General features: G+C 44.3%; 1 protein-coding gene across 2 annotated transcripts; it reads left to right on the top strand.

Annotated features, from left to right (window-relative positions):
- The first annotated feature begins 58,992 nt into the window (after positions 1–58,992).
- On the top strand, positions 58,993–137,918 carry LOC138649778 (PRKC apoptosis WT1 regulator protein-like). 2 transcript variants are annotated; one of them, XM_069740455.1, is made up of 8 exons: positions 58,993–59,105; positions 80,570–80,768; positions 97,753–98,139; positions 106,139–106,207; positions 112,746–112,780; positions 116,881–116,971; positions 119,981–120,085; positions 136,953–137,918. In XM_069740455.1, the coding sequence occupies exons 3-8, from the start codon at positions 97,762–97,764 to the stop codon at positions 137,037–137,039; spliced, it is 765 nt and encodes a 254-aa protein (XP_069596556.1). In that variant the 5' UTR covers positions 58,993–59,105; positions 80,570–80,768; positions 97,753–97,761; the 3' UTR covers positions 137,040–137,918. The 2 variants fall into 2 exon arrangements, with proteins under 2 accessions (XP_069596556.1, XP_069596557.1); XM_069740456.1 differs by lacking the exon at positions 119,981–120,085.
- The last annotated feature ends 6,261 nt before the right edge of the window (positions 137,919–144,179 follow it).

Below are 144,179 nucleotides of genomic sequence, written 5' to 3'. Positions count from 1 at the left end.
CTATATTGCCCAGCCACATAGTATATTGCCCAGTCACGTACTAAGACTCCTAGGTGATACTATCTAATATATAATTGCCTAGAATACTACTTCCTGCAATTTGTGCCAACTTCCGTGGCTTTGTCCGGAGCTAATGTCCGGAGCTAATGTCTGGAGCTAATGTCCGGAGCTAATGTCCGGAGATTAATTGCCTAGAATACTACTTCCTGCAATTTGTGCCAACTTCCGTGGCTTTGTCCGGAGCTAATGTCCGGAGCTAATGTCCGGAGCTAATGTCCGGAGCTAATGTGCGGAGATAATGTCCGGAGATAAGTGACGTCAACAGTGTCCAGTGTCTGATTGGTTGCCGCCTGCTGCGAGCGACCAATCAGAAACGTGCCATACTGTGACACACTCCGCCTGCCATTTTGGTGTGATTTTTGAATTTTTACCTCACAGCAAGTTTCTACTGCGTGGAGGCGGGCCCAGTGACGTTGCTCTTCAAGCTCCTGCTGAATTTCGTCAAAAAAATGATAATACCATTTACCAAAACTATATATATTTAGTTGTGAAGTGGTTCAGTGACATTTTCACACCAATTTTGAACTTTTGTTTGGTGTTTTCTCCATATACTGCCTATTATTTTTGTTCTTTCTTACTATTATTTATTAATTGTATTATTCTTACATTTGAATAAATAAAGTATATATGGATTCTAGACTCCCGATTCTTTAGAATCGGGCTGCCATCTAGTCACATATAAGAAAATAACTTTTGACCCTACTACAAACTACATCAAGAAACTCAATGCATTAGCCTCAAAGGGTAAATCTTTAGGACTTAACTGTTTGTGTGGAAAACAACAAGCTAAAACTAAATACTACCGTAAGGATGTAGACTCAAATAGCTTTATACATATCACCAGCTGCCATCTACTAATATAGCTTACAAACATCCCCAAAGGCCAATATATAAGGATTAGGAGAAACTGTACAAACATAGAACTCAATCTAACCCCAATCTGCCTAATCTCCAGCAACAAATTAACCAACTATCCATAATAATACGCTTTGTACAAAAAAAAAAAAAGAGCATGGACCGCACATCCCAAAATCATACGTTGATCTAAAGCCGCTAGGCAAAAATTTATATACTGAACATGAGGTTTTCAGTTTAACATTCTGATCAGACTGTATGAAGCCCACTGCCACTTCACGGCAAACCTCGTAGTGGGTCCTATCGCCCTAACGGAGCGGAGCCGTGCGGCGACCACCGCCACAGCGGATGTGCGGTTCATGCTCTTTTTTTTTTTTTGTTTATCCATAATAATACAATTCCATTCTGGGTACAAGAAATTCACCAGTATTATCTGCAAGCATTGGCCTATTTTGCAGGGGGACAAAAGCATTGGGGACCTTGTTGTGAGTTCTGTTGTCGGGCTCCCTCCTGTGGTCATGAATGGTACTTCGGCTGGTTCTGTCCATGGACTTTCTCTGGTGGCTGTGGGTGTTTCTGAGTTTCCTTCCTCAGGTGACGAGGTTAATTCGTTAGCTGGCTGCTCTATTTAACTCCACTTAGATCGTTTCTCCAGGCCACCTGTCAATGTTCCAGTATTGGTCTAGTTCCCTCCTGGATCGTTCTTGTGACCAGTCTTCCCAGCAGAAGCTAAGTGACTGCTTGTTTTTCTCTGGTTTGCTATTTTTCTGTCCAGCTTGCTATTTCGATTGTTCTTGCTTGCTGGAAGCTCTGGGACGCAGAGGGAGCGCCTCCGCACCGTGAGTCGGTGCGGAGGGTCTTTTTGCGCCCTCTGCGTGGTCTTTTTGTAGGTTTTTGTGCTGACCGCAAAGTAACCTTTCCTATCCTCGGTCTGTTCAGTAAGTCGGGCCTCACTTTGCTAAATCTATTTCATCTCTGTGTTTGTATTTTCATCTTTACTCACAGTCATTATATGTGGGGGGCTGCCTTTTCCTTTGGGGAATTTCTCTGAGGCAAGGTAGGCTTTATTTTTCTATCTTCAGGGCTAGCTAGTTTCTTAGGCTGTGCCGAGTTGCATAGGGAGCGTTAGGCGCAATCCACGGCTATTTCTAGTGTGGTTGATAGGATTAGGGATTGCGGTCAGCAGAGTTCCCACGTCCCAGAGCTCGTCCTATATTATCAGTAACTATCAGGTCATTCCGTGTGCTCTTATCCACCAGGTCCATTATTGTCCTGACCACCAGGTCATAACAGTACAGGTGGCCCAAAGTACTAATTCATCTCAATAGAGGGATAAGAGAAGTTATGAGACCATTTTTTTTTCTTTGTAGTGTGTTTTGTCTCTCTTTTCCCCTTTACATCTGAGTGGTTCAGAACACAGGTGTAGACATGGACATTCAAGGTCTGTCCTCTTTGATGGATAATCTCACTATAAGTGTACAAAACATTCAAGATTTTGTGGTTCAGAATCCGATGTCAGAGCCTAGGATTCCTATTCCTGATTTGTTTTTTGGTGATAGATCTAAGTTCTTGAATTTCAAAAATAATTGTAAATTGTATCTTGCCTTGAAACCTCGCTCCTCAGGTGACCCTGTTCAACAAGTAAAGATCATTATTTCTTTGTTACGTGGTGACCCTCAAGACTGGGCATTTTCCCTTGCGCCAGGAGATCCGGCATTGCGTGATGTTGATGCATTTTTCCTGGCGCTTGGATTGCTTTATGACGAACCTAATTCAGTGGATCAGGCAGAGAAAATCTTGCTGGCTCTGTGTCAGGGTCAGGATGAAGCAGAGATATATTGTCAGAAGTTTAGAAAGTGGTCTGTGCTCACTCAGTGGAATGAATGTGCCCTGGCAGCAATCTTCAGAAAGGGTCTCTCTGAAGCCCTTAAGGATGTCATGGTGGGATTTCCCATGCCTGCTGGTCTGAATGAGTCTATGTCTTTGGCCATTCAGATCGATCGACGCTTGCGTGAGTGTAAAGCTGTGCACCATTTGGCGGTACTATCTGAGCATGGACCTGAGCCTATGCAATGTGATAGGACTTTGACCAGAGCTGAACGGCAAGAACACAGATGTCGGAATGGGCTATGTTTTTACTGTGGTGATGCCACTCATGCTATCTCCAATTGTCCTAAGCGCACTAAGCGGTTCGCTAGGTCTGACACCATTGGTACTGTACAGTCTAAATTTCTATTGTCCGTTACTCTGATTTGCTCTTTGTCATCCTATTCTGTTATGGCATTTGTGGATTCAGGCGCTGCCCTGAATTTGATGGACTTGGAGAATGCTAGGCGCTGTGGTTTTTTTCTTGGAGCCCTTGCAGTATCCTATTCCATTGAGAGGAATTGATGCTACACCTTTGGCCAAGAATAAGCCTCAGTACTGGACCCAACTGACCATGTGCATGGCTCCTGCACATCAGGAGGATATCCGCTTTCTGGTGTTGCATAATCTGCATGATGTGGTCGTTTTGGGGTTGCCATGGCTACAGGTTCATAATCCAGTATTGGACTGGAAATCTATGTCTGTGTCCAGCTGGGGTTGCCAGGGGGTACATGGTGATGTTCCATTTTTGTCTATTTCGTCTTCCACTCCTTCTGAAGTTCCAGAGTTTTTGTCGGATTATCGGGATGTATTTGATGAGCCCAAAGCCAGTGTCCTACCTCCTCATAGGGATTGCGATTGTGCAATTAATTTGATTCCTGGTAGTAAGTTTCCTAAGGGCCGATTGTTCAATTTATCTGTGCCAGAACACGCCGCTATGCGGAGTTATATAAAGGAATCCTTGGAGAAGGGTCATATTCGCCCGTCGTCGTCACCATTGGGAGCAGGGTTATTTTTTGTGGCCAAGAAGGATGGTTCTTTGAGACCTTGTATTGATTACCGCCTTCTCAATAAAATTACAGTCAAATTTCAGTATCCTTTGCCGTTGCTGTCTGATTTGTTTGCTCGTATTAAAGGGGCTAGTTGGTTCACCAAGATAGATCTTCGAGGGGCATATAATCTTGTGCGTATTAAACAAGGCGATGAATGGAAAACAGCATTTAATACGCCCGAGGGCCATTTTGAGTTCCTGGTTATGCCATTCGGGCTTTCCAATGCTCCATCAGTATTTCAGTCCTTTATGCATGACATCTTCCGAGAGTACCTGTATACATTCCTGATTGTATATTTGGATGACATTTTGGTCTTTTCGGATGATTGGGAGTCTCATGTGAAGCAGGTCAGAATGGTGTTCCAGGTCCTTCGTGCGAATTCCTTGTTTGTGAAGGGGTCAAAGTGTCTCTTTGGGGTTCAGAAGGTTTCATTTTTGGGGTTCATTTTTTCCCCTTCTACTATAGAGATGGACCCTGTTAAAGTCCAAGCCATTTACGATTGGACTCAGCCGACATCTGTGAAGAGCCTGCAAAAGTTCCTGGGCTTAGCTAATTTTTATCGGCGCTTCATTGCTAATTTTTCTAGTGTTGCTAAACCGTTGACTGATTTGACCAAGAAGGGTGCTTATGTGGTCAATTGGTCTTCTGCAGCTGTAGAGGCTTTTCAGGAGTTGAAGCGTCGTTTTTCTTCTGCCCCTGTGCTGTGCCAGCCAGATGTTTCGCTCCCGTTTCAGGCTGAGGTTGATGCTTCTGAGATTGGAGCTGGGGCTGTTTTGTCGCAAAGAAGTTCTGATGGCTCGGTGATGAAGCCATGTGCTTTCTTTTCTAGAAAGTTTTCGCCTGCTGAGCGCAATTATGATGTTGGTAATCGAGAGTTGTTGGCCATGAAGTGGGCATTCGAGGAGTGGCGTCATTGGCTTGAAGGAGCCAAGCATCGCGTGGTGGTGTTGACAGATCACAAGAATTTGACTTATCTTGAGTCTGCCAAATGGTTGAATCCGAGACAGGCTCGATGGTCGTTATTTTTCTCCCATTTTGATTTTGTGGTTTCGTACCTTCCTTGCTCTAAGAATGTGAAGGCTGATGCCCTGTCAAGGAGTTTTGTGCCTGACTCTCCGGGTGTTCCTGAGCCGGCGGGTATTCTCAAAGAGGGGGTAATTTTGTCTGCCATCTCCCCTGATTTGCGGCGGGTGCTGCAAAAATTTCAGGCTGATAGACCTGACCGTTGCCCAGCGGAGAAACTGTTTGTCCCTGATAGATGGACTAGTAGAGTTATCTCTGAGATTCATTGTTCAGTGTTGGCTGGGCATCCTGGAATCTTTGGTACCAGAGATTTGGTGGCTAGATCCTTTTGGTGGCCGTCATTGTCACGGGATGTGCGTTCTTTTGTGCAGTCCTGTGGGACTTGTGCTCGGGCTAAGCCCTGCTGTTCTCGTGCCAGTGGGTTGCTTTTGCCCTTGCCGGTCCCGAAGAGGCCCTGGACGCATATTTCTATGGATTTTATTTCGGATCTCCCCGTCTCTCAAAAGATGTCGGTCATTTGGGTGGTTTGTGATCGCTTTTCTAAGATGGTCCATTTGGTACCCTTGTCTAAATTGCCTTCCTCCTCTGATTTGGTGCCACTATTTTTCCAGCATGTGGTTCGTTTACATGGTATCCCGGAAAACATCGTTTCTGACAGAGGTTCCCAGTTCGTTTCGAGGTTTTGGCGAGCCTTTTTGTGCTAGGATGGGCATTGATTTGTCTTTTTCCTCGGCTTTCCATCCTCAGACAAACCGAACGAACTAATCAGACTTTGGAAACATATCTGAGATGCTTTGTTTCTGCTGATCAGGATGATTGGGTGTCCTTTTTGCCGTTGGCTGAGTTCGCCCTTAATAATCGGGCCAGCTCGGCTACTTTGGTTTCGCCGTTTTTCTGCAATTCTGGTTTCCATCCGCGTTTCTCTTCAGGGCAGGTTGAGTCTTCGGACTGTCCTGGTGTAGATACTGTGGTGGATAGGTTGCAGCAGATTTGGACTCATGTGGTGGACAATTTGACATTGTCCCAGGAGAAGGCTCAACGTTTCGCTAACCGCCGGCGTTGTGTGGGTCCCCGACTTCGTGTTGGGGATTTGGTTTGGTTGTCGTCTTGTTATGTTCCTATGAAGGTTTCCTCTCCTAAGTTTAAGCCTCGTTTCATTGGTCCATATAAGATTTCTGAGGTTATCAATCCTGTGTCATTTCGTTTGGCCCTTCCTGCTTCTTTTGCCATCCATAATGTGTTCCATAGGTCATTGTTGCGGAGATACGTGGCGCCTGTGGTTCCATCCGTTGATCCTCCTGCCCCGGTGTTGGTTGAGGTGGAGTTGGAGTGTGTGGTGGAGAAGATTTTGGATTCTCGTATTTCGAGACGGAAACTCCAGTACCTGGTCAAGTGGAAGGGTTATGGTCAGGAAGATAATTCCTGGGTTTTTGCCTCTGATGTTCATGCTGCCGATCTGGTTCGTGCCTTTCATTTGGCTCGTCCTGGTCGGCCTGGGGGCTTTGGTGAGGGTTCGGTGACCCCTCCTCAAGGGGGGGGTACTGTTGTGAGTTTTGTTGTCGGGCTCCCTCCTGTGGTCATGAATGGTACTTCGGCTGGTTCTGTCCATGGACTTTCGTGGCTGTGGGTGTTTCTGAGTTTCCTTCCTCAGGTGACGAGGTTAATTCGTTAGCTGGCTGCTCTATTTAACTCCACTTAGATCTTTGCTCCAGGCCACCTCTCAATGTTCCAGTATTGGTCTAGTTCCCTCCTGGATCGTTCTTGTGACCAGTCTTCCCAGCAGAAGCTAAGTGACTGCTTGTTTTTCTCTGGTTTGCTATTTTTCTGTCCAGCTTGCTATTTCGATTGTTCTTGCTTGCTGGAAGCTCTGGGACGCAGAGGGAGCGCCTCCGCACCGTGAGTCGGTGCGGAGGGTCTTTTTGCGCCCTCTGCATGGTCTTTTTGTAGGTTTTTGTGCTGACCGCAAAGTAACCTTACCTATCCTCGGTCTGTTCAGTAAGTCGGGCCTCACTTTGCTAAATCTATTTCATCTCTGTGTTTGAGTTTTCATCTTTACTCACAGTCATTATATGTGGGGGGCTGCCTTTTCTTTTGGGGAATTTCTCTGAGGCAAGGTAGGCTTTATTTTTCTATCTTCAGGGCTAGCTAGTTTCTTAGGCTGTGCCGAGGTGCATAGGGAGCGTTAGGCGCAATCCACGGCTATTTCTAGTGTGGTTGATAGGATTAGGGATTGCGGTCAGCAGAGTTCCCATGTCCCAGAGCTCGTCCTATATTATCAGTAACTATCAGGTCATTCCGTGTGCTCTTATCCACCAGGTCCATTATTGTCCTGACCACCAGGTCATAACAGGACCTATTACCAACTAATCCTATATATGTGTGTAAACAAAGGTCCAAAATGTAGGCCTACTCCTCTCCTCGACTATAAATGCGGTCTTCTTAAACAAAACATTACCCTAAAAAACTCATATCTAAGAGAGCGGGGTTCGTGCCATGCGAAAAATGTTCCTGCTGTAAACGCACATCTTTCAAAATGATACTCCAGACCACTTTTATGGACTCCAACAAAATTAAAGGAGTTTCACATCAAAAGCGCCATTTCTTGCCAATCCACAGGGGTCATCTATATACTTAAGTGCCCCTGTGACAAGATATATATAGATCGAACTAAGGCTGCCGTCACACTATTAGTATTTGGTCAGTATTTTACATCAGTATTTGTAAGCCAAAACCAGGAGTGGAACAAATAGAGGAAAAGTATAACAGAAACATATGCACCACTTCTGCATTTATCACCCATTCCAGGTTTTAGCTTTCAAATACTAGTTAATAGCGGCGGGTGAATTGTGATTCCACCCGCCGCTATTGCGGGCACATGTCAGGTGTTTATAACAGCTGACATGTCCCGGCTTTGATGCGGGTTCACCACCTGAGCCCGCATCAAAGCAGGGAATCTGACCTCTGCCGTACTAGTACGGCGGAGGTCGGTAAGGGGTTAATACATCCCAGAATTGTATCTGCCTCTGTTTGTAATGACTCTATATAATATATGAGTTTCACTTTTTGCATTGAAGAAATGAAATAAATTAACTTTTTGATGATATTCTAAATTAGTGAAAATCACTTGTATGCATGAGAGAGAATTTCACACTCTTAGAACCTGTGTCTTAACATTAACATTTTTTTATTTTAGAAGCAATGAATCATAACTTGACCAGAATTAGCACAATACAACCAAAAACAAACAGTTTCTCCCAGTTTTGTTCTCTCATTGGGACCTCGGTATGCACCAATTTGCCTGGGTTCGCCCCTGCCTTCCAAAGAGGAGGAAGTAGCAACTAGCACAGACTTAGGCTACGTTCACATTAGCGTTACGCTAATGTGCGTCGCTGTAGCGTCGGCGACGCAGCGGCGACGCGCCCCTATGTTTAACATAGGGGACGTGTGCGTTTTTTTGTTAGCGTTTTTCGACATGTGCGTCGTTTTCGATGCTAGCATCGGACGCACGAAAATGCAACAAGTTGCATTTTTCGTGCGTCCGATTTTTGTCAAAAAACGACGCACGCGTCGCAAAACGCAGCGTTTTTGCGCGCGTTTTTGGTGCGTCGCGCGTTGCATCGCCGTTGCGTCGCCGACGCACCGGCGCGCAACGCTAATGTGAACGTAGCCTTAAATGTGTCTTTATCTCTCAGACGTCTGTCTACATGGACAGCCAGTGACATTAGCTCTAAACCATCATGTCTCTAACCTGACTAGAAAGTCGCTGACAAAACTGGCTGCAGAGAGCCAGGTAATTTCGATATGTCTCCACTGCCCAACGTCTGCATTGAGAGAAGAAATCTTCCACTTTACGATTACCCTGAACCAACCTGCATCCGCGAATCATGGACTCAGCAACCGCGAACCTATTGGTATCGTCAAAAATGAGTTCAACCGCAGAGAAAAAAGAGTCAACAGAAGAAAACACTGGAGAATCCACAGGCAAAGAAAATGCCAAAGCCTGAGGATCCTCACAGAGCAAGGATATAACAATAACCACTCGTTGACTGTATCCTCCAGAGGAAACAGGCTGAAGACAAAAATACAGCTCACATAATGAAAGAAAAACTGAAAACTCACTTTGGTCCCCGTTACAGCAATCTTGCAATTTTACCTTAGGTTCAGGAGGCAACTTTGGAGTGGCAGAATCCGCAGCAATGGTGGAGAGTGTCAATTGCTGTTGTTTGATGGCCCAGACCCCCAAGAATATGGACTGTAGCTAAGGCGTCCTTTACCCCCATATAAACTTCTCAGCACACACAAAAATGGGATGGGCTTATGACAATGTTATGCTCACATTGTAGTAAAAACAGGGGATAAAGGAACTATGAAAAAACTGCTCAAACCTGGATAAACCCTGAGGGTACAACTAGAGAATACAACTGCAGACAAAACACTCACGTGTTTCCTTCAAATGACTTTTTATTTTTGTGTATACCTTGGGTTTTTAAAGCGTATTCTGCTTTGCATACCCAATTGCTGCTTACACTTTCTGACCTTCGCTTATACTCAGCTACAAACTTTCTTCTGACATACTCCAAAGCAAACTCATAATCTTGGCATGCATGTAGTGCACTTACAATTGTGCTATAGCTTTCTCCTCTGGGCTTTTCTATGGGTTTTTGGATTTCTTGGTCTCTGTGTCTCTGGGTCCATAACCTGTTGGCAGGAGATTAATCTCTGTATGGTCCAGCTGTTCAGCAGTTAATATTTATTAATGAACAAAGATAACAGTTTACAAATTTTATTTTTTATAGCTTAGGATCTTAGCATCATGTCTGTCAGTTTGCAAATGATGTCACGTGTCCCCTCTGTCCTCTATAAATGGCATCACCTGTCCCCTCTATTCACTTTAAATTGCATCATCTGTACCCTTAATTTTCCATACATGGCATCACCTGTCCCCTCTATTTTCCATAAATTATGTCACCTGTACCCTTAACTCTCCATAAATGGGGTCAACTGTACCTTCTATCCTCCATACATGATGTCACCTGTCCCCTCTACTTTCCATAAATGACATCACCTGAACCCTTTATCCTACAAACATGGTGTCATTTGTCCCCTTTATCCTCTATAAATGGCATCATCTGTCCCCTCTATTTTTCATAAATGGCATCACCTGTACCATCTATCCTCCCTACATGGTGTCACCTGTTTTATCCTATCTCTATACATTTTGTGAACCCGCCCCCTCTTTTCTTTATACACAGTATAACTTGCCCCCTCTATCTTCCATATGGAGCGCCCCCAGACACAGGGCCACGAGTTCTCGGTACCGGGCCTCTCTGGTTCGGTTCTGAGGCTGTCACGGTGGCTAGACCCGGTCCGTGACCCTGCTAAGGGGCGTCCAGTAAAGGGGTTTGTACAGTCTGTCAGGGGTTCGTGACGCCACCTGTGGTGTTTGGTCAGGGTGACCGACGCTGCTATGGAGTCCGCTGGGGTGATGGAATGGCAGCTTGATGGTATAACTTCCCACAGGTGAAGTGTGTCCCCAGGGCTTCCCAGATATGTAGTTGGTAATGGTGTCAGGTGCAGGCAATAACAAGGACATAAGGTTGCAGTCTCTTTACCTCTTTACTGAAGGTTTCAATATCCTCAATCCAGAGCACGTTCAACCAGGCTATCAGACACCGGCCGGTCCGATGGGCACATCCAGAGTTTCCTTCGCAGATGGAAATCGTTGCCTACCAATAGCGCCTGTGTGTTGTAGTCCTACCCTGCTGAGCATTCAGAATAGTCCTCACAACTGCTGCTCTCGTTCGTTCTCTACAGCTCTCTCTCTCTCTCTTTGGTTCCAGATGTTACTAGTTTCTAACGTCCCCCAGATATGTTATGGCTAGGACACCACCCGTTTGACGGGAAGGCTTGGAGGTCTTCCGTGCCTCTCTCCCAATGTTGCCCCCTATGTCTTTGTAGGTGTAGAAGGTAGACAGCCAACCTATGATTAACTGTCCAGCGGAATTTGAAGTAAGGCCTGAAGTCAGTTACTCCTACAGTGATCCGGCCACCGACTATGCGCCTCAGTAAGATGTTGCCTTCATCTTTCGGCACGACTCTTACTGGCTCTCCTTTGTGCTGATCTCGTTTACACTTGTCCACAATATTCTTCTCCTCTTGTCTCTCTCTTAGGATACCGCTGCAAGGTGTGCAGGCACGGTTCCGTTACGTTCTGTTCTGTCGCTAGGCACCTGCCAGGTTCCCACGCCTGACAGGGACCCCCCTGTGCCTTCTCCCTGCAACACCCCCTGCCACGGGATGTTGCCTGGTTCCAACCCAGTCAGCTTCTGACTAACTTCCTCCCCAGCCCCTAGTTTTACCAGTGTGAGGAGTGGCCCAATAAATAAAGCCTTTTGCTCCCCCTAGTGGCCCGGAGTGTGAAGTGTAATGTGTTCTGGTGATACCTGGTCAGGATAACTCTTTAGTGCCATCAGACGTACCGCTGCTCCCCTTGGTGGCAGAGCGCTATACTGCAACGACCAAGTCTCTGGGGCGCTGCACTCCCTCCCCCCCCCGGTTAAATCCAGTACTCCTGGACTGGGAAGAACAATAATATAATGCAGTGAAAGACATACAAAATTTTGAATGCTAAGAACAAGTAAATAGAAAAGGTGCTTCCCTTTATGGGAAGTAAGGACACTTGAACGTTGCAAACAATAACAAGATTAAATAGTTTTAAATAACATTTAGATTATAAATAACCTTTAGTACCCAGCCGGGTATTCTACTTAAGTGCAAATTTTGAACAAATAACTAACTCTTCCTTTAAGGGCGTATTCGCTGAACCCTAAAATACTATCACAACATTTCAACTTTCTTTCCGTTCCAACCTCACCAATGCAGGACCGCCTAGCTCCTTGGCTGAGCCTACTGCCATTGTGCCGACCTTCTTTCTATGTTTCTCAGGAGGACTCTCTCTCTAACCCCTACGGGTTCACTTCAAACTTTCCTGTCCTCAAACTTTATTAACATTATTAAACTATCTAAATTCTTAACATTCCCTTTAAGAGGGACCCAAGTCTCTGGTGCAGATTCTCTTTCAGCGAGCAAGTTCACAGCAAGCAAGTCCTTCTGCATCATGTCTTCGCAAAGTCTTCTTTGGCTTATAAAACCAGCAGGGAGCACCTTTAAGAAGGTGCAAACTATATACAAAACAGTTCTGAATCATTCACCGTCCTTGATCCGGCAGTCTTTAAACAATGATGAACTTGTACAAAAAATAGAAAAAGGAATGGAAGACAATAGGGATCCCGGGTAAACAAAGGGATCCCTAGGAGTTAACTCTGGACGGGTTTAAAGCAGCAGCAACATCAGGAAACAGTTAACTATTGACATTGTTCAGGTTTTCGAGGTTTATTTCTATAATAGGTTGCAAGGCATCCATCGGTCGAGGATTCTTCCCGGCCGCGGAAGTCCCGGTCCCGTGTTCTCGCCCATTGCAGTGTCTTTGTCGGTCGGGCGTCTCTCGGGTGCGGCCAGGTCACCCGATGCCTGGATCCGAATGTCAGCTTTGGTTGCAAGTTCCGTAGCGGCGATAATGCACACGGTGGTAATAGGGGTGGAATTCGTCAAATCCGGGTTAGTTGTAGTCAGGACAGCAGGTGGCGCCACCACCGGTTCGCATCGGTAAACATTCCTGGCGCATCACCCTTGCGCACTCCGATGACGGGTGTAGGTCACCTGATCCCCTTGATACAGCGGTTGATTATCCAATCTATCACGGCGTGGGGTCTTCACGTTGTAGCTAGTAAAGAAGATTTCCGTCGGTAGCCCCGGTTCCTCTATATAGCCCCATCCCCGTTTCGGATAGAAGGCAACCACAGTTCCCCGCTTTACCGGACTTCCTTTATTGCGTCCTGTCTTTGGTTCTGATACTTTCGGTGGGTCACGTTCTGTCTCTGGTCGGTCTTTCCAGTGTAAAATCAGGCATTGTTTATACTGTTCCCAGGTGAGCGCAGCGATGCTGAGGCCCTCCTGCCTGGTCCCGTCTGGCTCGATCTTTGGGTTATCCCATTGGAAGATCACCCCGTCGTCGCTTACACACAGTGGTATCCCCATAGTCGTCGGTAGCGGAGGCACCAACTTCTCCATAGTACCGGGAACTATAGCCACCAGCTCGGGAGCAGGGAATCGATTACTGTCAGGACGGGGAGCGGTCACGGGAACTGGATCGGTCAGGCGGGCAGGGGCGTTTTCCATACCTCCGTCTGATGTGGTTCCACCGATGCCGATCGATTCCGCTGATAGGGACGCTGGAGTCGGTTGCGGCCCGGACTGCGGTTCTTCCGAGGCGGTTCTCGGTGACAGTTCCGACCTCCATCGCTTCACATTGGCTGGCTCCACACTCGGAATAGACTGACTCGGCTCCTCCGCCCGCGGCTCCAAGAAGCTCGAATCCTTCAGCTGTGGTATATTCGAGTCCGGGTCCACCTCCGGCTGAGGGGGACAGGCCAGGATCACTCCTTCGTCGTTCGGGTACCCGCTGGTCATCATCCCCACTCCGGGGTCTGCGATGGCACCCACATGCTGCTCCCCCATTTCCGGAGGGTCGAGCTCCTTCCCGTCTTGGTTCCCGCCACTGCAAATCAGAGGGCGGTTCTCCTCTGCTTTGGAGCAAATCGTCCTCCCGCAACAGTAGTCGGAAGGGGCGGTCAGCACTTCTGGTGCCACTTTGATAGTCTCCTCCCATGGCACGCCCTCCTTCTTCTCCTGCGCTCCTCGTGGTGCGGCAATGGCGGCGGTTTTGGCGGGAATCTTTTGGTAGATAGCAACACACAGTCTTTGCAATAAATCACAGTCCAACACGTTTCAATCACAGTTCCAAAGCACACATGACCCAATTCTTCAGGCTTAAGTACGATCCTGTTCGTGACGCCAAGTTGGAGTGCCCCCAGACAAAGGGCCACGAGTTCTCGGTACCGGGCCTCTCTGGTTCGGTTCTGAGGCTGTCACGGTGGCTAGACCCGGTCCGTGACCCTGCTAAAGGGGTTTGTACAGTCTGTCAGGGGTTCGTGACGCCACCTATGGTGTTCGGTCAGGGTGACCGACGCTGCTATGGAGCCCGCTGGGGTGATGGAATGGCAGCTGGATGGTATAACTTCCCACAGGTGAAGTGTGTCCCCAGGGCTTCCCAGATATGTAGTTGGTAATGGTGTCAGGTGCAGGCAATAACGAGGACACAAGGTTGCAGTCTCTTTACCTCTTTACTGAAGGTTTCAATATCCTCAATCCAGAGCACGTTCAACCAGGCTATCAGACACCGGCCGGTCCGATGGGCACATCCAGAGTTTCCTTCGCAGATGGAAATCGTTGCCTACCAATAGCACCTGTGTGTTGTAGTCCTACCCTGCTGAGCATTCGGAATAGTCCTCACAACTGCTGCTCTCGTTCGTTCGTTCTCCACAGCTTGCTCTCTCTCTCTCTCTCTTTGGTTCCATATGTTACTAGTTTCTAACGTCCCCCAGATATGTTATGGCTAGGACGCCACCCGTTTGACGGGAAGGCTTGGAGGTCTTCCGGGACCCTAGAGACGCCCCTCTCCCAATGTTGCCCCCTATGTCTTCGTAGGTGTAGAAGGTAGACAGCCAACCTATGATTAACTGTCCAGCGGAATTTGAAGTAAGGCCTGAAGTCAGTTACTCCTACGGTGATCCGGCCACCAACTACGCGCCTCAGTAAGATGTTGCCTTCCTCTCTCGGCACGACTCTTACTGGCTCTCCTTTGTGCTGATCTCGTTTACACTGTTCCACAATATTCTTCCCCTCTTGTCTCTCTCTTAGGATACCGCCGCAAGGTGTGCAGGCGCGGTTCCGTTACGTTCTGTTCTGTCGCTAGGCACCTGCCAGGTTCCCACGCCTGACAGGGACCCCCCTATGCCTTCTCCCTGCAACACCCCCTGCCACGGGATGTTGCCTGGTTCCAACCCAGTCAGCTTCTGACTAACGTCCTCCCCAGCCCCTAGTTTTACCAGTGTGAGGAGTGGCCCAATAAATAAAGCCTTTTGATCCCCCTTGTGGCCGGAGTGTGAAGTGTAATGTGTTCTGGTGATACCTGGTCAGGATAACTCTTTAGTGCCATCAGACATACCGCTGCTCCCCTTAGTGGCAGAGCGCTATACTGCAGCGACCAAGTCTCTGGGGCGCTGCACATACATGGCATTATCTGTCTCTTATATTTTTCATACAGTACAGACCAAAAGTTTGGACACACCTTCTCATTTAAATTTTTTTCTGTATTTTCATGACTAAGAAAATTGTACATTCACACTGAAGGCATCAAAACTATGAATTAACACATGTGGAATTATATACTTAACAAAAAAGTGTGAAACAACTGAAAATTTGTCTTATATTCTAGGTTCCTCAAAGTAGCCACCTTTTGCTTTGATGACTGCTTTGCACACTCTTGGCATTCTCTTGATGAGCTTCAAGAGGTAGTCACCGGGAATGGTCTTCCAACAATCTTGAAGGAGTTCCCATAGATGCTTAGCACTTGTTGGCCCTTTTGCCTTCACTCTGCGGTCCAGCTCCCCCCAAACCATCTCGATTGGATACAGGTCTGGTGACGGTGGAGGCCAGGTCATTTGGCGTAGCATCCCATCACTCTCCTTCTTGGTCAAATAGCCCTAAGGCTTGGTTCACATTGCGTTCAGGGGCAACGTTAAACGGAGTACGTTACACCGCGACATAACGCGGTGTAACGTACTCCGTTAACGCCGCCATTGAATGCAATGCCAGACGCATCGCCTAGCGCACGCCCAGAATGGGCGTGCGCTAGTGATGCGCCGTCATTGAGTTACGGACCCGAGACGATGGCTGCAGTGTTTCCGGTTCCATCACTGCTAGCGCAGATGGAGCTAGCAGAAGCTCCATCTGCGCTAGCGTGATGTAGTGCCGGCACTTGCGTTAGCAGCAGCCCGTTAGCGTATGTGCTGAATGGGCTGCTGCTAACGTAATGTGACCCTAGCCTTAAACGGCCTGGAGGTGTGTTTGGGGTCATTGTCCTGTTGAAAAATAAATGATGGTCCAACTAAACGCAAACTGGATGGAATAGCATGCTGCTGCAAGATGCTGTGGTAGCCATGCTGGTTCAGTATGCATTCAATTTTGAATAAATCCCCAGCAGTGTCACCAGTAAAGCACCCCCACATTATCACACCTCCTCCTCCATGCTTCAAGGTGGTAACCAGGCATGTAGAGTCCATCCGTTCACCTTTTCTGCGTCGAACAAAGACACGGTGGTTGGAACCAAAGATCTCAAATTTGGACTCATCAGACCAAAGCAGAGATTTCCACCGGTCTAAAGTCAATTCCTTGGGTTCTTTAGCCCAAACAAGTCTCTACTGCTTGTTGCCTGTCCTTAGCAGTGGTTTCCTAGCAGTATTTTACCATGAAAGCCTGCTGCACAAAGTCTCCTCTTAACAGTTGTTAAATATACCCCCAGGCTCATAATGCAAAGTGTCCAAGTACCATGTCCTAGACACTGTAAATCCTACTCCAAAAGATACTGCTATAGTTCAAGGAGAACAGAAGGAGCGTTCAAAAAACAAACGTAAAAAAAGTACAAAATTTATTGAAACATATCAACAAACAACATATACAAACACATACATGAAAATAAGGACACTAAAACCACCCCAAACACCCACACTGGTCATCAAGGATAGTATAAGGTATATATGATGCCAGAAAAATATGTCACGTAAGCGGTACAGAGTTTGAGACACTTCCCCTTGATAAAGCTAACAACGCTGGAGCGAAACGCGCGTCGGGGGTGTCGCCCAACTCTTTTTTTGATCCCTGCACCCGGGTAAGAGGTACCTTTTGGTCTCTGGTTTCACTGTGCTTGTAACGCTATATGCTTGTTTTAGATCGGCAGTGTGATTAGTTTCCTGGAGTGTGTCCGGTCTCATGGACTGTTAGCTTTGCAGTACTATCTGTTAACCCTATTTAGGTCTATACTTTGGGACCTGAGGGATTTAGTCTGGGGTTCATGAGGCTGGACATGGATATGGTTATCCATTCTGTACCGCTTACGTGACATATTTTTCTGGCATCATATATACCTTATACTATCCTTGATGACCAGTGTGGGTGTTTGGGGTGGTTTTAGTGTCCTTATTTTCATGTATGTGTTTGTATATGTTGTTTGTTGATATGTTTCAATAAATTTTGTACTTTTTTTACGTTTGTTTTTTGAACGCTCCTTCTGTTCTCCTTGAACTATAGTCTTAACAGTTGTTGTAGAGATGTGTCTGCTGCTAGAACTCTGTGTGGCATTGACCTGGTCTCTAATCTGAGTTGCTGTTAACCTGCAATTTCTGAGGCTGGTGACTCGGATAAACTTATCCTCAGAAGCAGAGGTGACTCTTGGTCTTCCTTTCCTGGGGCGGTCCTCATGTGAGCTAGTTTCTTTGTAGTGCTTGATGGTTTTTGCCACTGTACTTGGGGACACTTTCAAAGTTTTCCCAATTTTTCAGACTGACTGACCTTTATTTCTTAAAGTAATGATGGCCACTCGTTTTTTTTTTACTTATCTGCTTTTTTCTTGCCATAATACAAATTCTAACAGTCTATTCAGTAGCACTATCAGCTGTGTATCCACCAGACTTCTGCACAACACAACTGATGGTCCCAACACCATTTATAAGGCAAGAAATCCCACTTATTAAAACTGACAGGGCACACCTGTGAAGTGAAAACAATTCCCGGTGACTACCTCTTGAAGCTCATCAAGAGAATGCCAAGAGTGTGCAAAGCAGTCATCAAAGCAAAAGGTGGCTACTTTGAAGAACCTAGAAGATAAGACATATTTTCAGTTGTTTCACACTTTTTTGTTAAGTATATAATTCCACATGTGTTAATTCATAGTTTTGATACCTTCATTGTGAATGTACAATTTGCATAGTCATGAAAATACAGAAAAAACTTTAAATGAGAAGATGTGTCCAAACTTTTGGTCTGTACTGTACATGGTATCATTTACCTCCTCTATTTTTCATACATGGCATCATCTGTCCCCTCTGTTATTCATGCATGGCGTCATTTGCCTCCTCTATTTTTCATACATGGCATCACTTGTCCCCTCTATTATTCATACATGGCGTCATTTGTCTCCTCTATTTTTCATACATGGCGTCACTTGTCCCCTCTGTTATTCATACATGGCGTCATTTGCCTCCTGTATTTTTCATACATGGCGTCACTTGTCCCCTCTATTATTCATACATGGTGTCATTTACCTCCTCTATTATTCATACATGGTGTCATTTACCTCCTCTATTTTTCATACATGGTGTCACTTGTCCCCTCTATTATTCATACATGGTGTCATTTACCTCCTCTATTTTTCATACATGGCGTCACCTGTCCCCTCTATTATTCATACATGGTGACATTTGCCTCCTCTATTTTTTATACATGGCGTCACGTGTCTCCTATTTTTCATACTTCGTGTCTCCTGCTCCCTCTAGTTTTCATACATGGCTTTACCTCTCTTCTCTACTAATAATTTGCAGTTCACCACACTATATTTTTCATAGATGGTATCATTTACCTCTTCTATTTTTCATACATGGCGTCATTTACCTCCTCCATTTTTCATACATGGCTTCACCTGTCCCTTCTATTGTTCATACATGGCGTCATTTGCCTCCTCTTTTTTTCATACATGGCGTCACTTGTCCCCTCTATTATTCATACATGGCGTCATTTGCCTCCTCTATTTTTCATACATGGCATCACTTGTCCCCTCTATTATTCATACATGGTGTCATTTACCTCCTCTATTTTCATACATGGCGTCATTTGCACCCTCTATTATTCATACATGGCGTCATTTGTCCGTTCTATTTTTCATACATGGCGTCACCTGTCCCCTCTATTATTCATACATGGCGACATTTGCCTCCTCTATTTTTTATACATGGCATCATTTACCTCCTCTATTTTTCATACATGGCGTCATTTACCTCCTCCATTTTTCATACATGGCGTCACCTGTCCCCTCTATTATTCATACATGGCGTCATTTGCCTCCTCTATTTTTCATACATGGCATCACTTGTCCCCTCTATTATTCATACATCGTGTCATTTACCTCCTCTATTTTCATACATGGCGTCATTTGCACCCTCTATTATTCATACATGGCGTCATTTGTCCGTTCTATTTTTCATACATGGCGTCACCTGTCCCCTCTATTATTCATACATGGCGACATTTGCCTCCTCTATTTTTTATACATGGCATCATTTACCTCCTCTATTTTTCATACATGGCGTCATTTACCTCCTCCATTTTTCATACATGGCGTCACCTGTCCCCTCTATTATTCATACATGGCGTCATTTGCCTCCTCTATTTTTCATACATGGCATCACTTGTCCCCTCTATTATTCATACATCGTGTCATTTACCTCCTCTATTTTCATACATGGCGTCTCCTGTCTCCTGTCCCCTCTAGTTTTCATTCATGGCTTTACCTCTCTTCTTTACTAATAATTTGCAGTTCACCAGACTTATACCTTTTCTCAATTTTCTCTATCCAGACCTTCATCCGTTCCCTGTTTTACTTGTGAATTATTCCCAAATAGCTTGTAAGACGCCACTATCTATTGATATATTATTCTTAAAGCACAGAACACCATCTGCTGCAACTTAGATAAAACCAGATGAAGATATGAAAATCAATTTAAGGATACAAGCTCTGGTAAGCTGCTCTGAATATGGAAAAAACTGAAGGATAACCATTAAACCATTAACGACATTGTCCGTTAATAATACATTTATTCAATTTTTTTAGCTTACTATTTATATATCAAACCAGCGCTGTGCCGGCTTTTTGCCCTTTAATGGTAATAACTTCATCTCAGAGAATGGTCTATGCGTCTCACAGGTCATGCTGGCAAGAAAATAGTCTCAACCTGTCCTGTGACACGGACTGATAACTGTCCATGCAGGCAGCTTGACTACTAGACCGCACATTACACGCATACCGATGTCTAGTCTCCTCGCACGTGCTATCGCTCCACATCAGCATCAGCCACTTCACTAACTTATGTGAAAGAAAAAAAACAACTCAGCTGCTGCATAAACTCTTTTTTTTAAAACAGCTTTCAAAATTAATACAAGAAATTATTTTTTATTAACAACATGCGGCGAATACCAAACCAAAATGTAGAAAGAAAGAAATCAAAAAACTTTTTCAAAATGGTGGCCATTCCGCCGCAGCAGACAGTGATGGCTTTGGTAAGGTGTTATTAATTTTTTTATCCCCTGACATCCAAGAGCTATGACTTTTTTTATTTTTCCTTTGATGCAGCTAGACGAAGAATATCTTATGTTCTGCAGGATGATATATTTTAATGATACCTTTTTGGTGTTCATATAACTTATTGAAACATTATTATTTTTGTTAATAGGGTTGTCCACTACCAGCACAAACCCTTCTCACTTTGAATATTTGCCCAACAATGTTACTCACCTCCCGTGCCGGCGCCGTTCCCCACTCGTATTTCTGGTACTCACGTGAGACTGTTGCATCATGCAAGCCCTGCTCCCAATCAACGCCAGCGTATTATCTTTGTCTTCTGACATATAAGTAATCAAGAGGAAATGAGCAGCGGGCAGCCAGCCACAGCCATGCCTTCCTGTTGATGACTTACATGTCCAAAGGTGGGGACAATGATGCCGATACTGATCAGGCGCAGGGCTCTCGTGACGCAACAACCTCATGTGAGCACTGGAAATACAAATACCGACACCACTGGAACAGCGGCAGCATGGGAGGTGAGAAACATTGTTGGACAAATATCTGGAGGGCAGGGGATTGCATGTTGCCTGGCCACACCGAACACCTGAAGGCACGGTAGCAGACCAAGAGCCCGGGGCTGACAGTGAAAATGACAGTGCCCATGAAATAGGCTTACGCTGTCTGCCGTACAGGTTAGAAATCATCACGCAGGAGAGGGCCGCAGCTTAGCTACAAGCAGCAGGGACCATAAAAGAGAGCTCAGAAGGAAAGTCTCCAACACCACCTGGCAGGGTGGATCCCCTGAAAGCCTCCAGGCAAGCTGGACTCAACTCGTCATCTGTAATTGGTACCCCAGATTGCATCTACTTTCAAGTAAAAGGTAAAGAAAACTGCACCTCTCTGTGTCCTTCACTTATTCTCTGCACACCAACAAATCTCCATGATATGAACAGTCATATATATAGTGTCTGGGGCCCCACTCTATCCGTGGGGAGCTGAACGATCTTTGCTGCGTCACCATCAGCCACAGTGCATGTAGAAAAGCCGCGGAGACACCATCACGTGTTTCTCAACGCAAGCAATAAATAGCCAGGTCTTTCACTGGGAAGGAAGAACCACGGGAAGGGCAGCATCCAAAAAGGAAAACCATCTATGCCAAAACATGGTATCCATCCACAGGCAGCTGTTTTGGGGTATTTGCCCCTCATCAGTGTGGAGTAGGAAACTGGCTATTAGGAGCAGTGGCAGAAGCCTAGTAAAAGGACTATAAACATAAGGATTAATGACCTCGGGGAAATCAAAACATCCAACACCGCGGAGCCACCATCACGTGTTTCTCAACGCAGTGATCCAGAACACTGCCCCCATCCCTGATGGTGTCTCCGCGGCTTTTCTACATGCATTTGCATATTTCCCATAAGGGATGGGGGCAGTGTTCTGGATCACTGCGTTGAGAAACACGTGATGGTGTCTCCGCGGAGTTGAATGTTTTGATCTCCCTGAGGTCATTCATCCTTATGTTTATCATCAGCCCCAGTAGACCTAAACCACAGTGTCGGTTGCCCATTGCCGAACACCACGGGTGATGTCACGACCAAACACCTCATAATTATCCTCAATTTTATGACACGGCCAGGTCCACGGAAACGGATCACGGCCCTGTGACCTCCCCAGGGCCGGACTGGCCACTTGGCAATTCTGGCAAATGCCAGAAGGGCCTGTCTGGTCATGGGCTGCCTTGTCTGCTACGTTGTTAACAGAATCAGCGTTCTCAAGACACCCATACTGTTAAGAGTTGTGATGGATCACAAAAGTTGCTCTGTCACTTATCCCAGCAGGCCATGGGTATCATTAGTATATTGGTCTCGTAGAAAATCTTTCTTTCCTCCATCCAGGGTAATATTAGTAATATAGCCCATCTGGTTTAATGGGGACGTGGACAACATGGGCCTGTGTGATTTCAGATGCCAGGGCTGAATTTCAGCCCCAGTCCGTACCTGGACCTCCCCCATAAAACTGTCTGGTCCGACTCCGGGTAACCCACGGCCCTGGCAGGAACGTCAAGACACATCTTAGAAAATTAAATTAGAGACCTCAAATGAAACCTGCTCTTCCTTTTCATGACCTGTCAGTGGATACTGATAGGCATATTGATGACCTAGCCATCAGGTAATCCTATGGTGGCTCAGTGGTTAGCTCCCTTCCCTTTCAATGCTTGGGTCCTTAGTAGTGATGAGCGAGTATACTTGTTGCTTGGGTTTTACCAAGCACACTCGGATTGTCTCCGAGTATTTGTGAGTGCTTGGAGATTTAGTTTTTGTTGACGCAGCTGCATGATTTACAGCTGCTAGCCAGCCTGAGTACATGTGGGGGTTGCCTGGTTGCTAGGTAATACCCACATGTATTCAAGCTGTCTAGCAGCTGTGGAGACGAAAACTAAATCTCCTAGCACACACAAATACTCAGAGACCACCCGAGCGTGCTCGGGAAAACCCGAGCAATGAGTATACTCGCTCATCACTAGCCTTAGTTCTACTCTGACTGAGCTGGTAGTAATATCAATGACTTTGCCAAAAGGTATCGTCCAAGCAGCACGGTGGCTCAGTGGAAAGCACTGGTGCTTTGCAGCATGGGAGTCCAGGGTTCAAATCCCACCATGGATGACATCTGCAAGTAGTTTGTATGTTCTCCCTGTGCTTGGCTGGGCATTCGCCCATGCTCCAAAGACATACAGGTAGGGGCCAGTGATGGAAGTGCTGTGCTAAATGATGGTGTTACCTGTATCAAGGAGGTAACCAGCTACTGTGTTTCTGAGGGTTGGGTTAACATTTGGATTTAGGGAAATGAGAGAGATAAAAGCCTGAAAAATTTTGCTAAGTCCAAAAACGACTTCTCGCAGCTCAGTTGCAACTGAGCTGAGTCTATAACAACTCAATTTCTTGCTACTTGTATCAGGACATTCATCCAATAAGTACTGAGGCTACTTGCCCAATGAAGCAGACAGGCAAGCAGTCCTCCTGGATGCTGCACAGGTAACACCATCATTAGCCACAGCACTCCCATCACTGGCCCCTACCTGTATGTCTTTGGAGCATGGGTAGCAGCCCACCTAAGCACAGGGAGAACATACAAACTCCTTGCAGACATCTCATCCATGGTGGGATTTGAACCCTGGACTCCCATGCTGTAAAGCACCAGTGCTTTCCACTGAGCCACCGTGCTGCTAAGAAGATAACCTTTGGCAAAATCATTGATATGACTTGCAGCACCAATGGGAAAATCAGGAAACTACTGAGCCACCGTGCTGCCTGAGGATTGCCTGATGGCTAGGTCATCAATATGTCTATCAGTGAATTTTATTGGAGAAACTGAAAGAAAAGCATCCGTCAGGACATCAGGTACACAGGAGGGTGCGGTATAGGAGTGTGGACGACGGCCGTTTAGCACACAGAGGTGCTTCGACTGGACCCGTCGAAGCACCTCTGTGTGCGAAACGGCCGTCGTCCACACTCCTATACCGCACCCTCCTGTGTACCTGATGTCCTGACGGATGCTTTTCTTTCAGTTTCTCCAATAAAATTCACGATTTCCACAGCCAGATTGGGGTGAGTGCCGCATATTTTTTCTATTTTGGCTATTTTGGACTATCTGTTCTACTTTAGTATGCAGAGCACCGTAGCCCGCAAGCACTCGTGAATACCTGATTTTCATTTGTCCGCCATCAGTCCTGCCTGTTGGATTTCGTATTCGCTCTAGTGCCGTCCTTTCTGTTCTTGTTGGTTATGTCTATCAGTGCCCACCGACAGGTCTTGAAAAACTAGAGCAGGCCCATTTGTAATTTCTAAAGTACAACTGAGAGGTAGAACTACTCCGACCTTAGCCAGAATTGAACTAAGGACCCAAGCATTGAAAGGTAATTAAGCTAACCATTGAGCCACCATAGAATTACCTGATGGCTATCAGTATCCACCAACAAGTAATAAAAAGGAAGAGCAGGTTCCCTTGTGGTCACTGATTTCATTTTCTGAGATGTGTCTGAGAGGAGGAATCTCATTGTTCTTGGTCAGAGCTGAACCAATGAAAACAGCAACAAGAAAAAGAAAGCAACAGTGTTACCATGCTGCCCCAAGGGTGCTTAACCACCAGCAACAGCAGGCTGTGCACCGGTCTATGAGATAGGAACAAAAGGCTTTTAGTCTCTGTGTTCTCAGACAAGAGTGGCCGTTCACTGTGGGACATTTCTGGCACGTCCACATACTAGAAAACATCACGTAATAATCTCCATGACAAGGTCTCCAGAGCTCAGTGCACAAGTGTCCTAGATCCATCTCATTCTTGAATGAAGCAGAGATGCGCAGGCTTATCCTCCACTGTATTCATTGTCTACAGGACTGTCTGGAAATAACGAAGCTCTGCGTTCTCAGATGGTACCATAAATAACGAATGGAGCAGACTATGAGCAGCTCCACTTCCAAAGACATAATGATAGGATGCGAGTCCTGACGGGGCAATAATGTCTGCAAAGTGAGACCATTCTTATGAAGCATAATAAATAAGAATATTGATTGTACTGCACTTTACAGACATCACTGCACCCATTAAGGGTCATATCTCCTACAGGTCTGTCTTCAGAACATGGGAGGAAACCCGCACAGTCACGCAAAATCAGGGCTGTGGAGTCGGTAAGCTAAACCTCCGACTCCTCAATTTCCATGACACTGACTTCGACTCCATGACTCCGACTCAGACTCCTCAATTTCTATGACACCGACTCCACGACTCCGACTCCCTCATACATGGCTCATGTTTAAGTTTAAGTGATAAATTTATTGTAGTAAAATGGTAACATCAGGCTTTTAATCATTATTATGATATAATAATCAAGCCATTTAGATAGAACATATAATATATTTATTGGAATTCAACTTTAGAACAAAAAACTTTTGCATATTTACAATTTATTATACACTATGCAGTAAGAGAAAAAAACAAAAACGTACTGAATAACATTTGTGCAGTCTATGAATTTGTTCTGAAAAATAGAATTGCCTCCATCAGATCCTGCTTCATAGATGACCTCAAATCTGACCTAATTATTTTAAGGCTAGAGAACAACCTCTCTACACTAACTTGGGTTGGTAGCAAAACAATAACCACATGGGCAACATCTCTAACAATTTCAGGGTGTACATGAATTGCCTCGTGCACAGTCGGTTTTGATGAACGATTGAACTCTTCTACCTCTTTGAGAGCAAGTGAAAAGGTTGCTGAAATATGGTCAATTTGCTTTCTGTTGGAGTGGAATCTTTTTCCCTGTGGCAACACTTTGTCTGCTCCATGTCATCCAAATACTTTTCAAAATCAAACTCCTCTTCTGATGAGAATGAAGAAACGGCAGAAGCAGCACTGGCAGGACCTGAGCCCTCTTGCTCTTGGCCATCCTGTAGCCCACTCATCCTAACTGCTACCTCAATCAGAGCTTCATGTCCTTTAGTAAGCTGTCGATCATCCAGCAATATACAATGACTCGGGTCCACATAAACAGCTGCCAGAAGAATTTTATTTTCTCATAGCAGTGTCTCTCCGTTTCATTGAAGCCGCAATGTCACCTGCGATTAAACCTCCTATTTGAGACAGAAAAAACAAGAAGTTCTTCCACTCCATTATAAAAATGCCAGGAGTTAAATCCTCAGCTTGTAACTTTTAAGTTACTGTAAACGGGTAATGAAGCAATTCCTTCAATTAAGCCACCTGTGTCAATTGACCTTCATGTAGTTTTACCTGAGGGTTGGCCATATCTTCAAGGAAGGGTTTCAGTTCAAGCAATCGCTCAATCATTAAATAGGTGCCCCACCGAGTGGCTTGATCCACAATTGCCCCTTTTCCAGCACGTCTCTTCAAGATGGAATCAACTTTAGGGGTAATGGCAGAAATAGCCAATTTCCTCACTTTGCTAATCAGAGTTCCAGCATGTCCCTCTTGCAGACCATCTCCTACTTAACACAACGCATGTGATGAATTGGAAAGAGGTGTGAAGCAGCTTCAACAAGATCATCTCCATCAGTCGTGTTCATGCCCAGCGGTGCTAAGAGAAGCAAAGAGAAACTGGTATAAATGTATGTGGGAGAAAGAGGGACTAAACGGGCCCCAAGAGATGACAATCAGGTCCTCTACAGCCGCACTGTGCTCCGTAAGAAGGATGGCTGATAGATGATGTAGATGGGTGATGGAAGAATAATGGATAGATAGGATTGAAGCAGAGATTATATAAGAAAGCTTCAGAACTTTTGATATCACAATAATTTTTAAATGATTAAATGGGTATTCCTTCCCAGTTTACCATTTATGCCATATTTATGTCAAGCAATCCAGTGCTGCAAATGCATTTGTATGATGCCATATACAAAGCGCTGTGCCCTGAGGCCGCCTGCCATGATATGGAGCGATCACACAGGGGGGTAGCTCAGCGAATGGCACGACACACACACAATGGGATAGAAATGGGGGGAGGAAAGCCCTACTGATAGGGAAATGAGGGATGGATGCCTCCTACTTAAACCTGAGACAGACCCTGCACTCCCCTAATGCCCTAAGTGGGTCCTTCTCCCCACCGCCATCAGGAACCTCATCCCTCGCTGTCACCTAGCACTGCCCTGGCTAGTGCACTGGCCGACAAGGGCGCTAGCCTCATCACTGCAGATGGAACGACACAGGGGACAGTGACAAACACAAGAGAGATGAGGACAAAAACACCAAACTTAGCGTAATATCCTTCTCTGCTGCAAAGCACTGCACAGAAGATAAAAAGCTCCCAGACCACAAAACCAGCTGAAGCACGACAGCAGCCAGAGAGCTCCTTCCTCCAGGCTTGGTCAACACAGAATGCTCTATCACAGACAGTCAGCTGATGCATCAGGTGAGTATTTAAAGGATGGTGAGAGTGGTCACCACCAACATCAGCTAACTTAGCCACTCTGCAGATGCAGCAGGGTTTCAGCAAGGGAAACTGTCATTAACCCCCACTGGTCCTGAATGGAAAAAATATCCATTTAAATCAAAGTGGAACCAGAGCTGCCACAAATCCAAAAATGGACCGTGACACCGCCTTTTTCTCGCACTGGGTCAATGACGGTTCATCACTGTGTCCGGACGGTTCCATATCTTTAGGCTATGTGCCCACGATGTCTTGGTCCACTGCGGATTTTTCTGCAGCGGATTCCCGCAGATTTGATAAATCCGCAATGGAAAACCGCTGCGGATTTATCGCGGATTTACCGCAGATTTATCGCGGTTTCCACTGCAGATTTACAACTGCGGTTTTCCATAAGGGCAGTTGTAAACCCGCAGCGGAATCCGCACAAAGAAGTGACATGCTGCGGAATGTAAACCGCTGCGTTTCCGCGCGTTTTTTTCCGCAGCATGTGCACTGCGTTTTTTATTTCCCATACGTTTACATTGTACTGTAAACGAATGGGAAACTGCTGCGGACTCGCAGCTGCGGAAACGCTGCGGATCTGCAGCAAAATCCGCATCGTGTGCACATAGCCTTATTCTCCACTGCAGGTTTTGCATGTGAGCTGCGGTTATATACTGTATATTGTTATAGTAGGTAATTTTCTGGACTGCAGGACAGTATAGATCTCGACCTCGTATAAATATCACACCTCAAAAAAAATTGTCTACATTTAGATTGTTGATAATTGCTATCATTGTGCAAAGAGGAGATGATCAAATCATCTGCATGACCGGCTCCAGGATAAGCATAAACTACAGAGAAGAAAAATCAGAAGATTCACCATGCTTAAACCAGTACGGGGAGGTACAAGCAACGAGATACAATGTACAGTAGCTTCATTCTTCATTCAGGGTTATTGTCACTAATGGATGATGAGAACTAGATGAACTAGCCAGAAAGAGGAGAACCCCAAGTTTCAGTGTCATTATCATATATCCCAAGAATCAGAGTGTAATTATTCTGTTCCATAATTGTCAGCATCATTACTGTTATGAACTGGTGGTTTAGGAGCAACATGAGACAAGCTCTGAAGGAGGTGGTACCTGTACTGACCGCAGTCCCTAAGCTCAACACAACACTAGAAGTAGCCGTCGGATGCTCCTGTCACTCCCTAGGCACCTCGTCACAGCCTGAGAACTAACTACCCCTAAAGATAGAAACAGGAAAACTATCTTGCCTCAGAGAAAATCCCCAAAGGCTAGATAGCCCCCCACAAGTAATGACTGTGAGTGGAGAGGGAAAAGACATACGTAGAATGAAACCAGGATGTAGCACAGGAGGCCAGTCTAGCTAGATAGATAAGACAGGACGGAATACTGTGCGGTCAGTATTAAAAACTACAAAAATCCACACAGAGTTTACAAAAATCTCCACACCTGACTAAAGGTGTGGAGGGTAAATCTGCTTCCCAGAGCTTCCAGCTTAACTGAATTAATCCATACTGGCAAGCTGGACAAAACATAGAATGCACAGAACGAATAAGTCCACAACATGTGGACAGAAAAGAGCAAAGAAAGGACTTATCTTTGCTGAACTGGTCAGGATATCAGGGAAATCCAAGAGAGATGTGAATTCAACCAGGAACCATTGACAAGTGGCACTAGCTGAAGGGAAGAGCCAGGCATAAATAGCCGAGCAGAAAGACAATCAGTGGAAGCAGCTGCAGACTGCTAAATCCAAGGAGCAGCCATTCCACTTAAAACCACCGGAGGGAGCCCAAGAGCAGAACTCACAAAAGTGCCACTTACAACCACCGGAGGGAGCCCAAGAGCGGAATTCACAACACATTACTCCCTATTCAAGGTTTCAGTGTAATTACCCTGTATCCAAAATGTTAGTGTCATTATGCTGTAACCCAAGTGTCAGTGTCAATATGTACTGTTTGGAGGAGGGAGCATACACTGAAATGAACACCCTTGCCTACAGTGAAGCATGGCGCGGAGCTTGGGGATGTCTACAGTGAAGCATAGTGGGAGCTTATTGATTCCTACAGTGATGCATGGTGGTGCCTTGGTGAGGCTTATAGTGTAGCACAGTGGCAGTTGCCATGTAATACAGTGGCTGTTGCCAGCTAGTACAGTGGCTCAGTGGTTAGCACTGGAGTGATTGGTTCAACTCTGACCAAAAATAATGAGATTCCACCACTCAAGTACGCTTCAGAGATTAAAATCAATCAACTGATTTGATGCCTTGGGCATCTAGCTTTCTCATTCATGATCTTGCCATTGCTGCTGGTAGTTTTATGTATTGCTTCAATGTTCTTAAAGTGGTTGTCCAAGTGAACACCATGTAGTGTGGCCCTCAAAACTCTGGACAATAAAAGGCTTGTCTGGCTTTAGCCTACAAGTACAAGTCTACATTCACTCTGTGACTGGAGACTTTCGAATACTCACATCACACGCACTGAGTACTGTGAGGATTCTTCGGTGCCAGTGTTGGGAGCGTGGAAACCACAAGTATACAATTTGCACACATCCAGCCACGTTACGACTAGAAGTGTCCCATCTCGCTCAATACACTTACAGTGAGCGAAGCTGCGCATGTCTAGTCGGCACGTAAATGCAAATTGCATACTTGCAGTCATGAGAGGATTCTGAAGTCTGCAGTCACACAAAGTAACTGAAAACTTGAAGCTTAAGGCTGTACAGCCCCTTTAAGCTCCATACACAGGACAGCAAAAGAATGGCCCCAAATGTGCCAGGTACTCCACAAATCACCCACTCTTGGCTAATGTCTGTGCCATTAAGGTCTAGTTTGATAGACTAGCCTGACTAAGTATGATCCTCCTCTCTGATCCAGAGCAGAGAGCTGCTGCAAAGGGCACCTCCTGTTTCAGAGGACAAATTTAATGAGTATCATGTAATACTACCACATAGACTGACCATTGGATGCAGGGATGAACTGGGACTGGAATTCAGCACTAACATTTGAAAGTGGAGCGCCCTCCAGGGCAGTGGAGATACTCGGTATTGGTGTAATGACCAGAGGTCCGAATAAGATCCAGTGAGTCACAAACCAAGACCAAGGCAGAAATCTCCAAAGATACACTAGCTCAGCAGCAGCTGAAATCACTGTGCCACTCCAAGGTCTCCTGAGAACTGTTTCTATAACAGACTAGTAAGAAATTTACCTAACAGAGCAACTAAAAACAGAAAACAAGTGTAAATTGAATGTAGTGTTATCAAGGGAGCCCCTGGAACGGCACACTGAGTATAACTTACACAACTCTAATATAAGATACACCTCTAAAGTAACAATTAAACACTCAGAGCAGAGATACCCGGGTATCTATAACTATGGTACCGTATCCTGAGATGGATTTCCTCTCAGGCAGGAATCCGCACAGGCTGCAGCCAGTCCATATCTTCAGCGCCAATAAGTTACAGCAAGCTCCTCTTGTCTTGTCGGCCGATGCCGAGCCCAAACGCCGGGAACTTAATTAGTGGTCTCACGATGTTGTTTCTGCTTCTGTAGCTCCTAGGAATGCTTCCACGACAACCCGTCCGTCTCTGTATCAGCAGTCTGCCCAGACTTGTTTCTCCACTCAACGCACAGGGAATCCACAGACTTCCAAATACGTACTGGGTTTTAGTAAAGTCTCAGTCTTTTCTTAGATCAAGGATTAGCTCTTCTCCAGGAAACGTTAGCAACAAAAGTCTCTCAAAAGCTTCTTTTCCTCCAAACACACTCGCAGTAAATCCACACACAGTCTCTTTTTAAGATATCACAGCAGCTTCTGCCTTTTCTTCCCGCCTTTTTCTCACAGCTCTCACTTCCTTGTTTCATTTTACACACAAGACACCAGACCCCACCCCCCAGCACACATTGTCTCCGGGAGTTTTGCAGGGCCTGTCCTCTGCTGCAGCAGGCAAAAACCACAGGGTCCTAGTGCCCTCTCAGTGGGACTACAGTTCACTCTCTTACATGGGGCCGGTTCTTAAAAGGATGTGTCAAGGCAGCAGTGACCTGGTCGGTGGCCCTGGGTGTCCAATGAAAAATGATCATTAAAAGGGTAAATAAAGTTTATAAGAGATGAGTCGTGACACCACCTGTGGTATTCGGTAGGAATTGCCAACGCTGCTTAAAGAGACCGCTGGGGCTGTTGGTGATGCAGCAGAGTTGTTACAGCTCTCCACAGGTAGAGCTTAGCACCAGGGCATTTATATTGTTAAAGATGGTGATGATGGATATAGTGCGGGGTGAATGGTGCAGTAAATAACTCCGATGACACAGCAGGGTGCAGTTTCCACATTTTTACTCATGGTTTGAAGTGCAGGTCGGGCACTAGTTACAGATGACAATGGAGGTCCGGGGAGTCTGGAAGCAACTTAGGATTCACTCAGCCAGATGGGTTTTGAGGCCTCCTTACTGCGCTGTCCTATGAGGTCCTTGCTGCCTAAAGCTATGCTCAGTCCTCTGTTTCTTATTGTTCTGAAGTACTTGCCCGTACGGCAGCCAACTTGAGCCAATTGCAGGTGTCGCTCCTTTATGGCGGATCCGGGCTCTGATATGCTGCTGTGCCTCTGGGGGTTAGATGGGGCCAGGAGACCTGCAGTCTGCTGCCCTCCGGATTTAGCTGCCAGGACTTTAGTACCCGTGCAACCGGTGTCCGGTTTCTGGCGCTCAGTACTGGGGTGAGCTTGGTTGCAGCTCCACTCCCCAAGTTCTCCTCAGTTCTTCCTCTCTTCTCCGTTCCCGAGACTGACGGACTGACCCCTCCCCCAGGCCGGAACTTATAGAGAAGCTCCCCTGAATCCGGATTTAGAGCTCCCCCTTCTGGTTTGGAGTCAGGAAAGGTGTTGGATGTGAGTGTTATCTAGTCAGGGAAACCCTCCTTGCTTCCAGGCATGTCATCACTAGCGATGAGCGAGCACTAAAATGCTCAGGTGCTCGTTGCTCGGGTCAAACAGATACTCGGGTACTCGGCCAGAACAATGATCCCAATGTAAGTCTATGGGAGACCCGAGTATTTTTACCGCGATCCCCCCAGGGGTCATTTTAAGGTCTAAAAACGTCTGAAAATAATGGAAACACTGCTCAAATGACATGGGAACATCATGTGGATCGCCCCTGGAAGCATTCCTGACTCCTAGTTCACAGCTGTAAACATTTTTTTCCGAGATTCATGCAATTTTTCCCGGTGCAACAAAAAACACACTAAAACGAAACCAAAACGGATTTTGCTGGGAAATCTGTCAAGATACATCCTTTGCAGGTTAATGACTTGCCTGTAAGGTGAAATAATTAACCCAAGACCAAAAGTTTCCTCCCCCACTTAGGCTTAGTTCAGACGCAGCGTTTTTGAAGTGTTTTTCAACTTTAACATTGCGTTCAGCCACTACAAATGCATTCACTGGGAAATGTCATTGGAACATTTAACACCCCTAGCTGGCCATGTGGTGTGTGACACATAAGCAGACCCATCTTGTTTCATTTATGAAGGAGGGACTCTTAAAGTAACAGAGACTATTTTTACTGGTGCATCAGGCGGCATTAATCTTCTTAAAGGGACATTATGAAACAGTGGTTCTCCTAAGCTGTTGTAGCCTATGCTGTGAGTGGATGGGCTGCCAAGAATTACGACGCACCAAAATACCCCTGTCATAAGATGTCCAGGGGGGACTCCAGAAAGAGTGTTGCATTGAATTCAAGTCCTGCCCTGCTACCAATTCATATGCCGCCAATAAGCCTTGGAACCCACATACTGGATGGGCCCATGAAAATCCACTTCACAAAATATGCATTTTGCACTCTGTACTCCTTTGTTTTACACATTGGCAGCAAGGCCAGCCCTGCTGCATAGTCAGTCATATGCACCCCATTAGGCCTTGGAACCCACATACAGGATGGGCCCATGAAATTCCACTTCACAATATGCATTTTGTACTCCTGCACTCCTTTGTTTTACACATTGGCAGCAAGGCCAACCCTGCTGCATAGTCATATGCGCCCCATTATGTCTTGGAACCCACATACCGGATGTGCCCATGAAAATCCACTCGTATTTTTTAATGATATGATGGTTCCCTCTTTGCACAATTATTTACATGAGAATTTGGCAATTTTATTTGCCATGTTTTTAACACTAAGGTTCAGATACGGCTTTATATAAGGCAAATACTTGCAATACAAGGCAATTTTATTTCAAACTACAAAATTCAAGGAATAGTATGATTGAATAGTGTGAGTGCGTACACTTTTGTATATGTTAACATACCAAGGTTAATAAGTACATATGAGGATTAAATACATATAGTGATTACGTATATACGAAGATTAACTACATACAGTATACTTAGATCATCACCAAGAGGCTTTTAAACATCATCCATCTGGAATATCAGAGACAGAGAACCCCTGGGAGATTACCTACACTGCATGGGCGTTCCCAATTATGCAGGTATCATCACACTGTACATGTACAGGTACCCCAGATTTGGCATCTGTCTTAGTCAAGTTTCTCTGGTCTTATATAGTGATTTACACTATGTAGTACCTCTAGTTTCACCCAGGCCTTCAAGTGGCCAGCTTTCAAGTTTGTATGAAACAGAAATATCATGGAGTCATCAGACGAGGGGCCATAAACCCCTAGAAAATAAAATCCACAAGGATTTAGATCAAACCAGGCAGAGTTTCAGTAAACCTTAATGTTTTACAATGACAAACAGCAAACATATAGAGGCTTAGAACTGTTTGTGAAGTGAATAAACAAATATTTCTCAAGATTGTTTCACTATGAGCATTGTCTGTCACATCTGTAAATGTTTTACAAGAAATGCTGCTATGTGATTGTCTGAATGCATTCAGTATACAGTATTTTAATCTGGATTCCAAATCGCCATTTGTATATTTGTCATTTGTACATTTTAGGCAGCCAAAGTTATCGCTCTCAAGGAAAGAAACTAATATAGTCGACAAAGAAATATTTGTAATGAACTGCTGAGCCAAACTATCAACATTGATTTATCAAATTTATATGAAGTGTATTGTGTCCAATGTGAGCAACCAGGCAACACAAAAAGGAGCTTTTCAAGTGAGCTCTTTAAGGTACTCAAATGTTATGAAGTGTTTGCCAATAAGGATGTGGTTTCACCAATTGGGGGTACCTTTTTAAAAATATACTATTGCCATCACAGCCCCCTTTCTCAAAATTCTGTGGCCTATAAAAGTACAGAACACGTTCACCCAGGTCATGTCGTCGGAGATAAGGAAGAGACATTGCAGGAAACAGAGTTAAGAAGTAGGCCCAATGTAGGGGTGTGGGTCTCTGAGACTTGTAATGGAGGGCATGAGCTGACAAACAATTCCCCAATGTGGGGTCCTTTTTCTACTAAATAAAATAGTGCCATCACAGCCCGCTTGCCCAAAATTCACCATACAGAGCACGTTCACCCAGGTGATCTAGTGACTGATAAAGGACACATTGCAGGAGACAGAGCTAAGAAGCAGGCCCAATGTAATGTAATGCCCAATTCCCAAATGTGGGGTCCTTTTTTTGCTAAATAAAATAGTGCCTTCACAGCCCCCTTGCCCAAAATTCACCGTACAGAGCACGTTCACCCTGGTGAACTAGTGGCAAGTAAAGGACACATTGCAGGAGACAGAGCTAAGAAGTAGGCCCAATGTAATGCCCAATTCCCCAATGTGGGGTTCTTTTTTTGCTAAATAAAATAGTGCCATCATAGCCCCCTTGCCCAAAATTCACCGTATAGAGCACGTTCACCCTGGTGAACTAGTGGCAGGTAAGGAAGAGACATTGCAGGAGACAGAGTTAACAAGTAGGCCCAATGTAATGTAATGCCCAATTCCCCAATGTGGGGTCCTTTTTTTTCCAAATAAAATAGTGCCATCACAAACCCCTTGCCCAAAGTTCACCGTACAGAGCAGGTTCACCATGGTGATCTGTTGGCAGGTAAAGGACACATTGCAGGAGACAGAGTTAAGAAGTATGCCCAATGTAACGTAATGCCCAATTCCCCAATGTTGGGTCATTTTTTTACTAAATAAAATAGTGCCATCACAGACTCCTTGTCCAAAATTCACCGTTCAGAGCATGTTCACCCTGGTGATCTAGTGGCAGGTAATGGACACAATGCAGGAGACAGAGTTAAGGAGTAGGCCCAATGCAATGTAATGCCCAATTCCCCATTATGGGGTCCTCTTTTTACTAAACAAAATAGTGTCATCACAGCCTCCTTGCCCAAAATTTACCATACAGAGCACGTTCACCCTGGTGATCTAGTGGCAGGTAAAGAAGAGAAGAAGAATTGCAGGAGACAGAGTTAAGAAGTAGGCAAAATATAGGGGTGTGGGTCTCTGACATTTGTAAAGTAGTGCTTGGCCTGCTAAGCATTTGCTCATGGGGGGGGGGTTAAAGTTAATTTTTTAAAAATATTTAATGTGGATCCTAGACACCCTTGACAAAAAATTGACTGTAGCAGCACAGAACGCATGAACCCTGGTGATCTAGTGGTGGAGAAAGATGAGACATTGCTGAAGGCCTCATTAAAACCTAGGCCCAATGTAAAGGATTGTGTCTCCTACACTTGTAACGCCCATACACTAAGTGCCTATGGGCTGACAAACATTTCCCCAATGGGGATACATTGATTACAAACATACTATGGGCATCCGAGACACCCTTGCCAAAAAATTGACTGCCTGTATTGGCCCAGAGGCCGATAAGCCTGGTGATCTACTGGTGGACAATGAGGAGACATAAAGCTAAATCATAATGACAATAAACAAAGAAATAAAAAATGTGAATCCACCGATGAAAGTAAATAACAAAAGGGAAAAAGGGAGGGGCGAACATGGGTTTATAGATCTGAAGCCTGAATGTGTCCAACGATATGTTTGTCCCTATCAACAGCTCAGAGACAGGGCTATAAATAAAAATATAATTTAAAAGTCTTTGAATAATTTTCTATTGTTGAGGTATACAATACCTCATAACAGGACTGTCTAGAGATTGTGAAAATGGAAAATATAAGAATACATGGTGCTATGTCCAATAAATGAGACATTTTACAGATTGCCCTGCACATTTTACATGCTGTATTACAGTCTCTCAGATTGTTTATTGTTGCTATGTGTTTCTGTGTTTGCATAGCTGAAATCCTCCCTTTCCATGAAGTTTGTCCCTTCTGTGTTAGGTGTCGAGTTCCCGCCTCTGCACAGGGGGAATCTCGAACCGTCTCTGCTGCGGTCTCCCATTCTTCCCCAGCCACAGTGGAGTCTGCTCAGCAGGGATGTCATTCCCAGCATCTTGCTCAGTCTCACTCTGTGCATAGGATTATTGCTGCTTTTCCTGCTTCTGCCATTGAAGCCAGTGCTGGGCAGCGGCGAGCAGACACTTTTGGGACTAAGTCCTGCTTTTTCCCTTCTGAGCATGGCCAGGGTGAGATCTCCCATTGGAGATCGAGGGTCACATGCTCAGATGCTGCAGCGGTTCCCATTGGTCCAGGAAGGTCTTGAAGGTGCTAAACTTCTGTGGCAGCTTCCCATTGGCCCTTTATTGGAAGGTCCTGAACGTGCTGCAGCTATATAAGCTTCGCATGACCGCACGGCCATGCGCTAGTGTACATTTGTAAACATGTGTATGTTGTGAGTGAAAGTCGTCCTTTAAAATCCCCTCCCTATTGTATGATTGCTCGCGGAAGGTGGATGATTGCTATCTAGCGCCCGACTTAGCCATCAGCACGTAACACACAATACAGCGTCTAATTACTGTGACCGCCAGTGCGGCGCCGTGCGCTTTCACTGCGCTTTCCTGTCCCAAGTCTGGATGGTTAGTGGCATCCACCAGTGCGGCACCGCACGCACTCTCGTGCATCTTTATTATTATTATTTCTGTCACTCTGACACCCCAGTTGCGGTGTCGAGCGCCTGAGGTCTATATGAACTCAAATCCTGTGTCTTGGGATCGAGTTCCGAGACTCCTTGCTTGCGCTCTTGGTGCGGTACCGCGGCCCTGTGGCGCAACAGGGTTCGCTTCCTTCACACAGGGTGAAGTTAACCCGTGTGTGTATTCACATTGTACCGCCATATAGTCCGTCATTTCTTGGCAGCAGGTTCCATCTCTATCTGTCTTATTATTTGGTGCATTCCGCTAGCCCTAACATTCTGTCTCCCTCGTCTGGGTGTGATGTCACTTCCTTCTTCTTCTCCCTGTGTCTCAGTCTCCATCTTGGCTTCATTAGAGGCACATGTGCTTTCAGCCTCTCTGAAGAAAGTATTTTTTACCTACTGCTGTTTGTATGCGTTCAACAAGAATTCTTAAAGAAATCAAAGTCTCTTCTGGATTCTTCATAACATGTGTGCCTGGAGCTGAGTTAAGCTGTCTGCGACCATCGCCAATTGTAAGTAAGGTGAAGAGATCCAGCATCTCACAGAGCCATATTTGCAGCCACAGGCCCCGGGGACAGAATACATGGGATAAATAGACTTACATCTCTTTTTTATGATATCTCCCCCTGTGGGAGTAACATTTGTTTTGGTTTCCAATTAGTTACGGGCATAATATTTACACCCTTGCAAAGAAAAAAATTGTGCCTTTGGCATCACGGAATTCGTTCACTCTGGTGCTCTACTGGTTATGGATGATGAGGATGAGGATGAGGATAAGGAGGAGGATAACAACAAACAGACCAAACCTGGAAGCGTATAAACATGTGTGCTTGTGAAGAGGTGCATGAGAATACACCTCCCCAAAAGAGACAATGTATTTGAGGTTATGTTTCGCTGTTTTCATTCGGTGGTGTACAGAAGTCTTTCCCAATCCAACCCTTGTCCATTTTTATAAGAGTCAGCCTGTCAGCATTTTCAGTTGACAGGCAAATGCGCTTATATGTTATAATTCCACCAGCGACATTAAAAACCCGCTCTGACAGAAAACTAGCAGCAGGGCAGGCAAGGACCTCCAAGGCGCAGAGAGCTAGTTCAGTTCATGCCACATGTCCAGCTTGGATACCAATAATAAAAAGGCACAGAGGAATCCCAGAGGACGTTTGTACGATTTGCAAGGTACTCCCTCAGCATCTTCCCAAACAGTGCACTTCTTGTGACAGCACCCCTTGCCTCTGTCCAGGGACGATAGGAGGGTCTGAGAAAACTGTCCCAGAACTTTGCCATTGTTCCCCTGCCTGAGCTGGATTGTACTTCTGTCTCTCTCGCTTGGACTCCTTGGTTGTACATCAAACTCTGATGTCTGCTGCCAGCGTTCTTACATGGGAATTTTCTAAGTAATTCCGCTACAAGGGCCCTCTGGTGCTGCAACATTTTAGTACACCTCTCTGCCTCAGGTAGAAGAGATTGAAAGTTCTCCTTGTAGCGTGGGTCTAGAAGTGTCACCAACCAGTATGAGTGTCACCCCAAATTTTTATAATGCGAGGGTCACGTGAAACACAGCGCAACATAAAGTCAGCCATGCGTGCCAGACTGCTAACAGGCAAGACTTCCATGTCCTCACCAACAGGACAACTGACCATGCTGTCTTCCTCATCCTTATCCTCCTCCTCCCTGTACTCAGGCCATCCCCGCTGAACAGATAGTATGACAGTTGTGTTTGTAGTACCATCTATAGCGCATGAAAGTAGGTCCTGTTCTTCCTCCTCCTCATTAACTACCAATCCACGTTGAGAAGACATGAGGCTGGGCTGAGTGTAATCCCCCTGTATGGTTCCTTGCTCCATGTCCTCGTGGTCTGCCTGCAATGCATCCTCCTTAATTGTGAGCAGAGAGGTTTTCAGAATGCTGAGAAGCGGGATAGTGATGCTAATTATGGCGTCATCGCCGCTCACCATCTTGGTGCAGTCCTTAAAGTTTTGGAGGATGTTACATATGTCGGACATCCATGTCCACTCCTGAAGTCTTATGTGTGGAGTCTGAACTGAATATCGACGGCCTTGTTGATGTTGGTAGTCAACAACTGCCCTCTTCTGCTCACAAATCCTTTCCAACATATGTAGTGTACAGTTCCAGCGCGTGAAGACATGACACACCAGCCGGTGAGCTGGAAGCTGCAAAAGCTGCTGAAGCACAGCAAGGGTGGCTAAAGCTGTAGTTGACTTTCTAAATTGGGCAGACAGATGGTGTACTTTCACTAGCAGATCCGGCAGCTCCAGATAGCTTTTCAGAAAACATTGAACCACGAGGATAAGCACATGGGCCACGCAAGATATGTGTGTGAGATCACCTTGCCTCAGAGCCGCCACCAGATTACGGCCATTGTCACACACGACCATGCCTGGCTGTAGGTTCAGTGGTGTCATCCAATCATCTGACTGCTCTTTCAGTGCCGTCCACAACTTTTCTGCATTGTGCAGTTTGTCACCTTTGCAGATTAGCTTCAGCACAGTCTGTTGCTTCTTGGCTGAGGCAGTGCTGCAGTGCTTCCAGCTTCTAACTGATGTGTTGATTTCAGAGATGGAGGATGAAGAGGAGGAAGAGGAGGTGCAGGAGCTGTAGACTGTGGGGGCGTTCCAAAGACTGGGTTATAGACAACTGAAGGCTGTGCTGGGACAAGGATGTGGACAGGCTTGATGATGGTGCTGCTTGACTGTGGACCACAACAGGTGCAGGACTAGAGGCATCTTCACATGCACGGTCTACTGGGGATTGGCTTCTATTCAAAACAGTGGAAGAAGCAGTGGTATCACCTGCAAATAGTGGTCCTGGAGCCTGGGGTACGGCCCACAAAGTCGGTACTTTGCTGCCATGTGCCTGATCATGCTTGTGGTGGTCAGGCTGGTTGTTTTGCTACCCCTGCTGATGCAGACCAATAATAAACAAAAGAAAACATACCAGCACCTATAATACATAAGAAATATGCAGGCATGCCATGTGCTGCAAATGGCCTGTTTGGGGTTATCGGCAGAGTCTTTAAAAAATAGCCAGACTCGGGAAGATCTCACAGTTGGAATAGCAACTTCTCTCATGTTGGTGTTACGGGGAACGGATGCACGCCTTCTGTCTGTGGCCACCACGCTGCTTCTTCCTGCCTGTTGGGGTGATATGCCTCCTTCCCCATGTGTGCTGCTGCCCTTGCTCTGCATATCCTCCTGCCAGGTTGGGTCAGTCACATAGTCATCCACCACCTCGTATTCCACATCCGCACCCTGCTCCTCCTCCTGACTTTCTGGCAATTGTGTCTCATCATTGTCCACTTCTGCTGACACTTTCCCACCATTACCTTCGTGTCACCAGGGCTGGTAAAAGCGATCTCATCTGTCCCCACTTCAAGTTGACTGGCCGAGAGTTTGGAATCTTGAAATGGAAAACTGAACAGCTCTTCAGACTGTCCAAGTGTGGGATCAGTTGTCTCAGGGCACTCGGCATGGTGGGAGGAAGTAGGATCAGGATGAGGAATATCCGGGCCACACTCAAGGCTACTCAGACTTGACCATGTGGAAGACATGGTGGTAGTGGTGGCTAAGTGACTGGAAGGATTATCTGCTATCCAACCAACAACCATTTCACACTGCTCTGGCTTCAGTAGTAATCTGCTGCGGTCCCCTAGAAAGTGTGACAGGAAGGTTGAGCGAGAAGATGTGGGTCCTTGTTGTTGCCCACTTTCACCTTGGCCACGGCCTTGTCCTCTGCATGCATCATCAGCATCACGTCCACTTCCCCATCCCTTGCCCCTTGCCTTGCCCATTTTAAATGGACTACTGCACTATTTCAAATGCTCAACACAAAAGTATTTATTAGTAGCGAAATAATATCTGATCAGTATGCCTGCAAATCTACGATTTTTCAAACCCAAACACCAGGCAGGCCTCAGCCTGACATAACAGGCTGTATTCAATTTTTGGGGGCTTTTTTGTGAAGTAAATTTATGTAAAATAGTGCTGTATATAAGAAGAGTAACAGACAGCAAAAAAAGTGGGCCACCGGTCTACAATGCCCAAACTTGGAGCAGGCAGATATATGAGGGCTGTCACGGAAATACAGTACCACACTGGCAAATACGTGGCCTTTTTATATTTTTTATGCTAAATAGTGCTGTATATAATTAGAGTAACAGACAGCAAAAACAGTGGTACACCAGCCTACAATGCCTAAACTTGGAGCACGCAGATATATGAGGGCTGTCACGGAAATACCACACTGGCAAATATGTGGCCTTTTTATTTTTTTGTGCTGTATATAATTAGAGTAACAGACAGCAAAAAAAGTGGTCCACCGGCCTACAATGCCCAAATTTGGAGCACGCAGATATATGAGGGCTGTCACGGAAATACCAGCACACTGGCTAATATGTGACCTTTTTATATTTTTGTATACTAAATAGTGTTGTATATAATTAGAGTAATAGACAGCAAAAACAGTGGTACACCGACCTACAATGCCCAAATTTGGAGCACGCAGATATATGAGGGCTGTCACGGAAATATCACACTGGCAAATATGTGGCCTTTTTTTATTTTTTATGCTAAATAGTGCTGTATATAATTAGAGTAGCACACTGCAAAAAAAGTGGTACACCGGCCTAAATGCCCAAACTTGGAGCCCACAGATATATGAGGGCTGTCACGGGAAATACCACCACACTGGCAAATATGTGCCCTTTTAATTTTTTTTATGCTAAATAGTGCTGTATATAACTAGAGTAACAGACAGGAAAAAAAGTGGTCCACCGGCCTACAATGCCCAAACTTGGAGCACGCAGATATATGAGGGCTGTCACGGAAATACCACACTGGCAAATATGTGGCCTTTTTATTTTTTTATGCTAAATAGTGCTGTATATAATTAGAGTAGCACACTGCAAAAAAAGTGGTACACCGGCCTACAATGCCCAAACTTGGAGCACACAGATACTGTATATGAGGGTTGTCACGGAAATACCACACTGCCAAATATGTGGCCTTTTTATATTTTTTAATGCTAAATAGTGCTGTATATAATTAGAGTATCAGACAGCAAAAAAAGTGGTACACCGGCCTACAATGCCCAAACTTGGAGCACACAGATATATGAGGCCTTTTTTGTGAATTTAAAGCACAAAAAAATAAATAGTAGAACAAGGGTAGCACATACAACTATGCTATGTATGCCTGAAAAACTATGATTTTTAAACAGGCCTCTGTCTAACAGAACAGACAGTGTATATTTTTTTGCGGGGGATTAAGTTTTGGGGAAAAAAAATAGCAACTAGGTATATAGCAAAGAAGCTGCAGCTGCAGCAGCAGGCAGTTATGGAGCTTTGGGAGGGATGCAGTGGGAGCGATGGACGCACATACAGTGCCTGCTGCCTTGCACTGATGTGGATATGCTGTGCCCTGCCTACCTAGCGCTGCAATATCGGGACCCACGAATTAGCCCTACAAAGGACTGTTGGTTTCTCAGGAGTTATGGATTTAAGAGATGCAGACCTACACTAACTATAAAACCACGATTCTGACCCTATCTCGGCAGCAGCTCTGCCTACGGTCGCTGAATCAGGAACAGAATGTGGTGAGCAGGGCGGCTCCAGGTCTCTTATACTCTGGATGATGCTGTGCGGCCCAGCCAATCGCCAATCACTGCACGACCACAACAAAGATGGCTGCGCTGTTTCATGGCCTGGCAGACATTCCCTGCAGCGTGATTGGGTCTCTAAAGTCCACAAAAAATGCTGGGTGGAGACACCAGTTACCGCCGAATAATCCCGGAAATGCTCGGTGCTCGCCGAGTACTGATACTCGGGCGAGTAACGAGTAGTGGCGAGCACGTACACTCATCACTAGTCATCACCCCCCTGTGAGGGAGGCAATGCCACTGTGGCAACCGGACTCCTGGGGTGGCACAAAAGCACACAGGCCCGTGGTGTCTCCGAGCCCCAGATAAGGATGTCTATTACTAATATAACCTGAGGGAAATCAAGATTCAAGACTAACATTTCTAATAATGCCAATAATATCGCTATATAAGACTGAATAATAATGCTGCACCTAGAGTGACTGCAGACTTTAACTTCAATCCTGGAGAACCTCTTTCACCAAAACCACTGTACTAAGACTCATATTACCACCATACTGTGACCTTATAATGGTAATATCAGTTTCCTGAGGACGCCAATATTGTTAACTGTGTAGCACACAATGCAGTCCACGGTTGGACAGGCCCTTCTGGCATTTGCCAGAAGTGCCAGATGGACAGTCAGGGCCTGATCGGGTGTTAGAAAAGCACTAACCATCAGATGATTGCTGCAGTCCTAGCTTTCCTAGAAGGAATTGTCCAAATGAGACAAGTCCTTGTACCTATCCAGAAAGGATGCTAAAGTTTTAGCTACAGACCTGCAGCTTCTCCGGTAGCGGTTTTCTGTCTTAAGCACTGAATTTATTGCTCCAAGTTCTCATCTCTTTAGTGTTATATGCCATGAAGAGTTATGACTTGAGCTCTACGACCATCAGACATTATGGGTTAATTCAGATTATTTTTCCATGACGACCCTTTTTCGGGAAAAGGAGTTATTAAAGATTATATTAACCAGACCACAAGAATTTATTACAAACAGGATTACAGGGATAAGTAATGTAAATAAGAATTGTACCATAATATAACTGAAGATCCCTGCAAGTAAGAGGGATGGGGGAGACGAGGGGGTGTTAAAGTAAAGGCAGCAAATTAAGGTAGGGGTCTCTGGTTTGGAGTAAGCTAGATGTAGAGATTGGAGAACCCTTTGCATTTCAGACCTATGAGATGGAGAAGTTTTAAAGTATGAAAAGAAAATGTGCAGACTCTGCTGTCAAAGCTAACGCACTGCCACCGATATTTATGTGGCTGCATTTAGTACTGCAGTTTAGTCTTCAAACTCACTTTCATAACCTGTTTGAGTAGCAGCTTATGAAAGTTAAAAGGAGATATTCTTTGTAAGTGTAAAGACCAGAAGATTTCTTCTTCTCTTCCTACTATTGATCCTATTATAGTAGATAGAGAGGGTTTGATTTTTGTAAGTCTGTACACATATTAAAAGGAAAACCATATAATGCTATAAATTGTCCAGTTCATAAACCAGAAAATCTGATAATATGTCATTTCTTTTTCATTCTATGCTTTAGCTGTAGGAAATAATACATGGACAACACATCCAAAAATGTATACATTGATCTACTGCAGCTTAAGAAAATATGTACAAAACGGAACATGAGATTCTTCTGATTAGTATGAAGCCCACTGCCACGTCACGCCAATACTGCTAGTGGGCCCTTAACCTTAGAGGTGCGAAACCATGCACCAATCAACCACGGTTCACCTGCAGGTGGAATGACCAGGTTTCCCAAAGCTTCCATGCAGCAAAGAAGAGCCCCCAGAGTTCCTGGTCACACCACCCCATAAGCACAGCACCCACAGCCACAGTGGCCACCACAATGCATCAACAACAAGTGACAGGAGCTAAAAGTCTCAGCTTCCACATGGTCTCCGACAGAAAGCAGAAAGTAAAATAGGAGGAACCCCTCTTCCAATCTCTTGCTAATTAAAAACACCTTGGGCATATGGGAGGAGTGCTGGTACCAAATAAAACAAGCACAGCGGACTGATCATACAATATACCGATATATAATATAACTGGCCCCGATTCAACATTTGCGTTTTTGAAGTCACAATTTTTTTGTCTTGAGGTATTCACTGACATATATTTCATCAAATTCATCATGATTGTTTGTAGAATAGGAGTGGTGATCTGTACCGCTAAGGAGATATTTCCAGTAAGGATCCAGAGGACGTGATGTAGGAATAACAAAGCGGTAGATTCTCAACGCGTTTCACAGTTGGACTAACTTCTTTATCAGGAAAGCTACAGTAATTCCTCCTGAAGAAGAAGTTAGTCAAACTTCGAAATGAGAATAAACTGCTTTGTTATTCCTATATCGTGTGCTCTGGATCCTTACTAGGAATATTTCCTTGGCAGCACAGACCACCACTCCTATCCTCCAAACACTAACATGGCAGGTTGTCCTGTCCTGAGGGTGCTGCAGCAGCTGGTTCTTGCTTCTGTTCCTCGGTGGTTGTGGGTTTCACAACCTCAAAAGGTGAGCAGTTATTGTAGTGTGCTTGCGCCGGCACTCTATGGCCATTCCCAGCGTATGCTCATTACAGTACTTTGCTCTTTGTCTGCGCAGGAGAAATGTGTCTGTGCAGGAGCGTGATGCCGAGGGCACTGTGTAGATTACGCAGAACGCGTCATCCACACGAAGCAAGAAGAGAGGAGGCAGCGGATCACAACAGGCGACGCCCATCGGACCGGACCGCCCCGTAGGTGGGTATAATAAAAACTAATTTTTTAGCATTGTAGAGCGTATTGCGGACATATGTACAGCATTCTAGGAGACTGTCACACTGGGCTTACAGGTGCTGTCCCTACAATATATGGGAAAAACCTGGTGGCAGGTTCCCCTTAACAAATCGCCTCCCTTGTCTTCTTCTACAGGTATGGCAACTTTTTAATTTTATTACACAATAATGTGAGTTCTCGTTACATAAACAAAATCACATAAGCCCTTAAATAAATTATCTCTCATGATGAGGAAGGAAAGCAACAGTAATCCCAGAGGAAGAGCAAGGAAGTTAAGAATAAATAGAAAAGGGAAAAGGGCAAAATAACAATAATAGAAATTTTAGACAGGTTTTCAAATCCCAGAAGATCTATGTGGAGTCAGAATGCTTGGGAAGTATGTCCAAACCTACAGGCCCTCGTACAGCCTCACAGGTCACATATACAGTTAGGGCCAGAAATATTTGGACAGTGACACAAGTTTTGTTATTTTAGCTGTTTACAAAAACATGTTCAGAAATACAATTATATATATAATATGGGCTGAAAGTGCACACTCCCAGCTGCAATATGATAGTTTCCACATCCAAATCGGAGAAAGGGTTTAGGAATCATAGCTCTGTAATGCATAGCGTCCTCTTTTTCAAGGGACCAAAAGTAATTGGACAATGGACTCTAAGGGCTGCAATTAACTCTGAAGGCATCTCCCTCGTTAACCTGTAATCAATGAAGTAGTTAAAAGGTCAGGGGTGGATTCCAGGTGTGTGGTTTTGCATTTGGAAGCTGTTGCTGTGAGCAGACAACATGCGGTCAAAGGAACTCTCAATTGAGGTGAAGCAGAACATCCTGAGGCTGAAAAAAAAGAAAAAATCCATCAGAGAGATAGCAGACATGCTTGGAGTAGCAAAATCAACAGTTGGGTACATTCTGAGAAAAAAGGAATTGACTGGTGAGCTTGGGAACTCAAAAAGGCCTGGGCGTCCACGGATGACAACAGTGGTGGATGATCGCCGCATACTTAATTTGGTGAAGAAGAACCCGTTCACAACATCAACTGAAGTCCAGAACACTCTCAGTGAAGTAGGTGTATCTGTCTCTAAGTCAACAGTAAAGAGAAGACTCCATGACAGTAAATACAAAGGGTTCACATCTAGATGCAAACCATTCATCAATACCAAAAATAGACAGGCCAGAGTTAAATTTGCAGAAAAACACCTCAAGAAGCCAGCTCAGTTCTGGAAAAGTATTCTATGGACAGATGAGACAAAGATCAACCTGTACCAGAATGATGGGAAGAAAAAAGTTTGGAGAAGAAAGGGAACGGCACATGATCCAAGGCACACCACATACTCTGTAAAACATGGTGGAGGCAACATGATGGCATGGGCATGCATGGCTTTCAATGGCACTGGGTCACTTGTGTTTATTGATGGCATAAGAGCAGACAAGAGTAGCCGGATGAATTCTGAAGTGTACCGGGATATACTTTCAGCCCAGATTCAGCCAAATGCTGCAAAGTTGATTGGACGGCGCTTCATAGTACAGATGGACAATGACCCCAAGCATACAGCCAAAGCTACCCAGGAGTTCATGAGTGCCAAAAAGTGGAACATTCTGCAATGGCCAAGTCAATCTCCAGATCTAAACCCAATTGAGCATGCATTTCACTTGCTCAAATCCAGACTTAAGACGGAAAGACCCACAAACAAGCAAGACCTGAAGGCTGCGGCTGTAAAGGCCTGGCAAAGCATTAAGAAGGAGGAAACCCAGCGTTTGGTGATGTCCATGGGTTCCAGACTTAAGGTAATGATTGCCTCCAAAGGATTTGCAACAAAATATTGAAAATAAAAATATTTTGTTTGGGTTATGTTTATTTGTCCAATTACTTTTGACCTCCTAAAATGTGGAGTGTTTGTAAAGAAATGTGTACAATTCCTACATTTTCTATCAGATATTTTTGTTCAACCCTTCAAATTAAACGTTACAATCTGCACTTGAATTCTGTTGTAGAGGTTTCAATTCAAATCCAATGTGGTGGCATGCAGAGCCCAAATCGCGAAAATTGTGTCACTGTCCAAATATTTCTGGCCCTAACTGTATGGTACGTCTGACCAGGAATACTGTATAGTAAATTTTGAAATCTTTTCTTGATGCACAGTTAGTCTGCTATTCTCTGTCATCAGCCATTTCAGACTGGAGAGGGACTGACTGCTTTGTTTTTAAGTGGCATACTGTACATGAGTCAGTGGCTTACATAGAAATCACATGGCCCCATAGCAAAAATTCTAATTGGAGGCCAACATAAAAAAGTAATAAAATAATAATAATAATAATAATAATAAAAAAAAAAATATATATATATATATATATATATACAGCTCTGACAAAAATTAAGAGACCACTGCAAAATGTTCAGTTTGTCTGATTTTATAGGTATATTTTTGAGTAAAATGTACGGTAAATTGTTTTTTTAATTCTATAAACTACTGACAACATGTCTCCGAATTTCCGAGCAATTTATTTTTTTTTGAAAAGGAGAAATTGTCAAAATTTACAAAAAACAGTGCTTTTAGACCTCAAATAATGCAAAGAAAACAAGTTCATAATCATTTAGAAACAACAATACTAATGTTTTAACTCAGAAAGAGTTCAGAAATCAATATTTTGTGGAATAACCATGATTTTTAATCACAGCTTTCATGCGTCTTGCCATGTGGGGCACCCGCTAGGACCGTGGGGTACTCGGTACCGTACCGGTTCTATTCTTAAAGGGGTGGTCACGGTGGCAGGGACCCGGTCCATGGCCCTAGACGCCCAAGTTAAAGGGAAGATCTTTAAAGGGGATGGTTTGTAAGAAAATAAAGAATGTTTGTGACACCACCTGTGGTACTCAGCCAGGGATGGCCGACGCCGCTCAAAGGAGTACACTGGAGATGATGGTATTGCAGCTTAGATGGTACAGCTCCCCACAGGTAGAGCTTAGTCCCCAAAGCTCCCGTTGTAGTTAGAAGGGATGATAGATGGTGAAGTGTAGGAAATAATTGGAGGACACAAGGTTGCAGTCTCTTTACCTTTTACTGCTGCAGTTCAGGTTACAGGTGGTCTTTGGAATCCGAGCAGCCTTGAAGCGATTCGGAATCCCCCTAGCTAGGTTGGGTTGGAAGCCTTCCTTCCTGCAAGGTGTTCTCAGTCCCTTGCTGCCTGAGGCTTCAAACAAGGTCCTCTCTCTGTCCTTTTAGGTGGACATTATCCACATGGCAGGCAACTCGAGCCTTTTTACAGGGGTCCCTCTCTCATGGTGACTCTGGGCTCTATCTGCTGCTGTGCCTTTGGGTTTAGTGGTTGCCAGGAGACTTGGAATCTCCTTCCCGCCGGTTTCTGCTGTGAGGCATACAGTTACCCCCCACAACCTCAGAATTCTGGCCTCCGGTTTCTTGCACTTGATCCTGGAGGGAGCCCACTCGCAGCTCCCCTCCAGTTTCTCTCTCTTTTCTCCTTTGCTCCTTCTCCCCTCACTGTCTTCTACAGACTGTCTGACTCTCCTGTCAGGAGCTGCAGAACCTTGTGTCTGCACAGCTCCAGCTCTCCTCATAAACTGACTACTAACTCCTCCTCCAGCCAGAATATATAGGGAAGCTACCCTTAAACTGGGTCTAGAGCTCCCCCTTCTGGCCTGGAGTCAGAAGAGCGTTGTGTGTACGAGTTACCTGTTAAAGGGATCCTCGTCGCTTCCAGGCATGGCATCACCCTCCGCGTGAGGAAGGTAATACCACTGTAACAACCAAATTCTTGGGGTGTTACACATGCTTTCCACCAGTCTTTCACGCTGCTTTTGGGTGACCTTATTGCACTCCTGGTACAAAAGTGTAAGCAGTTCTTCTTTGTTTGATTTAAGTAAATAGGGCAGCACACTGCAGCGCCAAAACATGCAAACTTGAAAACACAAAATTTGAACTGCATTACTGCACTGAAAATATGAAAAATGAGAGCTTTTAGCGCATAAAAATGGCCAATTTTATGTGTACCTCGTAGCCACGATAAGGCATCTCTCTTATACGAGGCCCTACGCTTGACCTACCTCTCTGAGAATAAACGTCTCCATCTGAATGGGTACATGTGAAACCTCTCCTTGGACTCAAATTCTCTCTCACTGTGGAGGGGTATTGGACCTATTATAATTAAAACACCTGAAGCTAGGAGGCGGGGAGTGCACGATCAGAAGGCTAGAGAATACATTTCAAAAAACCTGATCTGCACATCCAAACATAGACACAGTGTGAACAGGTGCTGAACCCAGAGTCGCCAACTCGTATATATTTAAGTAAATAGGGCAGCACACTGCAGCGCCAAAACATGCAAACTTGAAAACACAAAATTTGAACTGCATTACTGCACTGAAAATATGAAAAATGAGAGCTTTTAGCGCATAAAAATGGCCAATTTTATGTGTACCTCGTAGCCACGATAAGGCATCTCTCTTATACGAGGCCCTACGCTTGACCTACCTCTCTGAGAATAAACGTCTCCATCTGAATGGGTACATGTGAAACCTCTCCTTGGACTCAAATTCTCTCTCACTGTGGAGGGGTATTGGACCTATTATAATTAAAACACCTGAAGCTAGGAGGCGGGGAGTGCACGATCAGAAGGCTAGAGAATACATTTCAAAAAACCTGATCTGCACATCCAAACATAGACACAGTGTGAACAGGTGCTGAACCCAGAGTCGCCAACTCGTATATATTTAAGTAAATAGGGCAGCACACTGCAGCGCCAAAACATGCAAACTTGAAAACACAAAATTTGAACTGCATTACTGCACTGAAAATATGAAAAATGAGAGCTTTTAGCGCATAAAAATGGCCAATTTTATGTGTACCTCGTAGCCACGATAAGGCATCTCTCTTATACGAGGCCCTACGCTTGACCTACCTCTCTGAGAATAAACGTCTCCATCTGAATGGGTACATGTGAAACCTCTCCTTGGACTCAAATTCTCTCTCACTGTGGAGGGGTATTGGACCTATTATAATTAAAACACCTGAAGCTAGGAGGCGGGGAGTGCACGATCAGAAGGCTAGAGAATACATTTCAAAAAACCTGATCTGCACATCCAAACATAGACACAGTGTGAACAGGTGCTGAACCCAGAGTCGCCAACTCGTATATATTTAAGTAAATAGGGCAGCACACTGCAGCGCCAAAACATGCAAACTTGAAAACACAAAATTTGAACTGCATTACTGCACTGAAAATATGAAAAATGAGAGCTTTTAGCGCATAAAAATGGCCAATTTTATGTGTACCTCGTAGCCACGATAAGGCATCTCTCTTATACGAGGCCCTACGCTTGACCTACCTCTCTGAGAATAAACGTCTCCATCTGAATGGGTACATGTGAAACCTCTCCTTGGACTCAAATTCTCTCTCACTGTGGAGGGGTATTGGACCTATTATAATTAAAACACCTGAAGCTAGGAGGCGGGGAGTGCACGATCAGAAGGCTAGAGAATACATTTCAAAAAACCTGATCTGCACATCCAAACATAGACACAGTGTGAACAGGTGCTGAACCCAGAGTCGCCAACTCGTATATATTTAAGTAAATAGGGCAGCACACTGCAGCGCCAAAACATGCAAACTTGAAAACACAAAATTTGAACTGCATTACTGCACTGAAAATATGAAAAATGAGAGCTTTTAGCGCATAAAAATGGCCAATTTTATGTGTACCTCGTAGCCACGATAAGGCATCTCTCTCTGGGTTCAGCACCTGTTCACACTGTGTCTATGTTTGGATGTGCAGATCAGCTTCTTTGTTTGATGACTTGCGACTATCCATCATCCTCTTCATTACATTCCAGTGGTTTTCAATGGGGTTCGGTTCTGGAGATTGGACTGCCCATGACAGGGTTTTGATGTGATGGTCTCTTAATTTTTGCAAGAGCTGTGTGTATATTTATGTAAAAAAATTGCCGAAACTATTGAAAATATGGATACATTTCAACTTCATCTTCACTACAACTAATGAAGACCATGCTTTCATTAGAAAGATATTATGCAGTATTGGTCCATTGTCCGTGGTGATCCAATTCTAAATAAGTTAATTCTCAAGAAATTGAATATAAGATTTAGGAGAAATGAAACACTGAAATATTATATTGCACTGGGATGAATTGAGTCACAGCAGGATACTAAGGATAAATGTAGCCAAATGTTTTCTTCTAAAAACTGTTCTGTGATTCCTGAATTAAAAGTTTATTTGAAATGTGGCAGCTTGAAGTGCTTATCTATCTGAATATTACCACATAAGAGCAATAGCTTCCTGTTGTGAATTCTGTGGCAGAGCTCCCTCCTGTGGTCACAAGTGGTACTTCGGCTGGTTCTCTCTGTGAGCTTCCGTTGGTGGAGGAAAGTGGTACTGCGGCTTCTGAGTTTCCTTCCTCAGGTGATGTGGTGAAGTCGTTAGGTGCTGCTCTATTTAACTCCACCTAGTGCTTTGATCCTGGCCTCCAGTCAATGTTCTAGTATTGGACCTGTTTCCTCCTGGATCGTTCCTGTGGCCTGCTGCTCTGCATAGCTAAGTTCCTCTTTGCTATTTGTTTGCTGTTTTTTTTCTGTCCAGCTTGTCAATTTGTTTTTTTCTGCTTGCTGGAAGCTCTGGGACGCAGAGGGTGTACCTCCGTGCCATTAGTTCGGTACGGAGGATCTTTTTGCCCCCTTTGCGTGGTCTTTGTAGGGTTTTGTGTTGACCGCAAAGTTACCTTTCCTATCCTCGCTCTGTTCAGAAAGTTGGGCCTCACTTTGCTAAATCTATTTCATCTCTACGTTTGTCTTTTCATCTTAACTCCCAGTTTTTATATGTGGGGGCTGCCTTTTCCTTTGGGGTATTTCTCTGAGGCAAGGTAGGCTTATTTTCTATCTTCAGGCTAGCTAGTTTCTCAGGCCGTGCCGAGTTGCATAGGGAGCGTCAGGCGCAATCCACGGCTGCCTTTAGTGTGGTTGGAGAGGATTAGGAATTGCGGTCAACAGAGTTCCCACGTCTCAGAGCTCGTTCTTGTTTTTTGGGTTATTGCCAGGTCACTGTATGTGCGCTGACCTCTATGTCCATTGTGGTACTGAATTACCTTTCATAACAGCTTCCATTTTCTAGTGACAGGTGAGATTTTTTATGAGTCAATTTTTAAACTGCAATAGTATTTTTATTATTTATTTGTTACACCATAACTTACAATAAGTCGGAAGAACTATCCAGACCATTAGGGAAAGGATGAATAAGTGCACACGCAGTATAACAAATGGGATTTTAATTCACAGTTTCTCCAAACACTTTTGTTCTTCACACAATAAAAATCCCTCTCATTTAAGATTGAAAACCAATCCGGAATCTCATCAATATCGTTTTAGGAGGTTTGTTAATAGAGAATACTTTTGGATTTTAAAGCTAGGAACTTTGTACCCTGAGGGGCCAAATGAAATAGCTATGAGAACATGCCCATAAACCGGTCTTGTGTGGGACTATTGTATTTTTATTTATATACTGTATTTTTTTTTTTATATATTTTTTGTTTATATATATATATATATATATATATAGTAATTTAAAAAAATCACAATTATTTGCTTTTTCATCTAGACATTGTATATATAATTTTAATTTCTTTACTTGTATTATGATTCTAAACTATCCATGTGTTGTTCTTGTGTCTATCTATATTTATATATAATTGTCTAAGGGTTTTTCCGTCTGTCTGTCTGTCTGTCTGTCTGTCTGTCTTTCTGTCTGTCTGTCCTGGAAATCCCGCGTCCCTGATTGGTCGATGCCGCCAGGCCTCGACCAATCTGCGACGGGCACAGTATCGACGTAGAAATCCCGCGTCTCTGATTGGTCGAGGCCGCCAGACCTCAACCAATCAGCGACGGGCACAGCGACGATGATGTCATAAAGGACGTAGACATCCCGCGTCTCTGATTGGTGGCGGCCTCGACCAATCAGCAACGGGCACAGCGACGATGATGTCATAATGGTTGCCATGGCGACGATGATGTCATAAAGGTTGCCTTGACCAATCAGCGACGGACACAGTCTGCCGCGAATTCTGGAATCATCATTGTCCATATACTACGGGGACATGCATATTCTAGAATACCCGATGCGTTAGAATCGGGCCACAATCTAGTGTTTTTATATTCACCAGTGGATAGGACATATCTTTTTCTTTATAAGTTGTTTTATGTACTTCTTTGTATTATTGCCTGAGGAAGAAATCAGATCGATTTTAAAATGCGTTGCTGTTTGTTTAATCAATGTTTGCTGTTTTTCTACACTTTCTCATCCTTGTCTTCATCGTGACAGCGCTCACTACAAATGTATTTTCTTTCCCTAACACAGAAAGAGGGCTCCCACAGCTCCCACACAGAATGAGGGAACCCACAGCACCCCATTCACTTAGGTAGCACTCACTCAGTATATAGGACCCCTCACAGCTCCATACTCAGCATACTGGCCACCACAGCCAATTCCAACTGAGTATAATGGCCCCCACAGTCTCTCACACAGTATAATGGCCACCACAACTCCTCATTCAGTGTGATAACCCCCACAGCCTCTAACACAGTATTGACGCTACCATAGCTCCCCACACAGAATAAGAACCCCTCACATAGAATGGGGACCCCTGCAGTACACTACTAAGTATGAGGCAGCCCACTCAGTATGGAGGCCCTCACAGTCCCAAACTTAATATGGAGCCCTCAGAGTTCCCCATAGCCACCCATTCAATATAATGGCCCCACAAGCATCTCACACAGTATAATTGCCCTTACCAATATGAGGGGCAAAGCCAGGACCGCAGTTATGGCTGAGCTTATCGGGGCTGATGTGCCCTGGCCCGCCATCACATGAAAATAACGTCCCGCTGTCAGTTCACTTGTCTCTCTGTCCTCTGCACCGTCAGGACCTTCTCTCAGTTCCTTAAGATCACCTTCGGCCACTTTTGCACAAACAGAGACACAGTCCAGTTGTAACTCAAAACGTAAAACTTTACTCTCTTGACTTCGCAGCACATCCATATTTGTTACAGCATTAACAACAGATTCCACATTGCACTTTGCCTCATCTTTCCCTGCAGTCATCTCCTTGTCATATGGCACGTGCCCGGGTCGGACCGTATCATACGGTTCCTCAGCATCCCCCCTGTCCAGATTCACTGTGCTAGGGAATACCCTCAGCCGTTCAACCCTGGATCTAAGGGCATCAGCCCATGTGATGATCTGCCACATAGTGAGCGACCTGCCCGTTTGTACTGCCGTGACTTCTTCTACTGCTAACACTTCTGTCACTGTGGCCACTGCTGTCTTTCCTGCAGCACAGGCTTAAGGCCCCTGGATGGCTGGACTTCTCCCTAAAAAAAGTTGCGGGGTGCTGAGTAGCTTGGGCATTAAGCCCATCCGAGCACTTCGGGCTCCCTAACCCCTTCTGCCTCTTTCCAGTAAGTGTTTCTCCCTAACCCCTCCTACAGTTAACTATATCATAGCTTGTGTGCTATCCTATCTACGTATACTAAAATTCCCCATCTAGTGGCTGAACTTAGCACTGCGCTTTCCCTACAAAATAACAAAGTGCACAGTTCAGATAAAATATACAATCCTACAGTAAAACCATATACGTGCAATAAAACATAATGGGGCGAGTGGGAGGGGGAAAATAGTATCGCCCTTGTACACCTTATACCAACTCCCCTCTCAATAATAAGCAAGAAACCACAAAAAACTATGGGACATCATGTTAGTATACCATATAATAATGGACATAACCCATAGTATATTGCAGGACGTGCACGGACACACTGAAGTCCATAGAGAGAACACCACAAAAATAAATCAGTGTACAAATGTCCAGAAACTGACAATAGTAATAACTGCAAAAGTTTATTAATCATATAAAAAATTTCCTGGATGTCACTATTAGGCGTGACCAATTTGGGGTTTTGCAGACTGACATCTACAGGAAAGAAACATCTTGTAACACCTTGTTGTTCGCCTCCTCTGGACATCCTAGGCACATGATCCGTTCCGTCCCGGTGGGCCAGTTCCTCCGGTTGCGGCGGATATGTTCCTCGGATGAGGATTTCAAGGTTAGGGCTGACGAATTGAGACAGCGGTTTATGGCACGTGGATATAGCCGGAGGGTTATTAAAACTGCCTATCACCGTGCTAAACATGCCTCGAGAAATGACCTCCTTTATAAACCAAAGTTTAGTGATAAACCTAAAACGGATGACCAAATAAGATTTGTGACTACGTTTAGCTCGCAGTCCAATAGGATTCGTACCATTCTGGAGCGGGCCTGGCCAATCCTTAGAGTGGACCCTATTTTGAAAAAAATTGTACCACCAAGACCCTCTATGTCATTCAGGCGGGCTAAAAATTTAAGGGACCACCTTGTCTCCAGCCATTATCCGGAACGTCCACTACCCACTTTCCTCGATAGATTTAAGATGAGGGGTGGATGCGTTCCGTATGGTGGGTGCGTCGCCTGCCCCAATATTGATCGGTGTAGTAGATTTTCCAATTTCGATGGCACAAAATCATATGAGATTCGTCAACGTATCACGTGCACTACGAGGTACGTGATCTACTACGCTACGTGCCCGTGTGACCTTATTTATGTTGGATTAACAACGCGCCAACTTAAGGTTCGCACACGGGAGCACGTGTTGGGGATCGAGGCGGCGGCCCGCCAGGCGGACACATCCGCCCTAAAGACGATACCACGGCATTTTAAAAACTCACATAATTGTGATAGTTCCCTACTAAGGGTACGTGGTATCGATGCGTTGAGAATTAATATTAGGGGTGGTGGACTATCTGGACGTCTGGCTAGGCTGGAGACAAGGTGGATTTGGACTCTCAATACGGTCCACCCATTTGGTCTTAATGAGTGCCTGTCTTTTGCCCCATTTCTGGAGTCCCCCGGGTGATGTGTACCGATGGGTGCGGAGTCTTCCGCATTTATTGTTTTTATATGGTTTTAATTCTTTTTTCCTTATTTGTCTAGTGTAAATCTAATATCTGCTGATATGCTCCATATATCATGGGATATGAATGGTCTAAAACTACGCCACGCTATATATATGCCCCTGCGTTGGACTCGGTACCAAGATGGACTCGACATTCAAGCTATACATGTTGAATATTTTATGTTTTTATAGCATTGCTGTTGTATCTTTATTATGATATATTTCTTGTCTATATGCTTCATCTACATTGTTGGAATATTTTGTACATTTGGACATATTCTGTATTTATATGTTATTTTGCGATGCTATTGCTAAATGTATTGTTTGGATATGTTTTTGTGGCCTGTTTATATATACCTTATAAGATGCATTTAGGTTATATGCGTATTACCTTGCTGTCCACTATCTGTTCCGCTGTGGTTGGGCACTGCCCGTGGTTGGTTGCCTCCCGTATGCACCTGGCCCCGCCCACCATTTGATGCGATGGTTACATGGGGCCCCATGTCCTCGCGTCCGCGGTGGTCTTTGGTGCCTGTGTGTGCGTGATGTGCACCCCTCGGTCGCTGCTCAGTTACAGCGTCTGTGCTCCTGATTGGTGAATATACTGGCCGTATGAAGTCTAGGTCTGTTTGTAGGGTTAATAGTCTGTGTATTTTGCAGTATGGGCTGTTGCCCTCTAACAATATGGCTGCCGGTGTATGTTGTGCGCTTGCACGGCTGGTTGCTGCTTGTTTCCGCCCGGTGGCTCCGCCTACTGCATGACGCCTTTGGTCACGTGTTTTTTCAGGTGTCCTGGCGTCGGCGGTGAGTTGCGGCGCTTGCGGGTGGGCGGCGCTTCTTAAGCCGGCCGGCGCACATTTCCGGTTTATGCCTTTATCTGGCGGTGGCTCTCTGTGTGGTCCCATGCCCCCTGAGGAAGGAAGTCTCTATACTTCCGAAACGCGCGTCGGGGAGGGAGGGAATACGTATGTGAACCTGCTATACTACAAGGTATGTTACCGGAGACTTGGCCACTGTGCAATATGGGTACTGTTTACTCTTTGCTATAAATATTTATTGTCTCTTTGTATTGGTTTACATGCTTCTTCTCTGCCAGTGTTCTATTTGTGGGAGTGTCCGTCACTCTTTCCCTATGTGTGCTATCTATGGATCCTTTTTTATATGATTAATAAACTTTTGCAGTTATTACTATTGTCAGTTTCTGGACAACTCCCCTCTCAGTATAATGTCTTTCACCAGTTCCTACTCAGTAATTTGGTCCCCCAGCTCCCCACTCAGTATTATGGTCTCACCAGCCCCAAACTCAGTATTATGTCCTCCACCAGCACCCCACTCAGTATTAAGGCCGCCACCAACCCCCACTCTTTATTATGGCCGCCACCAAATTTCCTATTTAGTATTATTGCCCCCACCAGCCCCACACTTAGTATAATTGGCCCCCAGTAGCCCCCCAATCAGTTTGATTGACTTTAACAGCCCCTCTTTCAGTATTATAGCTCTCAGAATTACTGACGTAAATTAAAAAAAACAACAACAAACCCCAAAACACTACTCCCCTCGCATTGTTACCCCGGCGCTGCTCTGCTCTGTGCAGTGTGAGCACTGAGGCTCCACACTACCGATGTGATGTCGTGACGCCATCGCGCCTCAGACTCACAGGCACAGGTTGAATGGTGGATCACGGAGCCTTTGGTCGATCCACCATTCTATTTGGCTCATGGGTCCTATAGTGACCACGTGTGCAGCCATTATGGACGGTACAACCCTGATGCAACTGATATTAATAGCTCATTTTATAAATTCCACTTTTTTCCATTTTATAAATGTTTATTGCAAAGAAGAATATTAGATATCAGAACATTAGAACTTAAGGAGCACAAGTAATTCATGATGATATAAAATCACAAGTACAACTTTTTAAAGCGTAAAGATGACAGGTAATGAGGTGCCGCAGCAGCTGACATGTACATTATGAATTCTGTAGAAGCTAGAATAACTGCCTAATGCACTTTACAACTGCTGAAGAACTTCTTTTAAAGCATGGGGAACATTACATGCTAGAGAAACAGTGCTGGACCCAGGAGAAGAAACTCTCTGAACTTTCTGACAAAGTTACGGATTTGTTAAAGAGATACATTGATGTGTATTAACAGATGATACATTGCAGTTTCCAGGTTAATGACATAGACCATCAGTGAGTGGTGTGTACCTCCTAGTGTCAGGCGGGGGAGCTCACAGATCATGTTTGGTGGAGCTTCCCGCACACTCCTCACATTCCTCATTACCAATGCACTTGTTGGCTCCAGGTACCACAACAATTTATTTCCTTTATTTTTTCAAATTTTTTTTAAAAGTAAAAAATCTGATCTAAATTTAACCATCAATCCTGAGGAGCTTTCTCCCATTTTTGTTAAATGGAGGAAATGATTCACTGGCTCTTGAAGTAAAGTATGCCAAGTCCAAGGCACGTTCCTATATAAGGAGTCTGGGGTGGCGGAGGGGGGAGAGAGTTTGTGAGGCTCCTCCTGTTAGGATCAGAGGTTTGTGGTCCTTTGGGAAGCAGTGTCTGATCTGCACAGCTCCGGGCAGGGGGTCTCACTCCTCCCCCAGGGAGTTCCCACACTGCAGGCGGAAGCAGAGGCATCCTCTCTCCAGCAAGGAGGTATCAGGCATGGGTTTATCTCCCCAATACTGGACTCATTGAAGCACTCCATCAGCTAGAACTCTTCTGCAATGTCCGCTGGACAATTATTAACAATCATCCACCTTTATGTCTACGTCACCTGCGCACCGCTAACTGCTCGATTACATCACTGCATTGTGTTATAGCATCACTGTACCTGTCTCATTGTATGCATTATGACATCACCTTATATTACTCTACCTTATGACACCATCATCTTATATTACTGTGCCTGTGTCATTTCATTATCTTACTACAATGCTTTTTATGCGTTACTGTACTTGTGTTATTACATAACTATACCTCTTATTGCAATAGCACTCCATTGTTAATTATCAGTTGCTATACTTGTGTTACCGTGTCACGTATCTCCTATAGCCCTGCCATCCTGTGCTGTGGCTCAGTGTACCTCCTATTACGGCTCCTGTGTTAATACATATCTATTCCTGCTGTGTTACTATGTCACTGGACCTATTCTCTTACTATAATACTTCTGTTCTTACTCTCATAGTAAATGGTATTGCTTTGCCTGCTATTATATTTCTGTTACTGTGTCAATATGGTTAATATATTACATGACTGTACCTATGTTACTACTTCACTGTACCTAATATTACATCACTGTACCTGTGTTATTTCATCACTGCAACTAATATTACATGACTGTACCTGTGTCACTGTATCTCTGCACCTAATATTACATGACTGTACCTGTGTCACTGTATCACTATGGCTAATATTACCTGACTGTACCTATGCTACTGTATTTCTGCAAGTAATATTGCATTATTGTACCTGTGTTATTTCATCACTGCACCTAATATTACATCACTGCACCTGTGTTACTGTGTCACTATGGCTAATATTACCTGACTGTACCTATACTACTGTGTTTCTGCACGTAATATTACATTACTGTACCTATACTACTGTATCTCTGCACGTAATATTACATTACTGTACCTGTGTTACTGTATCTCTGCACCTAATGTTACATCACTGCACCTGTGCTATTCATCACTGCACATAATATTACATCACTGTATCTGTATTACTACTTCACTGCATCTAACATTTCATCATTGTACCTGTGTTACGTATCCCGGCAACTAAAGTTCCATCACTGTACCTGTGTTACTTCATCGTTGCACCTAATATGACACTACTGTACCTGTCTTATTTCATCACTGCACATAATATTCCATCACTCTACCTGTGTTACTGTGTCACTATGGCTAATATTACATGACTGTACCTATGCTACTGTATCCCTGCACCTAATATTCCATCACTGTGCCTGTGTTATTTCATCACTGCACCTAATATTCCATCACTGTACCTGTGTTACATCATCACTGCACCTAATATCACACTACTGTACCTGTCTTATTTCATCACTGGACATAATATTACATCACTCTACCTGTGTTACTGTGTCACTATGGCTAATATTACATGACTGTACCTATGCTACTGTATCCCTGCACCTAATATTCCATCACTGTGCCTGTGTTATTTCATCACTGCACCTAATATTCCATCACTGTACCTGTGTTACATCATCACTGCACCTAATATCACACTACTGTACCTGTCTTATTTCATCACTGCACATAATATTACATCACTCTACCTGTGTTACTGTGTCACTATGGCTAATATTACATGACTGTACCTATGCTACTGTATCCCTGCACCTAATATTACATCACTGTACTTGTGTTATTTCATCACTGCACCTAATATGACACTACTGTACCTGTCTTATTTCATTACTGCACCTAATATTCCATCACTGTACCTGTGTTACATATTCCTGCACCTAAAGTTACATCACTGTACCTGTCTTATTTCACCACTGCACCTAATATTACATCACTGTACCTAATATTCCATCACTGTACCTGTGTTACGTATTCTTGCACCTAAAGTTACATCACTGTACCTGTCTTATTTCATCACTGCGCATAATATTACATCACTGTACCTGTGTTATTTCATCATTGCACCTAATATTACATCACTGTACCCATGTTATTTCATCACTGCACCTAATATTACATCACTGTACCCATGTTATTCCATCACTGCACCTAATATTACATCACTGTACCTGTGATGTATTCCTGCACCTAAAGTTACATCACTGTACATGTCTTATTTCATCACTGCGCATAATATTACATCACTGTACATGTCTTATTTCATCACTGCGCATAATATTACATCACTGTACATGTCTTATTTCATCACTGCGCATAATATTACATCACTGTACATGTCTTATTTCATCACTGCGCATAATATTACATCACTGTACATGTCTTATTTCATCACTGCGCATAATATTACATCACTGTACATGTCTTATTTCATCACTGCGCATAATATTACATCACTGTACATGTCTTATTTCATCACTGCGCATAATATTACATCACTGTACCTGTGTTATTTCATCACTGCACCTAATATTACATCACTGTACCTGTGTTATTTCATCACTGCACCTAATATTACATCACTGTACCTGTGTTATTGCATCACTGCACCTAATATTACATCACTGTACCCATGTTATTCCATCACTGCACCTAATATTACATCACTGTACCTGTGATGTATTCCTGCACCTAAAGTTACATCACTGTACATGTCTTATTTCATCACTGCGCATAATATTACATCACTGTACATGTCTTATTTCATCACTGCGCATAATATTACATCACTGTACATGTCTTATTTCATCACTGCGCATAATATTACATCACTGTACATGTCTTATTTCATCACTGCGCATAATATTACATCACTGTACATGTCTTATTTCATCACTGCGCATAATATTACATCACTGTACCTGTGTTATTTCATCACTGCACCTAATATTACATCACTGTACCTGTGTTATTTCATCACTGCACCTAATATTACATCACTGTACCTGTGTTATATCATCACTGCTCCTAATATTCCATTACTGTACCTTATTTCATCACTGCACCTAATATTACATCACTGTACCCAGGTACGGACTGGGGATGAAATTCAGCCCTGGCATTTGAAATCACACAGGCTCATGTTGTCCCCGTCCCCAATAACCAGATTGGATATATTACTAATATTAGCCTGTATGGAGGAAAGGAAGATTTACTACAAGACCAATATTTCTAATGATACCAACGGCATGCTGAGATAAGTGATGGAGTGACCGGCTTTGTTCTCCGTCGCAACTGTTAACAGTATGGGTACCTTGAGAACATTGATTCTGTTAACAACGTAGCACACAAGGCAGCCCCCAACCAGGCCCTTCTGGCATTTGCAAGAATTGCCAAATGGCCAGTCCGGCCCTGACAGTACCCATGTTATTCCATCACTGCACCTAATATTACATCACTGTACCTGTGTTATTTCATCATTGCACCTAATATTACATCACTGTACCCATGTTATTCCATCACTGCACCTAATATTACATCACTGTACCTGTGTTATTTCATCACTGCACCTAATGTTACATCACTGTACCTTATTTCATCACTGCACCGAATATTATATCACTGTACCCATGTTATTCCATCACTGCACCTAATATTACATCACTGTACCTGTGTTATTTCATCACTGCACCTAATGTTACATCACTGTACCTGTGTTATTGCATCACTGCACCTAATGTTACATCACTGTACCTGTGTTACTTCATCACTACGCCTAATGTTACATCACGCTACCTGTGTTATTCCATCACTGCACCTAATATTACATCACTGTACCTGTGTTATTCCATCACTGCACCTAATATTACATCACTGTACCTGTGTTATTGCATCACTGCACCTAATGTTACATCACTGTACCTGTGTTATTCCATCACTGCACCTAATGTTACATCACTGTACCTGTGTTATTTCATCACTGCACCTAATATTACATCACTGTACCTGTGTTATTGCATCACTGCACCTAATGTTACATCACTGTACCTGTGTTATTCCATCACTGCACCAAATGTTACATCACTGTACCTGTGTTATTTCATCACTGCACCTAATATTACATCACTGTACCTGTGTTATTGCATCACTGCACCTAATGTTACATCACTGTACCTGTGTTATTGCATCACTACACCTAATGTTACATCACTGTACCTGTGTTACTTCATCACTGCACCTAATGTTACATCACGCTACCTGTGTTATTGCATCACTACACCTAATGTTACATCACGCTACCTGTGTTATTGCATCACTGCACCTAATGTTACATCACTGTACCTGTGTTATTGCATCACTACACCTAATGTTACATCACTGTACCTGTGTTATTGCATCACTGCACCTAATGTTACATCACTGTACCTGTGTTATTGCATCACTACACCTAATGTTACATCACTGTACCTGTGTTACTTCATCACTGCACCTAATGTTACATCACGCTACCTGTGTTATTGTATCACTGCAACTAATGTTAGAGTACTGCACCGATTCTACCGTATCCCTATGCCTAATTTTTATTTACTGTACCTGTATTACACCGTCTAATATTACATGACTGTACCTGTGCCATGGTATCACTGTGCTTAGTATTACATTACCGTATCTGTGTTACTTTATCACTGCGCATAATATCATATAATTGTACAAGTGTTACAAAATTACTGTGCCTAAAATTACATAATCATACCTGTGTTACTGTATCACTGCACCTAATATTACATCACTGTACCTGCGTTACTGTAAAATTCCCCCCACACAGTATTATTTCCCCATAGCCCCCCACACACTATCATACCACTTCAGTACATCCCCCTCTCGCACTGTGATTCCCCCCCTTAGTACATTCCCGCACCCACAGTATGATACCCCTACAATCTCTCTTATATAGTATGATGCCCTACAGTACATTCCCCAAAAACAGTATAATGCTCCAACAGTATATTCCTCCACACACAGTATAATAACCACACAGACTCTCCCACACAGTATGATGCCCCTAGTCTTCCCACATAAAGTATGATTCCCCACAGCCCTCACCACATAGTATGATGCTCTTTCATACATTATGATGCCCCAGTATAATGCTCTCATAATACACCCCACACACAGTAGGATAACCCCACAGTCCTCCTCAAAGAGTATAATGTTCCCACAGTGCTTCCACACACATTATGATGTCCCCACAGCCCCCACCGCACAGTATAATACTCTCACATATATTGTGATACCCCACAACCCACCACATTTTGATTTCCCCACAGTGCCTCAACACATTGTAATGACCCCACAGTACATCCCCTAAACACACAGTGTGATGCCCTCCAATACATTTCCCGACACACAGTATGATGCCCCCACAGTACATTCTCCCACACACAATATGATGCCCCCAACACACACAGTATGATACCACACACAGCTCCCCCCCACAGTATAATTCTTCTGCTGCACTCAACATGCTGGACGATGCCACACAATAACTTTCCCCACACAGTATGATTCCCCCATAGTACATTCACAACTCTCAGTATTAAATCCCCACAGTATAGTCCGCCACACATTATGATGTCCCCATAGCTCCCACACACAGTATGATGTGTCCATAGTCCCCCTAAACAGTATTATTCCTCTATAGTCCCTTTACATAGTATGATTCCTTCACTGTCCCCAACATAGTATGGTGCCCACATAGTTTCCCCACACAGTTTAATATCCTTATTGTTGCCCACTCAGTATGATACTCCAATAATGATGGTACTACAGTCCCCACACATACTATGATGCCCACACAGTCCTCAAAGCATAGTAAGACGTCCCACAGTCCTCACACACAGAATGATACTCCAAATTCCCACACACTATATGATTCCCCCAGCATCCTCAAACACATTATGATGCCTGTCACGTAGTGACTACGAACGGTGGGTGCCATCCTGATTCTTTGAACTAGGGGGCACCCTAGTCTATCACTGTCTGCTGGATTACCCCTGAAGCAAGAGATGCTGGGGTCACGTACCTTGCTATGATCCTATCTTAAACCTTATCTGTTCCATCACCCACCCAGTGAGGTGTGAGGCTGAAGTCTATAAGATTACACTAACTAGACAGACAAGGGTAGACAGACAGGGATGAAAGAAAACTACAATCATGCAAATAGGCTCACAGAACAGCAGCGTGGAACACAGGGGATAGATAGGTAGGAGAAACCAATTAGGAAAGGATAAGGATCAGCATGCAAAAGGACTCCAAGAAGCAATCGCCTGAACAACATTCCAACTGCATAATCCAAACACTGAATTTCTCATCCAAAACCTAACCACGATGTACAACTTTCACTGGCAATTCTGAAGTTCCAGTGGCAAACATATATACCTGAGGAGAGTGGCCAACACAGAACAGCTGAGGCAATTCAAGATGGAGAGCTCCAGGAGATCAACTGAACTGAATATAACTCTTGCCATGACAGCAAAGAAACCTGCACTGTTTAATAGGATGGGGAAACAGTTCTAATCAGTACAGGATTTCATGTGATCAGACACTGCAATCTTCTGGCCCCTCTTTGTCACTGTATCCCAGTGACAGTAACCACCTCCTGAAAGGGATCTTTGGAACCTCAGAACCAGGTTTATCTGGATCTGAAGCGTGAAAAGACTGGACCAACCTGATCCCATGAACGTCAGATGCTGGAACCCACATTCTCTTTTAATGACCGTAACCCTTCCAATGTGCAAAATTTTAAATACACTGGTGTACAAAGCGAGAATTGATAATCTTTGCTATTTGGAATTCCAGATTCCCATCAACAATGACTAGGGAAGGTGATGGCGATGATTCAGAGGAAGCAATGTATTTTTTGAGAAGTGATTGGTGAAAAACATTACGAATCTTAAAAGTGGGTGGCAAAGCAAGGCAAAATGCTTCTAAAATAATGACAGCAACTATCTAATAGGGGCCGATGAACCTGGGTCCCAATTTCCAAGAAGGAACTGTCTCGTGCAATATGGGAATGGAGCGCCCCCAGACACAGGGCCACAGGTTACTCGGTACCGGTCCTCTCTGTCTCAGTTCTGGGGCTGTCACGGTGGCTGGACCCGGTCCGTGACCCTGCTAAAGGGCGTCCAATAAAGGGAGTGATGGTAGTTTGTCAAGGGTTCGTGACGCCACCTGTGGTATTCGGCCAGTGAGACCGACGCTGCTTGTGGTCCACTGGGGTGATGTGATGGCAGCTAGATGGTATACCTTCCCACAGGTGAAGTATATCCCCAGGGCTTCCCAATAATGTAGATGGCGATGGTGTGAGGTGCAGTCAATAGCGAGGACACAGGGTTGCAGTCTCTTTACCGCTTTACTGAAGGCTTCAGGATCCTCAATCCAAAGCACTGTCAACTGGGCTGTCTGAGACCGGCCGGTCCGAAGGCACATCCAGAGTTCCCTTTGCAGGTGGAAATCGTGGCCTACCACTAGCGCCTGTGTGTTGTAGTGCTTCCCTGCTGAGCATTCGGGATAGTCCTCACAACTTCTATTCTCGTTCGTTCCAGTTCTTTCTAGTTCTTTCTATTCTCCGTCCCCCAGGTTTGTTATGGCTAGGACGCACCCGTTTGATGGGAAGGCTCGGAGCTCTTCCGGGACCCTAGAGACACCCCTCTCCACGCGTTGCCCCCTATGTCTGCTTAGGTGATGTAAGGTAGACAGCCAACCTATAATTAACTGTCCTGCGGTATTTGAATTAAGGCATAAAGTCAGTTACTTCCTCGGTGTTCTGGGTGTTATGACCTGGTGGTTAGGACAATAATGGACCTGGTGGTTAAGAGCACACGGAAAGACCTGATAGTTACAATAATACAGGACCAGCTCTGGGACGTGGGAACTCTGCTGACCGCAATCCCTAATCCTATCACACACACTAGAAATAGCCGTGGATTGCTCCTAACGCTCCCTATGCAACTCGACACAGCCTAAGAACTAGCTAGCCCTAAAGATAGAAAAATAAAGCCTACCTTGCCTCAGAGAAATTCCCCAAAAGAAAAGGCAGCCCCCCACATATAATGACTGTGAGTTAAAATGAAAATCACAATCACAGAGATTAAATAGATTTAGCAAAGAGAGGCCCGACTTACTGAACAGACAGAGGATAGGAAAGATGACTATGCGGTCAGCACAAAAACTACAAAAAAACCACGCAGAGGGCGCAAAAGACCCTCCGCACCGACTCACGGTGCGGAGGCGCTCCCTCTGCGTCCCAGAGCTTCCAGCAAGCAAGACAAAAATCAAAATAGCAAGCTGGACAGAAAAATAGCAAACAAGAGAAAAACAGGCAGGAACTTAGCTTCTGCTGGAGAAGACAGGTCACAAGAACGATCCAGGAGCGAACAGACCAATACTGGAACATTGACAGGTGGCATGGAACAATGATCTAAGTGGAGTTAAATAGAGCAGCCAGCTAACGAATTAACCTCGTCACCTGTGGAAGGAAACTCAGAAGCCGCAGCCCCACTCACAACCACCAGAGGAAGCCCATGGACAGAACCAGCCGAAATACCATTCATGACCACAGGAGGGAGCTTGACAACAGAATTCACAACAGTACCCCCCCCTTGAGGAGGGGTCACCGAGCCCTCACCAGAGCCCCCAGGCCGACCAGGGCGAGCCAAATGAAAGGCACGAACCAGATCGGCAGCATGAACATCAGAGGCAAAAACCCAGGAATTATCTTCTTGACTATAACCCTTCCACTTGACCAGGTACTGGAGTTTCCGTCTCGAAATACGAGAATCCAAAATCTTCTCCACCACATACTCCAACTCCCCCTCAACCAACACCGGGGCAGGAGGATCAACGGATGGAACCACAGGAGCCACGTATCTCCGCAACAACGACCTATGGAATACATTATGGATGGCAAAAGAAGCTGGAAGGGTCAAACGAAATGACACAGGATTGAGAACCTCAGAAATCTTATACGGACCAATGAAACGAGGCTTAAACTTAGGAGAGGAAACCTTCATAGGAACATAACGAGACGACAACCAAACCAAATCCCCAACACGAAGTCGGGGACCCACACAGCGCCGGTGGTTAGCGAAACGTTGAGCCTTCTCCTGGGACAATGTCAAATTGTCCACCACATGAGTCCAAATCTGCTGCAACCTATCCACCACAGTATCTACACCAGGACAGTCCGAAGACTCAACCTGCCCTGAAGAGAAAAGAGGATGGAAACCAGAATTGCAGAAAAACGGCAAAACCAAAGTAGCCGAGCTGGCCCGATTATTAAGGGCGAACTCAGCCAAAGGCAAAAAGGACACCCAATCATCCTGATCAGCAGAAACAAAGCATCTCAGATATGTTTCCAAAGTCTGATTAGTTCGTTCGGTTTGGCCATTTGTCTGAGGATGGAAAGCCGAGGAAAAAGACAAATCAATGCCCATCCTAGCACAAAAGGATCGCCAAAACCTCGAAACAAACTGGGCAGAAGAAAAACGACGCTTCAACTCCTGAAAAGCTTCCACAGCCGCAGAAGACCAATTGACCACATCAGCACCCTTCTTGGTCAAATCAGTCAACGGTTTAGCAACACTAGAAAAATTACTGATGAAGCGACGATAAAAATTAGCAAAGCCCAGGAACTTTTGCAGACTCTTCACAGATGTCGGCTGAGTCCAATCATAAATGGCCTGGACTTTAACAGGGTCCATCTCGATAGTAGAAGGGGAAAAAATGAAACCCAAAAATGAAACCTTCTGAACTCCAAAGAGACACTTTGACCCCTTTACAAACAAAGAATTAGCACGAAGGACCTGGAACACCATTCTGACCTGCTTCACGTGAGACTGCCAATCATCCGAGAAGACCAAAATATCATCCAAATATACAATCAGGAATTTATCCAGGTACTCTCGGAAGATGTCATGCATAAAGGACTGAAATACTGATGGAGCATTGGAAAGCCCGAATGGCATAACCAGGTACTCAAAATGGCCCTCGGGCGTATTAAATGCTGTTTTCCAGCACGAAAGGCACGAACAAGATCGGGAGCATGGACATCAGAGGCAAAGACCCAGGAATTATCTTCCTGAGCATAACCCTTCCACTTAACCAGATACTGGAGTTTCCGTCTTGAAACACGAGAATCCAAAATCTTCTCCACAATATACTCCAACTACCCCTCCACCAAAACCAGGGCAGGAGGATCAACAGATGGAACCATAGGTGCCACGTATCTCCGCAACAATGACCTATGGAATACGTTATGTATGGAAAAAGAATCTGGAAGGGTCAGACGAAAAGACACAGGATTAAGAACCTCAGAAATCCTATACGGACCAATGAAACAAGGTTTAAACTTAGGAGAGGAAACCTTCATAGGAATATGACGAGAAGATAACCAAACCAAATCCCCAACACGAAGTCGGGGACCCACACAGCGTCTGCGATTAGCGAAACGTTGAGCCTTCTCCTGGGACAAGGTCAAATTGTCCACTTCATGAGTCCAAATCTGCTGCAACCTGTCCACCACAGTATCCACACCAGGACAGTCCGAAGACTCAACCTGCCCTGAAGAGAAACGAGGATGGAACCCAGAGTTGCAGAAAAACAGCGAAACCAAGGTAGCCGAGCTGGCCCGATTATTAAGGGCGAATTCAGCCAAAGGCAAAAAGGACACCCAGTCATCCTGACCAAAGGACTGATTGGTTCGTTCGGTCTGGCCATTAGTCTGAGGATGGAAAGCCGAGGAAAAAGACAAGTCAATGCCCATCCTACCACAAAAGGCTCGCCAAAACCTCGAAACAAACTGGGAACCTCTGTCAGAAACGATATTCTCTGGAATGCCATGTAAACGAACCACATGCTGGAAGAACAATGGCACCAAATCAGAGGAGGAAGATAATTTAGACAAGGGTACCAAATGGATCATCTTAGAGAAGCGATCACAGACCACCCAAATGACTGACATCTTTTGAGAGACGGGAAGATCTGAAATAAAATCCATAGAGATATGTGTCCAAGGCCTCTTCGGGACCGGCAAGGGCAAAAGCAACCCACTGGCACGAGAACAGCAGGGCTTAGCCCGAGCACAAATCCCACAGGACTGCACAAAAGTACGCACATCCTGCGACAGAGATGGCCACCAAAAGGATCAAGCCACTAACTCTCTGGTACCAAAGATTCCGGGATGACCAGCCAACACCGAACAATGAACCTCAGAGATAACTTTATTCGTCCACCTATCAGGGACAAACAGTTTCTCCGCTGGGCAACGATCAGGTTTATTAGCCTGAAATTTTTGCAGCACCCGCCGCAAATCAGGGGAGATGGCAGACACAATTACTCCCTCTTTGAGGATACCCACCGGCTCAGATAAACCCGGAGAGTCGGGCACAAAACTCCTAGACAGAGCATCCGCCTTCACATTTTTAGAGCCCGGAAGGTACGAAATCACAAAGTCAAAACGGGCAAAAAACAGCGACCAACGAGCCTGTCTAGGATTCAACTGCTTGGCAGACTCGAGATAAGTCAAGTTCTTATGATCAGTCAAGACCACCACGCGATGCTTAGCTCCTTCAAGCCAATGACGCCACTCCTCGAATGCCCACTTCATGGCCAGCAACTCTCGATTGCCCACATCATAATTTCGCTCAGCAGGCGAAAACTTCCTGGAAAAGAAGGCGCATGGTTTCATCACCGAGCAATCAGAACTTCTCTGCGACAAAACAGCCCCTGCTCCAATCTCAGAAGCATCAACCTCGACCTGGAACGGAAGCGAAACATCTGGTTGACACAACACAGGGGCAGAAGAAAAACGACGCTTCAACTCTTGAAAAGCTTCCACAGCAGCAGAAGACCAATTGACCACATCAGCACCCTTCTTGGTCAAATCGGTCAATGGTTTAGCAATACTAGAAAAATTGCAGATGAAGCGACGATAAAAATTAGCAAAGCCCAGGAACTTTTGCAGACTTTTCAGAGATGTCGGCTGAGTCCAATCATGGATGGCTTGGACCTTAACAGGGTCCATCTCGATAGTAGAAGGGGAAAAGATGAACCCCAAAAATGAAACCTTCTGAACACCAAAGAGACACTTTGATCCCTTCACAAACAAAGAATTAGCACGCAGGACCTGAAACACCGTTCTGACCTGCTTCACATGAGACTCCCAATCATCCGAGAAGATCAAAATGTCATCCAAGTACACAATCAGGAATTTATCCAGGTACTCTCGGAAGATGTCATGCATAAAGGACTGAAACACTGATGGAGCATTGGCAAGTCCGAATGGCATTACTAGATACTCAAAATGGCCCTCGGGCGTATTAAATGCAGTTTTCCATTCATCGCCTAGCTTAATACGCACAAGATTATACGCACCACGAAGATCTATCTTGGTGAACCAACTAGCCCCCTTAATCCGAGCAAACAAATCAGATAACAACGGCAAGGGGTACTGAAATTTAACCGTGATCTTATTTAGAAGGCGGTAATCTATACAAGGTCTCAGCGAACCATCCTTCTTGGCCACAATAAAGAACCCTGCTCCTAATGGCGACGATCACGGGCGAATATGCCCCTTCTCCAAGGACTCCTTCACATAACTCCGCATAGCGGCGTGCTCAGGCACAGATAAATTAAACAGTCGACCTTTTGGGAATTTACTACCAGGAATCAAATCGATAGCACAATCACAATCCCTATGCGGAGGTAGGGTATCGGACTTGGGCTCATCAAATACATCCCGGTAATCAGACAAGAACTCTGGAACCTCAGAAGGGGTGGATGACGAAATAGTCAGAAATGGGACATCACCATGTACCCCCTGACAACCCCAGCTGGACACAGACATGGATTTCCAATCTAATACTGGATTATGGACTTGTAGCCATGGCAACCCCAACACGACCACATCATGCAGATTATGCAACACCAGAAAGCGAATAACCTCCTGATGTGCAGGAGCCATGCACATGGTCAGCTGGGTCCAGTACTGAGGCTTATTCTTGGCCAAAGGCGTAGCATCAATTCCTCTCAATGGAATAGGACACTGCAAGGGCTCCAAGAAAAACCCACAACGCCTAGCATACTCCAAGTCCATCAAATTCAGGGCAGCGCCTGAATCCACAAATGCCATGACAGAATACGATGACAAAGAGCAGATCAAGGTAACGGACAGAAGAAATTTTGACTGTACCGTACCAATGGTGGCAAACCTAGTGAACCGCTTAGTGCGCTTAGGACAATCGGAGATAGCATGAGTGGAATCACCACAGTAAAAACACAGCCCATTCAGACGTCTGTGTTCTTGCCGTTCAACTCTGGTCAAAGTCCTATCGCACTGCATAGGCTCAGGTTTAAGCTCAGGTAATACCGCCAAATGGTGCACAGATTTACGCTCACGCAAGCGTCGACCGATCTGAATGGCCAAAGACATAGACTCATTCAGACCAGCAGGCATAGGAAATCCCACCATGACATCCTTAAGGGCTTCAGAGAGACCTTTTCTGAAAATAGCTGCGAGCGCACCTTCATTCCATTGAGTGAGTACGGACCACTTTCTAAATTTCTGACAATATACCTCTATCTCATCCTGACCCTGACACAGAGCCAGCAAATTTTTCTCTGCCTGATCCACTGAATTAGGCTCATCGTACAGCAATCCGAGCGCCAGGAAAAACGCATCAATATTACTTAATGCAGGATCTCCTGGCGCAAGGGAAAATGCCCAGTCTTGAGGGTCGCCACGCAAAAAAAAAAAAATAATTCTCACTTGTTGAACTGGGTCACCAGAGGAGCGAGGTTTCAAGGCCAGAAACAGTTTGCAATTATTTTTGAAATTCACAAACTTGGCTCTATCACCATAAAACAAATCAGGAATAGGAATTCTTGGTTCTAACATAGGCTTCTGAACCACCAAATCTTGAATCTTTTGTACATTTATAACGAGATTATCCATTGAAGAGCACAGACCCTGAATGTCCATGTCCACACCTGTGTCCTGAACCACCAAAAGGTCTAGGGGAAAAAAAAAGGCAAAACACAGTGCAGAGAAAAAAAAAATGGTCTCAGAACTTCTTTTTTCCCTCTATTGAGAATCATTAGTACTTTGGGCCTTCAGTACTGTTATGATAAGGTAATTCAGTACCACAATGGACATAGAGGTCAGAGCACATACAGTGACCTGACAATAACCCAAAAACATAGAACGAGCTCTGAGACGTGGGAACTCTGCTGACCGCAATTCCTAATCCTCTCCAACCACACTAGAGGCAGCCGTGGATTGCGCCTAACGCTCCCTATGCAACTCGGCACAGCCTGAGAAACTAGCTAGCCTGATGATAGAAAATAAGCCTACCTTGCCTCAGAGAAATACCCCAAAGGAAAAGGCAGCCCCCACATATAATGACTGTGAGTAAAGATGAAAAGACAAACGTAGAGATGAAATAGATTTAGCAAAGTGAGGCCCGACTTTCTGAACAGAGCGAGGATAGGAAAGGTAACTTTGCGGTCAACACAAAACCCTACAAAAACCATGCAAAGGGGGCAAAAAGACCCTCCGTACCGAACTAATGGCACGGAGGTACACCCTCTGCGTCCCAGAGCTTCCAGCAAGCAAGAAAAAACAAATAGACAAGCTGGACAGAAAAAAACAGCAAACAAAATAGCAAAGTGGAACTTAGCTATGCAGAGCAGCAGGCCACAGGAACGATCCAGGAGGAAACAGGTCCAATACTAGAACATTGACTGAAGGCCAGGATCAAAGCACTAGGTGGAGTTAAATAGAGCAGCACCTAACGACTTCACCACATCACCTGAGGAAGGAAACTCAGAAGCCGCAGTACCACTTTCCTCCACCAACGGAAGCTCACAGAGAGAATCAGCCGAAGTACCACTTGTGACCACAGGAGGGAGCTCTGCCACAGAATTCACAACAGCCACCTGTACTGTTATGACCTGGTGGTTAGGACAATAATGGACCTGGTGGTTAAGAGCACACGGAAAGACCTGATAGTTACAATAATACAGGACCAGCTCTGGGACGTGGGAACTCTGCTGACCGCAATCCCTAATCCTATCACACACACTAGAAATAGCCGTGGATTGCTCCTAACGCTCCCTATGCAACTCGACACAGCCTAAGAACTAGCTAGCCCTAAAGATAGAAAAATAAAGCCTACCTTGCCTCAGAGAAATTCCCCAAAGGAAAAGGCAGCCCCCCACATATAATGACTGTGAGTTAAAATGAAAATCACAATCACAGAGATGAAATAGATTTAGCAAAGAGAGGCCCGACTTACTGAACAGACAGAGGATAGGAAAGGTGACTATGCGGTCAGCACAAAAGCTACAAAAAAACCACGCAGAGGGCGCAAAAGACCCTCCGCACCGACTCACGGTGCGGAGGCGCTCCCTCTGCGTCCCAGAGCTTCCAGCAAGCAAGACAAAAATCAAAATAGCAAGCTGGACAGAAAAATAGCAAACAAGAGAAAAACAGGCAGGAACTTAGCTTCTGCTGGAGAAGACAGGTCACAAGAACGATCCAGGAGCGAACAGACCAATACTGGAACATTGACAGGTGGCATGGAGCAATGATCTAAGTGGAGTTAAATAGAGCAGCCAGCTAACGAATTAACCTCGTCACCTGTGGAAGGAAACTCAGAAGCCGCAGCCCCACTCACAACCACCAGAGGAAGCCCATGGACAGAACCAGCCGACGTACCATTCATGACCACAGGAGGGAGCTTGACAACAGAATTCACAACATCCGGGCATCGGCTACGCGCCTCAGTAGGATGTTGCCGTTCTCTGGGCACGACTCCTACTGGCTCTCCTTTGTGCTTGATCTCGTTTCTCACTGTCCACAATATCCTTCGCTTCGTGTCCTTTCTTTTGATGCCGCCGCAGGGTAGCACAGGCGCGGCTCCGTAACATTCTATCCTTGTTGCTAGGTGCCTGCCAGGTTCCCACGCCTGACAGGGACCCCCCTGAATCTTCCCCGCAACACCCCCTGCCACGGGATGTTGCCTGAATAAAACCCAGTCAGCTTCTGACTAACTTCCTATCCAACCCCTAGTTTTACCAGTGTGAGGAGTGGTCTAATAAATAAAACCCTTTGCTCCCTCTAGTGGCCGGAGTGTGAAGTATAATGTGTGCTGGTGATACCTGGTCAGATGAACTCCTTTAGTGCCATCAGACGTACCATTACTCCCCTTAGTGGCAGAGCGATACTACTGCAACGACCAGGTCTCTGGGGCGCTGCAGGAACAACCACCAGGGGGAGCGGAAGGGAGGTGACAGGAGCTCACCTGAAGCAAAGATCTGAAGAGCAGGGCAAAACTATGCTAGGGATCAATAGGGAGGTCGGACAAGCCAAATCAGCAACAGCCGGGAACGCAGTATCAGAGGAGAAGACAGAAGCAAGGTCTGAACTAAGCCAGGGGTCAGAAGCCAGTTGGGAGCGCGGTACCAAGAGGAATAGATGAAAAAACAGCCAGAAACACGCCAAAGATTAAAGCCAGAAGGACAATCCAAAACAGGAACACAAGTCAGAAGGGCAGGTCAAAACTCAAGCAAGGTCATACACAGCGGGGAACAGACACACAGGACGTACCAAGTCAGAGGTCAGGTACGGGCAAATCCGAACACAGGCAGACGGGTGGCAAAGGACACACTCAGGGTACGCTAGGTCAGCTGCTGTAGCCGAAGACATGAACTATCACTGACATTAGCTGCCAGCAACAGAGCAGGGAAGTAGCCACCCATACACCATAGAGAGGTAGGAGAGGTTAACCCACGCATGACCAGGTCAGGAAAGAGATAACCTGAAGTAAAACCTGACCTGGATCATGACAGGAACCTTCAATTTGATATTCTTAAAGAACAACTGTGACACCCCAGGAATTCGGTTATCACAGTGGTGTTGCCTTCCTCACGGGGATGGTGATGCCATGCTTGGAAGCGACGAGGATCCCTTTAACAGGTAACCAGTACATGCAACACTGTTCTGACTCCAGGCCAGAAGGGGGAGCTCAAGACCCGATTTCAGGGGAACTTCCCTAGATATATTCTGGCTGGAGGAGGAGTTAGTCAGTCTGTGAGAGAGAGTCTGACAGAAAGGAGTTGAGAGGAAAGCTGGGGCCATGCAGACACAAGGTTCTGTAGCTCCTGGAAAGGGAAGAGAGAAAAACAGAGGAGATTGTGAGAGACTGAGAGGGGAGAAGAGGCAAAGGAGAGGAAAATACTGGGAGTGGAGCTGCAAGAGGGCTCACTCCAGATAAAGTGCAAGAATCTGGAATCCGGAATTCCGAGGTTGTGCGGGTAACTGTATGACCCACAGCAGAAACCGGCAGGCAGAAGTCTCCTGGCAAGCATTACATCCGAAGGCACAGCAGCATATAGAGCCCGAAGTCACCGCAAGTAGAGACACCTGTAAAAAAGGCTCGAGTTGCCTGCCATACGGATATTGTCCTATTATAAGACAGAGACAAAGTGAGGACCTTGTGTGAAGCCTTAGGCAGCAAGGGACTGCAACACAGCGCCGTAATGAAGGCTTCCAACCCCACCTGGCTAAGTGGAATCCGAATCGCTTCCAAGCTGGCCAGACCTCTCCATCACCTGTGATCCGTACCGTGGACTGTGGCTGCATACTACCAGTAAAGATAAAGAGACTGCAAACTTGTGTCCTCTAATTCTTTCTGGCACTACACCATCTACCATCTTTACCCAGTACACCGGGAGCCCTGGGGATCAAGCTTCACCTGTGGGAAGCCATACCATCCCTGCAGCAGTACCATCATTCCCAGTGGACCCCTTTAAGCAGCGTCGGTCATCCCTGACCGAAAACCACAGATGGCGTCACAAGCATTCTTTATTCCACAACCCCTTTAAAATCCTTCCCTTTAACTTGGATGCCCAGGGCCACGGACTAGGTCGCTGCCACTGTGTCTACCCCTTTAACGACCACCGGACTCGGCTTGAGTACCCCAGGGTCCTAGCGGGCGCTCCACAACCACACCAAATCACCAACACATAGGACCAGACCCACCAAACATCTCCAATCAGCCACAGGACAATGTGTTGATGGGGAAATCAGGGGCCACCTTGATACATCTGGATCGCCCCCAGAGACAGGGCCACGCGTTCTCGGTACCGGGCCTCTCTGGTTCGGTTCTGAGGCTGTCACGGTGGCTAGACCCGGTCTGCGACCCTGCTAAGGGGCGTCCAATAAAGGTGGTACAGTCTGTCAGGGGTTCGTGACGCAACCTGTGGTGTTCGGTCAGGGTGACCGACGCTGCTGTGGGGTCCGCTGGGGTGATGGAATGGCAGCTGGATGGTATACCTTCCCACAGGTGAAGTATGTCCCCAGGGCTTCCCAGTAAGGTGGATGGTGATGGTGTGAGGTGCAGTCAATAACGAGGACACAGGGTTGCAGTCTCTTTACCTCTTTACTGAAGACTTCAGTGTCCTCAATCCAGAGCACGTTTAACAGGGCTATCAGAGACCGGTCGGTCCGATGGGCACTTCCAGAGTTTCCCTCGCAGAAATCGTTGCCCACCACTAGCGCCTGTGTGTTGTAGTCCTACCCTGCTGAGCATTCGGAATAGTCCTCACAACTGCTGTTCTCATTCGTCGTTCTCTACAGCTCTCTCTCTCTTTAGTTCCAGATGTTGCTAGTCTCTCGTCCCCCAGTATGTTTTGGCTAGGACGCACCCGTATGACGGGAAGGCCTGTACGTCTTCCGGGACCCTAGAGACGCCCCTCTCCCACTGTTGCCCCCTATGTCTTCTTAGGAAATTTAAGGTAGACAGCCAACCTATAATTAACTGTCCTGCGGAGTTTGAAGTAAGGCCTAAAGTCAGTTACTCCCGCGGTGTTCCGGCCACCGGCTACGCGCCTCAGTAGGATGTTGCCTCGGTCTCACGGCACGACTCCTACTGGTACTCCTTTTTGCTTGATCTCGTTTACACTGTTCCACAATATCCTTCCCTTCTTGTCTCTTTCTTAGGATACCGACGCAAGGAGGTGCAGGCGCGGCTCCATTACGTTCTGCTCTGTTCGCTAGGCACCTGCCAGGTTCCCACGCCTGACAGGGACCCCCCTGTGTCTTCTCCCTGCAACACCCCCTGCCACGGGATGTTGCCTGAATCCAACCCAGTCAGCTTCTGACTAACTTTCTATCCAACCCCTAGTTTTACCAGTGTGAGGAGGGGCCCAATTAATAAAGCCTTTTGCACCCCCTAGTGGCCGGAGTGTGAAGTGTAATGTGTGCTGGTGATACCTGGTCAGGAGAATTCCTTCAGTGCCATCAGACGTACCATCACTCCCCTTAGTGGCAGAGTTTCATACTGCAACGACCAGGTCTCTGGGGCGCTGCACATCCTTATAATTCATATACATATTTCTTAAGGCCCCTTCACATTTAGCGACGCTGCAGCGATACCGACAACGATCCGGATCGCTGCAGCGTCGCTGTTTGGTCGCTGGAGAGCTGTCACACAGACCGCTCTCCAGCGACCAACGATGCCGGTAACCAGGGTAAACATCGGGTAACTAAGCGCAGGGCCACGCTTAGTAACCCGATGTTTACCCTGGTTACCATCCTAAAAGTAAAAAACAAACAAACAGTACATACTTACCTACAGCTGTCTGTCCTCCAGCGCTGCGCTCTGCTTCTCTGCTCTCCTCCTGTACTGTCTGTGAGCCGGAAAGCAGAGCGGTTACGTCACCGCTCTGCTTTCCGGCTCACAGCCAGTACAGGAGGAGAGCAGAGCGCAGCGCTGGAGGACAGACAGCGGTAGGTAAGTATGTACTGTTTGTTTTTTTTTACTTTTAGCATGGTAACCAGGGTAAACATCGGGTTACTAAGCGCGGCCCTGCGCTTAGTTACCCGATGTTTACCCTGGTTACCAGTGAAGACATCGCTGGATCGGTGTCACACACGCCGATCCAGCGATGTCAGCAGGAGTCCAGCGACGAAATAAAGTTCTGGACTTTATTCAGCGACCAACGATCTCCCAGCAGGGGCCTGATCGTTGGTCGCTGTCACACAGAACGATTTCATTAACGATATCGTTGCTACGTCACAAATAGCAACGATATCGTTAACAATATCGTTATGTGTGAAGGTACCTTTAGTCTAACAGAATATGTCTAGACATGTCCAAGCTTTGCTAAGTCATTCTGCTGACTATTGATTAGAATTGCTGATAAGGGTGAGGTTAATCAGATGAACTTTAAGACAGTACGTGCCTGTCCGCAGGTTACCTGTTAATGTGGAAAATCACCTAATTAATAATGATTTCATATGTAATAAACAGCTGATTCGCGTACAAACATAATGTATACGCCTACTCAAAAGTGTATATAACTGCATATGACCAGTAAACTTTATGGCATCTGAAACAGATTACGTCTGTCTCTGTCCATCATTGCTCTGTAGCACCCTCATATCTGGCAGCCATCCAATATCCCTGAGGGTCTGACTTGCAGACCACCCTAAAGGTACCGTCACACTCAGCGACGCTGCAGCGATATAGACAACGAGCCGATTGCTGCAGCGTCGCTGTTTAGGTCGCTGTAGAGACGTCAAACACAGCAGCTCCTGAACGATGCAGGAGCGATCCAGTGACGTAACGGCGACTCACTTATCGTTGTAGCTGGTTGTTATCTCCATGTTAAAACATTGCTGGCATCGTTGCTTTTGCTGTCAAACACGACAATACACGCCGACCTGATGACCAAATAAAGTTCTGGACTTCTAGCTCCGACCAGCGATATCACAGCGGGATCCAGATTGCTGCTGCGTGTCAAACACAACGAGATCGCTATCCAGGACGCTGCAACGTCACGGATCATTGTCGTTATCGTTGTAAAGTTGCTGAGTGTGACGGTACCTTAACAGTGTCTTTCTCCTTTCAATTAGCAATTAAATGAATGGAGCAATCATATTGAGGAAGTTGTCATCCTCAAAATCAAGCAGTTATTCCGGCAGATACTGGGTATCAACCAAGGCTAAATGGGTGCCGAAACAGTCTTTGAAAGTACTTGCTCCACCTTACTACCTCTCAAGTCTGCCAGTCCACCACTAGATTGTGCATTGTAAGCCAAGGTAATTCCAGGACCAGAGGAGAGGGCAAACCCTCTCGCACATTAGAATTGATTGATTCCAATTGCATGGCCCCTACCTGCAGATATATTTCTCAAATGACCTGAGTAAAAAAAAACTGGCTCAAGGGTGCAGAATCTATAGCTATTATAGGTATAGGTTGTAACAACTCTACTGGCATCACGGCATGGCCTCTCATCTCTCACACTATCTTACCCACTGCTCCAGGTCATGTTGTGGTTTCTGTTTCTTGCCAGCTCCATATTCTGTGCCTCTGCTCTCTGCATGCTTCCTGGCTGTGTGCATAGGGGGGTGGCGCCTGAACTCTCTGGTTCTTATAGGAATCAGGTGCACCTGTCTAATCTGTTCCTGACCAATTACCAAGAGGCCTCCAGTATTTAGTGCAGCTCCACCGCACAAACACTGTCGGAAAAAGCCGAAGACTGCCAAGTGCAGTGAATACTGCCGCCAGTTAATGATCAGCTCCGGAAGCAGACACAGCCGGGAGACAGCATTACGGGAGGACGTGTCGCTGGACAGGTAAGTATAACTATAATGTTTATTATTAACTTTATGCTTTTTTTTACAGCTCCCCCTCCCCATCCCATATATATAAAGTCCGAGTTCGGGGTTCGGACTCAAGTTCGTGTCATCTCCAGCCCCAAACTTGAACTTTACAAAAAACTCAAGCGAACCTGCCAATCCTGAACATCAGGGGGGGTTCGCCCATCACTAATCCTCTCCAGTTCCATCAGTTTGGATGGTGAACGTTGGTGGACAGTCATTTTCAGGTCTCTCCAGACCTCTCATGGCTGTACTAGCTCAAAAGGGTGCTTCTACTCAATACCGAGCGAAGGGTCTGAATACAGGTCCTTCTCAAAAAATTAGCATATAGTGTTAAATTTCATTATTTACCATAATGTAATGATTACAATTAAACTTTCATATATTATAGATTCATTATCCACCAACTGAAATTTGTCAGGTCTTTTATTCTTTTAATACTGATGATTTTGGCATACAACTCCTGATAACCCAAAAAACCTGTCTCAATAAATTAGCATATTTCACCCATCCAATCAAATAAAAGTGTTTTTTAAGAACAAACAAAAAAACCATCAAATAATAATGTTCAGTTATGCACTCAATACTTGGTCGGGAATCCTTTGGCAGAAATGACTGCTTCAATGCGGCGTGGCATGGAGGCAATCAGCCTGTGACACTGCTGAGATGTTATGGAGGCCCAGGATGCTTCAATAGCAGCCTTAAGCTCATCCAGAGTGTTGGGTCTTGCATCTCTCAACTTTCTCTTCACAATATCCCACAGATTCTCTATGGGGTTCAGGTCAGGAGAGTTGGCAGGCCAATTGAGCACAGTAATACCATGGTCAGTAAACCATTTACCAGTGGTTTTGGCACTGTGAGCAGGTTCCAGGTCGTGCTGAAAAATGAAATCTTCATCTCCATAAAGCATTTCAGCCGATGGAAGCATGAAGTGCTCCAAAATCTCCTGATAGCTAGCTGCATTGACCCTGCCCTTGATGAAACACAGTGGACCAACACCAGCAGCTGACATGGCACCCCACACCATCACTGACTGTGGGTACTTGACACTGGACTTCAGGCATTTTGGCATTTCCTTCTCCCCAGTCTTCCTCCAGACTCTGGCACCTTGATTTCCGAATGACATGCAAAATTTGCTTTAATCAGAAAAAAGTACTTGGGACCACTTAGCAACAGTCCAGTGCTGCTTCTCTGTAGCCCAGGTCAGGCGCCTCTGCCGCTGTTTATGGTTCAAAAGTGGCTTTACCTGGGGAATGCGGCACCTGTAGCCCATTTCCTGCACACGCCTGTGCACGGTGGCTCTGGATGTTTCCACACCAGACTCAGTCCACTGCTTCCTCAGGTTCCCCAAGGTCTGGAATCGGTCCTTCTCCACAATATTCCTCAGGGTCCGGTCTCCTCTTCTCGTTGTACAGCGTTTTCTGCCACATTGTTTCCTTCCAACAGACTTACCATTGAGGTGCCTTGATACAGCACTCTGGGAACAGCCTATTTGTTGAGAAATTTCTTTCTGGGTCTTACCCTCTTGCTTGAGGGTGTCAATGATGGCATTCTTGACATCTGTCAGGTCGCTAGTCTTAAGGTACCGTCACACTAGACGATATCGCTAGCGATCCGTGACGTTGCAGCGTCCTCGCTAGCGATATCGTCCAGTGTGACAGGCAGCAATGATCAGGCCCCTGCTGTGCTGTCGCTGGTCGGGGAAGAAAGTCCAGAACTTTATTTTGTCGCTGGACTCCCCGCAGACATCGCTGAATCGGTGTGTGTGACACCGATTCAGCGATGTCTTCACTAGTAACCAGGGTAAACATCGGGTAACTAAGCGCAGGGCTGCGCTTAGTAACCCGATGTTTACCCTGGTTACCATCGTAAAAAAACAAACAGTACATACTTACATTCAGCTGTCTGTCCCTTGCTGTCTGCTTTCTGCACTGACTGCTGGCCGTAAAGTGAAAGTGAAAGCACAGCGGTGAGTCACACAGCGGTGACTCACCGCTGTGGCTGTGCTGTGCTTTCACTTTACGGCCAGCAGTCAGTGCAGGAAGCAGACGGCAAGGGACAGACAGCTGAATGTAAGTATGTACTGTTTGTTTTTTTACGCTGATAACCAGGGTAAACATCGGGTTACTAAGCGCGGCCCTGCGCTTAGTTACCCGATGTTTACCCTGGTTACCGGGGACCTCGGGATCGTTGGTGGCTGGAGAGCGGTCTGTGTGACAGCTCTCCAGCGACCAAACAGCGACGCTGCAGCGATCCGGATCGTTGTCGGTATCGCTGCAGCGTCGCTAAGTGTGACGGTACCTTTACCCATGATGGGGGTTTTGAGTAATGAACCAGGCAGGGAGTTTATAAAAGCCTCAGGTATCTTTTGCATGTGTTTAGAGTTAATTAGTTGATTCAGAAGATTAGGGTAATAGGTCGTTTAGAGAACCTTTTCTTGATATGCTAATTTATTGAGACAGGTTTTTTGGGTTATCAGGAGTTGTATGCCAAAATCATCAGTATTAAAAGAATAAAAGACCTGACAAATTTCAGTTGGTGGATAATGAATCTATAATATATGAAAGTTTAACCCCTTAGTGACAGAGCCAATTTGGTACTTAATGACCAGGCCAATTTTTGCAATTCTGACCACTGTCACTTTATGAGGTTATAACTCTGGAACGCTTCAACGGATCCCGCTGATTCTGAGATTGTTTTTTCATGACATATTGTACTTCATGTTAGTGGTAACATTTCTTCGATATTACTTGCGATTATTTATGAAAAAAACGGAAATATGGCGAAAATTTTTAAAATTTTGCAATTTTCAAACTTTGTATTTTTATGCCCTTAAATCAGAGAGATATGTCATGAAAAATAGTTAATAAATAACATTTCCCACATGTCTACTTTACATCAGCACAATTTTGGAAACAAATTTTTTTTTTGTTAGGGAGTTATAAGGGTTAAAAGTTGACCAGCAATTTCTCATTTTTACAACACCATTCTTTTTTAGGGACCACATCACATTTGAAGTCATTTTGAGGGGTCTATATGATAGAAAATAACCAAGTGTGACACCATTCTAAAAACTACACCCCTCAAGGTTCTCAAAACCACATTCAAGAAGTTTATTAACCCTTTACGTGCTTCACAGGAACTGAAACAATGTGGAAGGAAAAAATGAACATTTAACTTTTTTTTGCAAACATCTTAATTCAGAACCATTTTTTTTATTTTCACAAGTGTAAAAACAGAAATGTAACCATAAATTTTGTTATGCAATTTCTCCTGAATACGCCAATACCCCATATGTGGGGGTAAACCACTGTTAGGGCGCACCACAGAACTTAGAAGTGAAGGAGCGCCGTTTGACTTTTTCAATGCAGAATTGGCTGGAATTGAGATCGGACACCATGTCACATTTAGAGAGCCCCTGATGTACCTAAACAGTGGAAACTCCACAAGTGACTCCATTTTGGAAACTAGACCCCTTAAGGAACTTATCTAGATGTGTGGTGAGCACTTTGAACCCCCAAGTGCTTCACAGAAGTTTATAACGTAGAGCCGTGAAAATAAAAAATCGCTTTTGTTTACACAAAAATGATCTTTTCGCCCACAAATTCTTATTTTCACAAGGGTAACAGGAGAAATTAGACCACAAAAGTTGTTGAGCAATTTCTCCTGAGTACGCTGATACCCAATATGTGGGGGTAAACAACTGTTAGGGCGCACCGCAGAGCTTGGAAGAGAAGGCGTGCCGTTTTACTTTTTCAATGTAGAATTGGCTGGAATTGAGATTGGACGCCATGTCGCGTTTGGAGAGCCCCTGATGTGCCTAAACAGTGGAAACCCCCCACAAGTGACACCATTTTGGAAACTAGACCCCCCATGGAACTTATCTAGATGTGTGGTGAGAACCTTGAATGCCCAAGTGCTTCACAGAAGTTTATAATGCAGAGCCGTGAAAATAAAAAATATTTTTTTTTTCCACAAAAAAGATTTTTTAGCCACCAAATTTTTATTTTCACAAGGGTAACAAGAGAAATTGGACCCCAAAAGTTGTTGTCCAATTTGTCCTGAGTATGCTGGTACCCCATATGTGGGGGTAAACCACTGTTTGGGCGCACGGCAGAGCTCGGAAGGAAGGAGCGCCGTTTTGGAATGCAGACTTTGATAGAATGGTCTGCGGGTATTATGTTGCGTTTGCAGAGCCCCTGATGTACCTAACCAGTAGAAACCCTCCACAAGTGACCCCATTTTGGAAACTAGACCCCCCAAGGAACTTATCTAGATGTGTGGTGAGAACTTTGAATGCCCAAGTGCTTCACAGAAGTTTAGAATGCAGAGTCGTGAAAATAAAAAATATTTTTTTTTCCACAAAAAAGATATTGTAGCCCCCAAGTTTTTATTTTCACAAGGGTAACAGGAGAAATTGGACTGCCATAGTTGTTGTCCAATTTATCCCGAGTACGCTGATGCGCCATATGTGGGGGTAAACCACTGTTTGGGCGCACGGCAGAGCTCGGAAGGGAAGGAGCGCCTTTTTGGAATGCAGACTTTGATAGAATGGTCTGTGGGCATTATGTTGCGATTGCAGAGCCCCTGATGTACCTAAACTGTAGTAACCCCCCACAAGTGACCCCATTTTGGAAACTAGACCCCCCAAGGAACTTATCTAGATGTGTGGTGAGAACTTTGAATGCCCAAGTGCTTCACAGAAGTTTAGAATGCAGAGTCGTGAAAATAAAAAATATTTTTTTTTCCACAAAAAAGATATTGTAGCCCCCAAGTTTTTATTTTCACAAGGGTAACAGGAGAAATTGGACTGCCATAGTTGTTGTCCAATTTATCCCGAGTACGCTGATGCGCCATATGTGGGGGTAAACCACTGTTTGGGCGCACGGCAGAGCTCGGAAGGGAAGGAGCGCCTTTTTGGAATGCAGACTTTGATAGAATGGTCTGTGGGCATTATGTTGCGATTGCAGAGCCCCTGATGTACCTAAACTGTAGTAACCCCCCACAAGTGACCCCATTTTGGAAACTAGACCCCCCAAGGAACTTATCTAGATGTGTGGTGAGAACTTTGAATGCCCAAGTGCTTCACAGAAGTTTAGAATGCAGAGTCGTGAAAATAAAAAATATTATTTTTTTCACAAAAAAGATTTTGTAGCCCCCAAGTTTTTATTTTCACAAGGGTAACAAGAGAAATTGGACCCCAGAAGTTGTTGTCCAATTTATCCCGAGTATGCTGATGCCCCATATGTGGGGGTAACCCACTGTTTGGGCGCACGGCAGAGCTCAGAAGGGAGGGAGCACCATTTGACTTTTTGAGCGCAAAATTGGCTGTCGTGTTTGGAGACCCCCTGATGTACCTAAACAGTGGAAACCCCCCAATTCTAGCTCCAACCCTAACCCCAACACACCCCTAACCCTAATCCCAACCTGATCCATAATCCTAATCACTAACCCTAACCATAATCACAACCCTTACCCCAAAACAACCCTAATGTCAACCCTAACCATAACCCTAATCAAAACCCTAAATCCAACACACCCCTAATCCTAATCTCAACCCTAACCTCAAACCTAACTCTAATCCCAATACACCCCTAATCACAACCCTAACCTTAACCCTAATCCCAAACCTAACCCTAATCCCAAGCGTAACCCTAATGCCAACCCTAACCCTAATACGAACCCTAATCCAAACCCTAACCCTAATCCCAGCTCTAACCCTAACTTTAGCCCCAACCCTAGCCCTAACTTTAGCCCCAACCCTAACCCTAGCTCTAGGGCTACTTTCACGCTTGCGTCGTTTGGCATTCCGTCGCAATCCGTCGTTTTGGACAAGAAACGGATCCTGCAAATGTGCCCGCAGGATGCGTTTTTTGCCCATAGACTTGTATTGCCGACGGATCGTGACGGATGGCCACACGTCGCGTCCGTCGTGCACTGGATCAGTTGTGTTTTGGCGGAGCGTCGGCACAAAAAAACGTTCAATGAAACGTTTTTTTGTACGTCGCATCCGCCATTTCTGACCGCGCATGCGTGGCCGTAACTCCGCCCCCTCCTCCCCAGGACATAGATTGGGCAGCGGATGTGTTGAAAAACTACAGCTGCTGCCCACGTTGTGCACAATTTTCACAACGTGCGTCGGTATGTCGGGCCGACGCATTGCGACGGCCCCGTACCGACGTAAGTGTGAAAGAAGCCTAACCCTAAGTTTAGCCCCAACCCTAACCCTAAATTTAGCCCCAACCCTAACCCTAAATTTAGCCCCAACCCTAGCCCTAACCCTAGCCCTACCCCTAACCTAACCCTACCCCTAACCCTACCCCTAACCCTAACCTAACCCTACCCCTAACCCTACCCCTAACCCTACCCCTAACCTAACCCTAACCTAACCCTAACCCTACCCCTAACCTAACCCTACCCCTAACCCTACCCCTAACCTAACCCTACCCCTAACCCTAACCCTACCCCTAACCCTACCCCTACCCCTAACCCTACCCCTAACCCTAACCCTACCCCTACCCCTAACCCTACCCCTAACCCTACCCCTAACCCTAACCCTAACCCTACCCCTAACCCTAATTTTAGCCCCAACTGCTGTTCTCCTGCCGGCCGGCAGATGGAGACAGATGGCGGGCGCACTGGGCATGCGGCCGCCATGTTCTGCTGCCGGCGGCCAGGAGGAGCAGCAAGAGGATCCAGGGACCTAGGTGAGTATGCTAGGGTCCCCGAATCCCCCTATTTCTCTGTCCTCTGATGTGCGATCACATCAGAGGACAGAGAATTACACTTTACTTTTTTTTTTTTTTTTTGCGGTCGCCGGTAAACAGTTAATTACCGGCGATCGCAAAACAGGGGTCGGTAATACCGACCCCGATCGTGCTCTTTGGGGTCTCGGCTACCCCCGGCAGCCGAGACCCCAAAGATTCTCCCGGTGCCGGCCGGCGGGCGCACTGCGCATGCGCCCGCCATTTTGAAGATGGCGGCGCCCACCGGGAGACACGAGGAGCATCGGGGGAGCTAGGTGAGTATTGGGGGGCCACCTGGGACCCCTTTTCTCTGTCCTCCGATGTCCGATCACATCGGAGGACAGAGAAATTAAAAAGAGATCGCTTTTTTTTTTTTTTTGCGATCGCCGGTAAACGGTTAATTACCGGCGATCGCAAATGCGGGGTGGGTTAAAAACCCCCCGAATCATGTTCTCTGGGGTCTCGGCTACCCTCGGCAGCCGAGACCCCGGAGAAAATCGGCCTCTGGGGGGCGCTATGGACTTTTTCCACAGCGCCGTTAATTAACGGCGCTGTGGTTTAAGTACCCTTAGCGGCCGCCGTTAAAAGGCGTATCGGCGGTCGCTAAGGGGTTAATTGTAATCATTACATTATGGTAAATAATGAAATTTAACACTATATGCTAATTTTTTGAGAAGGACCTGTACTTATGACCATGTGATATTTCAGTTTTTCTTTTTTAATAAATTTGCAAAAATTTCTACATTTCTGTTTTTTTTTCAGTAAGATGGGGTGCAGAGTGTACATTAATGAGAAAAAAAGGATTTTTTTTTTATTTACGAAATGGCTGCAATGAAACAGAGTGAAAAAATGTAAAGGGGTCTGAATATTTTCCATACCCACTGTAGTGACCGAATACTACAAAACTGTTCATTAATAAAAATACAATACTAATATTACCATAAGTGCCATTGTACACAGGAGCTCTGTATATAGTGTCAGTGTACAGGAAATATAGGGATCACCAGTGACATTATACACAGGAGCCCTGTATATAGTATATAGTGTACAGGTAATGCAGTGATAACTAGTGATATTATACACAGGAGCTCTGTTTCAAAACTGAAGACTAAATAAGCAAAAGACCACCAAAAACTTAATAAACAAATAAATGTTAATAGAAAATCACATATAAAATCAGACTAAACACAATATATATAAACATAATAAGAGAACAAATGGAGGAGACAGGAAGGTAGGCAAGGGAGAGACTATGGGTCAGTATAGGACTTGGGGAAGCAGGATAGAAGAATTGCAGTAGGGATGTATACAAAGAGCACCAAGTAGGGGACACTGTAGATGATTGCAGGATATACTGTACCTATGTACCAATATCATAAAATGCCATCAGAGAAAGCAACTGCTTACCCATGGTGGGTCTAGACTGCTACAGCCTTCCCCCTATATAGTGTATAATGTACAGGTGATACAGTGACTCACCAGTGACATTATACAGGAGCTCTGTATATAGTGTATAGTGTACAAGTAATGCAGTGATCACAGGTGACATTATCCCCAGGAGCTTTATATATATAGTATATAGTGTACAGGTAATACGGTGATCACCAGTGGCATTATACACAGGAGCTCAATTCATCATCATTTACCGTACTCTCCCCCATCACACAGTCTTAATTCATCATTTGCTCTCCCACACCCTCAATTCAGTATCGTTTGTTCCCCCCACACTCAATTGATTATCATTTGCTCTCCTCCACCCTCGATTCATTAGAATTTGCTGTATCCTGCCCTCAGTTCATAATTATTTGCCCTCCCCATCCCTCACCTTCAAGTCATGATTTGCTGTCTTCCACCCGTAATTCATCATTATTTGCTCTCCCCACTCTCAAGTCATCATTTGCTGTCCCCCATCCCCACCTCAAATCATCATTTGCTCCCCCCTCCCCTCACCCTCAATTTATTGTCATTTGCTGTCTCCTCACCCTCAATTCATTATCATTTGCTGTACCCAACCCTCAATTCATAATCATTTGCTCTCCTCACCCTTAATTGATCATTAGCTGTCCCTCACCCTCAATTCATCATTATTTGCACTCACCCTCCTCAATATCTCATCATTCACTGTACCCCAAGGAATGCTCCCTGCGCCAAGATGTGCACAGCCGATGGCAGCGCACTGGCGCACACTACGTTATTATACCATGGCACTCGGTTGGCAGAAGTATAAGAGGGGGGACCAGACTTTGTACAGGTCCCCCCTCTTTACTTCTGCTCACTGGGTCCCATACAACATTAAGGGCAGTAATGCCCTAATGGCGGCCCTGTCCACATGTGCACACCGGGACACAAGTCCGGATATGCTGCATTCTATATGACTGGTTCTGCGACCAAATCAACACAACACCGAGTTGTTAGTGTACTGGGAATGAAAACTAGAGGGGTTCAGCTACTGTACATCATGTCACCCTACACCGTAATCCCCGGAATATTGATTGGTGTGACATTCCTTTCGTGAATGTCTCTTCATGGCCTTGCCCATGTGCTTTCCAAACCTATCTCCAGTTATTATTACAATCAAGAATCAAGTGGGTCTCACACTGAAGGGGATAAACATCCATTCCAGCCGCCATCTTTGTCTTGGTATGTCCAATTTCACTTTCAGTACAGAGAATTAATTAATCGTTAATCATGCAACCGGTGGTTTGGCTTTTTCTGTAATTTTTCCCAGGAGTCATTTAAGCAAAACACAGGGCCACATGTTGTTATGCTACTGGAGCAGCTTAAGCAGACTAAACATCTTATCAGGCTCTGCAGTGTCTCCAGAGTTGTCTCTCATTTTGCATGTCTGGTACATTGTAGGTCAGCAATTGCAAAGGGAGCTGCCAACAGCAGATCTTGATGTTGTCTGTTCAGCAGCTCTCTACTCCACAGTCTACTAATTTCCTGGTTGTGACAGTGCAGACTCTCATCCTTGAGTGACAGTTCTAGTGACTATCAGATCTAGTGCTGGGGGATTTTAACTACACAGCACTGATATGAGAAGCTTGATCAGGAGATGAGAAAGAGGGGAATGGAGGTGAAGAGCTAGCTACTGTTTAGAAATCAATTAGCTGCAGAATGGTGGCTGGTATATTAGGAGTCAATTCCTCTCTTGGAATGTAACTACTGTGCACACTTAGCTAGGGTCTGGTGGTCAATCTCCTTGAAAACCAGCTGTACACTATGTAAGATAAAACCTCTTATTGCAGGAGAATGAGAGCAGATACTGTAGAAAAAGCAAGTTAACTGCAAACTTGATTATTTTCATGCTGTGTAATCAATTAAAGCAATTTAATAACTTGGGAATAGCTCTTATATAACCTCACTGACAGCAGCTAGTGCATGTATTTCTGTGCATGGCGCTTAAATGCAATACTGAATAAATTAAGATGGTTTGGAAAATTTGTTTCCATTTTTTTATCATTTGTATATCATTAACATGTCTAACAATCTTGTGATTTCTATAATTTCAAGGCTTTTCCTTTTTGGTTTTGCAATTTCAATGGTGAGGAGTATAGTTATTGTATAGCACTCTTGAATAATATCAACATACTATAGCAAAACACACTACACAAGTACCGATATTACCAAAATTTCCACCTCACAAGACGGACAATACCACAACTTGGTTACCACTACTATTACCATTACATAGGGAATAAATAACATTTCTGAACAACACAAACTTAGCAAAGAGCAATATTACCAATATTATTACTATACACCAGGGGTTGGCAATTAATTTTCCCAAGGGGCCACATGTGAGACCATGACTGTTGTGCAAGGCTGCACCAATAGGCTGAAATTAATTCTACTTAATATAAATATTTACATATTATAATTATGTTATATGAATATAAATTGTTTCACTTAATATTTTAAGTAAGTGAAAATCCCCCGCACACAGCCTCCTATATACAGTAAGCACCCCCACACAGCTCCTATATACAGCATGAGCCCCCACATAGCATCCTATAAACAGCATGAGCCTCCACATAGCCTCCTACATACAGCATGAGCCCCCACATAGCCTCCTACCAACAGCATGAGCCTCCACATAACCTCCTATATACAGTAAGCACCCCCACACAGCCCCTATACACAGCATGAGCCCCCACATAGCATCCTATAAACAGCATGAGCCTCCACATAACCTCCTATATACAGTAAGCACCCCCACACAGCCTCTATACACAGCATGAGCCTCCACATAGCATCCTATAAACAGCATGAGCCTCCACATAGCCTCCTACATACAGCATGAGCCCCACATAGCCTCCTACATACAGCATGAGCCCCCACATAGCCTCCTACCAACAGCATGAGCCTCCACATAACCTCCTATATACAGTAAGCACCCCCACATAGCCTCCTACATACAGCATGAGCTCCCACATAGCATCCTATAAACAGCATGAGCCCCACAGTCTCCTACAAACAGCATGAGTTCCCACATATCCTCCTATATACAGCATGAGCTCCACATAGTCTCCTAAATACAGTATGAGCCCTACGTAGACTTTTATATACAGTGTGAGCCCCTACATAGCTACATCCATATATGTACAAAATTCCCATAAGCATGAAAAAAACCACCACATACTCACTTCTCTCCCGTTCCCCCGGCGCTCTGCCTCTGCCCCATCCCTGTCTACAGTGCACAGCTGACGCAATGAAATGACATCATCACCTCAGCTGTCTCACAGGCTGATTGGTGGAAGAAGGGGCCACCAGTGTATTTATCACTGTCTGTATCCAACCATTATGGACAGGGGGCGGGGGGCACAGTGCAGCCGACCCCTGCTAAACACCTACCACTACATAGTGACTGAATTATACCATTCAACTGTTGCTTCTTAGAAAAATGCTATAAAAAGACCAATACAATAAAGTGACTGTATAGTAGCAGACACTGATTTTAGTAATATATACTGACTCATGGTGGACATTATATTATTGAAATCGTTATCTTTTCTAATTTTTGCATCTTTTCAAACCGCTATGGCGACTTCTTCCAGCCTCAGCTTGTCTGCAGAGTTTACAACACAGATATACTTTACTTCTCAGATTTCCAGGCCCATCCCCACCTATTCTCTGACCACACAAACACCATACTGTATCTTGCTGCTATCCTCAATTTTGTGAATTGCTGCTTTATTTGTCCCATTACTGTACAATGCTGTGTGGTACAGTGACCATAATACTTAAAACATTTTGTCTTTACTATATTTGTACCCTAAAATGTAGGGACTGTGCAGTATAATGCCCCCAGGAAAGTGGTAATGCTTCTACAACCCCTGGCAAAATTATGGAATCACCGGCCTTGGAGGATGTTCATTCAGTTGTTTAATTTTGTAGAAAAAAGCAGATCACAGGCACAAAACTAAAGTCATTTCAAATGACAACTTTCTAGTTTTAAGAAACACTAAAAGAAATCAAGAACAAAAAATGTAGTAGTCAGTAATGGTTACTTTTTTAACTAAGCATAGGGGAAAAAATATGGAATCACTCAATTCTGAGGAAAAAATTATGGAATCACCCTGTACATTTTCATACCCAAAAATAACACCTTCATCAAATTAGATATCCTCGTTAGTCTGCTTCTAAAAAGGAGTGATCACACCTTGGAGAGCTGTTGCACCCAGTGGACTGACATGAATCATGGCTCCAACACGAGAGATGTCAAATGAAACAAAGGAGAGGATTATCAAACTTTTAAAAGTGGGTATATCATCACGCAATGTTGCAAAGATGTTGGTTGTTCACAGTCAGCTGTGTTTAAAATCTGGACCAAATACAAACAGCATGGGAAGGTTGTTAAAGGCAAACATACTGGTAGACCAAAGAAGACATCATAGTGTCAAGACCGGAAACTTAAAGCAATATGTCTCCAAAACAGGAAATGCACAACAAAACAAATGAGGAACGAATGGGTGGAAACTGGTGTCAATGTCTGTGTCGGAACCGTAAGAAACCGCCTAAAGGAAATGGGATTTATATACAGAAAAGCTAAACGAAAGCCATCATTAACACCTAAACAGAAAAAAACAAGGTTACAATGGGCTAAGGAAAAGCAATCGTGGACTGTGGATGACTGGATGAAAGTCATATTCAGTGAAGAATCACAAATTTCCATTGGGCAAGGTGATGATGCTGGAACTTTTGTTTGGTGCTGTTCCAATGAGATTTATAAAGATGACTGCCTGAAGAGAACATGCAAGTTTCCACAGCCATTGATGATATGGGGCTGCATGTCAGGTAAAGGCACTGGGGAGATGGCTGTCGTTACATCCTCAATAAATGCACAAGTTTATGTTAATATTTTGGACACTTTTCTTATCCCATCAATTGAAAGGATGTTTGGGGATGATGAAATCATTTTTCAAGATGATAATGCATCCTGCCATAGAGCAAAAACTGTGCAAACATTCCTTGAAAAAGACACATAAGGTTAATGTCATGGGCTGCAAATAGTCCGGATCTCAATCCAATTGAAAATCTTTGGTGGAAGTTGAAGAAAATGGTCCATGACAAGATTCCAACCTGCAAAGCTGATCTGGCAACAGCAACCAGAGAAAGTTGGAGCCAGATTGATGAAGAGTCCTGTGTGACACTCATTAAGTCCATGCCTCAGAGACTGCAAACTGTTATAAAAGCCAGAGGTGGTGCAACAAAATACTAGTGATGTTTTGGAGTGTTTTTTTTATTTGTTTGTTTTTCATGATTCCATATTTTTTTTTCTCAGAATTGAGTGATTCCATAATTTTTTCCCTATGCTTGGTTAAAAAAAAGTAACCATTACTGACTACCACATTTTTTGTTCTTGATTTCTTTTAGTGTTTCTTAAAGCCAGAAAGTTGCCATTTGAAATGACTTTAGTTTGGTGCCATGTCCGTGATCTGCTTTTTTTCTACAAAATTACGGTATTCAGCTGAATGAACATCCTCCAAGGCCGGTGATTCCATAATTTTTGCCAGGGGTTGTTTTTACCTAATGTCATCCCTTGACAACCACAGTCACAGAATCCTCTTCTGTCCTCCATGCAAGAGTGGGTCACTGCAGATGGTGAGATGCCATGACATCATTGGAAATTGTCATCTTGTAGACTGCAGGGCTGGTGATATATAACTCTTTTTATTATTATTTGGACACAGCATAGTGTTATTTATACACTTTAAATTGGTTTAATTTGGGTTTTGTACAGTTAGATTTATACAGCACATAGCAGTAATATTTGGAAACTTTATGGCGGTCATTTCTTAGCTTAGTGAGCTGGATGTTGTTTTTTGCCAAACGAATACAAACAACCATACCTATTGTCATTGGTGGTGTCACAACTCCTGGGTATAACTGCTGTGGGGAGAGTTGCACGCCACAGCAAGGGAGCTGAGAGCAGAGCGGTGGGGAACTCACCGGGTAGCAAACAGGACCTGAACCACGTGACAGGGAAGGAGGTGGTCGAGGGCAGCGTCAGACACCGGAGTGCAGAGGAGACGATCTACACTGGAGAGTAGTTAAATGTGCCAAGATCAAACCAGGAGATAGCGAGGCAACCAAGCATGAGACAGAGGGATAATCAGAAAGGGAGCCAAAGGTCCGAAAACCAGCAGAACAAACAAAAAGAGTAAAGCACGGAGCGCAAAGCAAACAAATGCAACCGAGCACACCCTCAAGTGATTCACAGAATTGTATAACATTTGGATAAATCAATGGAAAATTACCACATTTTTTGGACTATAAGAGGCACCGGACCATAAGACGCACCTAGGTTTTAGAAGTGGAAATTAGGGGAAAAAAATGAAGCAATTCTGTACTGTAATATCCCATATCCTGGTATATATGGTTACCTCATCCCCATTCTGATACACATAACCCCTCATCCCTATCCTGGTATACATGGACCCCTCATCCCTATCCTGGTGTGCATGGCCCTATCCTTATCCTGGTATGATTGGCACCACCCTGGTCCTGGAATGCATGACCCCATCCCAGGCCTGGTTCAATTGGTTCCATCCTTATTCTGGTATAATTGTCCCCATCCCGGTCCTGGTTTGATTGGTCCCATCCTTATTCTGGTATAAATGGCCCCATCCTGTTCCTGGTATGATTGGTCCCATCCTTTTTCTTTTATAATTGGCCCCAACCTGTTCCTGGTATGCATGGCCCCATCACGAAAGATTAAAAAAAATAAACCATTACACTCACCTACACGGTACTCCCTCGCAGCGTCCTGCTGCGGTGTCAGCAGCTACTTAATGCCTGTAAGCAGCGCATGGCAGAGACATCATGTGCTGCTCACAAGCCAGAATTCTCCCTGGGACCATTTATTGCAGAGAGCGGTGAGTATCCATTCCTCTTCAGTAGTGCACAGTGTCAGCCAGAGCCTTCCGGCTGGGGCCAGCGGTCACGTGTGCCGATACTTAAGAGAAATGAATATTCAGAATATTTAAATATTTATTTATCTTAGTATCGGCACACGTGACCACCGGCCGCAGCAGGAAGTCAATAGTAGGAGAAAATGGATCACAAAGTATGTTAAATAAATTCTCCTGAGTACACCAATACCCTATATGTCGAAAGTTACTTTTGAGGAACAGTGCAAAGCTCAAAGGGTAACTTTCTAAGTTTTTTACATCACTGCAGAGATTGATTCCCATCTACACTGCTCAGTACTGCTAGGTCATGCTGAAATTCTGAGAGCCCAGTGTATGGCGGCATGCATATGCAACTCTCATGTTAGCTTTTGATCACCAATGTCGAACTGCTTGCCTAGACACATACCAGTTTGAAATATCTCATTGGGTAAAATCAAACTGGAAAATGAGTGGAAATGAAAAGGAAAAAACTTTCGGGCTCGGTTTGAAGAATTTCATCTGGAACAAACATGTTCCTCATCATAGAGACAGACTGTTTGCGCTTCGGGGTAGCCTGTCGCCAGGTCTCTTTGTGGTTTCTCTGGCTTAGAGCAGGAAGATAAGACACTGTCTACAGTACAGCTCCAGAGCATGAGCATATCGTTAACTGAAAACTTCTAACATGGATTACACAAGAACCACAAGACGGATTTCACACCCCAGGTATCATTTTTATCAGTGTAACAGCGCCAACCTGAGAGTGTTTTAAGTGCAATTGTTTTATATTCATTTTTTTTCATAGAACATACATTTTATCCTGGTTTTGGTAGCTTTTTATTATAACGTAGGAAATAAACACAATGAAGTATTTCTAAATGCTGGCTTTCAGAATAAATCTTTTTATGGCTTCTTTCACATTTCCGTCGGTACTCGGCCGTCGCCAAGTGTCGGCGTGACATACCGACGGAAGTTTGTGAATTTGTGAGTGACGTGAGCAGCGGACGCCTAAGGCTACTTTCACATTTCCGTCTTCTGCAGGCTGTCACAATGCGTCGTTCTGTGGAAAAAACGCAGGATGCGTTTTTTTCACATAGACTTGTATTACCGACGCATCGCGACGTATGGACACACGTTCCATACGTCGTGCACTGGATGTGTCGGTATTTGGCGGGCCGTCGTATTGAAAAAACGTTCAAGGGAAGTTTTCGTACGTTGTGTCCTGCATTTTTACTGCGCATGCCCGAACTCCACACCCTCCTCCCTGGGACTTTACATTCGGCGAAGCGCCGGCGCAACATACCGACGGAAGTCTGTGAATTTGTGAGTGACGTGAGCAGTGGACGCAGTGTTTCAACGCGACGGCCGAGTACTGACGGAAATGTGAAAGATGCCTAACATATCCAGAAAAAATACCAGAAAGCTTTTTACTCTTCTTTATCTACAGTGTGCATTAAATGGTAAAACATTCATTTTAACAACCTGTATGTAATATTACATTTCCTATACAGTGGGCAGCAATATAGCAATAATTACCTAATCATTATGGATTATAGAAGCTTTGATTTTACAATCTAGTATCATCAGAACCTGCTAATAATTGTTCAGTGATGGGAATCGACTTGCAGGACCGCTAATGATCCAAAAAGCTGAAGTGGCTTATCACCCTTTATTTTCAAGATCATTGGGGTCCCACTGGCATATAGCAATGATATGCAATATAATTATATACTGGAAAGATCCCTTTTATAAAGTGTTTAGATTCTGAAAGCTGATATTGTTTTAAGATTCTGAGATTTATTCTGTATAACAATATATTTTCAGAAACTAAAGATGTCCAAAGATAAGAAGGGTAATAGCACAGAGCAAGTCCCATTTATGGAAGAATGGAAAGCACGGAGAGAGAGAATGAGGCTACGCTCATCTTCTAGCCTTGCTGGGAGCAGGTCTGTAGATATCCAGGTTCAACAAGAAGTGGAGCTCCAAACACAAACCTGGTCCTCACATATAGGAAAAGCATCTGATACGGCTGTAGCTTCCAGCAAAGTCCAGTCTCCAGGTGCTTTAGATGTTGAAGCTCATGATCCAGTCACTTCAAAAACCAAGGAGAAAAAAGGGAGTACACAGAAGAAGCATCGTACCCAAATTGAAAAAAGGAAACTTAGGGAGAAAAGACGACCAACAGGAATAGTTAATCTGATTCAAACAGTGGTAAGAGCTCATGTAAACTGGCTTTGCCTCCCCTTAGCTTAAAATATATTTTCTTATGTTTTCTATCTAAAAAGGTATATACTGTATATATATTTATGAGCTTCTCAGGATTGCAATTGCAACTCCAAGATGTAAAAGATGTGGAATTTGGAAATCACAGGATGGATAGACAGGTTAATGATGTGCAAATGATGAAAATGTGGAAACAAAACTTTCAAAATATCTAAATTTATTTAGTACCACCACAAATACACACTTTGGCTGCTATCAATGAAGTTCAGGGTCGGACTGAGGTGTCTGGGGCCCACCAGGGGAATGGACTCTAGGGGCCCACCCTACAGCTATATGCAAATATCTGTCAGTCGTTATCCCCATTATAGTGGAGCATCGACTGTAAAACACAGGCGGCTCCTGCACTTCTCCTGTGCGCCCCAATAACTGGGATCTATAATTATGGTAGTTTACATTTATGTGGTTCTTTGGTTAAAACAAGTTATCACCGATCCATGGGCTCACTTATGTCCGACCATTAGGAACTGCACCCATCGGAAGAATGAAAAAGTTTTATCATTGATAGGACACATCCCCATTTTAAAATGGAGCAGCAGGTGGGATGTCTGACCGCGGCTCCATTCATTCTCTTTGGGGATTCCAGAAAAAAAGTAAGAGCAGCCACTAAGGAAATGAACAAATCAGTGGTCAAGTCGGACATGCCACTCCAGTCTAATGGGGATAAAAAGTTCCACATTTTGCTGAATGGGTCCAAGCAGTCAGACCCCCACCAATCAATATGTTACCACTTATCCTGTGGAGAGGTGATTACTTTTTTCACAGGACACCCCTGTCAGTGCATCTCCGCCGCTGTGTACAAAGCATTAAAACTCTAATGGAAATAAAGAATCTTCTCCTAATTAATATCAGAGAGAACAAATGACCACCATACACAACACAATCCACTATACCAAGACCAATAATACCCCATGCAGGGAAGAAATACCACCACCACACCATGACCAGACCACATAGTGACCGAATCATACTACATACAAGGGACAAATACCACCACATCATGACCAGATCACATTACCACCACATAGTGACTGAATAATATGACATATTAGGGCAGCATGGTTCAGTAGTTAGCACTGCAGTCTTGCAGCACTGGGGTCTTGAGTTCAAATCCCACCAAGGACAACATCTGCAAGGAGTTTTTATGTTTCCCCGTGTTTGCATGGGTTTCCTCCAGATACTCTGGTTTCCTCCCACATTTACAAAGACATACTGATAGGGAATCTAGATTGTTAGCCCCATCGGGGACTGTGCCGATAATGTCTGTAAAGCGCTGTGGAATTAATGGCGCTATATAAATGAATAAAAATAAATAAATATAAATATTACCAGCATATAGGGACCAAATAATACCACATAGAAGGAGAAATACTGCCACCCCATGACCAGACCAACACATAGTGACCGAATACTACAATACTGACTATGAATACAAACCACAATACTAAGAACACTCTTATTACCACCAGTGACATTATACACAGTACCTCTGTATATAGTGTCAGTGTACAGGTAATACAGTGATCACAGGTTAAATTATACACAAGAGCTCTGTATATTGTGTCAGTGTACAGGTAATACAGTGATCACCGGCAACATAATACACAGGAGTTCTGTATATAGTGTCAGTATTCAGGTAATACAGTGACCACTAGTGACATTATACACAGGAGTTCTGTATATAGTGTATAGGTAATACAGTGATCACCATTGACATTATACACAGGAGCTCTGTGTATAGTGTCAGTGTACAGGTAAGGCTACTTTCACACTTGCGTTGTGTGACGTACGTCGCAATGCGTCGTTTTGGGGAAAAAATGCATCCTGCAAAGTTGCCCGCAGAATGCATTTTTTCTCCATAGACTTGCATTAGCGAGACGTATGGCCACACGTCACATCCGTCGTGCGACGGACGCGTCAAGTTTTGGCAAACCGTCGGCACAAAAAAACCTTACATGTAAAGTTTTTTTGTGCATCGCGTCTGCCATTTTCGACCACGCATGCATGGCCGAAACTCTGCCCCCTTCTCCCCGGACATTAAAATGGGGCAGCGGATGCGTTGAAAAACTGCATCCGCTGCCCCCGTTGTTAACTTATTTCACAACTTGCGTCGGTACGTCGGCTCGATGCATAGCGGCAGGCACATACCGACGCAAGTGTGAAAGTAGCCTAATACAGTGACGACCAGTGACATTATACACAGGAGCTCTGTATATAGTGTATAATGTACCGGTAAGACAGTGATCACCAGTGACATTATACACAGGAGCTCTGTGTATAGTGTCAGTGTATAGGTAATACAGTGATCACCAGTGACATTATACCCAGGAGATCTGTATATAGTGTCAGTGTACAGGTAATACAGTGATCACCAGTGATATTGTACACAGGAGATCTGTATATGGTGTCAGTGTACAGGCTATACAGTGATCACCAATGACATTATACACAAGAGCTCTGTATATAGTGTCAGTGTACACATAATACATTGATCAATGGTGACATAGTGTATAGCTCTGTATATAATGTATAGTGTACAGTGTACAGGTAATACAGTGATAACCAGTGACATTATACACAGGAGCTCTGTATATAGTGTCTGTGTACAAGTAATACAGTGGTCACCAGTGACATTATACACAGGAGTTCTGTATATATAGTAGTGTATAGTATACAGGTAATACAGGGATCACCGGTGACATTATACACAGGAGCTCTGTATATAGCATCAATGTACAGGTAATACAGGGAACACCAGTGACATTATACACAAGAGCTCTGTATATAGTGTCAGTGTACACATAATACATTGATCAATGGTGACATTATGCAAACGAGCTCTGTAAACAGTATACAGTAGATAGTGTAAATGTACAAGCAACACACTGACTCACCGGTGACATCTGTAGTTGAAGTCTTATATTCATCCAGTGCAGACCGCCATCACTTCTTCTAGCAAGGACTCGTCTCTGCAGAAAATAACACAGTTAGCTATAGCTGATCGCTTCCAGAGTACATTCCCCACTATTTTCCTCGACTTCTATACTATGTCAGATGAAGAAAAAAAGACATAGTTCCACCCTGCACTGTAGCAGGACCCCTTTTTGCTCTTCCCATGAAAGACAGTAACCTCAAAAGTAAATTACAGCAGTAATAATGTCCCCTGATTGGCCCGTACAGTAATTATGTCCCCACTTGCCACCATAAACCAATAATGTATGTTCCTCATCCTGACCTAAATACAGTAATTATGTCACCTCTTTATTTAATAAGGTGCCAGATCCTTGGCCCATTTATTTAATATCCCCATTTTGGACCCCATTGTCCACCTTAATAAGGTCCCTATCCTTGGCCACTTCCAATAATAATGTCCTCATCCTGGGCCCCTTTATTTAATGTACCCTCCCTGGGCCCTTATGTCCGTCCTATGGCCACTACCTTGCCCAATCACAGAGGGGGGATTCTTCTCACCTTCTTGCACCCCCCGGCATCCTCTTGTGGCTTCATATTCAGCGTGGTTGTTAAAATGGCTGCCGACTGCAGCTGTGACAGGGTGCTTTGCTCTATGACAGGCCGCGCTTTGACGCCACATAGCAGTAACATAGAAAGGCCGCTGGCCTATCAAAGGCTGCAGGAGTCATTTAGCAAAACTGCTATGTGACTTCAACACATGACCAGTTACAGTGCAGAGCGCCCTGTCACAGCTGGCATTCAACTTGATATGCGCTGTAGCCAGGATCATCTCCAGGTTTTCGTGGGCCTCAGGTGAAAGAGTATCAGTGAGCCCCTTTAACACATGCCAACATTCCTGATGCACAGATAAAAAATACAGGTATAGTACAATATATGGGCACGACATAGTCCTCCATACAGTATTACGGCACCTCATAGTCTTCCATACAGTATTATGGCCAACCACATAGTCCGCCATATAATATTATGGGCAACCACATAGTCCTCCATACAGTATTATGGCCAACCACATAGTCCTCCATACAGTATTATGGGCACCACATATTCCTCCATACAGTATTATGGGTCCCATATAATGCTTCTCCATACAGTATTATGGGCACCTCATAGTCCTCCATACAGTATTATGGCCAACCACATAGTGCTCCATACAGTATTATGGCCAACCACATAGTCCTCCATACAGTATTATGGGCACCACATATTCCTCCATACAGTATTATGGGTCCCATATAATGCTTCTCCATACAGTATTATGGGCACCTCATAGTCCTCCATACAGTATTATGGCCAACCACATAGTGCTCCATACAGTATTATGGCCAACCACATAGTCCTCCATACAGTATTATGGGCCCCATATAATGCTCCTCCATACAGCACATCACGGGCCCATGCAATGCTCCTCCATACAGCACATCACGGCCCCCTGCGCTCTGCCATACAGCAGATCATGGGCCCACTGCACCTCCATACAGTATTGTGGGCTCCCTGCTCCTCCATACAGTATACTGGGCCCCCTGCTCCTCCATGCAGCACATCACTGGCCCCCTGTTCCACCATACAGCACATCATGGGCCTCCTGCTCCTCCATACAGTATTGTGGGCCCCCTGTTCCTTAATACAGTATTGTGGGCCCCCTGTTCCTTAATACAGTATTGTGGGCCCCATGCTCCTCCATATAGTCTTATGGGCCCCCTGCTCCTCCATACTCCATACAGTGTTATGGGCCCCCGTTCCTCCACACAGTATTATGTCCCCCCTCCATACAGTATCATGGGACTCCTCTCCTTCACACAGTTTTAGGCCCTCCCGCTCCTCCATACAGTCTTATGGGTCCCCTGCTCCTCCATACTCCATACAGTGTTATGGGCCCTCCGTTCCTCCACACAGCATTATGCCCCCCTGCTCCTCCATACAGTATTATGGGACCCCACTCCTACACACAGTATTATGCCCCCCCACTCCTGCACACACTATTGTAGAGGCTGAGCGTGCTGTGATGACATCATTGCACCCTCTGCTCTTAGATGTCGCAGAGTCAGAGGGCGCTGAAGAACGAGGAGAGGTATTAGAAGGGGGGCCCCGATACCAGCGCTGACACCGGGGGGCCCCGATGCCAATTCTGGCAATGGGGGACCATGAGTCACAGACCCCATACTCCGTGTTCCACCCCCCGCTCGCCCAGGGCCCCCAGCAATTACCTGGGTTCACCGGGTGGTGCTGCCGGCCCTGGTCATGGCGACGGGTCAGGACTGTGTGCCTGCGCCAGCGCGCACCTCTGCCACCTTCAGATTTAAAGGGCCCGCGTCCCTATTTTTTTTCTTCTTCCTCCTCCTCCTCCTCTCTGGGGCCTACCAGGCATTTCCACAGTATCCCGGTGGGCCAGTCCGACCCTGATGAAGTTAATATTGGAATGTTCTGCCACAATGAAATAATTTGGGCATGGAAAACTTCAAGTTTCCCTGCTGGCAGCTTCCTTTACAATTGCTAACCAATGATAGTGCATATCCAAACAATCAGAAGGAGTTTTCGAGACACTGGCAACAAGACAGACATCCAGTTACAGAAGATTCATTGACTTCATGCCACCGCTCTCAAAAGCTACTAAGGTGCAGAGCAAGACTGAAATGGAGGTCTTTCCTCTTCAGGAATGAGTCTTGCGTTTGTCTTTGACACAGTGATAGCAGGAGATTGATCTGGAGACCATGTGAGCAGTGTCATGAAGAAGCCTTAACAAGAGAATTTGAAAGGGTCCCAGGACTTGTTTTTCAATTTGGCAATGCCAGGTGACATGTTGCTTGTGCTACTGTGAGCAACCTGCGTGGCCTGAACGTGCTACCATCCTCTGAAGCATCTCCAGTTTTCTCTACTATCGAACACATTTGGGGCGTCATTGGTCGGTAATTCTAAAGGGAGCTGCCAGCAGTGGAACTTGACGATTTCCTAAATGCATTCAGTGTGGCAGAACATTCCTTAGACAACCATTAACAACCTCATTGATAGCCAAGACGTGTGCCTGTGTGTATTTCTTCCTTTGGCGTTCATACTTGACAGTGAGTTAATCAAACTGTTTTGAAAATTTTGTTCCATTTTTACATAATTTACATATCATTGTCTACCCATTCTGTGTTTTTCATAGTTTTATGACTTTCCCTTCTTGCTGTTGCAATTTCAATAGGAGTATAGAGAGGTATCACAAAACACACTGACTCAATTACGAAAGTCTTTCTATGACAATGTGCATCAAAGCAATGTGTGTAAATCAACAATATATACATTAATGTTAAACAAGTGAACCTATGTTATGACTCAGTCACACAAATAACATGACCCCATATACAAAGGCTCACATCTTATCCATTCCATTTAACGAGAAATTTTAATCTTATGGAGCGCCCCCAGACACAGGGCCACGAGTTCTCGGTACCGGGCCTCTCTGGTTCGGTTCTGAGGCTGTCACGGTGGCTAGACCCGGTCCGCGACCCTGCTAAGGGGCGTCCAATAAAGGTGGTACAGTCGGTCAGGGATTCGTGACGCCACCTGTGGTGTTCGGTCAGGGTGACCGACGCTGCTGTGGGGTCTGCTGGGGTGATGGAATGGCAGCTGGATGGTATACCTTCCCACAGGTGAAGTATGTCCCCAGGGCTTCCCAGTAAGGTAGATGGTGATGGTGTGAGGTGCAGTCAATAGCGAGGACACAAGGTTGCAGTCTCTTTACCTCTTTACTGAAGACTTCAGGATCCTCAATCCAGAGCACACTTAACAGGGCTATCTGAGACTGTCCGGTCCGATGGGCACATCCAGAGTTCCCTTTGCAGGTGGAAATCAGTGCCTACCACTAGCGCCTGTGTGTTGTAGTGCTACCCTGCTGAGCATTCGGATAAGTCCTCACAACTGCTGTTCTCGTTCGTTCATTTTTTCTAATTTTCTCTCGCTTGTTCCAGATGTTACTAGTTTCTCGTCCCCCAGGTATTTTATGGCTAGGACGCACCCGTATGATGGGAAGGCTCGGAGCTCTTCCGGGACCCTAGAGACTCCCCTCTCCACGTGTTGCCCCCTATGTCTTCGTAGGAAATTTAAGGTAGACAGCCAACCTATAATTAACTGTCCTGCGGAGTTCGAAGTAAGGCCTAGAGTCAGTTACTCCCGCGGTGTTCCGGCCACCGGCTACGCGCCTCAGTAGGATGTTGCCTCGGTCTCACGGCATGACCCCTACTGGTTCTCCTTTGTGCTTGATCTTGTTTCTCACTGTTCCACAATATCCTTCCCTTCATGTCTCTCTCTTAGGATACCGCCGCAGGGTGTGCAGGCGCGGTTCCGTTATGTTCTACTCTGTTCGCTAGGCACCTGCCAGGTTCCCACGCCTGACAGGGACCCCCTTGTGTCTTCTCCCTGCAACACCCCCTGCCACGGGATGTTGCCTGAATCCAACCCAGTCAGCTTCTGACTAACTTCCTATCCAACCCCTAGTTTTACCAGTGTGAGGAGTGGCCCAATAAATAAAGCCTTTTGCTCCCCCTAGTGGCCAGAGTGTGAAGTGTAATGTGTGCTGGTGAGACCTGGTCAGTAGAATTTCTTCAGTGCCATCAGACGTACCATCACTCCCCTTAGTGGCAGAGTGTCATACTGCAACGACCAGATCTCTGGGGCGCTGCACTTACATCTATTGATTCACTGACCTTCAAATCCCCTTAGTCACAGAATGTAAAAAGGTTGTTGTTTTAAGACAAAAATAGGTCTGCAAAACCAGCGCCATTCTTGTCCATAGGCAGTGTAATGTTTTGCAGCTAATCCCTTTTCACCAATATTATATAAGAATACGAGGCACAGCCCATGGCCAAGAGTGGTGTCGTTTTGGTAAAAGGAAACTACACCTGTTTCCAAAAATTCACATGCAATAGCCACATATAATGACTAAAGCTTGACATGAACATAACTTATTGTTGATTTGCAGGATCCTAATGAAAATGAAGAATATGCAAATCAAGAGAATAAAGAGCAGGAGCCCGTCATACAGAGTCAGGTGAGGGAATATCATTACAACTGTTACCTGGAATCATCAGTGTCTCTTAGGCATCTGAGACAGCTGGTCCTATTATGCTAATCATGCTCTCATCAGACTTCGACCAGAGTGTGATCAGAGTGAGATCCGATTTTCTCGGATGTGGAGAAGATGGAAAAAACTTCTCCCTCTTCTCCATACTGTCAATCCTTGAAAATCAAACCACATTCACTTGTCATCTGAGTGCAGACCAATTTTTTTGATGGACTTGTATGGCTCAGTGCAATTTGTATATGTGACTCAAATCACGCATGCTGCGATTTTTCTTCCCTGGACGGACTCAGTTTGAGGAAAAAAATGGACATTTGCAGGGCCCCATACAATAGAATTGGTCCGAGTATGATCCAATGTTTTGTTGGATCGCACTCGGATGATTAATGCAGTCGTCTACACTTACCCTTGCTATGGCTTCTCATCCCCTCAGAACTACCACTTTCTGACAAAATATCTTGGCTTTTCTTTTTCCTCTCCATTGACTTGAGGAAGATAATCACTGACGTGCTTTCTAGACCACTGAGCATAACAAACATAGAATGTAAAAAAAAATACTCCCGTTACCACTCACCTATCCTTGAAGGGAATTATCCAGACCTCCAATGCCTTTTCACCTTCATCAGTCATGTGTATCCTCTTTAGCCTGCTTCACCTTAGGCTGGGACTTCCATCTGGACCAGACCTCTGATGGGCAGCACCCCTGGGGACGCAGTCAGCGCCTCTGGGGATGCATGTTGATTACAGGAAGCTCCAGCCCAAAGTGAAGCAGGCCAAAGAAGATGCATCCGGTAAAGAAAAAATGAAGATGTATGGTGGACCAGACAGTAACCTGCTGGGGCAGCAGGACAGGTGAGCAGGCAGTATTATTATTTTCATTTTTTAACCTATTGTTGGCCCTCTACGGTTGAGCAAAATGGTGGTCACAGCTACAGGTGGCCTCCATATTGCTGAATTCATGAGGAGAACACACAATCTTTGTAAAATTTGAGGGTAATTCAATTCTAGTCAAATAAATTAGATGAACTCTAATCATAAACTATCCTTTGTATGATTTTATGTACATTTCTCATAATCATTCATCTACACCTGTCATTAAAACATATGGCTTAAACAAAAGGTGAATAGAGTGTAACTCACTCAAGAGTTGTTATAAATAGCGATGAGCGAATAGCTTTGGATAACTCCTTATCCGAATAGCTATAGCGCTTACCGAATAGCTGCATCGGGAACCCGGATACCTGGATTGCTCCCGATAATCAGCTGTATGGATCTGCAGCTGCATGTGTTGCAATTGTGTGATAGTCACAACACATGCATTGACAGCCTGTTTGTTCGGCTCTCCATGCATGTGTTGTGACTGTCACATAGCCGCGACACATGCAGCAGCGGAGCCGAACAGCAGATCAGCCGGAGCGCTCCAGGTATTCAGGTTTCTGATGCAGCTATTCAGTTAGTGCTATAGCTATTTGGATAAGGAATTATCCGAAGCTATTCGCTCATCTCTAATTATGAAGCCTGTTCCAGTATCTCACCAGACCAGAGTATACTTTTAATATTTAATGGTCTTTTGCTTGATCTTGAGCCATGGTGACTTGATGGATGAATGATCTGTAGGAAGTTCGATCTTGCGCAAGCCTAAATAAGTCCACCAGGGTATTCTCCACTGTTGTCTTGATTGTATCAAGCCATCCAGTTGCTTGTCTTCCTATTCACCTTGTTCCTTTTGTTCTTCCAACCATGATGCCTTCTCCAGTGATTGCTCTCCTTGTATGATGTGTCCAAAGTAGGCAAGTCGTAGCTTGGTGATCCTTACTTTGAGTGACATGTCTGGCTTAATTTATTCCAAAATTGATCTGTTTGTTCTTCTTACCATCCATGGCATTGATAACCTCCTTTTCCAGCACCACATGTTGAAGGCGTTGATTCTTTTGTCTTGTTTCTTTATCGTCCAGGTTTGACATTCATATATTGCTACAGAAAAGACCAGACTATGTGCAAGGCATGTCTTCATTGCCAGTGAAATGTTCCTGGATTTGAAGAACTTGTCCAGTGACTTCACTGTTGATTTGCCTATAGCAATTCTCTTATTGACTTCTGGTGTCATCACTGTGTCTTGAGTGATCATTGATCTGAGTAGGTTGACGTCCTTTACAACTTCCAGTTTGTCACTGTTCATCTCAAATGTGTCCCAGTCGTACCTGGCAGTAATCAATATCTTTTTTTTGTATTGAATAGGAGTCCCATGTTTGAGCTTTCCATCTTGACACTTCATAATCAGTCCTTCATTCCATCTCGGTTGCTATCAATGTTATATCGTCTGCATATTTTAGATTGTTGATGATTCATCCACCAATTTTGATTCCTTCTTTCTCGGCAAGTCCAGTTTTCCTGAAAATAGCTTCTGCATAGAAAAATTGAAGAGATATGGTGACAGGATGCAGCTTTGTCTGATGCCTCACTATACATCGTGTCGCCGTGTTCGGCTCAGACACTTGCTTCTTGCTTGAAGTAAAGGTTCCTAATGAGGCGAATCAGATGGCTCTGCAGAACCATATCTTTCATGGTATTACAAAGTGTCATGATCCGTTCCAGAGTTTAGTCCTGTCTGCTCTTTCTCTGGGTGGATCATGTCAAGGGTTAACTTTGATCTGCCTCATTCTGGGCTCGGGTTTGCTATTTAGCTCCCAGGTATCCTGAGGGTGGTGTCAGCTATAGCTCTGTCTTTGGCGTGTGAACCTGACTCTGGAAGCCCTTGATTTGTCCTACTGTAAACCCTGACTTGTCCTGTGTCTGTTATCTCCCTCTGCCTGCCCTTTCCCAGTGTCTCTTTGTTTGTCTGTAGTTCCGCTTGACTCTCTGGTTCTGATCTCCTGACTTGGCTTTTTGACTCCATTTCAGTTTTTCCCTATTGTACCGTATTTTGCCCGTCCTGGTTTACTGATTCCTTTCTACGGCCTGACTATCCATTCTGTCTTAATCCTTTTGTACTGTTGTGCTGTCTTATGCTCAGACTTGAAATTCAAGGGAAAAGAAAGCGGTCACTAGGGAGCGCTGTGAGGGTCACAGTTAGAATTGAAAGCAAAAGGTCCACCGCAGCTCCAGCCACTAACCTTCTAGGAGGATACAAAATGCAGTAAATAGTAATAAAACGCGTTGTGGTTCAACACTAAAATCCTTGTTTTGGTCTCATTTCCAGCGCTCCTATGACCGTTAAGCTCAGACTTGGCTTTCCTGACCTTGCTCTTGCCACTAGGTGGCATCTGTTCAGTTGCTCTGTGTGTGCAGTCTGGCTTCCCTACCAAGCTCCCCCTGGTGGAGGTTGCGCTGTACTGCACTGAAGCTGCATGATTTTATCACTGACCTCCCTTCTTCTAATGGCACAACTGTAATCTGGGTAGTGGTTGACAGATTCAGTAAACAGGAGCATTTTGTACCTCTGGCAGGATTGCCTAATGCTGAAACATTATCTAAGCTGTTTATTGAGCATGTTGTACGGTTGCTTGGTGTGCCGTTGAATGTGGTTTCTGATAAAGGGGTACAATTTGTGTCCAAATTTTGGAGGGCCTTTTGTAAAAAATTGGGTGTTTGTTTAACGTTTCCCTCTGCTTACCATCCTGAGACTAATGGTCAAACGGAGAGGACCAATCAGTCTCTTGAACAGATTTTGAGGTATCTTGCTATGTCTTGGCAGGATGATTGGTGTTCTTCGTTGCCCCTGGCTGAGTTTGCATTTAACAATCAGATTAACCAGTCCATGGGCACCTCCCCATTCTTCTGTAACTATGGTTTTCACCCTCATTTTGGTGAATTTTCTAGGCTGGATTCAGGATGTCCAGGGGCTGATACGGCAGTGCAACGTTTGGGGGTGGTGTGGAGGGAGATCCAGAAGAACATCGGAGAGGCTCAGGGCAAACATAAACTTTTTGCAGATAAGCGACGGTCTGTGAGACCTATGTTCCTGGTAGGAGATAAAGTGTGGTTGTCTACCAGGAACATTCGTCTCAAGGTTCCTTCGGCTAAGCTAGGTCCCAGGTATATTGGTCCTTACGAGATCATTGAGGTGATCAATCCAGTTGCCTTTCGCTTACGACTTCCTCTGTCGCTTCGGATTCCCAATGTGTTCCATAAGTCCCTTCTTAAGCCATTTTTACCATCCTCTGCTGGGCCTCCATCTCCTCCGCCTCCGGTCTCTGTGGATGGTCAGACCGAGTATGAAGTGGAACAGATTGTAGATTCTCGCATGGTCCGTAGTTCTATTCAGTACTTGGTCCATTGGAGGGGTTACAGTCCTGAGGATCGATCTTGAGTCCCGGCACGATCTGTCCATGCTAATTGACTGGTCCAGGCATTTCATGCACATTATCCTAGAAAACCTGGGGTTCCAGTGACCCCCCTTGAGAGAAGGGTACTGTCATGATCCGTTCCGGAGTTTAGTCCTGTCTGCTTCTTTCTCTGGGTGGATCATGTCAAGGGTTAACTTTGATCTGCCTCATTCTGGGCTCGGGTTTGCTATTTAGCTCCCAGGTATCCTGAGGGTGGTGTCAGCTATAGCTCTGTCTTTGGTGTGTGAACCTGACTCTGGAAGCCCTTGATTTGTCCTACTGTGAACCCTGACTTGTCCTGTGTCTGTTATCTCCCTCTGCCTGCCCTTTCCCAGTGTCTCTTTGCTTGTCTGTAGTTCTGCTTGACTCTCTGGTTCTGATCTCCTGGCTTGGCTTTTTGACTCCATTTCAGTTTGTCCCTATTGTACTGTATTTTGCCCATCCTGGTTTACTGATTCCTTGCTACGGCCTGACTATCCATTCTGTCTTAATCCTTTTGTTCTGTTGTGCTGTTTTGTGCTCAGACTTGGCTTTCCTGACCTCGCTCTCGCCACTAGGTGGCATCTGTTCAGTTGCTCTGTGTGTGCAGTCTTGCTTCCCTACCAAGCTCCCCCTGGTGGAGGTTGCGCTGTACTGCACTGAAGCTGCATGACACAAAGTTTCTGGTGATCAGCACAGTCGAAGGCTTTGCTGTAGTCACATTTCTTGTTCCTCTTCCTTTTCTGAATACTGCTTGTTCCTCTGGAAGCACTGTGTCAAAGTAGGACTGTAGCCGCATTAGTCAGATGTTTCTATTTATTACTGAAGTACGATTGTTAACATTCCATATGTTTTTAACTAAAGTTTCTCTAAAAGTTCTAAAAACACTAAAGTAGCAAACTATGTGTAGGGGTCGAGTTCCTGCCTCTGCACAGGGGGAATCTCGGGCCATCTCCGCTGCGGTCTCCCATTCTTCTCCTGCCGCAGTGGAGCCTGCTAAGCGGAGACGTTGATCACAGCATCTCGCTCAGTCTGACTCTGTGCTAAGAGTTATTGCTGCATTTCCTGCTTCTGCCATTGAAGTCAGTGCTGGGCAGCGGTGAGCAGACGCTTCTGGGGCTAAGTCCTGCTTTTCACATTCTGAGCATGCCCAGAGTAAGATCTCTCAGTGGAGATCGAAGGTCACATGATCAGATACTGCAGCTAAGGTCCTTGTAGGTGCTAGGACTAAATCCTGCTTTGCACTCTGAGCATGCCCAGGGCAAGATCTCTCAGTGGAGATCTAGGTTCACATGCTCTGGTACTGCAGCAACTCCATTGGTAGTTCTTTGAAAGGTCCTGTACATGCTGCAACTATTTAAGGCCCGCATGGCCGCACGGCCATGCGCTAGTATTGTCTATTGTTATGTGCTTTGCGCCAGTGTGGTCACATGTGAGTGTGTTCAGGGACTCGGCTGAAATAAGCCCCTAGAATGCTGGCACCTCCGGCGAGGAGTTTGTGTTTGGATGTATTCAGGGACCCGGCTGAAATAAGCCCCTAGAATTCTGGCTCCTCCGGCGAGGAGTTTTGTGTACATGCGTGACCACTGACTGCTCTCTGTTTGGGCAGTTAGCCTGTGCCTCTGTGGAGTCTAACAGGGCACAGTGCTTCTCTTTCACGGCTACTCGGTGAATTAACTGAGTTAGTCCATACCGCCATATAGTACCGCCGTTTGCTAGCAGCAGGTACTCCTGCATCCTGCGAACGCACCAATATCAATAAAAACATTTGTTGTTCCGCTAGCCCTAACACTATGTGAAAGCTAAAATTCGTTTCAGTCTCAAAACTTTTGGCCATGACTGTGCAGCTACTGTTCTGGGAATTAGAAAGAAGATTCTCCACAGTAAAACTGAATGCCACATCCTCCAGGATATCTGCCTGGGAACATGCCCAGCAATACCACTCCATTGAGTAATATCCTATATATAGTTATACAGTACAATGTAAGCTGTGCAAAGCTGCACGCCAGGCTCTACCTAAATGCCTAACAATTGAACACAATAGTGGATCCAGTGCATGTGTTCCTTGAGTAGTACAATATAAAACACCCTGCATGCCTGTGCCACCATTACAATATAGTGACAGGCATTGAAAACTGAAGAGCTTTTAGAAGCATATATACGGTAGTTATATCCTTAACGTTTTGGCTTCTGTTGCTTTGCAGGACCTGTGGACATCAGATGGGATTTGCACCAACAGGTTAGATTTCTATTTGGTTCATCCCAATGCCTCTACTAATTGTACCAGTGCCTCAGTGAATTTCCTGGCGCCTCAAACTCCTTAGATTGCTTTGGTCTTTGCTTTAATTCTGTAAAATTATTTGTACTTTTTGCATAAACTATTGTCTAACAGCCAACAATAGGATCTCACTGGTCACAAGATGTCCTATATGGCACCCCAATGTATAGGGATGTAAAAAAGTCAAAGAGGATTGAGAACAAATATGTTATATCCATTAAATTTCATCATTATCTATTCAACAAAAGGGGCAGGTGTCCCATGTATATGAGTATATAAAACGTTATATTGGTATTTATAGTACATTACACCCCCAGAATTCCCTACCCCATGCTAAAAACTAGCTGTACAATATGGGACCTCATGTACCCTCTACTAGAAAAGATCTGCCATCTGTATGCTTACAACTTCTATACAAGTGTACTTTTTCAATGGCCTCTCGGAGACAGAAAGGGTGGCCTGTGGCACAATCAGGCAAAGCCTTTCCCTTATCGATTTAAAATTAAAGGCTGGTGAAAGTAGGGCTGTCCATAAGGGTGCATTGATGGAGGTGAAATACAAGGATAAAAAAGGTGTCCTTGACTTAAAGGGAATGGACTATCATAAAATCATATCATAGACCCCCTGACGAAGGAACTGTTGGGTCCGAAACACGTGTCGGGGTGCACAGCTTGATATAATTGGCGGTCCTGGTGATATTTTCCCCTCAGCTTTATATAGTAAGTAACATTGGATCATATACATACTGAGCATTGTCCCATGTAGAGAGTGTATGGTATACCTGGCATACCATTTAATCCCTGTTATACACACTGCACTTTGGTCAAAATTGTTTACTTGTGAACTTGTCACGTATCAATAATTTTTTTATATATATAATATAGCACCGTGCACTTTCTTACTGTTTTATGCGATTTTATGTAGTATTTGGTTTACACTTTGCACTTTTTTGCCAGTAATTCCTGCATGTGAACTCTACATACAACATACATATAGAAAGTTATTTCTTTATTATTAGCACTAAGCACTTTCTGGACATACTTTTGTATTTTCTTTGGAGAATATATATATTTTTCAGATTCATTCCAATTTTATATAAATATTGTTCTTTAACGTATATGATCTCAGCCTTTATATTTTTAAGCTTTTTTGGGGTATCCAGCTTATATATTTATATAGATTTTTTGACCTGCCCAATGTAATTATATTTTTTTATGTGTGCACATAAGTAAATACATATACATAGTATTTTTATTTATCTATTTTATTGATTCTTTGCTGTTGCTATACATAAATAAAAGCAATTTATTCAAATATTCCCTGTCATCATCTTCCTTTTTGGTCTGATCCAGATTCGGTGAATGTTCCCCTTGCTTTTCTAGTGGTTTTCACTTATTTTTTTTGACACAGGTGGTAGCCGGGTTTGGTATTTACATTTATTTATGGGTATATTATTTATATAGCAATTATATTGTCTATCCTTTTTATATACACCTGGTTTTTACTCTTGTGTTCCGTTGAACAACTTCTATACAAGTGTACTTTTTCAATGGCCTCTCGGAGACAGAAAGGGTGGCCTGTGGCACAATCAGGCAAAGCCTTTCCCTTATCGATTTAAAATTAAAGGCTGGTGAAAGTAGGGCTGTCCATAAGGGCGCATTGATGGAGGTGAAATACAAGGATGAAAAAGGTGTCCTTGACTTAAAGGGAATGGACTATCATAAAAAACCCTGTAGTTTAAATCAGGTTTTTGAGTTAAATGTATTTTTCTTGGCTGTTTTTTTTTCCATATCACAATATTTACTAAACACAAAAATGAAAAACTTCCCTTTGTTTCAGGAAATGCACATGTTTATTAGCAGCAATTAAATGATTATGAGATTATCTTTTGGTATTGAAGCATCTAACGAGCATGGTCAAATGTTGTATTTATTAAAAAAAAAAATTAGAAGACAAATTTCGCACTGGCCAATGGGACTTTTTTTTAGATTTATTCTGCATGAATGGCTCTAAAGAATGCACGTTTATTACAGTGGCATGTAAAAAACGTGGGCACCCCTGGTCAAAATTACTGTTATTGTGAACAGTTACGCAACTTGAATATGAAATAATCTCCAAAAGGCCTAAAGTTAAAGATGACACATTTTCTTTGTATTTTAGGCAAAAAATATATATATTGTCAATTTTATGTATTTTAAAAATGACAAAAAGGAAAATGTGCACCCTTGGATATGTGTGCACCTTTGGAGATTTGTGTGCTCAGATCAGATAATTTTGACCAAGGTTACAGACCTTAATTAGCCTGTTAGGGTTATGGCTTGTTCACTATGATCGTTAGGAAAGGCCAGGTGATGCAAATTTCCCAGCTTTATAAAAACCCAGCCTCCTCTAACCTTGAGGCAAAAACTACAGCCAAGGGTTCTTCTAAGCAGCTACCTAGCACTCTGAAAATGAAAATGGTAGAGGCCCACAAAGCAGGAGAAGGCTATAAGAAGACCATAAATCTTTTTTAAGTTGCTCTTTCCTCAGTTACCGGAAACTGTGTAACTATGTACTGGTAATTAAAAAATTGCAGTTAACAAGAATAGTGGAGGTTAAGATAAGATCTGGAAGACCAAGCAAAATTTCAGTAAGAGCTGCTCGTTGGATAGCTAGAGACCTAATTCAGAACCCCCGCTTTACTGCAAAAGACCTTCTGAAATATTTAGACTCTAGAGTTGTGGTACATTGTCCTACTGTTCGGAGACCCCTGCACAAATCTGGCCTTCATGAAATAGTCATCAAAAGAAAACCTCTCCTTTGTCCTCACCATAAAATTCAGCATCAGAAGTATGCAAACGAACACCTAAACAAGCCTTATGCATTTTGGAAACAAGTCTTGTGGACCAATGAGGATAAAATAGAACTCTTTGGCCCAAATGATCAAAGGTATGTGTGGAGAAAAAAGGGCCCAGAATTTCAGGAAAATAACATCTTGCCAACCGTTAAGCATGGGGGTGGATCAATCATGCTTTGCGGTTGTGCTGCAGTCAATGGCACGGGGAACATTTAACAGGTAGAGGGAAGAATTGATTCAATGAAATTTCAACAAATTCATGATGCAAACATAACACCATCTGTAAAAAAGCTGAAGTTGAAAAGAGGATGGCTTCTACAAATGGATGATAATCCTAAATACACGTCAAAATCCATAATAGACGACCTCAATATGTGCAAGCTGGAGATTTTGCAGTGGTCCTCACAGTCACCTGATCTAACGTGATCGAAAATCTGTGGCTAGACCTCAAAATAGCAGTGCATGCAAGACAACCCAGGAATCTCACAGAACTGGAAGAATTTTCCAAGGAAGAATGAATGAAAATCGCAAGGTAGAGTTCAGTGTCAGAAAGCTGGGTTTGTGTCCTAGGTCATGGGTCTTCCAGTAGGACAATAACCCCAAAGAAGCACCCAGAAAGGGATGGAAAATAAGTACTGGAGAGTTCTGAAGTGGCCAGCAATGAGTCTGGATCTAAATCCTATTGAACATCTGTGGAGAGATCTTTAAATTGCTCTTGGCATAAAGCACCTTCAAGTATGAGAGACTTGAAGCAGTTTGCAAAAGAAGAGTGGTCCACAATTCCAGTTGAGAGGTGTAAGAATCTTGTTGATGGTTATAGGAAGTGATTTATCGCAGTAATTTATTCTAAAGGGTGTGCAACCAAATATTAAGTTGAGGGTGCTAGCAATTTTGTTGGGCTTATTTTGGGGGGTTTGTGTGAAATGATGTCTAGTGTGTCTTGAATGTTCAAACTCCCTGCCAGACAGTTATAATGGACTGACTGGGGGATTCTCAGTTAACTCATTCTGCAATTAGTAATAGACAGTGCAACACAGAGGCTATAAAAAAAAGTTTAAAGAAACCCAACTGCAAAAATGATTTTTAGTTGTAAATGCATTAATTTAAATTAAATCAAATGTCCCTAGATGGGCACCCCCTAAGGCTCCACCAGGCTGTGTATTTTTGGGGATAAAATAGTTGCAAAATTTAATATAACTGTAAATTCAGTTGTCCTTTTTTTCAGAAATTTAGAGATTCCCTCAAATGCTTCTACGTCAGAGAGCAGAGATGGAAGCTTAAAAGACAGACAATCATGGATGGAAGAACTTCAGAAGGTATGGCCGCTGCTAGACAGTTATCCGAGCTTGGATAATTCTGACTTAAGACTTGATTGTTGTCTTGAGTAGAGGAGCTTATGACTGCATCTCTACCTCTAGGCAAGTCCAATGCAACAGCACATTTAGATTGGATGATAATTGCAAAACAAGCATTGTTATGATTAACCCCTTTCCGACATTGGCATAATAGTACACCTATGTCGGACTCCCCCTGTTTTGGTGCCGGCCCACAGCTTTCTGGGTACATAACAGCTGATCTATACAGCTGACATGTGCCCGTAACAGCCACAGGTAGAATCGCGATCCACCCGCGGCTGTTAACCACTTAAATGCCGCTGTCAATCTCTGACAGCGGCATTTAACTCGCTCTTAATGGAAGCACGTCGCTAATCCTGCCCATTGGTGACCATGTCACATGATCGCAGTCAATGCCCCATGTCATTGTCAGATTGCTAAGAGCACCGCCATGTGGTCGGCACTTATAGCAAGTGAGCATTTCTGCTACACACAGGCAATCTGATCATCGCCTGTGTGCAGCACAAACGATAAGAGTACTGCAGCTTCCTGTCTCCCGTGGAGATTATTGAAGCATGCAAAAAGTAAAAAAAGTTTTTAAAAATATTTTTTAAAAATATATACATAAAAGTTTAAATCACCCCCCTTTCGGCCCATTAAAAAAAGAAAAACAATAAATAAAATTACATATGCATATATTTGGCATAGCCGTGTTTAGATCTATCGCCCGATCTATCAATATAAAAAAAGAATTAACCCGATCACTAAATAGCGTAAGGAGAAAAAAATTCAAAAGCTATAATTACATTTTTTTGGTTGCCGCTACATTGCAATAAAATGCAATAACGGGCGATCAAAAGGTTTAGGTGTCCCATGCTTATAAAAGTTATACTGGTATTTATAGTAAATCAGAGTAATGACACTCAGATCAAAAGATCGCATCTACACCAAAATGGTATCAATAAACACGTCAGCTCGGCACTCAAAAAAATAAGCCTTCTCCCAGCCCCAGATCATGAAAAAATGGACAGGTCTTGGAAAATGGCACATTTTTTTTTTTTTAAACAAATTTTGGATTTTTTTCACCACACCACTGTGGAATTGCACTTTTTTTTTTTGCATTTTAACAGCCCTTGGAATTTTTTTTCCCATTTTTCAATACAGGATTTGTTAAAACCAGTTGTGTTGTTCAAAAGTACAACTTGTCCCGCAAAAAACAAGCCCTCATATGGCCATATTGACGGAAAAATAAAAAAGTTATGGCTCTGGGAAGAAGGGGAACAAAAAACAGAAATTCAAAAACTGAAATATCCCTGGTCGTTAAGGGCGTAATGGCTGGTCCAAAATACTTATTTGTTGGGTGATCAGATTTTTTATGATTGTTGTATGCAGCACGTCACCATGTGTAAACAGTGGATGCGCTGCCGAAAAAATGATGCAAAAGAGACAGAAGGATTGTATTAATGATTGTTCTGCCCTGTACAGTTTTGCATGCCTGTGTAAATGGTCCCGTAAATGAGTGCTGACCAACTTGTATTTAGCCAATCAGCACTTGCTAATGAAGACCTGTCACTTGCTATAAATATGTATTTGTCTAATCTGTTGTCAAGGCTGCTGTTCTCCTGACTCATTTATTTTTTGTTCTTGCACCTTGCCGTTCTTGAGATTTTCCCTTCTTTCTCCTTTGTATGAATTTAGCCTTTTATCAAATGGGCATGATCCCGAGGAGTTGAGGATCACGGCCATTTGGCTAAAAATATACTAGATTTACGTTTAGGGAAGAGGGGGCAATAACTCAGGAATGGAGAAGTGCAGGAACAAACAGAATCCGGAGAACCACTACATTTATTAATCCAGGTAAAAAAGTTACATACTTACGGCAAGTGACAGCTCATCATTAATATCTTGAAATCGGCCTCTCCAAATGGTCAGCAAATTCAGGCAAGGCCTTGCTAGATCCATGATTATGTAACTTGGAGAGGGGTGGTAGCTCTGTACGAGGTACTCATCTCTTGTGCCCTGGCACGTTACATGAAAAGGGCGGTCCTGGGTGGGTAAGTGTGATGTTGCTGGTTTGCCAGGACCAGATATTTGACATTTCCAGGAGGCAGACCACCAGATTTTTGAAAATGTAGTTTTACGGATCAAAAGTATGATGACAACTACATACATGAGGTAGTGGGTACAATTCTTCTCATATGTTTCAGCATCAGAAAGCATCTCTATACATATTCTCTTCACTTCCTTCACTTCTCTGGTTCCGGTCTCCACCAGTCTCACTTGTTTCTGCAAAACCCAGTAATACCACACTACACTCCATGAAAGTCATCTTTTCCTCTCATGGTTCCATATTTTTTGCCTTTGAAAGTGATAATACCAATTGACTGAAACTAGCTTGTCTCTTCTTGACACCTAACGAACTCTCGAGGGGGACACTCACTTCGTTCCACTTTCTGTTCCATCCAGTACCAGAATCCGCCTCACTCAGTCTCCTAGTCCTCCGGGCAGTCAGCTGACCCATCTAACCTTGATCACTCTGTAACTCAGTCAAATCTTTCTCTCTCTCCCGGAATTCGGAATCTCAATATCCTCTGCTTTGATCTCCTCTCTTGTCTACGGGACACTCATGAACAGCGGCACTGAACAAACTGGTCCTTAGGTCCGTCTCTGTCACTCGCTGGGCCTTAACTGACTTTCCAACAGGAAACGGTGTCTGACCCTTGCAATAGCCCCTATCACTATGGGCTAGTCCCTACAGTTAGCTCTATCTTATCCTACTCATCATCTGTTGCTGGGCAGAACACTACAATGCATCACAACACAGTAGACATTACACATTACCCTCACAATAATGCATTGCATTATACACATTACACTTTACATTGTACAAAAAACTGATGTCTTCAAGGGGGAATAGGGCAATATGTCCATCTTCTTACAATTGTAGCATGAGATGATTGGTACTGTGAACTATGTTTGTGTTTTTATTAGGCAGTTAGAGGAAAAAGACAAGATAATCAAAAACTGACAACTCAGCTTAATGACAAAGAGGGGTCTCTTCTACTGCTCCAGAAAGAGATAAAGACCCTCACTCAGGTAAGGTTTTATACAACGCTGTAAAGTGGCTCATAGTCAGGCTGCATTCACGCATCCCTGAGACATGGATCTGCTTCCAGTTTGTTTCAGATAGCACTTGAAGCCTTAGAGTAGAATGGCTGCATTCACACATCTGTTAAAATCAAAGATCAAAGTTGGAGATGCATGAGGCTCAGAGCTAGTGATGAGTGAATATACTCAATACTCGAAATTTCCCGAGCACGCTCGGGTGTCCTCCGAGTATTTTTTAGTGCTCGGAGATTTAGTTTTCATTGCCGCAGCTGAATGATTTACATCTGTTAGCCAGCTTGATTACATGTGGGGATTCCCTAGCAACCAGGCAACCCCCACATGTACTTATGCTGGCTAGCAGCTGTAAATCATGCAACTGCATCAACAAAAACTAAATCTCCGAGCACTAAAAAATACTCAGAGACCCCCCCAGCATGCTCGGGAAATCTCGAGCAATAAGTATACTCGCTCATCATTACTCAGAGCGTATCATATTTTGATTCAATTTGGGAAACAGTCTCTGCCAATTATTGGGAACTTGTCAAGTCAAAAAACGCTATTAAGTTGCAGATATGGGGTTACTCTGCAGATTAATAGCATTCTAAACCTGTGCAGCTGCTTCACTGAAAGCCAAACTACCGGAAAGAATAACGTTCATTTTATTTCAGCCTCTGTCTTTCAGTCATGGAGGCACTGTCGGCTCAGTACTTGGTAAGCGGTGGCTGTAGCTACTCCCCAGCACTGATTGACACATTAATAAAGTTTTTTTCACATGACTTCCCGTTAACCCCCTCACCCCAAACCTGTTTTCGCCTTTCGGACGAAGACAAATTTTACAATTCTGGCTATTGTGAATTTATGTGGTAATAACTCTGGAACATATCGCAGTGATTCTCATAGTGTTTTTTTCGTGACACATTTTACTTTATGCTAGTGGTAAATTTAGGTCAATATTTTTTGTGCTTATTTGTGAAAATATTGTAATTTGGTAAAAATGTTGAAAATATTGTAATTTTCAAACTTTTAATTTTTAAAAACCTTACCCCTCAAAGTGCTCAAAATCACATTCAAGAAGTTTATTATCCCTTCAGGTGCTTCATAGGTATTAAAGCACTGTGGAAGAATAAAAATGTAAATTGTAAAACATGTTGCTTTAGCCCCAAATCTTGCATTTTCACAAGGGTAACGGGAAAATGGATCATAGAAAACTACTATTTGTGTGCAATGCAGGGCTCAGAAAGGAAGGAAATCGATTTGACATTTTGGAAACTACACCCCTTTAAGAAATTTATCTAGATCTATGGTGAGCACCTTGAACCCGCAGGTGCTTCATCGAACTTTATCACAGTGAGTCATAAAAATAAAAAAATAAAATTTTTCCCACAAAAATGTTGTTTTAGCCCCCATTTGTTGCATTTTCACAAGGCTAACAAGGAGAAAATGGACCATAGAAAACTAGTGTTTGGGTGCAATTCAGGGCTCAGAAAGGAAGGAACTCCATTTGACATTTTGGAAACTACACCCCTGAAGAAATGTATCTAGATCCATGGTTAGCACCTTGAACACGTAGGTGCTTCTCAGAATTTTATCACATTGAATCATAAAAATAAAAAAAAATCACATTTTTCCCACAAAAAATGATGCTTTAACCCCCATTTTTTGCATTTTTCCAAGGGTAACAGGAGAAAATGGACAATAGAATATTTTTGGTCAATTTATTCTGAGTACGCTGATACCCTATAAATGGTGGAAAACTACTCTTTGGGTGTACAAGAGGGCTCAGAAGGGAAACAGCAACATTTTATTTTCTGAATGCAAAATTGGCTGGAATAGATTGCAGAAACTATGACCCCATTTTGGAAACTACACCCCTCAAGGAACTTATCTAGAGGAGTCCTTGAACCAACAGGCACTTCACAGAATAATTGAGCTGTGAAAGTGAAAAAATACATTTTTCAAACGGAAATGTTGATTCAACCCCAAATTTTTCATTTTCACAAGGGTAAAATGGACCATGCAATTTGTTGTACAATTTCTTATGTGTACACGGATACTCTATATGTGGTGGATAACTACTGTTTGGCTCATGGCAGGGCTCGGAAAAGAAGGCGCAGCAATTAAATACTGCAGTGCAATTTTGACTGGAATAGATTACGGACTCCATGTCACATTTGAAAAGCCCCTGTCATGCCAAAACAACTGAAACTTCCATAAGTGACCCCATTTTGAAAACTACATCTCTTGAGGAATTCATCTAGGGGTGTAGAGAGCATTTTTAACCCTCAGGCGATTCACAGAATTGGTAATCATACTACCCCGACCCTTCTTCCCTAAACGGGAATGGGCCACACTTCGTCATACTAATCCAACATAACGATCCCTATCACAGGATCAAGAAGTGCTACCAAACACAATTTATAAAATATAACAATTTCTTTATTTCAATATAAACAATTAACACAAACATTCAAATTGGTGCCTCAAACCAAACAAAACCAGAGGCTAGGCAGGCAAAAATTGGAATATCATTAAACTCTCTCAGCAATTTACATAAATTATAGGGACATATATATTCTGAGTCTAATATCTAACATATTGCAATCTTGTAAAGAAGGAAAGCACAAAAACCAAAGAGTCAACCCCCAATTAGTGGCAGGTGCTGAGGTCACAATTAACCTATATCACACAGACACCCCTCATCAGTCTGATGCTATGTACTTCCTTCAACCACTAAAAAAGTGTAAAGTGCATAAAGTCAAATCCTCCTCATATTACCTTACATGAAGTCCCACCAACAATTCCTCTGCCGAGTGACTAGCCGTGCCTCCGGACCCCTACGCACGTTTCGCTGTTGCTTCTTCCCCAGCAACAGAAGCAACAGCGAAACATGCTCCGCATATTATAAGTGCATACTATACATCATCCCAAGTCTTAGAGACTCTAACGTCCACTCTTAAACAGCCTCGCCATTTTAGACAATCCATACTTGTGTTAGAAGGGTTCATTGACACTCAGTAAAACACTAGGTCGGCACATAGCCTGTTTTATTTAGCTTAGCAGTATGAAGACACAATCATAGCATAACATTGATCCAAATTCAATCCGATTTTTTTATCTGATTGAATTTGTCCGATTTCATCGCAAGTGGGAATGAGCCCTAAGCAGGGCCGGACTGGGACTAAAATTCAACCCTGGCATTTGAAGTTACACAGGCCCACTTTTCACATGGTGACTGAATAATATCTTTGTATACTTGTAGGCAGGGCCAGTTTTAGGCAAAGTGGGGCCCTAGGCAAAGTTTAAAATGGGGTCACAAATGCTAACATATTGCACATCACACAAAAGCATTTTGGTTGTATTTGTATAAATGAGTTTGATCGACAATACTGAAATTGTTCAACAATTATTTCCTGGCCTCTTTCCATCAGCTGAGGAATAATGATGAGACAGAACGATCACTAATAGATCACTAACAGATCCCCATACAGTATCATGTTATCAGCAGCACATCTACAGTTTACACTGGCGATGCGCTGCTGAGAACAATGATTTTTGTTCCAGCAAAAACAATCTGAATATGCAGCATTTTACTTGTTTAGTAAAATACATCCCATAGTCCTCCATATATTATAATGTGCACCACAGTCCACCATATAGTATAATACACGCCCTATAGTCCTCCATATATTAAAATACACTGCTCAGTCCTCCATATAGCATAATACACTCCTCATAGTCCTCCATATAGCATAATACACTCCTCATAGTGCTACATATAGTATAATGCACCACCATAGTCATCCATGTAATACAATTCACTTCCCATAGTATAATGCACCCCATAGTTCTTCATATAGTATAACGTATTCCTCATAATCCTCGATACAGTATAATGCAGCCCACATACAGTATAATGCAGCCACCACCCTACAGAATATAATGCAGCCACCCCAGAGTATAATGCAGCCACCCCAGAGTATAATGCAGCCACCCCATAGAATATAATACAGCCCACCTCCCCATAATATATAATGTAGCCCCCATAGAATATAATGCAGCCCCCATAGTATAACACAGCCTCCCCCATAGAATATAATATACTCACACAATAGTATATAACAGCCACATAGTATATAACGCGGCCTCCCCATAGAATATAATATACCCCCCATAGTATATAGCACAACCTGCATAGCAGATAACATAGCCCACGTAGCAGTATACAGCACAGCCAATGTAGTAGTATACAGCACAGCCCACATAGTAGTATACAACACTGCCCACATAGTAGTATACAGCACTGCCCACATAGTAGTATACAGCAGAGCCCACACAGTAGTATACAGCCCTGCCCACATAGTAGTATATAGCACTGCCCACATAGTAGTATACAGCAGAGCCCACACAGTAGTATATAGCACAGCCCACACAGTAGTATATAGCACAGCCCACATAGTAGTATACAGCACAGCCCACATAGTAGTATACAGCACTGACCACACAGTAGTATACAGCCCTGCCCACACAGTAGTATATAGCACAGCCCACATAGTAGTATACAGCAGAGCCCACACAGTAGTATATAGCACAGCCCACACAGTAGTATATAGCACAGCCCACATAGTAGTATACAGCACAGCCCTCATAGTAGTATACAGCACTGACCACACAGTAGTATACAGCACTGACCACATAGTATACAGCAGAGCCCACATAGTAGTGTATAGCACAGCCCACATAGTAGTATATAGCACAGCCCACATAGTAGTATACGGCACAGCCCACATAGTAGTATATAGCAGAGCCCACATAGTAGTATATAGCACTGCCCACACAGTAGTTTATAGCAGAGCCCACATAGTAATATACAGCACAACCCACACAGTAGTATACAACTACTATTTTTGACCTCACTGTGCTCTTTTATGTCTTCAAGTTTTTTGGTGGTGTGAACATGTTCCTACAGATTTGTTCAATGTGCAAGTAGCCCATGTGCTTCTGGTTCTATAATTGTTCTCTTGGCTCTACAAGACTGGGGAGTCCACCACTCCTTTGTGGGTCATTTGCACTAAAGCTGTTCCATCTAGCAGGTCCATATGGATTTTCCCTTTCTGAACCCTATTTATACAGGTACTATACAGATGATCAGGTTTTTAAATACATCAGATAGGGATTATATATATTAGTTAGGACTGCTCTATATGGGTATACCTTGACGATTGGTGGAGCAGCTTAGTATACAATTTTTTTGCTAAAAAACGTATCAACTAAATACCCTGTTTTTTTCCATCTTTTGACTAGCACTTGCTTATTACTGTGATTTTTTTTACAACAGAGTATTTTTGACCTCACTGCTCTTTTGTGTCTTCAAGTTTCTTGGTGGTGTGAACATGTTCCTACAGACTTGTTCAATGTGCAAGTAGCCCATGTGTTTCTGGTTCTATAATTGTTCTCTTGTTTCTACAAGACTGGGGAGTCCACCACTCCTTTGTGGGTCATTTACACTAAAGCTGTTCCATCTAGCAGGTCCACATGGATTTTCCCTCTCTGAACCCTGTTTATACAGGTACTATACAGATGATCAGGTTTTTAAATACATCAGATAGGGATTATATACATTAGTTAGGACTGCTCTATATGGGTATACCTTGACGATTGGTGGAGCAGCTTTGTATACATTTATTTGCTAAAAAAAGTATTAACTAAATACCCTGTTTTTTTCCATCTTTTGACTAGCACTTGCTTATTACTGTGATTTTTTTTTACAATAGGGTATTTTTGACCTCACTGTGCTCTTTTGTGTCTTACAGTAGTATACAGCAGGGCCCACACAGTAGTATACAGCACAGCCCACATAGTAATATACAGCAGAGCCCACATAGTAGTGTATAGCACAGCCCACATAGTAGTATACAGCAGAGCCCACATAGTAGTGTATAGCACAGCCCACATAGTATTAGACAGCACAGCCCACACAGTAGTATACAGCAGAGCCCACACAGTAGTATACAGCAGAGCCAACATAGTATTGTATAGCACAGCCCACATAGTAGTATACAGCAGAGCCCACACAGTAGTATATAGCACAGCCCACATAGTAGTATACAGCAGAGCCCACACAGTAGTATATAGCACAGCCCACATAGTAGTATACAGCAGAGCCAACATAGTAGTGTATAGCACAGCCCACATAGTAGTATACAGCAGAGCCAACATAGTAGTGTATAGCACAGCCCACATAGTAGTATACAGCAGAGCCCACATAGTATATAGCACAGCCCACACAGTAGTATACAGCAGAGCCCACATAGTAGTGTATAGCACAGCCCACATAGCAGTATACAGCACAGCCCACACAGTAGTATACAGCAGAGCCCACACAGTAGTATACAGCACTGCCCACACAGTAGTATACAGCAGAGCCCACATCTCTCCTCCCCCCTAGAATGGCCCCACAGTCCAGTAAAAAAAAAACACTCCTCACCTCCCCTCATGCCTGTGTTGCTCCCTGCTCCTGTCTCAGCGGCTGCCGCTGCACTGCCTTGGACACAGTGAGTGCACGTGCACCCGCAGTGTCAGAGGCAGAGCGGGGAATGATGGGAGAGGGAGCATCAGGTGATGCCGGTATAGTTGAATGCGGCAGCGGCGGAGCTGGGTGGGGTGGGGGGGTGAGTCGGCGTGCAGCGGCCCACTACTGGCGTGCCAGATGGCCAGTCCGGCCCTGGCCCTAAGTAACTAATATATATATATATATATATATATATATATATAGGTACATATTGAGTTAAATAAAAGACACACACACAGACACACGAAATCTGTGTGAAATGCAATATCTGTTCAATTTGCAAACTTTTTTTTACAAAATTGCATGGGCTCCCGCATGATTTTCTTAACCAGCAGAGGGAAAGACAACTGCTGAGGGCTGATGTTAATATTCTGGGAAGGAGCCAATAGCCATAAAGGTTCACAGGCTATTAATATAAGCTCACAGATGTTTACTTAGCCTTTACTGGCTAGTTTACAGGGGAACCCCAGAAGAAAAATTACATGGGGTCCCCCTATAAAATCGAAGAAGTAAAGGCTAATCAGACAACTGCGGGCTGATATTAATAGCCTGGGAATGAATGGGCCATGTATATTGGCACCCCCCAGACTAAAGACATCAGTTCTCAGCCACCCCAGAAATGGCGCATCTTATAGATGTGCCAATTCTGGCACTTAGCCTTGCTCTTCCCACTTGTCCTGTAACGGTGGCAAGTGGGGTTCATATTTGTGGAGTTGATGTTACCTTTGTATTGTCAAGTGACATCAAGCCCATGGCTTAGTAATGGAGAGGTGTCTATAAGACACCTATCCATTATTAATCCTATAGTTACATGGTAAATAAAGGCACAACCAGAATAAAGTCCTTTAATTGAAATAATCACACAGACTCCTTTATTGAATCTTAATTTACCATACTTACAACCACGCCTAATCCACGACTCCCTCATCTCCTGCAACAAAAATAAAATAATAAACCAATAAACCAATAAAATGATAATACTAACATACGAGTAAATACTCGTAAATACTCCCTGTCCACCGTAGTCCATTTACCGTGTGTCCCACGGCGAACTCAGGTGTAGAACAGTCACTTCGGGAGATGTGACCGCTCTACACGGCCTCCAGCGATACACTGACAGGAGGTGATCATTCTTGCAGTGAATTTTCTCACTCAGCGGTGCTGCAAGTGACAGCAAGAACGCCGGTGACTTCTCTCATGGCGGCAGAGTGATACACTGCGGGAGGATTACCTCTTACACTGGTATTACCGGAGGCCCTATAGAACAGTCACATCTCACAATGTGACTGTTCTACATGTGAGATCGTCATGGGACACTCATTATTAAATGGACTATTGTGGAAAGGTAAGTATATGTTGGTTTATTATTTTATTTTTGTTGCAGGAGACGCGGACGTCGGGGACTAGGTGTTTGGTGAGTATGATTTTTTGTTGTTGTTTTACAATTGAACACAGTCGCGGGATAATAAGACAACTGTCCCATCATTGTCTCATACTGTCACTGTTATATGTGACAGCAGACCTAGCCGTATGGGAGTAGTAGTCCCATCAGACGATGCCTGGCTACACACAGAGAAACAGACAGACCCACACACACACACAGACACAGATACACACAGACACCCGCACACACACACAGATCTAAAATACATAATGTCCAGAGCTATATATAATATATAATGTCCAGAGATCTATCCTATATAATGTCCAGAGAGATCTATAATATATCATGTCCAGAGATCTAAAATATATAATGTCCAGGCAAATGTATAATATACAATGTCCAGAGATATATTTATACACCGACTCAAACATTGCTTGCTGAGTGTGTGCACACAGGCAGAGTTGGACCATCATTTATTTTTCAACAGGACAATGACCCCAAACACACCTCCAGGCTGTGTAAGGGCTATTTGACCAAGAAGGAGAGTGATGGGGTGCTACGCCAGATGACCTGGCCTCCACAGTCACCAGACCTGAACCCAAACGAGATGGTTTGGGGTGAGCTGGACCGCAGAGTGAAGGCAAAAGGGCCAACAAGTGCTAAGCATCTCTGGGAACTCTTTCAAGATTGTTGGAAGACCATTTCCGGTGACTACCTATTGAAGCTCATCAAGAGAATGCCAAGAGTGTGCAAAGCAGTCATCAAAGCAAAAGGTGGCTACTTTGAAGAACCTAGAATATAAAACATATTTTCAGTTGTTTCACACTTTTATGTTAAGTATATAATTCCACATGTGTTAATTCATAGTTTTGATGCCTTCATTGTGAATTTACAATTTTCATAGTCATGAAAATACAGAAAAATATTTAAATGAGAAGGTGTGTCCAAACTTTTGGTCTGTACTGTATATCAGGATGGGGATATACACCAGGATGGGGCCAGGATTAGGGACATATACACCAGGATGATGGACATATATACATATAATTCAGGATGGGGGTGGGCTCTGTGCCAATCTTGCACTGGGGCTCATCAGACTCTTGTAGTTACGCCATTGGTATTTGGCCACCTTAAAAAAAACAGTGAAGATTTGATCTGCACTATGGGGTCATTGCAGGTGACAGCCTCAGCTATGCTGCATTTTACACCTTCAGCTCTGCAGCCTACAATCCTCACATCTTACATTTCACATCCTCAGCTCTTGCAGATTTAACAACCTCTTTTTTTACTTGATACCATTCTGCTATATCTGACACCCTCTGCCCTCAGCTCTACTACTCTCAACAAACTCATTGCAGCTTCTTCTGAAGTAGTAACCTTACCCGCATTTGATATTCTCAGTTTGGGATATCTGACAAATTGAGAGTTTATTACATCTGACAACCTCAACTTTATTTATTCTGACAACAAGCTAAATGCGACTAAAAACAGCTTCCTGACAACCTCAGGTTTGCTCTTACAGGCAAAATCTTTATGTCTGTGAAACCTAAGCTCATCGGTGTATGGTAACCGCAGCTCTGCTACATCTGACCTCACCTTTGCTCAATCCAACAAACTGCAGCCTGCTGGAACTGACAACCTCATAGTCTTAACAGGACCATATCTGACACTCTCAGCTCATCCACATAGAGTAACACCAACTCTGCTACATCCGACTTCCTTACTGCTTTCAGATCTGAAAACCCCAGCTGGTTCACATAGCTTATCTACATCTGACAGTCTGATGGAGGGAAGCTGTGAACCATGATGGAGCAGTGCAGTATCAGTGTCAGGGCTGGCAAGAGATGTTTACAGTTACTTACTGCTGGTTACTGCTCTGTGCGACTATTTCCAGCAATGTGTGTGTCCCAGCAGGTCAGGAGACTGGGCACCGCCTCTGCACCTCAGCCCCGGTAAGTGGTAACAGTCACCTGCCAGGCACTTAGCTTGTTGTGACAGTGTCAACAAGTGTCAGCAGGGATTACAGGGAGAGTCGGCTGTTGTGAATTCTGTTGTTAAGCTCCCTCCTGTGGTCATGAATGGTACTTCGGCTGGTTCTGTCCATGGGCTTCCTCTGGTGGTTGTGAGTGGGACTGCGGCTTCTGAGGTTCCTTCCACAGGTGACGAGGTTAATTTGTTAGCTGGCTGCTCTATTTAACTCCACCTAGATCATTGCTCCATGCCACCTGTCAATGTTCCAGTATTGGTCTAGTTCTCTCCTGGATCGTTCTTGTGACCTGTCTTCCCAGCAGAAGCTAAGTTCCTGCTTGTTTTTCTCTGTTTGCTATTTTTTCTGTCCAGCTTGCTATTTTGATTTTTGTCTTGCTTGCTGGAAGCTCTGGGATGCAGAGGGAGCGCCTCCGCACCGTGAGTCGGTACGGAGGGTCTTTTTGCGCCCTCTGCGTGGTCTTTTTGTAGTTTTTTGTGCTGACTGCAAAGTTACCTTTCCTATCCTCTGTCTGTTCAGTAAGTCGGGCCTCACTTTGCTTAATCTATTTCATCTCTGTGTTTGTAATTTTCATCTTAACTCACAGTCATTATATGTGGGGGGCTGCCTGTTCCTTTGGGGAATTTCTCTGAGGCAAGGTAGGCTTTATTTTTCTATCTTTAGGGCTAGCTAGTTCCTTAGGCTGTGATGAGGCGCCTAGGGAGCGTCAGGAGCGCTCCACGGCTATTTCTAGTGTGTGTGATAGGATTAGGGATTGCGGTCAGCAGAGTTCCCACGTCTCAGAGCTTGTCCTGTATTATTAGTAACTATCAGGTCATTCCGTGTGCTCTTTACCACCAGGTCCATTATTGTCCTCACCACCAGGTCATAACAGTACAGGTGGCTAGAAGTATTAATGCATCTCAATAGAGGGATATGAGAAGTTCTGAGACCATTTTTTTTTCTTTGCAGTGTGTTTTGTCTCTCTTTTCCCCTTTACCTCTGGGTGGTTCAGGATACAGGTGTAGATATGGACATTCAAGGTCTGTCCTCTTGTATGGATAATCTCACTGCAAGGGTACAAAACATTCAAGATTTTGTGGTTCAGAATCCGATGTTAGAGCCTAGGATTCCAATTCCTGATTTGTTTTTTGGGGATAGATCTAAGTTTCTGAATTTCAAAAATAATTGTAAATTGTTTCTTGCTTTGAAACCTCGCTCCTCAGGTGACCCTGTTCAACAAGTGAAAATCATTATTTCTTTGTTACGTGGCGACCCTCAAGACTGGGCATTTTCCCTTGCGCCAGGAGATCCGGCATTGCGTGATGTTGATGCGTTTTTTCTGGCGCTTGGATTGCTTTATGATGAACCTAATTCAGTGGATCAGGCAGAGAAAATCTTGCTGGCTCTGTGTCAGGGTCAGGATGAGGTAGAGATATATTGTCAGAAGTTTAGGAAGTGGTCTGTACTCACTCAGTGGAATGAATGTGCGCTGGCAGCAATTTTCAGAAAGGGTCTCTCTGAAGCCCTTAAGGATGTCATGGTGGGATTTCCCATGCCTGCAGGTCTGAATGAGTCTATGTCTTTGGCCATTCAGATCGATCGACGCTTGCGTGAGCGTAAAGTTGTGCACCATTTGGCGGTATTATCTGAGCATAGACCTGAGCCTATGCAATGTGATAGGACTTTGACCAGAGCTGAACGGCAAGAACACAAACGTCGGAATGGGCTGTGTTTTTACTGTGGTGATTCCACTCATGCTATCTCCGATTGTCCTAAGCGCACTAAGCGTTTCGCTAGGTCTGCCACCATTGGTACGGTACAGTCGAAATTTCTTTTGTCCGTTACTCTGATTTGCTCTTTGTCATCCTATTCTGTTATGGCATTTGTGGATTCAGGCGCTGCCCTGAATTTGATGGACTTGGAATATGCTAGGCGCTATGGTTTTTTCTTGGAGCCCTTGCAGTATCCTATTCCATTGAGAGGAATTGATGCTACGCCTTTGGCCAAGAATAAGCCCCAGTACTGGACCCAATTGACCATGTGCATGGCTCCTGCACATCAGGAGGATATTCGCTTTTTGGTGTTGCATAATCTGCATGATGTGGTCGTTTTGGGGTTGCCATGGCTACAGGTCCATAATCCATTATTGGATTGGAAATCTATGTCTGTGTCCAGCTGGGGTTGTCAGGGGGTACATGGTGATGTTCCATTTTTGTCTATTTCGTCATCCACCCCTTCTGAAGTCCCGGAGTTTTTGTCGAATTACCGGGATGTATTTGATGAGCCCAAATCCAGTGCCCTACCTCCTCATAGGGATTGCGTTTGTGCTATCAATTTGATTCCTGGTAGTAAGTTTCCTAAGGGCCGACTGTTCAATTTATCTGTGCCAGAACACGCCGCTATGCGGAGTTATATAAAGGAATCCTTGGAGAAGGGTCATATTCGCCCGTCGTCGTCACCATTGGGAGCAGGGTTCTTTTTTGTGGCCAAGAAGGATGGTTCTTTGAGACCTTGTATTGATTACCGCCTTCTTAATAAGATCACAGTCAAATTTCAGTACCCTTTGCCGCTGCTGTCTGATTTATTTGCTTGGATTAAGGGGGCTATTTGGTTCACCAAGATAGATCTTCGTGGTGCGTATAATCTTGTGCGTATTAAACAGGGCGATGAATGGAAAACAGCATTTAATACGCCCGAGGGCCATTTTGAGTACCTGGTTATGCCATTCGGGCTTTCCAATGCTCCATCAGTATTTCAGTCCTTTATGCATGACATCTTCCAAGAGTACCTGGATAAATTCCTGATTGTATATTTGGATGATATTTTGGTCTTCTCGGATGATTGGGAGTCTCATGTGAAGCAGGTCAGAATGGTGTTCCAGGTCCTTCGTGCTAATTCTTTGTTTGTGAAGGGGTCTAAGTGTCTCTTTGGAGTTCAGAAGGTTTCATTTTTGGGTTTCATTTTTTCCCCTTCTACTATCGAGATGGACCGTGTTAAAGTCCAGGCCATTTATGATTGGACTCAGCCGACATCTGTGAAGAGTCTGCAAAAGTTCATGGGCTTTGCTAATTTTTATCGTCGCTTCATCAGTAATTTTTCTAGTGTTGCTAAACCGTTGACTGATTTGACCAAGAAGGGTGCTGATGTGGTCAATTGGTCTTCTGCGGCTGTGGAAACTTTTCAGGAGTTGAAGCGTCGTTTTTCTTCTGCCCCTGTGTTGTGCCAGCCAGATGTTTCGCTCCCGTTTCAGGTCGAGGTTGATGCTTCTGAGATTGGAGCAGGAGCAGTTTTGTCGCAAAGAAGTTCTGATGGCTCGGTGATGAAACCATGTGCCTTCTTTTCTAGAAAGTTTTCGCCTGCTGAGCGCAATTATGATGTTGGCAATCGAGAGTTGTTGGCCATGAAGTGGGCATTCGAGGAGTGGCGTCATTGGCTTGAAGGAGCCAAGCATCGCGTGGTGGTCTTAACGGATCACAAGAATGTGACTTATCTCGAGTCTGCCAAACGGTTAAATCCTAGACAGGCTCGTTGGTCGCTATTTTTCCCCCGTTTTGATTTTGTGGTTTCGTACCTTCCGGGCTCTAAGAATGTGAAGGCTGATGCCCTGTCAAGGAGTTTTGTGCCCGACTCTCCGGGTGTTCCTGAGCCGACGGGTATTCTCAAAGAGGGGGTAATTTTGTCTGCCATCTCCCCTGATTTGCGGCGGGTGCTGCAAAAATTTCAGGCTGATAGACTTGACCGTTGCCCAGCGGAGAAACTGTTTGTCCCTGATAAATGGACTAGTAGAGTTATCTCTGAGGTTCATTGTTCGGTGTTGGCTGGTCATCCTGGAATCTTTGGTACCAGAGATTTGGTGGCTAGATCCTTTTGGTGGCCGTCTTTGTCGCGGGATGTGCGTTCTTTTGTGCAGTCCTGTGGGACTTGTGCTCGGGCTAAGCCCTGCTGTTCTCGTGCCAGTGGGTTGCTTTTGCCCTTGCCGGTCCCAAAGAGGCCCTGGACGCATATTTCTATGGATTTTATTTCGGATCTCCCTGTCTCTCAAAAGATGTCGGTCATTTGGGTGGTTTGTGATCGCTTCTCTAAGATGGTCCATTTGGTACCCTTGTCTAAATTGCCTTCCTCCTCTGATTTGGTTTTGTTGTTTTTCCAGCATGTGGTTCGTTTACATGGCATTCCGGAGAACATCGTTTCGGACAGAGGTTCCCAGTTTGTTTCGAGGTTTTGACGATCCTTTTGTGCTAGGATGGGCATTGATTTGTCTTTTTCCTCGGCTTTCCATCCTCAGACAAATGGCCAAACCGAACGTATTAATCAGACTTTGGAAACATATCTGAGATGCTTTGTTTCTGCTTATCAGGATGATTGGGTGTCCTTTTTGCCTTTGGCTGAGTTCGCCCTTAATAATCGGGCCAGCTCGGCTACTTTGGTTTCGCCGTTTTTCTGCTATTCTGGTTTCCATCCTCGTTTCTCTTCAGGGCAGGTTGAGTCTTCGGACTGTACTGGTGTAGATACTGTGGTGGATAGGTTGCAGCAGATTTGGACTCATGTGGTGGACAATTTGACATTGTCCCAGGAGAAGGCTCAACGTTTCGCTAACCGCCGGCGCTGTGTGGGTCCCCGACTTCGTGTTGGGGATTTGGTTTGGTTGTCGTCTCGTTATGTTCCTATGAAGGTTTCCTCTCCTAAGTTTAAGCCTCGTTTCATTGGTCCGTATAAGATTTCTGAGGTTTTCAATCCTGTGTCATTTCGTTTGACCCTTCCAGCTTCTTTTGCCATCCATAATGTATTCCATAGGTCATTGTTGCGGAGATACGTGGCGCCTGTGGTTCCATCCGTTGATCCTCCTGCCCCGGTGTTGGTTGAGGGGGAGTTGGAGTATGTGGTGGAGAAGATTTTGGATTCTCGTATTTCGAGATGGAAACTCCAGTACCTGGTCAAGTGGAAGGGTTATGGTCAGGAAGATAATTCCTGGGTCTTTGCCTCTGATGTTCATGCTGCCGATCTGGTTCGTGCCTTTCATTTGGCTCGTCCTGGTCGGCCTGGGGGCTCTGGTGAGGGTTCGGTGACCCCTCCTCAAGGGGGGGGTACTGTTGTGAATTCTGTTGTTTAGCTCCCTCCTGTGGTTATGAATGGTACTTCGGCTGGTTCTGTCCATGGGCTTCCTCTGGTGGTTGTGAGTGGGACTGCGGCTTCTGAGGTTCCTTCCACCGGTGACGAGGTTAATTTGTTAGCTGGCTGCTCTATTTAACTCCACCTAGATCATTGCTCCATGCCACCTGTCAATGTTCCAGTATTGGTCTAGTTCTCTCCTGGATCGTTCTTGTGACCTGTCTTCCCAGCAGAAGCTAAGTTCCTGCTTGTTTTTCTCTGTTTGCTATTTTTTCTGTGCAGCTTGCTATTTTGATTTTTGTCTTGCTTGCTGGAAGCTCTGGGACCGTGAGTCGGTACGGAGGGTCTTTTTGCGCCCTCTGCGTGTTCTTTTTGTAGTTTTTTGTGCTGACCGCAAAGTTGCCTTTCCTATCCTCTGTCTGTTCAGTAAGTCGGGCCTCACTTTGCTTAATCTATTTCATCTCTGTGTTTGTAATTTTCATCTTAACTCACAGTCATTATATGTGGGGGGCTACCTGTTCCTTTGGGGAATTTCTCTGAGGCAAGGTAGGCTTTATTTTTCTATCTTTAGGGCTAGCTAGTTCCTTAGGCTGTGATGAGGCGCCTAGGGAGCGTCAGGAGCGCTCCATGGCTATTTCTAGTGTGTGTGATAGGATTAGGGATTGCGGTCAGCAGAGTTCCCACGTCTCAGAGCTTGTCCTGTATTATTAGTAACTATCAGGTCATTCCGTGTGCTCTTTACCACCAGGTCCATTATTGTCCTCACCACCAGGTCATAACAGTCGGCACCACGTGTTCTGACCGCCGCTCCGCCACCTGAGGCAAAGTACTCAACTTGCCTCATGATAGCAGCGCCCCTGCTTGCAGGGTCTAAACAGATCACCATCGCTGGCTGACCAGAAGCCAATCTCCCTGTGGCGATCGTGCGGCACTGCTTCTGTGCCTGCATGTTTGCCAAGAAGTATGTTTACCTTGACTAAAAATGTGTGACCTTCCAAAGTCTTTTTTTATTGGCAGTATGGTGGCTCAGTGGTTAGCACTGTTAATTTGCATCACTGGAGTCCTGGGTTTAAATCCCACCAAGGAAAATATCTTCAAGGAGTTTGTATGGGTTCTCCGGTTTCCTTCCACACTTTGAGGACATACTGATAGGGAATTTAGATTTTGAGTCCCAATGGGGACAGTGATGCTGATATCTGTAAAGGGATGTGGACTAGCTTGACGTTCTATTATTAAGTATACTAAACAAGTAAATATCGACAAAATAGTCAGTCCATCTTTTTTACATGGTGACACTCACCAATGTGTGAATATAAACTTAAAGGGAACCTGTCACCTGAATTTGGCGGGACTGGTTTTGGGTCATATGGGCGGAGTTTTCGGGTGTTTGATTCACCCTTTCCTTACCTGCTGGCTGCATGCTGGCCGAAATATTGGATTGAAGTTCATTCTCTGTCCTCCGTAGTACACGCCTGCGCAAAGTAATCTTACCTTGCGCAGGCTTGTACTATGGAAGACAGAGAATGAACTTCAATCCAATATTTCGGCCAGCATGCAGCCAGCAGGTAAGGAAAGGGTGAATCAAACACCCGAAAACTCCGCCCATATGACCCAAAACCAGTCCCACCAAATTCAGGTGACAGGTTCCCTTTAAGAAACTTTCTGCTATAACATGGCTTCAAAATAACATTAATTTGATACTGTGTGGTGTTGTCATGGAAAATGATTTTTTATTATTAAGAACATCTAGGGTTCTACGATGATAAACTGGATTTTGGAGGGAAACCAAACTAACATTTTTTGATTACTATTATGTTTGTTGCAGAAAAAGCAGAGCGCTGAGGATGAAAATAAGAAGTTGAAGGACGAGAACCACATGCTGTTGAAGATGATGGGCCAGTTGAGCGGCTAAGACTCAAATTCTCATTAGCTAGTCAGCTTTCTATTTATCATCAAGTGAGAAATAAACTAATTATTTTCTCACCATTTAGCTATATAAATGAACAGTGAATGAGCTGTTCAACCACAAGTTACTTACCCACAAAGCAATCAGAGACTGTAATGAGATAACGATGCTGGAAACTTGGGGTAAGAAGCAAGTTTTCGAATGTAATAAGGTGAAGACTTGAAAACTTCAGAAGTTTCTGGCTTAGGTCATGGGAAACAAGTAAACAGTGCAGTGAAAAGGTATACCCACAATTAGTGACATATGGTTGCAGTATCATTCACTTACTAGTGTAGATTTCACTGCTGGAACCCATGCAATATTTAGGACGTTGGAGCAGCCAAGTTGGGTGGGCACTGGTTCTCCTTCCCAGATTTTTCCTGCGCAGAGACTACAACGAACTACAGCACATCACCACCAGCTTGGGAAAACCTTTGGTCCAGTTCCCTGCACAGCGGGTGGCAAGGATCAGGAAGTTAGCCGATGGAATCTAGGTCTCTACTCTTCATTCCTAGTCCCAGTCGATCCTAGTCTCTTCTCTTCGAAGTCTTCGTTCTCTTGATCGGCAGTGGGTTTCGAGGTTGGTCCCCCACCAATCATAATACTATTTCATATCATAGTGATATGTCAAAACATTACAATATGTGAATATCCCTTTAATATATATTTAGTTAACTACAAAGTGCTGCTCAATTCACGTACATATTATGTATTTATTTAGGACACCTGAATTAATGTGTTTTGCTGCTTAAACATATAGAATGAGTTTTCTTCATGTTGGGCTTAATGTTCATAGAATATACAAAGGCCAATTTTGCCTGTAATTGTAGGATAGGTTTTGAGCTGTAAGAGCTGTACAGCTGTAACAGCTGTAAGCTGTTAAATACCTAAATTACTCCAACTTTCCATATGCATCTTATATAACAGGAGGGTCCCTCACCAGTTGCCATCTATTAGACAGATTGTCCAGCCACCAAATAAAAGAGCAGCTTCTGCCCTACTACATTTTTGCCAGGCGTGTCTAAACCGGTTACTTATGTAATGCTGCACTTTCCTTATGGCAGCTACCTTGTGAATGTCAGACGTATATTCAAGAGCCGGTCTTGCTGTCATCAGTAGATCGGTGGACAAGTATAATTTGAAAAAAGGTCATTATATTGAGAGCATCCCTAAATATTATTGTAGGTCCCCTTCACTCGTGGCTGTCTGTGAGCACTTTGTGTGGAAAATCATCTGGAGGCAAAAGTCTTATATCTAAAAATCGACAAATTGATCAAACATTGAGCAAAACTTTGATAAATTTGGAGCAAATAATGGCAAAACATTAACAACTCCCCTCATGATAAATTGCTGAGTTAAATTGTATTATTTCCTCATAACAGCATTTTTGCCTTCTATTGGATTTGCCTTTTTATTAGATCGATTTTACATTTTTGGACGAAACATAAATGCATGATTGGTGGGTGTTCCATTCTTGGGACTCCCATCAACCAGCAGAACAGAGGACGGTTGGCTCCTTCTCTGTCATTCTGGTCTAGGTCGCTTTCGTTGGGGTTCTCAAGGAGTGAACAAGCCCTCCAGTGTTATTTAGCAGTGTATGTGGATTGTTTTTAGGAGCTGAATTGCAGTAATGTGTGGGCTCTTAGATGCAATATTCCTTACATGCTACATTATTTGGGCACTACGTGGCATGTGTTTGTCAGTATTGTCATGTCATTATGGTGCATTTATTGAAGACTGCCTGAAAATGGCAAATGACAAAGGCCTTTTCTTGCTTATTTCCAAGGGCCTATTCGTCTACAAAAATCATCCATGCCTACACAGCGATGTCTATATGTATATGACCGCTCTGGTTTGGTTAAACTTATGGGGAACCAGAAGGTGAGATTGTTAAAGGTTACTGTGTGAAATAAGAATTCATGACATATAGCCATATTTATTATGGTACTTTGAAAGGATCTGAACTTAAGAATGTACCTCGAATGACCAAAAGCTTATAATAGGATGGAAGGCATGTTAGTGGATTTGATGGACTTGACATTTCGGTAAAATTGTGCACATTTTTTTGCATGACATAAAAAATTGAGAAAGAAACTGTCTCAGATATTATAGTAGACCAGATATTCCACGCGGAAAACCAACTTCTACACCATGGTACATAACACTATAGCTTTACAAAGGGACCATAATGATTAGTGGAGTAACGTGAAACTCGTTATCCCCAGTACAAAATCTCGAATAAGACCCTGAGCTATCACAGGTCTTTACTAATATTCTTCTCATGTGCTACAAAGGGACTTTTTGGACCAAGTGTGAATACAACTTCTGCATCAGGTATAGTTACGCTTCTGATAGTGTCGCTATCAGAAAATATGGAACATTACAATTCTTGTAGATTGAGCCTAGAGATATAATTTTGGGGTTGATATCAATTGACTATTTCGTGTTCTCAAAAGAGCATTCAGACTGAGCTCTGACAGGCACAGTATGTGTAAATGAATCTTAATAAGAAGAAGCTTCACTTAGACCTTCTCCTACAGCAAAAGTATGGGTAAAAATGTGTGGATATATAACAAAGCAAAAAAAATGTGAATATGTGCTCATTGTCATTGCTCAGACAATACGAAGAAGGGAAACACCCCGAATCACGTTACTCTGTGATAAAAAAAAAAAGATGAATTTAATTCTAGTTATCCATCTGTGATCATTCTGGATCCAGGAGCACGGCCCTGTTTATGGGTTTTTTCTTGTTCCAATTCCAATATGGCTTATTGATATGTATTGGCCATGAATCTTTGGAACTGTGTGGAAAGGCGCGGTACAAAAGAGATAACTTTACTAGATTACCAGGAAGAACCAACATTTTTTGAAAAGGCTGTAAAGTGTCTTGCTAAAATTGAACTTGAAACGCCTGGGTGGAAAATCATGCATTACTAATTCTATGTTCAGTATTGTGCAAAAGATTTTCCTGCAAGTCAGAAAACCATAGAAAAAGAAGTGTTAGGCTAGGTTCAGATTGCGTTAGAGCAATCCGTTTAGCGCTAAGCGCTAGCGGGTTGCGCTAACACAATGTGATTTTCGGGGTCGCGTTTAACATCCCCGCTAGCGCAGATCCCTGATCTGCGAGAGCGGGGAACGGACCTCGGGCGCGCCACGGACGCTGCAAGCAGCGTCCGCTGCGCGCTACAAAACACCGGCACATCGCTAGCGCGTGCCGAACATGGCACGCGCTAGCGATGCGCGTTCCCATTGCCTTGAATGGGCGCGCTAACGGACGCGTTGCACGGCGTCAATTTCGCCGTGCAACGCTGTCCGTTAAACGCGATCCCATAACGCAATGGGAACCCAGCCTTAAAATTGTATTTTTTTAATCAATTAACAAGAGGCAAAGTGAATGAACAAAAGACAAAGGACTGATGCAGATGACTGTATTTTTGGGCTGAATATGAGCCAACAAAACATTTCATCGCACTCGGACCAATCTTATTGTATGGGGCCATGCACATATTCAATTTTTTTCTCAGACAGGGTCTGTCTGAGGAAAAAAAATTGCAGAATGAACTCGGTCATGCAAGTCAGTGAGTCCATGGAAAAGATCGGACTGCACCCGGATGTCATCCAATTGCGATACTATTATAATGGATTGACAGAATGGAGAAGATGGAGACTTTTTTGGCATCTTCTCCACATCTGAGAAAATCAGATCCCACTATAATTCGCACTCTGATCAAATTGTGATAGAAGTGTGATTACCATAATCTGCCCAATTTTCTCGGATGAGAGAAAATACGGTCTTGTGAAACTAGCCTAAATCAAATCAATAATTGGTGTGACGACCCTTTTCCTTCAAAACAGCATCAAAGCATCTGTTTTTCTATGCACACTTGTCACTTGCACACAAGTTTTGAAGGAATTCAGCAGGGAGGTTGTTCCAAACATCTTGGAGAACCAACCATTGATCTTCTATGGATGTCGCATGTGTAAATCCATCTGTCTCTTCATGAACAACAATTCCAGACAGACTCGATGATGTTGAGATCAGGACTCCATGGGATCATAATATCACTTCCAGAACTCATTTATGACACTGGCTGTATGTTTGGGGGTCATTTTATTACTGAAGAATTAGCTTGGATCCAATCAGATGCCTACATGATGGTAGTACAAAGTTTCTCCTACCCATTACCCATATATAAATATATTTGGATGAACTAGATTGCTAAAACAATATTATATCTCAGTTACATAATATCTAACAAAAAACAATTGAAGCAAAATATCTTAATTTCCCCACTCAACACTCTCAATGCTAATTCTTATTCATCGATCTTGCAAGATTCAGGTCTTGACGTTTGGGAGATCATTGATCTTCCACACATACTGATTTGTTACTTACAGTTCTCCTTAGAAAATTAATATGAAAATTGTCTCTTCAAAGAAAAAGAGGACTTGAGCTCTATAGCGCCACCTGTTGGAAGTAGCGATCCTAAAAGTCACAATCAACCCTTTAACGAGTCGTGCAATATGACTTAGGATAAAAGCCAAATCAGAATCTCAATTCGCAGACACAGTGTTTCGGGCTGTTGGCCCTCGTCAGTGCGAAGCATGAGAACTGATGTGGCTAGGTGAGAGGCTCTGGACTGAGGTCTAAGGGGTAAGGTTTCTCCTTGTGAAGAGTGACATACCAGCTCTGGCTTGTCAAGGTAAGGAGGCTTATTCGCCGTGCAATGCCCCTCTGGGTAATTTAATATGCAAATTGCCTCTTTAAAGAAAAAAGGGCTTGAACTCTATAGCACCACCTGTTGGAAGTAGCGATCCTACAAGTCACAATTATACCCTTACAAAATGAGCACCTACGGAATCCTTCACAAGTTATTCATCTAAATATAATTGTTAATCTCAATGATTGAGTTATTTTAGGAGCTACCATGAACTCTAAATTTGGGACTTTTGTGCAGAAAATTGGAAAGTCTACCGAGTAATGTTGGACTAGTTTTTTATGGTCACTTACAAAATGCCAATGTTTAGTAATTATTTGCCCCCCACTTGTTCATATTGAATACTGAATGGAGTCTGTAGTTTGTTTCCAGTTGGACTTTGTTTTGAGATTTTCTTTATTTTTTTTCATGTACTATTGCCATTTTACTTTTTCCATGTTCTAAGGTTTTAATGTATTGGCCAATATAATGGACAACTGAAACACATTATGTCATCTTTATCATAAGCATCCATTTAAGAGGAAAATTGTATTAATGAATACATTTTTGTTATGTACAATATAATATTTGTGATTTGTGAAATGAAGAAAAAAAAAACATTAAAAATCAATTTAGAAGAAAGACCAACAAATATGTAAGTTATAAACTCAATAAAATGACATGTAATGTAGTGATAATTATATTATAGTACAAACACAAGAAAAAATACATTTATGATAAGTAATAAGGGGGACAAGTCCACCCTACTATTAGCCAAAACTATACGAATATATATTGGCTAACAGGAATGATCACAGAATGCATTGGACACTTAGGAGCCAACTCAACAAACCCTCTTCTCCAGAAAACTGGTGCAGAAAATACATAGATGCACAAAAATATTTAAAACTGGGTGGAGTTTGTCAGAAGAGAGCGTGTTTATTGAAATATCTTATGTAAAGTATTCGATAATGATTTATAATTGAGGTATATTTATGGTTATGGATGCCTATAAAGCTTTCCAGGTGATTCATGGGTTTAATGCTTGATTAAGGGGGCATCTCCCCCCAAAAAGTCACGTCCTGTGAATTTCAAGTAGGCTCAGCATAACAGCTCTTGATTTACGTTACTGCTTTTTGGCTCTTTCCTAATAAGTGTCAGGACTATGTCTAATGAAGAACACAGAATGTGAGTAGCTCATTCATGACGCCGGCAGGAAGTTGCCTTTTACACCCTACTTATGTTTGATTTGCATCTAAAAGATCCACCAAATTAATTTGAATGTGTATGTCACGATCCATGTTTGGATCTGTGGCAGATCTGGTTTGCCTCAGTTAAAGACCTTTTTTCCTTTCTGGTCATCGGGGGTTAATGCAGTTTCTTCCCCCCGGTGGCCGCTGATGTTACTGCATTGCTGCTGGCTCAGCTGATGCTTGTGATGACCACTCCCTCCATCCTTTAAGAGGTCACCTGGTTCATCAGCTGACTGTCGGTGTTAGTTCATTCTGCAGCGACCAAGCCAGGAGTAGGAGCTAGCTGGGAACTGCTGTTCTACAGCTGTGTCCGTTGTATCTGGTGTTTCTTTCTGCTGTGCTGTGCCTGGCAGCATTAAGCTAAGTTTGGTTTTCTTTTACATTGTCTGTTTTCCTGTTTATTGTATAGTTATACACTTGTGCAGTCCACCTCCCTTGGGGGGAGTGAGGGTCACTATAGGGCCTGCATAGGAGACAGGGATACGCTGGCAGCTCGGGCCTCCTAACCTTCATAGGTACCTACGAGATAAGGGAAAGCCAGGGCCCCTTATAGTGGCAGGGACCGGTGTGGGTTCCAAATACGCCATCCTGCCCCTTTATCGCCGTAATTGGCGTGACAGTGTGCTCCTCTCAGTGAATTCGGCATATCGCACTCACCTGGATCAAGACAGGCATACACAACACTAGTCCTTATGATTTCCTACATTGTTTAAAGGCCAGATTCATAGGATGAGCCTAATTCATTAAGAGGCACGTGCTAGTTATCGAGTTAGGTGCATCTTACAAGTACCATGTGCCCCTGACAGAATTTTTTTTTTGTAGTCAGGGACTAGTGTACATTTATGGACTACTTTGTACCACTAAAGGGGCATACATTTTGATAAATTTGTCATGTGGGTTCCGCCATACTCAGTCCCGCTCAAGAGCCTTCCACTTTGGAGGAGCATTGCTGGGACTGACATAAAGACATGAAAAGTCACAAAATGTTTGCACGCCTTGGAATTGTGGCTATTTTTTTGCAACATTTTGAGGTGTTTTATACCAGAATTCTGGCAGAAACTCTTTCCTCTATTGTAGGGGGGTTGGAAGGGTCGATGAAGACGTCGTGATAACAGAGAAGTTGACTTGTGTTAGGAGTCGAGTTTCCTCTGCTGCAC

The sequence above is a fragment of the Ranitomeya imitator genome, chromosome 9 (assembly GCF_032444005.1).
Source record: "Ranitomeya imitator isolate aRanImi1 chromosome 9, aRanImi1.pri, whole genome shotgun sequence".
Classification (NCBI taxonomy): domain Eukaryota; kingdom Metazoa; phylum Chordata; class Amphibia; order Anura; family Dendrobatidae; genus Ranitomeya; species Ranitomeya imitator.
The sequence above is the reverse complement of the archived record's forward strand: the minus strand, read 5'-3'. Positions and strand labels throughout refer to the sequence as shown.

What these genes read in the sequence shown, in the direction of transcription:
- LOC138649778 (XM_069740455.1), top strand. Translation starts at nt 97,762, where the DNA reads ATGTCCAAAGATAAGAAGGGTAATAGCACAGAGCAAGTCCCATTTATG. An exon ending in TTAATCTGATTCAAACAGTG is followed by an intron (nt 98,140 to 106,138) that starts GTAAGAGCTCAT and finishes GTTGATTTGCAG; the next exon opens with GATCCTAATGAAAATGAAGA. An exon ending in GATGGGATTTGCACCAACAG is followed by an intron (nt 112,781 to 116,880) that starts GTTAGATTTCTA and finishes CCTTTTTTTCAG; the next exon opens with AAATTTAGAGATTCCCTCAA.